This window comes from Centruroides vittatus, unplaced genomic scaffold (genome assembly GCF_030686945.1).
Source record: "Centruroides vittatus isolate TY-2023 unplaced genomic scaffold, ASM3068694v2 contig_391, whole genome shotgun sequence".
In the NCBI taxonomy this organism is placed as follows: domain Eukaryota; kingdom Metazoa; phylum Arthropoda; class Arachnida; order Scorpiones; family Buthidae; genus Centruroides; species Centruroides vittatus.
In genome coordinates this window covers 2,436,742-2,580,920 of record NW_027122207.1, presented here as the reverse complement: position 1 = coordinate 2,580,920, position 144,179 = coordinate 2,436,742, and the positions used below count along the sequence as shown (strand labels likewise).

The following is a 144,179-nucleotide window of genomic DNA, read 5'->3' as shown; positions in this document are numbered from 1 at the left end:
TTTTGTCCTCAAACCAAATTTACCAATAAAAGTAAGTAATGGCATTTAAAAAAAAATAGCTATTATTAAGTTTAGATAAATTTAAACATTGAGAAATGTGTAAATATTGTACTGAAGCTTAAATTACTTGTTTACCTGAAAAACGAAATAGAAATCTCAACTGAAAAATGTTTCTGTGAATTACTCTGTCATGTTACAAAGGTTTAGAGATTTCTGTAATATGCTACAGACACAATAATTTAACCGTAAATTATATCTATGAGTCAACTTTATTCCAGAATAAATCTAGCTATAAGCCTATAATGATAGTTCGACGAATATCGTAGTACTTTTGGGAGTCTTAATATTACTTCGAGACCTGTTAGCCAATTTTATCATGTATGGATGAATTTCTTAATTTTACCTTGAAACAATTAATTGTAAGTACATTGGTATCTCGTATTTCAAACAATTCTAACTTTTAACGCTTCAAAGTTCGAACGCAACTGTATTTCTTTGTATACAGTTTTAAATGTTTGTCTTATGTAATATTGATAATTTTATCTAATTACATCATATAGTATTGATGATCCACTTAGTCTAACTTTGAATCATTAATTTGTCACTAGTAGTTCAAATATCAATTTAAATTATTTAAGAGAGATGCAGTGGCGTAGCGTAGTGGGGGCGGCAAAATTTCACAATAAATAATAATACAATACACCTATCAGGGCCGGATTATCGAATAGGCAAAGTAGGCAAATGTCTAGGACCCGTAATCCGGAGGGGCCCGGCTTCAGTGCAGAAGACTGCTCTGTTTCGAATTCGAAATTCGATAGGACAGAAAAGGCTATATTTAACAATTCTTACTAGGCTCCGCTCGACTAGCCATTACCTAAAAAAAAAAAAAAAAAAAAAGGGTCAACAGCCACCCGTGCGTCAGAAGTAATGTACGCCACGAGATCTCTCGCGCCATCTACAAATATTCCTACGGCCGCGGCTCGTGGTAGTGCTGATGTATGGATGGTTATGATTTATTTTCTAAATCTACACCTATACGTCGCGACATCGCATATTCGATATAGCGTTCAAGTTGCTCGAGTGCGAAGGTATTACAATTCAACAGTGTTTTATAAAAGAGTTAAAAAGTTATGGATGACACCACGATATCCGCACCGGGTGTCACCCATACTAGCTACGCTAATGTCACTTTATATAAGATTTGTTTAGATGCAACTTATTTAAATGGGGCCCCGATTTAAATTTTGTCTAGGGCCCGTTAGAGGCTTAATCCGGCACTGACACCTATACACAATAATGATGATTGTTCTTGCCGAAAAGTTCTTTAGAATTATTGTATATTTTAGTCTTTTAAATTGAGATACCTAAATAAGAGGGCGGCGAATTTTTCTCCGCCCCGGGCGGCTGACACCCACGCTACGCCACTGCCACTGGAGAGATGTTATTAAAACACTGACGTTATTTGCTTATAAAGTAATCGTGTTTTGCTTTCGATATAAATAATAAATATTGTAAGTTTTATTTTATTTATTTGATTGTTTTATAATACTGAAAATTGTGTTCTGCAGATAATTGAAAGTCTTTACTCTATCTTTTCGACTTTTCTGGAACTGAGAAATTTGACAAAAGAAACAACATGTCAAAGTCATTCTATAAAATGGAATGGTACTTCTATTTAATTTAATCACATAATTATACAAAAGATACGTATATTCATTGAATTTTCAGTAAATTTTCAGAATTTTGAGTAAAGCACCTATTTTCAAACATTTTAGAGTTTTGCTTACATATATGCTGTCACCCACGCTTGCAGTATTAACGTATGCAGAAATGTGAGTAACTGTTAAATTACGTATACGACTGAAATAAGAAAGAGGGAACACAATAACTGCATATGCAAATTTTGTGTGCAGTTAAGTGAATATACATTTTCCACATAACGTAACGTTTTTGTTACATCAATAGTGTTTGTGGAACCGTAAACAATACACGCAAAAAGTACTGAAAATAAACTACGTAGAAAACAAAATTTGAGTTATGGCAAATATCAATGTATTGTACACATATCACGTTTATTTCTTAATGAAGAACATCACAAAGCGTGGTAGCGCTCTACAGTAGAGCTCAATCACACGTCTATTAAACTGCCAAGTTTGACTATTAATATCTCAAATATCAAACCGATTTGAATAAAATTTAAAATATTTAGTGTCCTCGATAAAGACTACGGAAATCTTAAATTTTGAATAAATTCGTTGGATCGTTCTGGACTTACGCAATCTCAAGTTTAACATTTTCCACTAAATTTACAAGGAGAGATTTTCGCGGCACTAAGCTACTGGAAAATCTAGAAGCCTGCTTATGCTTAATAGTTCTTTCGAAGCTGACCATCTCTTTTGATGCCTTTTCAAAGGTTTTATTTTAAAATATTGAGTATTTATAAAATTATAGCCCAATTTTTAAATATTAACATTTCATTGGCCGATCACGCCTACCACGTGACGTGACTTATCCAATTACTTTTAATCTATTAATTAATACAAGCCTAATAATTTAAAAATAGAATGTTTGTCTCTCTCTCTATTCTTATTCTTTTTATTATATTTATTTTCTGAGATACTACGGGAAGTATAGAGTTATAATAAAAACTAATATCTTACAAAGTTATTGATGACTGAAAAATATTTGAAATCCCATAAAAAACACTGGTGAAACCAAGTAGAAAAAGTAGAACTCAGCAGAAACATCTAAATAAAGGAAATTTTTGAAAGTTGTGACATAAAAATAGTGGAAGCAGATTTGACAGTAAGACTCAGCATGTAAAGTGCACATTACACAGACTATAACTACTGGAAGTTTTGGGTGAAACAATGTTACCATGATAATAAATCGGAAAAATAAGCATCGTTACAGAAAAAGGCTTCGTGCTTCGCTTTGTGCCTTAAAGTCATTGCACTACATTAATTTAGTTGAACGTTAGAACATGTTTGAACAGTAACAGCAAAGGAAGTTTGGGCGAAGATTTTCTCATGATTTGCAAAGTTAAGTTTATATTGTGCTTATTTTCTTTGTGTTACTACTGAAGAGGAAATGTAAATTAGAATAACTAGAATTAGAGGTAATTGAATTACTTCTTCTATTAATAATAAAGAACTGTTGAAAGAAATTCAAGTGATTGTTTTATTCTTTTAATTACCCTCCTTTTAAAGTTGTGATTTTTATATATTTTTAGATAATTGATCGATTTCCCGTCTGCTATAACTAAAAATTTTTGGTTTGATACATCTAGTAAAAGTGATCTGTACAGTACATCTGTTGCAAGTTGGCAAAATTGTGATACGTTCTGGATAAAAATTAAATATATATATATATTACTTCACCAATCGCATTGTCATATTTCGTGCAAAACTAGTGTAAATTATATACGTACAAGTCCGAGTCCAACTGCGAGTTTGCAATTTTTTTTACACCAGGGACACGTTTGTTAATAGCGGTCGCTTGGCGTCTCTGCCATCACGGCGTACGCTGCTGCATGTAGAAATTTAGGAACAATGGAACTTTAATACTAGAGTGGTAGCCCCTGGAATCAAGTGAAGCCAATATACGCGCGGGCAAGACGAAAATCGCCATCTTGAGCGTGGAAGAAATACCAAAATGTAATAGCATCAATGCTCCTTTTATACTGTACAAGCTACTATCATGGTAAATTTCGTTTTCTAATCGTTTCTCCATTTTGAGATTTTATACGAAATAGACGCCAACACTAGGGCCTGCGCCCTACCATACGGGCAAACGGCATTTGTTCAAAGCGACAAATTTTCATAAATTTATACAAAATTTTTCGGCGTATTATTTTTTAAAATAGTTTTTATTTTTGTTTATATTACACGGCGTGAGTTAAATATTGATTGACAGAGCAAGGTATGGCATTTCAAAGCAAAATATTTTTCATTTTATGTACAGGGACAAGGGGCGTCAAATGCATGTTTTGCCCCGGGCGGCATAAACTCTAGCGCCAGCCCTGCACCACCACACACATACGAGATTTGCAAAAAACTCGGAGGGTAAAATTTGACACGATTCCAATACTTTCTCTTGTTATGTATATATAACAGCAGGGAAAGTAAAAAGTGCATTTGAAAATATTTTCCTCGGTAAGGATAATTTCAAGGATATTTTTCAGTATGATATAGTTCGGCTGAACCACATCAAATCAAAAGATTTTGACATTTTTAATAAAGTGAAACTCAACATCCGCGTAACATAAAATCTTCCGGGTTGTAAAATCAGATAGAGCATCAAAAACTACCCTAGTAGAAACCTGAATACAATGCTGGATAAATATTTTTTGTTATAATCGTGTTCCACATCAAATAAAAACAATTTAATCGAGATTGGCTAAGTAGAAATTGAGAAAAATGAGTTCGAAGGTTTTCCTGGAAGCGAGAGATATAAGAATACTGTACGGGCAAACTGCCAATGTAAGAAATGTAGCTGCACTGCTTTTGATAAATAAACCAAACCGAATGTTTCCTTACCGTTTTATGTTATTTTTTATTCTTTACCTTCTCTTTTCCAACGTCAAGTTAAAAAAAAACTTTCTTTTCTCCCAATATAGCACTTTGTTTTACAGTGAATCCACTTCTAGTTTCAAGTACGTCGCTGTAGAGCACTGCCGCTCTAGTTAGATATTATAACTCCATATTAGGAACGACGGTAAAAGAAAGAAAACGATGAAGGCGCCCGTACTGTCGATAGTATTGTTATAGAGCCATGGTCGGCAAACTCATTAGTAAACAGAGCCAAATATCAATAGTACAACAATTGAGATTTCTTTTAAGAGTCAAATTTCTTAAACTTAAACTATAAGTACAGTACATTGAATAAAACTTGATATCATACTTAATAATGATATTATTTATTGATAAAATTAAATTGTAAGGTATTCATAAAATTAAGTCATGACAATGACTGACAAACACTAATGTGAACAATGGCCTTGCATCTGCTTGGAAAGTTTGGGTAACTCAGGTTTGTACGTTGTTGTTTTTAATTTTAGGCACTATTACTGGTTCTCATCAATAAGATGACTTCTCAATTTACTCTTGATAAGATTCATGCTTGAAAAAGATTGTTCGCATGAATATGTAGAACTGAAAAAGAAAGAACAGCAAACGCTAGTTTTTTCAACTGATCATATGAGTCAGGAATACTATTCCAGGTGTTAAAAATCATCATGTCTTCCTTCTCCAGTCTTTCAAATTGGAGTAAAACAAATGTGAACGAAATGTGAGTTGTGAAATGTGAAATGTGAAATGTGAGTTCACGTTTGTTTTACTCCAATATTTACATATCAGCATAAAGACGTTCAAATTTAGAGCTCCATAATTCTGTTTTTTAAATCCAGCAATTACATTTCAAAGTTGCCAATGTCAATATTAAAAAGAAAAAAATTTAATTCTGTTACAGTAGCGTTAAGAGGTTTTTTAACGAAGGCTAACGTCGCTTTGCTGTTTCTGAACTCTTGAAACCTGTTGAGAAAAGCTTCTTTCATATTTAAAATTGTTGTTTTGAAGTAGCAAATGTTAATATCAAAATTATTTTCTTGGCGATGTTTCAACAGACTTGGAAAGTAAATCAAAGTTTCTCTTCCAAAATATTGAGCAAAAAGGAATAATTTGTTTTCGAATGAAATAAACTTCTAACATCGAAAATAATTATGTTTCCTTTCCCCTGTAGTTTACGATTAAGCTGATTTAGATGAGACGTAATGTCTACCACGAAATAAAATTTTTGAATCTGCTAATCCGTCCGTTATTGACGGCCGGATGGCCGAGCGGTCAAGGTGGCAGCCTACCGCTTTGGGGGACCCGGGATCTAATCCGAACGGGTCGAATAATCCCCAGGAATTTTTCGGGGGGTGGTCTGTTCGGATATGTCGGGCCCCGTCCCTCACCACCCGGTCGCCCCATTGTGGGCCTGGCCGAACCCATAATGGGCCTACTAAAAAAGGCCCTCTTAGTGCCCACAGGGCGGAAAGAGCTAAAAAAAATCGTCCGTTATTTCTGGATAGTGACACCCTTCTCCAGGAGAAATACTTTAATTTCTGTTAATAAGGAAGCGAAACGTTTCAAAACGTTTCCTCTTGATAATTAACGTACCTTGTTATGCAGCAGATCTGCGTACTCACTCTCCATTTCAACTAAAAATTCTTTAAATTGGCGATGATTAAGAGCTTTAGCTATAATGGAGTTGATAATCACCTATTCCATAACTTTGCACATTTCTTCTGGAAATATCTGTGCACAAAGCGCTTCTTGATTAATGATACAATGGTAAGCAATTATCTCACAGCAATGTTGCCGACAGAAAACATTTTGAAATCGACAATTTTTACTACACAAATCTCCATAACCGGAAACCTATAGATACAGTGATTCCATACAAACTGATATGAAATTATTATTGTAATGTAATAATTCCATATCAAAATTTGTTGCTAGTTTTCACATAATGTCTGTTTATAAAGAAAAGTCTAAAATAATTTTAAACTTTATTAAAACCTATTTACTAGAGAGAGAACGGGCGGTTCTCTAGGCGCTAAAACTTAGGGGAGCCCCGCGAGCGGAAAAATTTGTGGCTAAGCTGCTGGCGATTAGTGAAATCTGTTTTTTATTTTTTAATTCTCAATAAGTTGATTGATAGATTCAGAAACGAAAAAGTTATGTAATTACATTATACTGTATTTTTATGCATACGGTTATATAAACACGAAACCCACCGAGTTAAGATTTGACAACGATGATTTACTTTTCAGAATTAACTCCGCAAAAAACAGATCATATAAAATAATAAATAATTGAATTACTTTACATAAATAAACAAACATAAAATCTAACCGTTCCGAAGAATTTTTTTCGTTTAGGCTGTTTCCGTTTTTATTCAAGTTCAATTTTGAATAGATTTTACTACACTCTGTGTAATTTAGGTAAATATTTGAACTTTAACATAATCAGAAGAAAGAAATACGTATAAAAACCAGAATCGGACGATTACTTACAGCACAAATATGGGATTTCAACTGCACAATCAATATTCTCATTATACATTTTCTGTTCGGTTGCACGTTACAATATGCGCTGTCATGAAGTAATATAAAATGAAAACAGATCGGTACTAAAAGTTGGGAGATGGTGCTATGGTCAATATTGACAACAGTAAATAATTGGAAAAAATAATGCAAAATGTTTTTTAATTAGAATGTAATTGGCAAACAAAGAGAGAATTCACAGTAATGATGAGCAACGGGTTGTTCAAACGGTTAAGAAAAACCAACGCAATAGCTATATGGCACGAGAATACCCTACATGTTTGTCGCTTGCCTTCCCGTAGACTTTACATTGTATCTTTGCCACACCTCCACACCTGAACCATTGTACTGTACCTTTCTCAGAGCTTTCTTTAGCAACATCATTTACAGCATAAGAGCTTTAATTTGATACTTGAATCGCATTTTTAGCACCAGGCATCTCCTAAACTAAGTTGGAAAACTGAAATCCCCTTTTAATTAAAGCTAGCCACATCACAAACGATTAAGATGGTTGAGACGGTTCAGACGCTAGCTTACTGCTCTGAGGAACCCGTATCGAATCCGTGCGAACAACCCAGGAATTTTTCATAGGCGATCTGTTCCAAACAAGCCGAATCTACCTACGATGAATGGCCGAGCGGTTTAGTTGACAGCTTATCTCTCTGAGGACCCCGGAAAACTCAACTCAGGATTTTTGGGTGTACGTCCTGATATGTATGCGGGACTCATCTCTCATCACTCGGCTACCCCATTGTGGGTCTGGATGAATTTGTAATGGGCTTACTAAAAAAAGTCCTCTTCGTACTCACACAGCGAAAAGAATTAAGAAAAAGATATGACAAGTACCGTTACTCACCACTCGGCCATTTTATTGTGGGCCTGGACTAGTACGATTTATGAGATTCTTAGTGCTCATTAGACGAAAAGGGTTAAAAATGAAAATAACTGTATGGTAACCAATTATTGAAAATTTGAAAGCTTTCAATTCATCCTCGATATTTCTATAATGACAGTCGGATTGCCGAGCGGTCGAGATGGCAACCTACAGCTCTGGGGATCCGGGATCGAATCCGGACGGGTCAGAAAATCCATGTGAATGTTTTGGGAGTGATCTGACCAGATATGTCGGCTCCCGTCTCTCACCACCCGGCCGAACCATTGTAAGCCTGGCCAAATCCATAAAGGGTTTGTTAAAAAAGGCTCTCTTTTAACAAACCCAGGTTAGTGCCCATAGGGCGGAAAGTTATAAACAATACTGTTGCCTGCTTCTGGTGGAACTACCCTGACGGTGCCTTCGTTTTATTCTAGATTACCCTAAATTGAGAAAACTCTCTGCGCTTGAGCGTAAGCTCGACCATCATCGAGTTCATGCTCGGATAAAAAAAATAAGACGATTCTATGACGCAGATCCCTGTACTATTATCGTGAAATAATAGTCAGAACAATTCTCAATTCATTGTTTTTGAAAATCTTAATAACTGAAATGTCTTAGAATTTTTAGGTTTCATCAGCTGTATTAATTTACATCTGATATGGAGATAATTTGGTAATCTCGATTTGACAAACGAAAAAAATCTCGCCTGGCCTTTAAATAATTATAAAATATATCCATAAGTCTAATCCTCTAATGAATGCAACTATAAACTTAATTTTAATTAATTCGCTTTCAACATTTGTATCTTAGCTGAAGATAGAAAATTAAATAAGCCATTCAATTGATTTCAAACATACGTTAATACATAAATGACCAGTTTTAAAAATTCATTTATTGACGAGACTATATATTGTCTATAAAATTGCGCTGCTGTCAACGGCTGGACACCTTAGAGGTATGAAAGAGTACGTATCAGGAGTTTGGCACAGAGTATTTGGTGTCTACAAACAGGCGCTAGTGCGAGATTTGCGCGTGCGTTGCTCGTTGGGAAGTTCGAAATGCGAGCGTTGCGAAATCGAATTTTGACAAACGTGTGGCACGCGTGTATTCTCTTGCTCTCGTCGTTTCGCAGAATGGCGAAACTGCGAGAGCAACAACGGGACAATTCGGGTACAAATATCTTCCCGCTTATCGTACCAAGAACATGCCCGTGACAACGCGACCCGTCAAAACCACGGCGGCAACAAAGCCTACCGTAATCTACGCCAGGACCCCGAGTACCGGTGTCGGCTTTTCCTTATTGGTTAGTGATCGTTTTTCTCTTTTCCTTAGAAAATGGTACGCAGTCGAGTTGAGTCTCCTTGACATAATTTCCTCCCAAAAATGGCTTTGCCGTTTTACTTGTTTACATATATACTGTATTTGCGTTTTAACATTCGTTTTGAAAGTTCAAATGAAACCACCAATTTGCTTTTGTTTTCCTATCCTAAAATCCTCCAGTTATAGGGAAAACAGAACGGTTTTAGGCTAAAACTTTTTCCGGCGAAATTGTGGCGCGATGGTTAATAGTAGAGTACCTAGATATCAGGTAATAGCATCAGATCACAGGGCAGTTTTACCTTAGATATATATTTTTTAAATTTCTTAAATAAAATATTACGATCTATTAAAATAAGAAATAATCGTCATAAAAATAATTAATTCGTAAAACTTTGAATAATGTAATAGTTTTTTTCATTAAAAAATTATTTAGAATTTTATTTTTATACTTTACAGAGATGGCAACAATGGTGATTTGCTATTTCCTCTGGTTTGTTTCTGCTTCCTATGACATTCTTTTATTTCCAATCTTTCAAGGTTTCTGTTAACTCCTCTCTCCCACAAGGAACAAGGAACAAGGAACAAACAAGGTTTCTGTTTGTAGTGAAGTTAGAAATGGATCTTCGAAAAATGAAAAATGACGAGAAGCTGAAACTATGTCGAGGGTATTATATTGGTATGCAGTTCTTGATTATCACAAATGAATTTACAAAGTATTATTTTTGACATTTCATTTAATCATTAACGTGTAGGAACAATTGATATGATATAAATTATAGACTTATAATCTATTTTTTTAAAAGTAGCCTAATGATTCATGTTGTGGTGGAATATGTAACCATTAAATATGAAGTAACTATTTTATTTTAAGTAATAAAGAAATTTGTTACTTATTTTTGCAAATATTTTATCACATTGCATCATAGTTGCTTTAATAAGCATCCACAATGCATTGTGACATTTTCACATTGGCAAATTGCATTTTGGCTGATTATTTAAAAAAAATCTCAACACAAATTTTCCTTTGTGGACTTATTAAATATGCAAAAACATGTTCATTTTTGAAAGTGCCACAATGCAAAATTCTCATTGTGACTAGATTCAAGAAATCTGAATGCATTGCACTAGATTTTTTTGCTAAATGAGTGTTGGTCTTTGAGCCTAACACACATATACGAATGTATATAAATATCTCATTTTATTATTCAATGATGTAGTTATTAAAAATGAAAAACTTAGAATATTGGAATATAGTTATGTTTAGAAATAGTTGAGATAATCACTTGCATTGTGAAAGCTATTTGTACTATAGTTGAAAATATGAATAGACAAATGATATTTGAATTTTAAAAAGTTTATAGTTCATAATATTTAAGAATTTTACTGATTTAGTTATTTTTTGAATTATTTCAAATTTTTTTCATACATTTGTGAAATATAAAACAGATATAAATAAAACCATGATAAAAAAAAAATACAAATTAAATACAAAATATTATAAAATATATAAAGAGTACTTTTTTAAATATGAAAAATATAATTGCATTGTATTTAGCATTATAATTTATTCAGATAAATTTAAAATTTTTCATTTTTAATTAGTTTATATTATTGTTAGTTAATATTTTATATTTAACTTAAAACATTAATATTTTGTTGTTACCAAAGTTTTCTATAAATGTTATCTTTATAAAGAATATAGTTTTTGTCTTTCATATACATTTTTTTAAAATAACCAATTCTATTTATTTAGGTGGATATTTTATGCTTCCCTTTTTGTGGTTTGTTAATTTTGTATGGTTTTTTGGTGAAGCATTTCGTAAACCTTCATTTGAAGAACAGAAACAAATAAGAACATGTAAGTATTAAAATTTATTAATTCCTATAAAATAATATGTTAACACAATACATTCCATCCTTTGCTGAACATAATTTTATCAAATTTTAACATATTTTATCAAGAAAAAGTTTTTAATAACAAATTTTGTTAATTATTTCATTTAATATATATAAAATGATTAAATATGATATGATATAACTATTTGTATATAATTATATATTTTTAATTAATTTAATAGTACACTTTATTTGAAATTTTTTTGCAATCCATAGGAAATAACATAACTGAGCTAATAGTATAAAATAACTATTATGTAAGTGTATGTATTCATAACTCATAATTGTTTTCTATTGTTTGGTTCATATCATTCTCAAACATCGACACAAAAACCTTTAATATGCAGCATTTTTATTCAATTTTCTAACATTTTTGGCCAGTTTAATGGCCTTTGTCAGGAACAGAAAAATCTAATGATTCAGATTTCTATATCAACATTTATTTTGGAACTTTTTAAATTTTTGAATTTTCTTAGATGTCTAGTGTGCAGGCTCATACATAAATAATTACAATCTATATTGGTACTTGTACCAATATAAACATAAACTATATATATACATAGAATACATGCATAAATGACTAACTAAATTAAATAAAATAAATAAGTAACTAAATATGTAACTACAATACATATGTAAAAAATACAATAAATACATAACACAATTGTATAAACCAGGCATGGGCAAATGCGGCTCCGAGAGCCACATGTGGCTCTTGCTGAAAATGTTAATTTCTGTTTTTTATTATTATTTTTACAATTTTGTGAAAATATGTTTATTAAAAAAATTCAATATTTGTTTTATATTATATTTATATTATATAATAAAATCGCACGCCTTACCATACTATCTGCCACGACAGTACAGAACTGCGGCTCCCATGCATTTTGCAAAACTTACATTTCGGCTCCCACTTGCTTGCCCACCCCTGGTATAAACAGTGGGTTATACATTGCCTCTCTGTAAACTTTTGTAGTGATTTCCCCTCCTCTCTCTACTTCTATTGCTATGTCTAGAAAATGTATACTTTTGTTGTTCTTTTTCTCTAGTTTGAGCCTAGGCCAAACTTGTTTGAATTGACATCTCTGATAAATTGTTTAATGTCTGGTTTTTCTTTCCATATAATCAAGACATTGTCAACATAGTGTGTGTATACTAAAATGTGTACTGCGTATTTCAGTAAAAGTGTTTTCTCTGAAGTCCTTAGGACCATCTTGCATAATGCCCCTGAAATAGGACTTCTCATTGCCACTCCTCTATGTTGTGTGTATGCTATTCCATTGAAGTTAAAGATCGATGAATATGTAGCAAGATGTGTTAGTTCCAGTATTTGTTTTTTCATATTTACTGCATTTCCTATCTTGCTCATTAGGAAGTCTCAGGTGGCAAAAACATGGCTCTAGTCTATTGAAAGGAGAACAAAATAAACTTAAAATTTTAATTAAAAAAACAAAGAATCCAAATTTAAAATCTGCTCAATGTGGTTTCTGTACTTCCTTTTCAGTTGTTTCTTAGTATTAGGATTGATTTTCAAGGTTGATAACAGGAGCAGATTGCCCACATGAGCATCTGTCAATATAGATTGATACTTATTTTTAACAAAGCTCATTGCTGAAAACATCTCCTTACTATTTGGGCAGCTATAGCACAATAGTTTTGTAACTGTGGCCATAAAATATCAATTTATCCTTGTTCTTTCTCTGTCAGTTTTACATCTTTTCCCATATTTGACAGATGATTTTTTGTACACAAATACAGTCTAACTTGGTTATAACGTCATCGGATGTAACGACAACCCTTATGTAACGTCAAATTTTTATTGGTCCCACGACTTTACTGTACTAGATAATGTTAAAAATTCCACTTGTAACGACATAAAACCCTGTTTTAACGTCATATTTGAAGCACTCCCAAATTTACAAATTTTATTTCACAAAGAAAATACTACGAGTTTAGACCTAGGGTCAGAGTCCACTTTCTAGAACGACTGTGGGTGGTACTCTCCCCTCCTGACTTCGGTGGGGTGAGGTTTGCTAAACTTTTAACGACGTGACGATCAGTTATTATGTACTCATTTTTAAATTACTTTATGCTAAATTGTTAAGTATTCTATTATTTAATGTTATATTAAAATAACATTATATTAAATAGTTTATAAAGAAATAATTGAATTATTTTTAATTGGCATACATTAGTTTAACCTTTTGTTGCCTTTTGATTCAATATTATTCTCAAAATCGGAAGTTCCGCCGTTATTGAAACTTATGACAAATAGAAATTTCTTATAAAAGGAAATTTTTGAAATTTTTAATTACATCAATGTAAACTTAGACATAATAATGTAAATAAAGTTGATTTAAACATATAGTTTGCATTTTTATACATATAATAATAAATTTATTATGATAATAATAGACTTTGCAGATAACGACACTCGGTTATAACGTCAAAAAATTGCCGGTCCCATGGATGAACGCTATAAATGAGTTAGACTGTATATGCAAATCTCTTTATACATGTACACATCTTTAATTATTTACATTTATTTGAAAATTTGCAGTTATTTTTTCAGTTGTATTTAAAGTTTTGACAACATAAATTATGTGGTTTTCTACTCTTTGGAAGAACTATTCCAACACTATTCTTTCATTATTGTATAAACTTGATAATTTACTTTTTTAAAGAATATGAACATGATTGAACCAATAATTTTAATTCAGTTAGTTGTTTAGGTGGAATTTTTGCTTTTCTTTAAAGTTTTGTCCAACACTATAATTGTGATGAGGAATTCAACAATGTAATGAGTGTACATTTAAATGTAAAAAAAATAGGTTTTCATGAGGTTTCATTTTTGATATTCAGTGAAGTCAAAGTGACAATGTCCATGCTCCCTGATATGATTGAGTATGCCTAATGGTAACTAGGCATGAAAAATGAACAAAACAAAGCAATTGATGGCAGTTGGTTTGTTCTTGGATCACTTCTCCATGTTGACAAGTGCAAGGATTGCATCTCCACAGCCAACAGCTATGAGGATTGCCTCTCTCGTGGCTGGCAGGCATAAGCAGGGTCATGGGAAGGCAGGGGGAGAGGGGATATGTGTCCAGGGTGCTATGATGATGGGGCACTAAAATTCCAAAATTATTTTGTGGGCGAACTAATAAATTCATAGAAAACTGTCACACACAAGTATGAAAAATTACACAGTATTATGAAATATGTGTTAAATTAATAAACAATGATTTTGTAATTTTTGAATTTATAACAGACTAATGAAAGGCTATCCAAAAGGTGCCAAATGCTCTAGCCACATATATAAGTACAAGGATAGCCTCTTATGTGCCTAACAAGTGCAAGGATAAGTTCTTTCTTTCTGGCTCAGCCTCAGTTCTATTATGATACAACAAAGTTGCATGATGTCGTAATTTAATGTTTGATGCAGTCATTATTAATTATCAGTTATCAGTAACATAGTGGGCTGAAAAAGATGGAGAAAGACAGCTGTATGTTTTTGGTCTCTATATCTAAAGCTAATGATAATTATAACTGAAAAATAATATAGTAGTAAAAATAATTTATAAAATGTTTTTGGACACTAATTCTCATAAAATCAGATGATTGATAACGATATTTATTATTACAATATGAATCAGATCAATTTTATATTATGTAATATATTTAACTTATTTGGTTAAATTTGGTTATAGAAAGTTAAATTTCATTTAAAAACACTTTTTTTCTTTAAAAAAAATTGATATTTTTGATTTGTACTAATTTTCTCATGATTTGTACTAATTTTCTCATGATTTGTACTAATTTTGTACTAATTAAAGGACTTATGAATAATAAACAGAGTAAGGAACATTGTAAGGATATTGTTTAGTAATTTCCTTGTCATGTAATCTAAGATCTGCATCTGAAAACTGATTGTATTTTAATATACAGTAAAACTTCTCTAACTCCAAGCTGAAAGGAGTAGGAAAAAAACTTGAGTTACAGACGATTTAAGTTAGAGAATAATAGAGTAAAAAATGCTGATTCTGAATAATTTGTACTTTTATCTCTCTTGCATTGTAAGGAACTGAGTCCGAACGTTATTTTTATTTTATTATTATTTTTCCGTTTTATTAAATTTTGTTTGGGGCTTATGTTTATTTAGGACGAAGGTTCCCCACCACTCTCTTGTTAGTAACGAAAAAAAGAAGATAAAACAACTCACGGAGAAATAAGCGCCGTAGGAAAAATCTTGCGCACTTGCGCTGCCCAGCGGAAGTAAACAGTCCGCAGAAAAAAAATGGAGAGGGGAGTCCCCACACTCACTAGTAAAGAAATACTTGATAAACTGTCTTAACATCCCAGAAAATTATGATAAATACTTTGTAAACGGTTTATAAGCTTTGTCGGAAACTTAAAGCTGCCAGAAAAGAAAATTAATGTTAGCAACTAAGTATGTAAATAAGGGGAGTAACTCAGCTGAAATGTGATGTCACCTCACAGTATAAAACCCGTACGTTAACCGAAGAAGAGAGAGGTGATTTCCAAATCGAGGCGACTTTGAGAGTGAGGTGAATTCGAAAGCGAAGTATTTTCTGATAGAAGTCCAGATTGATAATTGGACGATCCAAGGTGTTAAAGAGGAATTCGATTGACGATTTGACGATATCGAAAGGATTGAGGAAATAGGTTCTTCGTATAGTGAGGTGACGGATAGACGTTTAATTAGTAAGAGATTTTGTTCATAGTTTTTAAGTATTTGATTTGTCAAATTTTCAAAGGGGAATTAATATTAAGTTAAGCTAAGTAGCTGAGTTTATTGTCGGGTTGACTTGTTGATTTTCGTTAATAAATTTTGTTTGGATTATAGACATTTGTACGTAGTAAATTCTAGATACTAATTAAATATATTTGAACTTTTTGATTTGACTTGATATTTATCGTTATTATTACTAATTTTTCGTTGCACGCTTAAAAGCCCAGGCCTGGCAAACTAATCTCGAATCCGCGTAAAGTACCCGTTAGGTTAACAGAAGTTTTACCGACCGCAGTTAGTGTCGGTTTCCTAAGATACTAAAAATAGTACTTTACAGCATTATATAAAGAATCTTTGATAGCTTGTGTAATACATTGAATATTTTGCTGAAAGGCAACTAGTGGAATTGAACAGTTTTGCCGGTACATCTTGTTTAGATAAAGCGAGGGGACCTCTTGCTTTGGACTGAAACATTGTCTGAAAATGGTGTTGGAGAGTAGATACAATTAACTGTCTGAAAATTTCATGAAAATTTGATAATTAGGATCACTTTGGATAGAATAAATATTAAAATTCAAGTTGAGGAAGTTGAAAGTAAGTTTTTCATTGTCTCCGAAACAAATTTATAAATTTGTTTTGGAGACAATGATAAACTTTGAGTTGGAGAAAATTCAAGTTAAGAGTTTCAAGTTGGAGATGTTAAATCCTTATGCTATTTCACTGAGACCTATGAAATGCTTTGATTTCTTAGAGTTAAAGAAATATTTGAGTTATAGATGTTTAAGTTAATAATATACAGTAAAACTTATCTATTTCATAAATGAATAATATGGAGTGAAAAATATAACTTGTTATATGCAAAATCTATATACAGTTCATTAACAAAATTGTTAGTGCGAGTTCAGGTTAATGAGAGTGTACTGTATTTACATTGACGAATATTTATTCAACTGAATAATTAATAATTTTATTGGGCTGCAGTTTTCAAAACTAGAAGATTAATTTCTCATTGATGTCTGGATGACTGTCTGTCTTCTGTCTGGGTTCTATGTAGATTAGAACAGATTACAGTTAGGAATTTTAAAGATGAAATAATCTTATACAAAAGAGATGTAGATGATGTATTCATTTTATGGAAGAATGACAGAAGAATTTAGCATTTTTTGAATGAGATAAATTCTAATGAGGATGGCTTAAAACTAAAATTAGAGCAACTTAGTAAAACAGAAGTGCATTTTTTAGACATTATATTACATTTGAAAACGGTTTCTTAACCACTAAGGTATACATTAAACCTACACACGACCCATTGTACATTCCTTCTTCATCCAATGATCTGCCTGCTTACAAACTGTTGGCATTTAGGGCTTTTATTAGAAAAGCAACTACTGCTCTAACATATACAACAGGTGGCAAGAGTTAAATAGGATCAAAACCATTGCTGGATCCTTAAGATTTAAAACAGATATCGTTGAAAAGTTAATAAGATTGTATTCGGTACCTAATAAAAAGAAGGCAAAAGAGAATACAAACAAAGAAATTACGAAATTCACATATAGCTGAGGAATGTCCAATATCAGGAAGGAAGTAGCCGAGTACAAGATTAATATATAAACGGGCTCCCACGATTTATAGTCTACTTAGAAACCACAAGGACAGGATAAAGAAGGAGAAGCAGTCTGGAGTATGCAGAATATCATACAAAAATGATCAGCTAGGGCTAAATAAAGATTATATTGGTGTCCCCACCAGGAAGTTGAGTAAAAGGCTTAAGGAACGTGTGTATGATAAAAGTAAAGGGCACTACAATACAGCACTATCCAAAGTAGCACAAACTGTGAAGGTTCAGTGATTGATTGGAATGAAGCTAGGATTATTAGACATGTGCATTCACCATCTTTAGCAATGACTTTGGAAAAATTTGAAATATGTAGATCCTGCAGTACGGGCAAATGTTTGAACTGTAAAGACACCACAAATTTACCAACAGCATGAAAGTATATGATTGATCATAACCCAGTGTAATGTGTTATACAGCATGCACTTGGTCCATATAATTAGGTTTATTGTGTTGATATATTTTATTATGTTAATTTACCTTATTTTATTTTATGTTATTTTAATTACTTGCATCCATTTACACTTCATGTATTTATTTATTTTCTATTTATCTTTTATATTTAAACAAATTGTTCGAACGGATATAGAAATTTGAATTTTGTTTCTCATAACATTCAAACTGGAACTGATACAAAGAAACATTTCAAATATTTCAAAAATACCTGAAGATGACCTGTGGAGCAGGTAGAAAACGTTAGTAGGATAATAAATATTAGTTCTTGGATACATAAGGTGGTTGTGTCAATATATTTATATTTATTATTATTTTAATATTAATATTATCTAATTAATTTTTAATATAAAGTTTATAATGAAATATATTGTATATTGTAATATTATAACTTCTGAATAAAAATTAATATGTTATTCAACTAAAATTTATGAACAAGTTGTACACTTAAATAATATAAATGTTTTTTCCAGATGTTTTACGATCAGGAATAGGAGCATTAGTTTGGGCTGCTGCATTACTTGCTTGGATTGTAGTTTTTCAAGTCAATAGAGCAGATTGGGGTGAAACAGCTGATAAAATATCTTTTATTATTCCAACTGGAATACCTTGATATCTTTAAGACTTTAATTAAATTGTAAAATTCCTTGAAAATATCATAAATGTATGTTTGTAAATTTGTATAAATTTTAATATAATTTGAATTTTAAATAATTTTTGAATTATGAATTGATATAAAAATAAGTGTTTAGAGAAGTACGTTAATGAAATACATTCAGTTATTATCTAAATTGCAAAAGAAATAAAAGAAACTTTTAGTTAAATACAAAGTATTTCATTTCTAAATTATATTTTTTTAGTACTACAATAAAGTTTTATCTGGATATCACCATCTTTACAGATACTCATCAACTAAAGAAAATGATTGTTGTAATTGATCGGGCAGTGTTTTGCTACAATCAGTAATTAGAAATTAAGTAATTTGGTACTAGAGATGGACATTAGGTGTGCCATCTCTTATTAAGTTGTTATAATTATTAATTTCAATAAGAGATGGAGCCTAATGTCCACCTCTAGTACCAAATTACTTAATTTTTATTGTAGCAAAAAAACAGCCTGATTAAATATGGTGATCATTTGGTTTAGTATTAATATATTGGCTGTGGGGTGTTTATATATTTATTATTTTTTCTGTACCTAAAAAAAAAGGGTCAACGGCTCGCATACCATCACAGTTTCTTCGCTATGAGGAGACGCCACGAGAGCTCGCACCAGCTGAAAATCTTACTATAATTTATTCTATAAATCTAAACTCATACGTCGCGACATCACATATTCAATATAGCGTTCAAGTTGCTCGAGTGCGAAGATATTACAATTCAACAGTGTTTTGTAAAAGAGTTAAAAAGGGTGACACGACGATATCCGCACTGGGTGTCACCCATGCTAGCTACGCCACTGACAGTATGTTTTTTTTTTCCCTGTAACAACTTTTGCAGCCCCGTGTATTTATATAAAATATATGTCTAATTTGATATCTAAAGCTTTAGATATAAACTAATAATTGGCACATTAGATTAATAAGTTAGTAAGCGCGAGTTGCGGGTTCGGGTCCCACTTCAGGCCGATTCTTTTCTTCCAACACCTAAAATATTAATTTAAATTATAATTAAATTTAGCAAGAGATGGCGCCTAACGCCTGCCTCTAATGCCAAATTACATAGCATTTTTATTTGGTAAGCTTCAAATACTGTCCAGCTTCGTTTGAGAGAACAAGAATGAGGATAATGGTTCTGGGATCTCTCATCCTGTAGACCAGCGGTCGGCACCGGTGGTCCGTCGACCATTGATGGTCCACGAGAAAATTTGGGTAGTCCGTGCAGAAATTTGGACATTGATCAATTACGAAAGAAATGCAAAATGCTTAGTTGCTTTTTTCGCTCATTGGGGGCTTTTTATTTGACTCTAAAACCAAATAAGATGTGACTGTTATCAATAAATAATATTGTGAGTGCGATTGTCGTCCTTCGTGGAAAAGCGCTAAGAATCCATAAACTTATTTCAAACGAGCAGTAACGAATTAGTTGCATTAATTTATTATAATTAAACAAGTGAGTTTCATATTAATATAGTAAAATTGAACTTTTATGATCGTTATTCTATAGATTTTGTATCGTTTTAAAATGTTCATGATAGTGGTCCGCAAAATTCAAAATTGTGAGTTTAGTGGTCCGTAAGGTATCATAATTTTATAATACTGATTACATTAGTTGAAATATAAAGAGATTTAAAAATATAATATACCCTGTATAAAAAATACTTTGGTTATTAAAATTGAAAGTTAAATTTTTTTAGTTAACTTATGACCATTGTCACAAAGAGAATAACACATTGAAACAATGAGAGCAAATGTAATTGATGTAAATGCTTGCAAGGTTATATAAAACAATATATGTTATTTTAATGTAAACTGTATTGTCTTGTAATATAATTTAAATGATATTTTTAAATAACGGTTTAAAGAACTGAAAATACAATTAAATGCTCTCTATTTTGAATTCTATATATTTTTTCTGTTATAATAATAACCATTTTGTAGCAATTTCAACATTCCAGTAACAAATATTTTAATTCAATAGCTAATTCTTGTCTCATATCTATTAATTGGATTGTTATTGATAGACAAATTTAATATTTGTAGATGCATTAAGTTTATTATATTTAAATAGTTTATATTAATATAATAATTTGTTTCTAATCAAATTTTATTCAATAATATAAAAATATATATAGGGCCTCTGAGGTTGAAAGAGAGAGGAATCATTTACCATTTCGATGCCCTTAGTGTACTGAAGAGGGGGGAAACGGAATTTAAAAAAATATATATTTTTAACTAATAAAATTAGAAAATATATCACTAAACTCCTTATTTGGTTGGGATTCGTTTTATTTGGCAAACGTTTTCATCTTATTAAATAGGCCATCGTCAGGCTACATTTTCCTTGGAAAATCTTTACCGTTAAATATCGTTCCAAAATAGAATACATAAATAGAATAAAAGAAAATAGAATAAAAGAAAGAAACAAGAACGTTTAAATATTTAAATATAAAGCAAAAATAACTAAAACGTTAACATAAATGATGAATAACTGTAAGATACAAAATAAATAACTCAAAAATATATAGTAGAAAATGAGACAATTAGGAGCTTCTAACAAACTTATTTCGTACAATGTATTTCCACGCTGTTGTTAAGCTTCCGCATCTCTTGCATTAATGCATTTATCTTTTAATCTGCTTCTATATATTTCATGTTATTTAGTGTTCTGTGCTAATGTTGGGGAGTGTATAGATTTAATGATGTTTGCCTTTTCCTATGTTATCAAAGAGCTCTCAGTTTGCGCCATCTTGGACATTACCGTGCTATTGGATCTCTTTCTCACATTATATTGATGTTCTTTAAGCTTTTTTGAATTATTTATTTTGTGGCCAAGCGGTTCCATTCCCTGAACACTAGGAGTTTGGTTGTGGGCTCGCCAGGACGGGCTGGTCGGCCGCGTGAAGTTTTACGGATTTTCTTTTCTTCGTAACGCCTGAATAGGGGCCAGTTACTCTTAAAAAGACCTCCCGGAAAGCATCTCCTTAGGCAGATTGCCCAAGTGTCGCGTTGCCATAACTTAACACTAACAAAGCAAACAAATAAACTTCCTCCTAGGAAACAGCTTCTCCTTTACGGTGGAAGGAGTTTTACGTGGCTCGCGCTGCCACGGGTTTGGACAAGATCGGCTGCATTTTTCTGCCCGTAATGCGTTCAACCATCGACCTCGTGCCACCGTGGAGAATGAGTGTGTGTCTCGAGTTCCAGGGGTAAGATTGTCAGATTCGCGGTGTCCAGTTCTCATACCGACGCGGTGTTTGAATTCAGAAGATACAGCGGAAGATACTGGGAACTTCACCTGCGGGTATAGTAAGAAGGGTCTTGCTGCCAACGAGAGCGGCGCTCGATCGTGGGCAGGGGGACTCGGGCCGGGCCGCAGAGCGACAGAGATCCCTACCGTATTTTAACGGTGCCCCTACAAGTGAGGCCCCACAAGGGGCATTCGCTGGTGCTTTTACTCCTTATCGGCAAGGCTACCAACTTGTGGCAGAAAGCCCAAACAACTATACTCCACTTTCCCGTCTGAAAACAAAGTCCTTCCTGGGAATCCTGTTCGTAGCTGTTACAGAAATCGCTTCCTCGGCCGCCAAACGTTTCGAAGGCCCGTTACAAGCCCCCTCACGTCAGCGATGTCAAAAATGGCCACCGTGCTTCGGCCGTACCTGTCTCCCTTCTGTTTTGATGTGAGTCTGCATGCCACTATGCCAAGCTGCAGCTCTGATTGCCATCTGTCCACAAAGATAGGTTCCAGTTTAGGAGACGTTCGAAACCTTGACAGAGGCCGCGGATAGGGACGCGGCACTCGGACGACAAGCTTCACTAAGGCCTGGTAATCAGATCCAAGGTCCATGATTTTCTGACAACTCTGAAACCTAAGGCCCGAGTCTAAAGACTCCATCAATGGCCGAGGCCAATTCGGGATCTTCGGATCCTCTAACCAGCTCACCACTTCAAAGCCGGTTCCCTACCTCTGGGGATATCAGAAAACAGGCCGTTTTTAAAACCGGCTACTTTTGAATTTGATGGACTGTAGCCTCCACGTGTCCTCTTCACTTTGGTTTCCGTGGCATACACATTACACGACGCTCGTTCCAGTGTGATTGTTGGTATATGGTGTGTTAAATACAATTTCGTTCTTTACTGTCAATTATTTATTTTATATTAAGTATATTTAAGGCCTCTGTCCAGAAAATCGGACTACTTCCGGTCTCAAACTTGCAAGATATTTGGTCCGGTATTGTCATGCGGCCGGATGGCCGAGTAGTCAGGGTGGCAGCCTACCGCTCTGGGGCCCAGGGGTCGAATCCGGATGGGTCGATAAATCCCCAGGAATTTTTCGGAGGTTGGACCGTCCGGATCTGTCGGACCCCGTCCCTCACACCCGGCCGTCCCATTATGGACCTGGCCGAACCCACAATGGACTTGCTAAAAGAGGCTTTCTTAGTGGAAAAAGTTAAAAAAACTAATCATCATGCATTTAATATCGCCATGCTGATTTTGATATAAAATTTAAAGCTGTTAGTCTTTTTATGCTAAGGTAGCCAGTGTTTTGTGACTAGTGATGATAAAGGCATAGTGGGTATGGGATGCAATTCTATGTGAATTATATTGTCTATTTTAATCTCTAAAAATTTCAATTTTCTTTTGTTAATTTAAAAAAAATTCATTTCTATAGATGATATAATTAAATAATATTTTATAAATTACGCTACAAAAGATATTTATTATATGCATTTACGTAATTTTTTTGAAATTAAATTTTTAAAACGAAACTCTGTATAGCTAATTTTTTTATTTTGTAGGAAATTGATATACTACAGTATGACGCACAACAAAAGCTAACAATCTAATTTAAAAGCTGCGCTACAAATTTTATATTCAAACATGAAATAACAATAACAGCACGAATTTTGTTAACAGGAAGCTCATATAAATAAGCTTCCTGCCGTTTTTTTTTGTAATAGTATGGAATAATAACAACTAATTGAATCGAAAATTTAGAAAATCGATGAATTTAAAGCAGCTGGATGTTTTTCTATTTCTACAGCCAATAAGAAAAATTTTAGACATTTTTTTCTGATTTATTTAATTGTATAAGTACAGTAATGTGGTTTCTTATGTACGGTATGATCTTCACTTATATAATTTGTTTGTTAAATTTAAATACGAAAACAAAAATAATTTTCTAAATATTATTATGCTGAAACATCAGCGGTGTATTTTTTTAATTCTTTGTTTTAAAACGATTTTTATTTTAGTTTATTTAGAGATATTGAAAACAGTTTTTATCATTTAAAAAGATAAAAATCTATTAATTCATTCACATTCTAAGAATAGTTATTGCGAAAACAACTATACGTGTGAACTGTAATGTAAATCGGATCTAGACATTATTTTATATAATTTTATGAACAAAATGACAGTAGTGGTAAATGACGCTTGTGAATTATATTCAATGACAAAAGATCAATTTTATTCTATTGTTAAAGTTCAATTCAGGGAATAGAAATATTTAATAATATTTAGCAATAATTTTAGAATGAATTTCGTTTTATCAAACTTATATTTGATAAGGTTTTAAAAGTAAAATTTAAATAGCTTATCTGAAAAGCAATTTAAATTTTATTTTATCTTCCGCTAAATTTAATAATAGGTCTAATAAATTAAATGTAATTTATGATATAGGAATTATTAATTTTAAAATACAATTATTTGTAATTATAGTAAACATTCGAAAAATGAAGGAAAATGTGAATTGAGTTGTGTCATTTATTATAGATTGGGTATACACGTACTAGATTTTAATTGTAATTTAACGATTAATCATTTTTATAAAGGAAAATAACACATGTTTAACTATTACGCAAATGTTTTTGAAAATAACAGATCTCGTTTGTCAAATCAATTAAGTAAAACAATAAATATTATTGCTAACTAGCATTTGAATCTAATAGACTGATCACAGAGACGGATCGTAGAGCGTGTCGACTCTAGAGATTTACATGTAAATAATAATAATTTGTACGTTTACGTTTAAATAAACTCATTATGTTTGCAAGTCGTATATTATTACGACTCCATCTACAAACTATCAAGAAGAAATAGATCTATGATTATAGTAAGCATAATTGTAAATTTTTGAGAGGATAATTAAACTGTATTTTATATAATAACAAAGTAACAATTTGGTTTGGGTTTTTTCAGTAACGTATTCAGATCCGACGTAAAGGGACCAAGTTAGAATTTAATATGAATCATAACAGCAATTTCATAAATTTCTCTTTTAATACTTATTTAATGGATTATAACAAAGCATATATAAATTACAAACCAGTAATTAATCCCACAATTAAATTTTTTTTCGTATATTTAGTATTTTTTTTTTTTCTTTTTCATTAACTTTTATCCCAAGTCACTTGAGAGTTTGGGATAAGAAATTACGGAATGTAAACTTTTAAAAGTAAATTTTAAAAGACAAATAGAACCGCACTATAACGGAACAGATATGTCGCCATTATTTATAATCCGGGATAGAAATGATTTTCATTTCAACTACCTTCGAAGGTATAACAACTATAACTCAAGCTGGTTTGAATCTCAAAGAACGAAAGTACAGTAATTAAGAAAATATTTAATGAATATATAACTATTTTCAAAATACATGCAGATTAAGATTAACTTTTAACTCAAAGTGTGCTATAAGTACATTACGATTAAATCTTGAAAGCACGACAAATGATGGCGACACTTCCGGTTTACTGAAGTACAATGTTAGACTACTGTATTTAATTAACATGTACAGTACCTGTACGTCTAAGAATTGGAAAATTTAAAGATATCTAAATACTAAAAAAAATAAAGTATGAAGAATTTAAAGGAAAATTATAAATCAAATAATATATTTAGGGTTAAGGGTTCGATTTTTAAAATCCTTAAGATAAAAATCAAGTGATAAATTGAATGTTTTTTTAATTTGAGATAATGATTTGATTTAAATGAGCTTATGAATTACTTGGTTTATAGAAATGATACTAGGATATTAATTATAAAAATTTTATATTATATTTAAAAGTTACAATGCGAATGAGTACACTTTTATTATAAATTTAAATTCTACATCAAACAAAACTAGTAAATTGTTAGATACAGTATTGTTGATAGATTTGAAAAATCATGATATGAAAAGAGAAGAAATAGAGGGAAACTGAAAGTGTCATTGTTTAGAGATAAACTTTTTACAAAACTTATTGGATAATTTATTTCCAGTCGTATTTCTAATTTTATTAAAAATCCATGGCTTTTTATCCGTTAGAAGTTAGATGATTGTAAGTACTGTACATTTAACTAAAAACTTTCTGAGAAATATTGGAAGAATTGAAATATATAAGAAACAGCTGGCAAGATTTTTAAAACCATTGTAAATGCTAATAACGAGTAAAATTTTCATTAAGTTTCACCCTGTTTTAGATATGAGACACGAGCCACTCTATCTCCTCATCTCCTTGAACTTTAACCACCGAAATTTAATAGCATCGATGTCTCATATATACAGAAATATTTATGATAAATTTAAAAAATTTTGGTTCATTCAGTTTTAAGATACAATGCAAAATAAACCCCGACACATACACGCAAACAGATAAAAATAACAGAGCATTTTCAAAATACAGAGCATTTTCAACAATATGAAGTATCAAAACGTCGAGAAATACAAAGATAAAAAACCGAAGGATCAAAATTTGACCGACCCCTATACTTTCCCTATGTTAGGCCCATATTCTATAACAGCCAGGAAAGTAAAATTACCGTTAAAACGATGATTGCTTTTCAGAGTCATAAATAAGAATTCTCTTTGATGTCGAAGTCTTAAATTTTCTGCATGTTTATTATATTGCTCCTTAAAGCTATGATGATGATGATGATTACGTTTTGTCGAAATTTTGTGTATGAATAATAATTCTTTAAAAAATTATTTCCTTTTTAACAGTCTATAATTTACCCGATAATTATCAGAATGAATAATCTACGTTATCTATTTTAATTTTTTTCCTCTCCTTTAAGTTTCCTTTACTGAGTTGGTAAGTGATAAGAAATCTCATTTATGATAAAATATGATTTACTGCTATATCTTGTTTTTATTTTTAGTTTCAAAACAAACATTCGAAATAATTATATGGCATAAGTTCTATTTGTTTATCTGTTAAAGCAAAAACTGTAGCAAGCAAATTAGTGTTCGAGAATGTTTAGTATATTTATATAGGCCTATACAAAAATAAATTTTATAAATATTCAGAAAAATTTATCTAATTCTTTTTATTATTTTATAGAAAATTTTTACTCGGGAAAATTATTTCTTTTTCAGGTAAATAAATAAATTTATATGCGTATAACTGAAAAAGAATAATTTTTCTTAATAAATATGTGTTATTTATAAAATTTACATTCTTTGTTTAAATTTAATAAATGATCTTTACACTCACTTTAAAATTATATATATTTTAAGACTATAGTATGAACTTCTTCTTAAGTAGAATTTTTCATTATATTTAAAAAATTTCTATTAAAATTAGAAATAACAGATAAAAGATTTCATTGTGTTACAGTATTCTGTTTGGAATAAATATATGAGCGAATAAAGTTTAAAATATGCATACTCTATATATATATATACTTATACACAGAGCCCTCGAGAGCTTGTATGGGATCCAGGAGTAAAGCATGTTTTTTTTACAATTTTATTTTATTTTATTTATTTTGAATAAATGAAATATGTAAAAATGTTTCTTTTTTAATTTTAGTAAAAAGCTGTCTTAAAAGTTTTATTTACTGTTAATAAAAATCCTCAACTTTTCCTCTCGAAGGCCCTGTTTACGCGGTATGTAAAAAGATATAAAAAAATAAATGGCTCGGATCTGACAAATTCATGTTAAACTGAATATAACGATAAAAGATTTCAAAATTAAACGAGTACAATGTGCTGACTTCGCTCTTTTAATTTTCAAAAGCCCCCCTTAATAGTCTATGGATAGAAAGAGATTAGGTAAGAAGACAAAAAAAAAAAAAAAAAAAAAGAAAAGAAAAGAAAAAGAAACCAAAAAGTTCTTTTATTGTATTCGGAAAAAGTTAAATGAGGAAAGTCCAGAAATTTATTTAAAAATTATTAAAATACTGCATAACTTTTTAAACTTGCTGATATTAATTTCATCATCCTTGTAAATTATTAGCAGTTAATAAATTATATACCCATACTCATTTTAATATAATATATTTAATACGGTTCAATACATTCATCGATTGTTTACGATTATTAACTAAAATTTTTACTTTTCCAGTATAATTTACTTTAGATATGACAAATTTTTATTTGTCGTAATTAAAGAAAATTATTACATTATAAATCAAGAATTTTTTGCTCTTTAATACTTTTGTTTATTTTAAACATCATTTTCAAAATAAGGACCTACCAGGTGCCGAGGGAATAAAACCACTGAACACAAATAGTTTGTCTTGAGATCGAGCCTCATAAACAACTAGGTGAAATTTTTTGGGTTTCTTCACATTTACAACATCTAAATAAAGATCAGTTTTCTACAGAAAATCATTCGAAAGGCATCCTCTTTGGCATATCTCCCAATTGTTGCGTTGTCATATTTTATCAAACCAATTTTTTCCTACGATATTTGAAACACTGAGCACTAAAATTCATCTTGTTACCGGAATAATTAAACATTAATTGATGAATTATTATTAGTATAAAAATTAATAATATTAAAATAGATTTGTGATTTAAAAGTACAAACTATGAATCGTTCTCTTCTGATATTCATAAAAACGTTGAATAGATCTCGGGATAAATTCATTTTCGAATTGAATTTTAATATTTAATATAATATGAAAATTTATTTATCTCCAGGAGAGGTTCTTCTTATTCTCCATTTGTATAAAATAAATCACGACGAAGATAGTGTGAAAAGTTCAGTTTTCTCTTCATCAAAGACTAATATTATCTCTTGATCTTGTAAATTTCAATAATGTAGTATATTTGTAGATTGATTTAAAAGATATTTTCAAAATATCACTTACAAGTTAGAAAAATCTCTATGAAGGTATCACGTATCATTTTAAAAATAAAGATTATTCATTTTTAAACGATAGTTATGGGAATACCTGTATATAAAAATTATATAGTGGATAAATTCTTCAGAAAGCTTTTAAATTATTTATTATGGGAAGATTGCTTTATCGGCAAACTGTCTTTATAAATTGAATTATTAAATGCACGATATTCTCAAAAATATAAATAACCAAATTTCCTTTTTTTTTTTTTTTCCATGAAGTCATAGAAAATTTATGATGAAGAAGAAGATATCACAGAAGATAATGTTACATAAACTACTTCAAAAGTTAATAAGTTACAAAAATATATGATAGCAGTTGAAAATTAATACAGTATTTTCAAATTAATTATTAGCTAATTTTTACGCTTGTTTCTATTATTTTTGGTCTAAAAACTAAAAAAAAAAAACCTTTTTATAATTGTAAAGTACAGTCATTTTCTACATTTATCAAGTTTGTTTATGATTGAAATAACCTAATTTTTTTCGAATAATTTAAACACAACAATAACTTGACAAATAACTTATATTGCGAATAAATTGTTAATCTCATTAAATAAGAATTGATAAATAATTTTGTTCGTTTTAAAATCACAATACTTCGACTTATTATGAAGATCCGGTTTCAGTTCCTCATTCAGGACAAACTGCCATTCTTTCAAATGGCATTTTATATTCGGTTTTTATATATAACAGATGATCGATACGGTGATCGATCAAAAAAATGATCTCCCAAGACTTTAAAATTTTTGGACTTGGGACCTAGAAACGTTGAGAGCAAAAAAAATTTGGAGGTTTTTCTGTTTGTATGAATGTTAGCGTGTTTGTGTGTGGCACGATTTTTTCATCCACTTTGAAGTTTAATATTCCTGTGCTTTTTGTCGAAAATTTCTGAAATCATATAGGAAGGTTTACATATTAGGGTGATGCTATAAAATTTTGGTGGTTAAAAATCGAGGGGGTGGGGAAATAGAGGATGATCATGTGTCATATTTCAAGTGGGGACAGACTTAAGAAATATTTTATTTGCTATTACATTTTTTTTTCTTTTATCAAACTCGTTTCTGTCTTAAAAATTAAGATTTTTGTCACTTTATAATAATTAATAGTATAAAAACTTTTAAAAATAAAATCTCATAACAGATGGCGCCGCACACAATTTTTAACTCTTGCCGGGAAAGTTATGTAACTCGTTGGTGGATTTTTTTTCTTATTGTTACGGATTTAATGATAGTATAGAGAACTATGTTTTAAATGATTATTCAATCCAAATTAATTAATTTTTTACTTTTAATGAACAAAACGTTCATCTGTTTACAAGTAATACATTTTTTACTTAAACAAGTTTATAGTTTTTGAAAAAGGGTTCTGCCAATAAAATTTATAAGATCGAAACTAAATGAAAATATCAATTAATTATATTTAATTAATTCTGCTTTTATTAAATCAGTAATATTTTTTTTATATCCTAGATTGTCTTTTGTTCTCTAAATTATAATTATTTTAGGCAAAAAGTTACAGATCCAAGACATTGTCGAGTCAAAACTAATAGGCCTATTACATATTTTGTTCGTAAAAATAGATATTTATTTTGGATTATTCAAAAATAAATTTGGTGTCAATATATCTACTGCATAAAACTGCCATCATAAATAATTGTGCCAGTATTAGAACTGAATATTTGAAATTATAATTACACCTTTGCTCATCAATTTTTTAATTATTTTTAAAGGGGGATAACCTCATCTCTCGACGAATCTCGATGAAAAGGTTTTGATGATTTCAAGATAGAACTTAATTCAGAAATTTTTTAAATTATTCAATCGTTTAAAAATACTTCAAGAGAACGAAACCAATTGTCACAAAACTAATGGTTTCAAACCATTGGTTTCAATGACGATGATTGTCCTATTACGGTAAGATAGGTTTAAACTAGTTGGATGATTCGATTCATTAAAGAAATAAAAACATAATTAACGAATTCAATTAGAAATTAGAATGAAAATGCTTGTTATTGTTCACACAGAATAATTTCCATTCCCGAAAGGATGTGTTTTAGTAATGAGCTATTTCCATTGTGACTTGCAGATAGTTCAACAATATTAAAAAGACGAGATGTTTTCAAGTGCGTTAAATGTTATCAAAATAATTAATGACTGGAGAAAAATATTCTAAAAATATATGTTTTACTGTTAATAAACAGTTTTAAAATATTACGTAAATATTTGATTTTTAAAGATTAAAAGGAACTGTTATTGCAACGGAAGTACTGGAAACTTAAAATGAAAGGCTTGTGAATGAAATCAAGTTAAAAGTTTTAGTAAGAAAAGAAATAAATCTTTATGTAGACAAACAGTAATTAAAAGTGAAGATTTGATAAATACAGTAATTTGAAATATTAATTTCAAATACGGTAATGTTTATTTCATGGAAAAAAAACTATTTTTTTATAAACAAGTTTTAAAATATTTTAAAATATTTAAACCGAATATTAATTTTTATATTTTTCCTGTAAAGTAATGAAGTAGGGATTATTTTCCTACATTTCAGCATTTATTATTTTATATTTTATCACAGAATTTTTTAAAAATTATCTTCCGCAAACCTGGAAAAGTTTTCCAAATTTAAGATATTTTGCTTTACATCATTAACGTTAAATTTTTGTAATATTCAGATAGAAATTGAAATCAGTTCAATCAGCTATTTCATCTGATTTCTATTTATATCTCAATTTTTAGAATGGCTTTATTAAATAATTAAAAAGAAAGATAAATATTAACATCTCTCTCTCTTCTCACAATATATTTAAATCCAAAAAATACGATTATATAGCCCGTATGACGAATAATCACATGGCATTAACTCTCAGGATGTTTAATTATTATAAGGAGTAGGAACAAATTCCTAAAGTTCGAAAATTCGCAAATTTAGAAAAAAAAAACACTGAAACAATTTTGTAATAACATAAAATGTATAAATAAAAATCAAGAACAAAAACAACGCAATGAAATGTGTTGTTTTTGTTCTTGATTAAAAGCTCATTTAAATAAGTTCGAATATAATATAAAATTTTTGGTTAATGTTACCTATGGTTCCAAAATGGCGGCTCGTCTCTGATTCAAGGGAACAGAAGAAAGAAAACAGTGGAAACGCACGTTCTAACCTAACCTAACCTATTCTAATAAATTACCATAATTATTACCAACCAAATTATTAGAATAGGTTAGGTTAGGTTAGAACGTGCGTCCCCACTGTTTTCTTTCTTCTGTTCTTTTGAATCAGAGACGAGCCGCCATTTTGGAACCATAGGTAACATTAACCAAAATTTTAAATATCTTGTTATATTTATAACAAAATATAAATTTTAAATTCTATTACAAGTATTTGAATCGTGTCAAACTTGACCCTCCAAGATTTTTGTAAATCTCCATGTTTTGAGACCCATAAACCCAAAAAAGTAAGAAGGGGGAATTCCGTAGATACACGCATTTTGTGTGTGTTGGCGTACATTTCGTTTAATATCTCAGAATATGAGTAACAATTAAGAAACAAAATTTAACAAGGTAACTTGTGTATAAGAGGCATTGATGCTATTGATGAAAATCGCATAACAGTCCGGAAAGTTACGCGACTCGTTGCTGGATTTTAATTTGTAATAATGGATTTCCTTCTTATGTAAATTGGACATCTATATCACCATAATAAACTGATATTTCATTCAAACTCTATATCGCCTTCGTTAATTTTCTCAAAAATCTATTTATAAATTAAAAAATTAACATTGTCAATTATTTTATAAATTCAACATTGTGTTAGAAACCGACAGTCGGAGTAATGTGCCTGATGGGATCATTTAAACACACAATCTGATTCCATTGCCAATGGTTGCTGACAATGGAAAATAGTTTGCGGTGCATGCTATACATTGATTTATAATTATTGGTTTGTTAATAATTTCAGACGTTTCAATAATAAATTTGCGAAATCAGAATTCAATTATAGTTAATTAGACTGATATTTACATTACGCAATTTAGGATTTAAAAAAAAATATTTAGTTTTTGGTTTATTTAAATATTCGGTCAGTTGTTAAAAAGACTCCATTAGACATCTTACCCAGACAGTCGAGGCAAGCTGTTTAGTGGAGTCATTTTAACAAATATGGCGGTTCCAGAATAATAGTTGCTGACAATGGAAACTTTGGAACCATAGCTACATCACATATTAACAGGTTTCCTTACTTTAAAACGCATTTAAGTATGCCTAGCAGCTTCACTTTTTCTTCGAAAGAATTTCCTTTAAAAATGAGTGGTTTTCCGGTTTTTCTTGCATACCGGCCTATTTTGGCAAATTGTAGAACTATAGAGAACCCTGATAAGCATCTTTCCCCAATTCGCAATATATTTATTTATGATAATGGTTATATTTTATATATTGAAATTAATCATTTTTCATATATAAAAAGACTCGATTATTATTCGAAAGTTGAATAAATATTTATTTATTCTCTGAAGTAGTGTAAAACCTTATTTTTTTTTTTTTTAGCTAGTATAATTTTCCTGAACTTAAATTTGATTTGTCTCATAGTGACCTAGCATTTCAGGAATTTCCGTTTTCAAATTTCATTGTTATTACAGTATTGTACAGGTTGGAGCCAGTAGACCAAATGCACTTCGACCATTGTGCATTCATACAGAAAAATCAGTAGAGAGGATGCAAAGTAAAAAATGATTTATTTCAATAATTTAAAAATCTGCTGACATTAACATACTGAACCATATACTTTTAAGAATGAAGTTAATGAACACAATTTTAATTATTAAATGTTTTCTGACAAAATCAATTTGATTTTACCATCGCATCTATTACAATCCAGGTTAAATTCATCTAAGAGAAATTTGAATTTATAAAGAATCATATTACACTTTTTAAATGTTGATCATACTATATTGTATGTATACATCATTATTTTCCACAAAGGATTAAAGAAACTTATGTATGATATAAACAGAATTCGCTTTAAAGTGGATTTAAATCTTATCGAGATTTTCTGATGTTTCAGCCACTTGTTCCTATTCCTTATCCACGATAGTCGTTAAATATGACCATTATAGATAGTTAAACTTGCTTGATAATAGGTAAATTCGTACAATCTATTACGTATATGTTATTACTGATGAACAACTATTTCACTCAATTTAACTGATTTAGTGGAGTGATGTGTGCTTTTATACCTCACAAGAGGAATAGGAAGTATTGTCACCATATAAATTTTGCTATAACAAATGTTTATTCTAATTCTTACAGCTTATAAAAGATATAAAATCGGAACCGTATAACATAACATAATGAATATCAGTGTCGAGTTTTTATCTCTCCAGTGCAAAGTCTTATTTTTGAACCCTTAATTTTTCGGGGGTTTATAAATAACTTTTGTATACACAAGAAATATACAAGATTATTCACGTGCATTTATAAACGTAAACATTATTATTACAGTATATTTAATAATTTTTTTGTCAATTTCATTTCGGGATTCCCTTCGTTCCAGGCTCTGTGCTGTGCATTTGTTACACCCGTTTAGTTATAGCATTGTGTGCTAATGTTTTTCATCAAGTCCTTATCCTAAAAAGATGTAGATTATATTAAATGAAGAAGACGATTCTGCCATTTTATTTACAGAACTATTGAGAAAATGACCGAATCCATTTCTTTCTAACCTAATTTAAATTTTTCAATCTTGTAATTTATAACTCCTAATTTTATACAGTTTTAAAATGTTAATTGTTGTCCGACAATTATAGGAAAAATAATGATTTAATATGCATTGCATTTTAGCGATAATAAATTTATATTTTCAATTATTTTATATTATTATTGCATACCCTAATAAAACGCAGTCAAAAACGCAAGAAACAGCATTTAAAATAGTATAGTAGAAGTCGAGTTCTTCAAGGTAATCCTTAACTGTGTACCAAATTTCAACTTTCAACTCCAAACCGTTTGAGCCCTGCGCTTATTATTATTATTATTATCAACCCATCTCGATTATAAGATTTATTGCACCGAATAAGAATATAAGCAGAATTTGCTAAAAACATAAAAATTTCCTTTTTATATAGAATATTTATTAGCTTTAATCTGATAAGCGAATCCAAATTAGATAATTTCCATCCAGTATGTTAGTCTTATTTATGTGCTATTATTCAATGCAAGTTGGTCCAGCTCACAAGACAAATTTATCAAATAATTCACCTTTATAACTGCAAATTTATAATAATTAATCCTCTATTCAATTATAAAAATGATTTAACAATATAATTTCATATATATATTTTTTTCTTTTTTATAAAAGAAAATTTAAATGTTAACATACAAATAACGACTTTTAATATAAAAAGGGAAGTTTTCGATGCACGAATACATTGGCGTTAATCGCTAGAACATACGTTAAATTGTTGTTTATAGACAATTCTAGCTTTTTGCGGCTTGTTTCTAAGCAACCTTCCACATCGTTGGCGACAGAGGAAACATTGACTAGCAGACGACTCGTCTGAAGTGGCGCGCAACTTTTCTCTTTTGAAATCTTTCCCAATGTAACTTAGATAATATATAATCTAAATAATGATAATAAAAAAACGTGGCTTTAACAACAGACTAATAACAGATAATAAGCTTAACATCTGCACCCTCTCACGACTATTTCTTTATCGATAACATTTAATTAAAAATAATAGAGATAATCTCCGGACCGTTTGCGCTATATATTCGGTACGGGTATGCAATTAAGTAAGAATTAATTAAATTAGAGGGTGGAGAGAAGCGGGAAATGATATAAAAGTCGTCACCATCTGTTAGGTGTTGCAAGGATCGCGACACGTCCACGTGGAACAACGAATTTCCTTTCCAGATTACGTGCGACGCATGCGTACGATCGCATTTGGCAGGTGCAGACGTTGACTTCCCGTCGCGTTTTAATTGCGGCGGATAGTGTGACTGCCGCGATACAACTTGTTGATAAGGCCGAAGCTATGCCACTAAGAACGACATCTGTGGCAGCAGCGCTACGGCCACGAATATGGCAAACGTGGCTCATCGTCGGGATTCTTTCCAACTGGTTATAACTTCGCGGTCTAATGGAAACTGCGATCAAGGCGACGTCGCTAACGACGAAAAGGAAATCGGACGACGAAAGAGGGCACCTTCCATCGTCGACGATCTTCTTATGGAAATTTTCGACCGTTTGAATTACGGTCGAAGGCAAAGCGTGGACAGCGATAACTTAACAGAATGTTCGTCCGCGGGTGATGCTGCCTGGCCCCAAAAGTGGTGGACCCGTTTAGGAAGTGCTTCCTCCGATGCGGATCCCAACAATGGCACCAGATACACTCGCCCCGTGCTACGTAATAAAGGTACTGAGACAAAATTTCGTTTTTTAAAACTTTTTCTCTCTCCCTAGATAAAAGGAGAATTTTAACTTTCATAAAAGTCACTAGTTGGTTTTTTTATCGACAGATGGCACCACGACTTTGTAAAGTAGTAGTTTTGAAAATTTACATATTTTAAAATACTATTATTTGTACAATTTAAGATTTAAAATTACTGTTTATAGTAATGACGATATATTAAATAAATGCATTAGAAACTTTACTGCGCTAGCAAATTATTAAAACTATAATTTAAAAAGATTTTTCTATACAAATAGATGACAGTGCATTAATGTTTAATTAATGAAGTTGCCCTAATTCAATACAGTATACGATTAGCAATTACTTCACCTGCGAATTAATTTGATGAAGCGGGTTAACTATTAAAAATTTCCATTAACATCAATATAATTTGTAAATACATTTACCGCTGCATATTCCAGAGATTTTGCATATAAAGCCGAGATAATAGCAAATTAATACGTTATAATGAATTTCTAAATAACGTAAAATAATGAAGATTATAATATAAAATTTTTAATTAATTTCAAAAATTATATACAAGAAAATGCTCGTTACAAGTGGAAAAATACACATCTTTCATTTGAACTCGATTCCATATTCTTGGTTGTTTATTTTAATATATTCAATTGGAGATTTATTATTTAAAATAGCAAATTATCACGCTAGACAAAATATTATTTAAATACTTTTAAATTGTATTTAAATAATATTTTGTCTAGCTAACAAGTGGTTGTTTATGTTTACATTAAAATAGTGTTAGTCTATAGCAGGCATGGGCTAATGCAGCCCTTGATAAAAATGTTAATTTCTGCTTTTTATTATTATTTTTACAATTTTATTTTTATAATTTTGTGAAAATATGTTTATTAAAAAATTCAATATTTGTTTTATATTATATTTATATTATATAATAAAATTGCGCGCCTTACCATACTATCCGCCACGACAGTACAGAACTGCGGCTCCATGCATTTTGCAAATTCTACATTTCGGCTCCCACTGAACTCTTGCTTGCCCACCCCTGGTCTATAGTATCTACGGTAAATTAAATGACGTAATGGCGTGAAATTAGAATACATACATTTTTTAATGTATATGTCATATATATTACATTTATATTAGACATGATCGACAGACATCTTTTGGTTCTTATCCTGCATTAAAAATCTTTTATAAACGAGATAAGTGTGATGATTTACAATTTATTTAATTAATTCCCATATCTGGAATTTTAAACCGTATTATTTGGTTGAATTTCTCTCTTTGTGTTTTTCATTAGTTTACAATTACTTGAAACTAAAAAAATTGGTATTAATATATATTTTTAAATTAATTTCATTTTCGAACATGATAAATTTTATTTTCGATTTCGATTTTTTTTTTTTAAGTATTGTCGACTACTTTTGATTAGATTTTGTTACTTTCAAGTTTTATATATTACACACGTTAAAACAGGAAATTTAGGATACATATATAGACATTTTGACGATATGTGTGACATACAGTACGTATGACATTTTATAGATTTTTCGAGAGGTTTCAATTAAATATTTTAATTTTTCGCTTATTTTAATTTAAAGTCAATTTCACTCGGAATACCCACAAGTAGTGTTATGAAACACAGTTAAAATTCAAATGAGCGAAAAATTAAAATATTTAATTGAAACATTTTTCCTCTCGTAAAATCTATAAAATGTCATACTTATATATATGCGTCTTAAATTTACTGTTTTAACGTGTATAATATATATAACACCTGGAAAACGAAAACGCTCTGGAAAATTTTAAAAATTAAAATTTTCCAGAGCGTTTTCACCATTTGCGCCATTTTCGCCGCCAATTTTACGTACTAATGAAGGGGCTGATAGCCTTACAGGTTTGGATTCTGGCTAGCAAAAGTAACATGTTAAGCTGTCACTTAGAAATACGAATCATTTTTGAATAATTTTTAATGAATAATTCCGAATAACTCATTTGATCACAATGTTTAAACACATGTATTTCACATGTTCTGTCATGCCAAAATTTTTATGCATTATTCTACTGAAAAAACATCGAAATGGAAAAAATGTCACTCCGAAAAAATTCCGCAAATTTTTTGTCAGTCGATAAAAAAATCCCCAATATGGAAACACTGAACTGCACGGCATGAAAACTATCTTCGGGTCTCAACGGTCGACTAGGGCCAAGCTGTTCCGTTCCCTGAACACTGGGAGTTCGGCGACGGTACCGTCGAAGTTACGCCTGTACAGTTGTGTACGTGATATATCGATATAAAGACAATGATTATATTCTACAAGTTTTTTCTGTACTATAATTACAAATGTAGTAAAAATAATATCTTTACTTTCATATATTAACTTTTATTATCGTATTATTAAGATAATATACAGCACTTATAAGCTTATCTTTTTTATTACATACTCCTCGAAATTGAAGAATTTTCCTTTGGCCGTCCATATCGCGTGTTTTAGGCATCCATTATTATAATCGGGATACCTCTTGTCGTAGATACGTGAATACTTTCGGATGTTTTCGATAAATCTTTCCAGATCTATTCTAGTGTAGCCACCAGAGAACATACACAAAAGCTCGTTTTCCGCCATTTTTGCACCGTGTCACAATGACCTAGATTTCACTGACTTCTGATTGGTGGATGGTACCGTTTTACGGCCGTATTCGCGTCGAAAGTTGAATACTGCTCAACTCGCTTTTACGCAGGTTTTACGACCTGCTCAGGCGTAAAATATCATGGTCACGTGATTAAAAGCTTTTACGGCGACGGGTTTCACGCCCGTTTTTACGCTAGTGAAGTCTCGGCCTTAGAAAGACCTTCCGGAAGGTATCCCCCCCTAGGAAGATCGCCTAAGTGTTACGTTGCCGTAACAATCTGTTATCAATATCACTTCCTGCTTTCCTGTCCGAATTTGCCGCGCGATGCCGTGACATCGCTTAGTGTGTTGTGCACAGAACTCCCATCGCACATGAGCTCAATATTCTGTTACTTTTCCTGAAGCGTGTTTTGTGATTCAATTTCATGCTGAATGTCGAAATAAGCTGGCTAGGGTTTTTATTGCCATTTTTATAAAAATATCGCCAAGTGGCGATTTTGGCGCTATGCAGCGCGATCTCTGAATATAGACTGTATATATATATTTAAAAATTTTGAAATAATTTACAAAGCTATTTATCCAAATTGAACCGAAATTAAAAGGCTTGCTTTTCGGAATATACGGAAGCAATTGTCACATACGACACAACTTCTATAGGTGATTGATGGGAGTAAAAAAGACACGAGATGTTTGGTACCTACTTCCGAGGAATGATTTTCTACAGCTTTACCTTACCTGAACTTGTTTTCCTTGAGAAAACATGAAAATAACGATCATACTGTTTGTGATGGTTTCGGAATTCCAACGATATAACCAGTTGTGAAGAAGTCCATTGTTTCCAGACTGTTCTTGATATGCCTAAAGCAGATAGAAGTAAGGCCATACAGAAAGCGCGAATCGTTTTGTCCACTCATATCAGATAGTATCAGATGTATCAGACGGATATCCCTATAACAATTGTGTAGGGATATACAAATGCAACAATTTTACACAATATTCTACACGATCATGTAGAAAATTTTGTATAAATTGTTGCTTTTTTATGCATACCTTCCGACAATTATTTTCTAGTGATGCAGAAATCCGATTGGCACCGATATTCCTTGACGAATAGAGATGAGTAACGCGTGGTCACTGGCAGGTCTTGTGAAGTGATGGTGTTAATTTTCTTCTAAATGAAACTACTAACATTCATAACTAAAGTTAGTGCATTTTGGCTGGGAAAAATCACCACGCAAATCAATAAATTCATTCGTGTTCTCCAAATATTACAGTATGGTGAATTGTATGGTATTCTGTAAGGTGACTTTTATCATCGTTTTGTTCTTTTTCGAAAAAATTTGTTAACTGGATCTGTAAATTGCTCTGTTACTACTTGAATATTTCAAGTGATGCTGAACAAATTCGATCATTTTTATACAAGATTCAGTACTTTCTCATAGCAGAAGATTTGTACAGAAGTTTGCGCGACAATATTCCATTAAACAAAGTGTGTTAAACTTCAGTTTTATCAGTTTTTATTGTGATGACATACGGTTGTTTTTTAGCGTTATGTTTCTAACTTGGTAATTTTGAAAGACAGAAAAGCACTGTGAAAATCGTCACTATACACTAGTTGATTACAATTTTTACCAGCTGTTGTTTAAGATATTATGAGTGGACATATTCAACAGTTCTGATGTAGTTCCGTTGTAGTCTCCATTAATTTCTGCATCGTGACATGGTAGCTTCTTTGCGTAAATCAGCAATGTAATAAAATTCATTGATTACACTTCTGTAGGTTTATAAACGTAAGGCCACTGATGGTCGGATGTCCTAGCATCTAAGTTGTCAGTCTACCGCTCTGGGAACCCCGGGATTGAATACGGATAGGTTGAAAGTTTTCGAAGGTTGTATGTCAGGCTCCGTCCCTTACCCAGCCGTACCATTTTGATTATGGCTGAACTTATAATAGACTTGCTAGAAAGACTCACTTAGTGCCGACTGGATGGAAAGAGTTTTAAAAAGTCCAAATACGACCAAATGTGATATGGCAACATTTCAGATCACACGGAAGATATTTCTATAAAAAAATTAATAAATTAGTACCAAAACTCACTTTTGGCTCTTTTGATCTCACCTGTGTGATTTTACAGGTAAGATTCATTAAGAAGTTTGGTTTATTGAGGACATGTTGCAAAGCCTGTATCATTTGTGTGTTCCGTGAGAAGCATCACAGAAGATCAATTGGACCAGCTATGCAAAAAGCTAACAACCTTCAACATACTTAAATTGAATAAATTGCGGTTAAAGCTTTTCATTTTCAAAAAATACAGCTTTGTTTACTCGAAAAAATTTTCGCGTTTTTTAGGGACGACTAAAAACAGCAGATGGTGAACCAGGTTAGACAGTGAGTGCGTATATACTTACTGTATAAACTGAAAGGTAGTGCCATATGTAGGTATATTGTGTTAGTTGAAAGCCATGCTTACTATGTGTGCTGTGTATGCCCAATTGCAGTAAAATTAGGTGAGTAAATCTAATGTTTCTGTTTCTGACTTGCAAAGCTTTTTAAGCTAGAAAATCATACGATCAGTGTATGACATTTCATTCTTTATAATACTTTGGAACAGTGTTACGCAATCTTTTTTGACCTTTGGCTCTCTTTGAGCTTAATATTTTTCTCTTGGTCCCATAATAGTAGCTCGGAAAAAGTTTAAATGTAAACATTAAAAATTTTATCGATTTTTTAAATATTACAAAATGGATTTTTATTTAAAATAATTATAGCATGAACTATATAGATACGCATTTATACATTTATTTTAAAAAATAAAACATGTAATAAATTGTTATTTACTTTATTCACCTCAATCTCTGTCCACATCAATGGTGCCAGACATGTGACGGCTAAAATCAGTAGATGTAATCACAAATTTTTGGTAGATTTCGCATAAATTCGATAAATTTGAATCGATTGAAATGCAAACCCTTAAATATGTCGACATTATGAAAAATAGACTTATACCACTTTCATAATCAACGATTTCAAATGTAGGATTTTGCATCGCAGAGGACATCGTTAACGTTAAATCTCATAACTTTTAACCTTTAACGTGTGTACTGTACATACGATACATACGATACTATATATAATTATTACATTATAAAATCATTTAAGTTTAGCTTCACACTCGATTTTACGCCAATTTCAGAGGCGAACAAATGGTGGTGCTAAATTGAAGTTTTAATGTACAGTACATGCATGTTATACATCTATGTTAGGGTTTCTCTAACGAAATCCCGGGATCCTGTTAATCCCGACTGTCTTTTAACCCGAAAAATTCTCTCATCCCGAGAAATCCCGCAAATTTCTTAAAAATTTACCTTTTTCTTATTTTGTCTGAAAGTTGAGGAAATTTTGTAAATTGAAAGTATAATTAACTCATAATCTGTCAGAATACATTTGTATTTATTAATTTTAAGCCTGCTTATTAGTTTTTTAAATTTTTGCTCGTTATGATATCTCAGATTGTCAATAATCAATAGCGAGGTTGAGGTCGAAGTTTTAAACGCGAAAACGTGTACGTCGGGTTTCTAACTTGGTAATTTTGAAAGACAGAATAACACTGTGAAAATCGTCACTATACACTACTTGCATTCTGCCACTGATTACATTTTTACCAGCTATTGTTTAAGATATTATGAGTGGACATATTCAACAGTTCTGATGTAGTTCCGTTGTAGTCTCCATTAATTTCTGCATCGTGACATGGTAGCTTCTTTGCATAAATCAGCAATGTAATAAAATTCAACAGTGTAATAAAATTCAAACAATCAGACGTTCAGCGCCGCTTTCCTGTAAGCCTAGAAGTTTGACAATGGCGTTTGGAATGTCAAGCATGATTCCACTGACTTTCCAAACGCCATTGTCAAACTTCTAGGCTTACAGGAAAGCGGCGCTGAACGTCCGACGTACACGTTTTCGTGTTTAAAACTTCGGCCTCAACCTCGCTAATATGTAGCCTATTTGTGGCAGGACTGAAAATTCTTTACTTGTCAGAACCTGTAATATCTTGAATGATTGTGCTGATGCTGTTTTAATTTTTAACCATGCCCAGTAGCTTGAATAACTGCATTATGCCAGATTGTGCGAATTGGGCCAGGGATACAAACGAATATGAAGTTTTGCTTCGTAAACCTGATTATTAAAGCCAAATGAATTGTCGAATTATCGGGATATAAGCTTGATGCTGCTATTAAAGCAGTCGAGGTAGACAAATCGAGAATACTAGACAGCAAAAGAAGTACTACAATCTCGAAAACGAACTAGAAATCTTCGAGGCTACAGTTGAAAAAACACATAACATTTGTCTTAAATGCATTAAAGACGATTCCACCCACATCAATTGAATCGGAAAGGGCATTCTCGATAGCAGGACTTTTCATTACTAAAATAAGAACCAGATTGAGTGATTGCAGTATTGACCATCTTTTTTGCTTTTTAAAATTTTATTATAAAAATTTACAGTAATATTTTGTATTATGTTTTATTTAAATCACGAAAAATTACCTTTTAAGTTAGAAGTTTGATCCCAGTTCATTTTTTACTTTAAATTTTCAACTCAATTTAAAGGCTTTTTTTTTGTAAAGTTTCCAACAAACGTTAATAAATTGTTTCTATTTGAGAAAATTTCTACGTAATTCAAAGGTAATTTTTAATACATATTTTACACAGCATTATTAATATTATTATTTGGAGGTCCAGGATGTATTAAATTACTTAAAAAATGAAAAATAATTATATTATTCAATTTAGAGTTTTATTTTATATTTTAAAAATAATTAATTATATGCCGGGAGTAATGTTCAAAATAACCACTCAGTCGGTTTGACGAAAAACACAAATTTTATATTTACAGTAAATGTACAAAATAATCCAAATTAGAGTTACAATTAATTATGCACAAACAATAATCCAACGACAACCGACTATTCCCGTACAAATTCGTCGAAAGAACTCCTTACGAACAAACAGACTTGTAATTAACAAAACCTCCGAGTCAGGAACAAGTTCATACACAAACACGTAACTTCCAACGAGAGAGTTAGTTAGCACCTCGATAACGACGATCTCCCTTGATCCGATCCGATCCGATCACCTCCGATACGATGCCAGCCGATCCGAACTCCCGATACGAGCTCGATCCGAGCTTAAATAGTCGACGGCGTTCGAACCCTGCTCCAATCAAATTTGAATGTTCCCGCAACGGCCGCCAACGGTCACTTCCCGCCGGCCAATCGTCCGATGGTTGACGATTCGAAACTTAACGGTTCTTCCCACGGAAGTTCCTAACGGTCGTTTCCAACGGCCGATCCTAACGACTTTTCCGTTATGACAGTTCGTTATAACAAACAGGTGGGAATCGCGCGTCTTGGCGATTCCATACCTTACACCTCCGCGGCCAAGGATCAAACTGAGCTTAGCCCAAGCCTGTTTGATCCAACAACACTCAGCAATTTTACAAATGTCCGTTCGTGCGGACTGACCCTTACCTCCGGTACAACCGGGCAAACTCGCTATAACCCGCGCACAGAGATGCCTCGCGATAGTGTAGGACCCCTTGGATCCCCGAGACCTATCCGCGCGGGTCCCCCTACGAGGAGGTCGTCCCCGTCGCCTTCGGCGCGTCATCCGGTTTTGTTGGTCACCAGATGTCGCTCGGCCCTTCTCACGGAATTTGGGTTTCTTACCGCGAGCTCGGTTGTGACCGTTGTCCGTCGTTTTCCGGACCGGCGATATGCCTCCCTCCGGACTTAGCACGTGTGTGGGTGGTTCCGATTGGCCACTGGCCGCGCCCGCCGTGGCCCGAGACCTCCGGGTCTCTTCACCGCTGTGTTTTCTTTGAACCCGAGTGACGGTCGCCAAGATCACGTTCGCCTGTTGCCCAATCAATCCGGCCAAGTCGTCCACGGAATGACACTCCTTCGTAGCATCCAGAGGCTCATCCCGTGTCGTATTCGGTAACCCCAGCAGCGGTTCGCTAGTTTCCCCGATCGCTCGTCTTTGGTCATCGGCGTGTTGCGCCAACTGAGTCGCGCGTTCCCGGCCGATATCTCCCAGGTCGATTATTTCCCCGACGCCACAATTTTGACCCTGAGGCGTCCCAGCTACCCCATTCTTTACTGCTCTGACTCCCGGCCTCCCTTCATCAGCGTCCTCGCCCTCCAGTTTCCTGTTCGCGGCGGGTCGTTCGCTTCGGCTATCCGATTCGCTACCGGAATATCTCCTCGCAATAGGAGTCGCGTCCCCTGCTTTATTTTGCTCAGACTGCGCCCTCCGCTCACACTGGGCCGTGCGCTGCCGCTCTTGTGTCTGGTCAAGCGGTCCTATGACCATCCCCCGGTTTTTGTCGTCGGGCGGCTCTCGTTTAACCCCCTCGCTTGCTTCCACGAACATCCCCACTACCGCACTTAATATACTCTGCTCCTCAGCTAATTCCCTTTTTCTTGCCTCGAAATCCGCTTTCTCTCTCGCTTCTACCAGCGCTCGGAAGTCCCTTTCCGTTAAGAGGGCGTCTGTCGCTTTCCCTAACCTATTGGTGATCGCACACGTCACCCGTGCCGATCCTGGCGTTTCTTCGCGTCCTTCCTCCCACAATCCAAGCGGCACTGACGCTAAGCCTGCCTCTACCTGGTGACCGAAGGCTCCCACTAACCGTGTCTTCCCCCTCGTTTCTGTCACCGCTGGTACCCTTGACTTCCTCAAAACTGAAATTTCGGCTCCCGAGTCGACTATAGCCGACAAGCAACTTCCGCCACAGGCCAACTTAACTCTGCGTAGCGAATCGTCGGCTTCCAGTTGGTCGTACGTTGTCACTCTTGCCACTAAACGTTCGTTCGGTCGGGATGACTCGTTTGCAGGTGCTAACCTCGCCCGGTCCGGCTCGCTGGACCGCTTCCGCTTGGGGCAGTCCCTCCTCCAGTGCCCCATTTTACCGCAAACGTGACAACTATTCCTCGTGTGTTGCTCGGGCGCGCCCCGTGTCACGGGCTTCGATTCCCTTGACAGTTCCCCCTGTTGTTCCCGCTGTCGTCCCGTTTTCCCGTCTAACGTTAGTTCGCCGCCCGTCGCTTCCGAAAATTTCTCTATGTGTTTCGCTAACTCCGCGGGTTTGTTCCACCCGCTCCCTTCCTGTAGTATGACGTATTTCCTCGCCTCGGGGGGCAATAACGTCTTTAGATGGTCCGCCACGGTCAATTCTACAAGGTCCTCTACCGTCCGCACCTCCCTACTGTCTACGTAGTAACCGTATAAATCCCTCAGGCGCGACGCAAACTGCGGCCACGTTTCTTCTGGGAAGCGCACTGCCCGCCTAAACCCCTTTAAGTATTCCGCGGGGGAAAGCCTCAGCTCCTCAAGGACAAATTCCTTCAGGGAAGGGTAATGTTTAATTTTCTCCGCTGACAATCTAGCCAGCGACGCTCTACACTTTTCGGACAATGCGCCCATCACTATCTGCCCCTGTGCTTCTGCCGGAACCTCGTAAGTCTCTAAGATTACCTCTACCAAGCGGAACCACGAAGGTACCGCCTCTTCTTCCTCCGGCATCTTTGGTAGAGCCCCCCTTACTCTACGGGCGTAATCGTCAAAACTCGCTTTGCCGAGACCGTCCTCACTATTCCGGGACCCCTGTGCTAACCTTTCCCGTTCTAATTCTATTTCTGCTCTCCTCACCTCGGATTCGATCTCTGCTCTTTTTGTCACTTCCGCCTCTGCTCCAGCTTTGATTTTCTCGATCTCGAGCTGTATCTTAAGCGCTTCGAGGTCGTCTCCCGACCCGCTTGTCCTGCGCGATGAACTCGGCTCGTCATCCTCCCAGTCCCTAGCCTCTAGCTGCCGCGATTTCGCGCGTCTAGGCATCTCTGTGTGCTAGCGAGAAACAAAAAATTTACCTGGGTCTAATTGCTGGTGATGCTCTGTACGTCGTCTGCTTCTCTGTCGTAGCTCAGTTCTTCCGATTCTTTGGAGTATAATCCAGGATAATCCAACGTAATCCAAAGTATCCAAAATATCCTGTCGAGACTGCGCCAGTAATGTTCAAAATAACCACTCAGTCGGTTTGACGAAAAACACAAATTTTATATTTACAGTAAATGTACAAAATAATCCAAATTAGAGTTACAATTAATTATGCACAAACAATAATCCAACGACAACCGACTATTCCCGTACAAATTCGTCGAAAGAACTCCTTACGAACAAACAGACTTGTAATTAACAAAACCTCCGAGTCAGGAACAAGTTCATACACAAACACGTAACTTCCAACGAGAGAGTTAGTTAGCACCTCGATAACGACGATCTCCCTTGATCCGATCCGATCCGATCACCTCCGATACGATGCCAGCCGATCCGAACTCCCGATACGAGCTCGATCCGAGCTTAAATAGTCGACGGCGTTCGAACCCTGCTCCAATCAAATTTGAATGTTCCCGCAACGGCCGCCAACGGTCACTTCCCGCCGGCCAATCGTCCGATGGTTGACGATTCGAAACTTAACGGTTCTTCCCACGGAAGTTCCTAACGGTCGTTTCCAACGGCCGATCCTAACGACTTTTCCGTTATGACAGTTCGTTATAACAAACAGGTGGGAATCGCGCGTCTTGGCGATTTCCATACTTACATTATACCGGGATTTTCCGGAATTCCGGTAAAAAGATCACTTTTTCTCGAAATCTCGGGAGAAGCAAAGAACCGGGAAATGATAAACCTTAATCTACATGCAATAGGCTCATATTCTAATCGTAAATATCCTTTGATAACAAAAGAAAAAGAAAATGACATGCTTTGCGAAGACGTGCAAGATTCAAACACTTAATTTACAAGACAATATACAGTGTACAAACATTCACAAACATAATGTGACATTTTACAAACATTCGTTTACAAGAAACGAATGTTTGTATATTGTCTGATGACAAAAGGTTAAGATAAGCATTTTAGGTTGAAAATTTCCTTTTAAATTTTGAATTGAATCTAATAATTGAAGTTTAAATGTGAAATATTACATATATTATAATACTGTATTATATATAATAAATTTTTGTCATTTAATTTGACTTAAGACCCTTTAAACAAGAATTCTTGAATGCCATTTGTATTACGTGAATATCAATTAACGGGTTATTATTAATTTGATTTAAATTCAACTATGGCGTTTACCGAAAAACGGAAGTAGTATCGTTTCCGCTGGCGCATTGAAATCCAATTTAATTAGCAACGTCGCCAATGATACGTTCGTGACATCTAATGACACCAGACGATCTTGGAGTCTCTGACTTCTGAATCAGTAGTCCTGTCGTTGATTGGTCGAGCCGTCGACCTTCTTTAACATAAAAAGTTTAGGGAAGTCGTCGTGTCTCTCTAATCTCTAACAAGCTACTTTTTCCGAGTACCTTGTTCGGTAACCGAGTTATTGTACGGCATAACCGGTGCGATTATGAGTTCAAAATTCCGTTCGTGAACCGATTTGTTCAAAATGTGGTGCGTTTGAAAACCGAGGTTTGATTATACTCTGAATTATTCCATATTACGTAAAAGCATTTTAAATTCTTATCGCAGTCTGCGATAAGAGTTTAAAATAATCAGTCGTTCCCTTCATCAAAATTTGTTTAGTGACAGTTGTGTAACTTTATCAGTAAAGTTAATTAAGTTATACAAGTTACTTTACATTTAAAAGCAGAGTTTCAGAAAAAGTTTATTTTACATTTTATAATTGTTATAACTTTTTCTGTATAATTCTGTATTTAGCAAATGCAAATAAAACTTCTAGTGTTTTTGAATAACGAAAAATAAAATACAGATTATAGCAATGTAAGACTAATGAATGTGTTGTTTCATCAATATTTGTAGTTTGCTTTTTATTACTTTCCCGGCTGTCATGTAGGCCTATACATAACAAGGGAAAATACTGTATTGAAATCAAATTTGACCTTCAGTTTTTTGCAAATCTCTACGTTTTGAGACCTCTTGAACCCAAAGAGTAAAAAAAAGGCAAAACATTCCGTGGATGTGTGTGTGTGTGTGTAGGTGTGTAGGTGTGTAGGTGTGTTCGCGTCTATTTCGTTTAATATCTCGGGATGGGGTGAAGATTAAGAAACGAAATTTGGCACGGCAGCCTGTGTATAAGAGACATTGATGTTGTTAAGTTTTGGTAGTGAAAGGTAGGGAGATAGAGGGGTCATGTTTCATATCTCGAGAAAGGTAGAACTCAATGATGATTTTATTCGTTATTAACGTTTACACATTTTTACGTTATAAAACTCATTCCTACCCTCAATATTAAGCTTTGTAATTCTATAGTAATTAAAAAACATAAATAGTTTTTTATAGAATTTCATAACAGCCGGGAAAGTTACGCAACTCGTTGCTGAATATTTTAGTGTTTTTTATTTATTTATTTGTTATAACAAATATCATAAATTCAATTGCCAAATTTGCGACACATCAATGTAATAATAACATTTATTTTTACAAGAACTAAATCCATTGTTAAATCACTTTGTATATAAATGAGGCTTTATATGACAGTGTGAAATTGACTATATACACTATCATATAATTAGTAGAAAATCTTATGGAATACAGAGTATGTTCCCTTTTATTACATATTATTATAAAATAAGAAAGGCTTTCTTTATATAGGTGGTTGCTGTTTAAGTAGCAATGACGGTGCGTTGTCAGTTTTATATCATCATTAATAAATGATTTTGTAGTCGACAATATAGTGTTTCTCATAATTTGTATTTAAAGAGAAAATAAAACAAACATCATTTGCAAACTTTGTTGCTACCATCAAAGTTTAATAAAGAATGAAATATTATGTCTCGGCACCCTGTTTATTTGTTTTATCTCAGTTGTTCAAAATTTATACTTTCTTCGTTTCATATTTTAAACAAACATGATTCAAATTTAAATATAAAATTTTAAACAGAACAGAACAGTTGATATAAATTCTTACAAATTTATTTATATTTTTATAGTTTAAATACAATTATTATATGGAAAAGTTATTTAAAACTGAATTCATTCATTTAATTTATAGTTTTTTTCAGTGAGTATTTCAGTTTTTGCTTTGTATTTATAAATTATAATATCAATAGAAAGAATACAATGCATTAATATCTGTTTTAAATCAATTTTGTATAATTTCAATTATATTTAAATTATGCTAAAACATACAGTATAAATATTTAATAAGATTATATTGCATAAATATATTTAATCTAATATATAAGTGAGAATGTTTGTTTATTTCTTTGTTCACTATACACTTTTAAGCCGTTCGACCAATTGCTACGAAACTCGGCAGTTACATTTACATACTTCTGACTTAGATAATGTCGTACATCCGACCCCAAAATATATACTGAATTTATGTAAATTAATTCATTTCTATCGACACTTAATTTGCTGATTTAAATGTAGCGCCGTCTATCGGCAAAAAATTAACAAAACCATAAACTAAATATAATTCTTACAAAAAAAAAGATATAATTAAAGAAAATGTATATTACATTCACATAAGTACTGCGACAAGTAGCATATAGCACTTGCCTCTCGGATTTTTTTTCATTTCTGAACGATAGGCCGCGTTTCTTTATATAGCGAGAGTGTAACGAAAATGACGTCATGAGCAGCTATCACTACATGTAGTTGCATTATAGTTTAGAAACGCTTTCCGCTCGAGCTGATGGATGCCATAAGCTATCCTTTAATTTAGTTACAACCGAAAATAGTGTTTTAGTTAAAGAGATATAAAGAATTGAGCATTTCTCATTCCGAAAATGTGAACAAAGTACAGAAATAGGAGATAGATAATTATATTTAAAATATAGTATTTTCTTATTCTTTAGATAACTTTCAGAGTCAACTTAATCCTTCTTAATCTTTCTATAATATTTTTATGAACAGTTACTTCGGCTTTTTTATTTTCGCAGCATAACAACGTATTATACACCCAGCGTCGATTTTGATTTACACGTGTAGCGGACGTAAAAGCTGCTTTATCTTTGCTGCAGCGATCCCTTGCAGAAAACGTTTAAAGACGGTTTGCTACATTATAGCATTTCGTTCGATAGAGCAGCGTTGCATAAAGAAACGCGGCCATACTTTCTTAGTTGCTCTCCAGCCGAATGGATAAAAAACAACCGAACACCGATAGTTAGTTTGTCCTGGGTTTGGGCATGGCCAACGAGCTGGCCACGTGGAGTTTTCCGGGTTTTCTTCACGTTAGTCACACCTAAATAGGGGCCAGCTTCCCATAAAAGTCTTCTCGGGATACATCCCCCTCGGCAGATCGCTCACATGTTGCGTTGCCGTAACCATATAAATCAAACTAATTCCAACGAGCGATTGTGACATCGTCACAATGCCGGGCTGTAACTTTTCATCACAATGTTTTCTATTCCTTTAGTAGTGTATCGCCCCTGTACATCATACTTTTCCTGTTAGCAATAGCGTCGCGTTCGGAGGAAACTTTTAAATCGAAGGAACGTGATTTCTGGTCAAACCGGAAGTTCATATATAATTAATCTGAACTTTCTGCCCTAAGCTTTTCATACTTGGTCTCGATTTTCATCTATCTAACTCCTTTCTCGAGATTAAAAAACAGACAGACAGAGGGCCGATAGTGAAAATTTATAGGTCTACAGTTTTTCAAACTGCAGCCCAATAATTTTTCTATAAACGCGATGTTTACGAGAACATACTTCCCATGTAGTTTATAAAAGCTATTGCAAAAATTTAGACACTTTATTATCACATAAAGGCAATTATTCTCGCATTTTTACAAGATTTTTTTTATTTATTTAAACAAGTCATATGAAGTCTTTCGGAAGCTGAGGTTAGCAAATTCGATCACATGCGAGACCATCACAACATATCCAACATAGATCACTTTTCAGTTATTAATAGTAGACCCGTATTAATGAGTAGTCGTTGAACATCCTCTCTTCCGGGGAGATGAACGACTACTTTTGATCGAATTACTTCAAACCTCTTTCGAAAGTCTCTTCTTTCTATCGGGCCGGCGGATGGTGGCATTCGAATAGGAAAATCACATAATACAAAGTTACCAGCGAGCACAAAATATATTTTAAGTAGATTCCAAGGGTGTCGAGTTTAAATATTTGGTTCATTTTTCGCCCAATTTGATTGGTTGGAAAATTACCGTTTGATATTTGGCTGCGAATGGTACAGTTTCTTAGGATTAACATTAGAAAATTCTTAAAAAATTTAAAATATATTTTTAATTGGTGTCTACTTGACCAATGGAATTGTGCCATATTGTACCATTCGAGTATCGTGATAAACGTGACAATGGTAGGTTGAAATAACCAAACTCTTTATATGGTTTTTGTTTTATTGTTTGTTATATATTATAACACTTAATATATTATAGTATTTGATTTATATAACTGCGAAGGTTAACTTATGTAAGAGCTTATTACACCAAGAGACTAATCTAACATATTTTTAAAATTCTTTCTTCCTCTACTCAACTCCTCTCCACAATTTAAAGAATTTTTAAACGGTGTTAGATTGGTCACTTAATGTAATAAGCTTTTACATAAGACAACCTTTGTAAATATAAATCAAATACTATAATCTCCAGATTATATCGCAATGTATTACGTTATTTATTACAGCAAAGAGCAGCAGACCGAACTGGTCTTCGGAATTAATAAAAAATTTGCAGATTGATTGGATAAGGCAACGTAATACATGGGCAAACTGCCAAGGAAATAACTCTCGGAAATACTTTCTATGGAAAGCTGATCCCTATTTAAATGTTGGAAACGCGAAGAAAATGCAGAAAACAAGTGGCAAGCTGTTGATGAGGCGCGAACTCGTGACCAACTACTAATAAATTAATGAAAAGGACAATTTCAATTGTGAAGAATAAGGAAATAGGTTATAGAAAGCGCAAACATTTTAAACAGCCTAGTCTGCGAAGAAGAGTTCAATAGAAAAATATAAGGACAAGAAAAAAAAAATTTACAAATTCAATTTATAAAAATTTTATAATTAAGAGCTAGACCTACAAAATCCCAAAGATGAAAAGTAACCAGTTCGGCCTTCAACTAGCAAGCAAAACGTTCGACCAAGATCGAGATCGACTTCGAACTTCTGGCATTTAAAAGACTGAGTGATGTCTCACTCAAAGATTCTATGAAAACTGTAAAGAAAACTATTTTTTGAAGCGGGGCACATATCGATAACGATACAGTCAGCGATGCAAAAAACCCACTTTTGGTTGAAGGAGACAGATTCAGTGCACAAAGTGGAAGGAATGGAGTCATACGAAATTTTCAGGACTTATTTGTCTTGCCAAAACATTTGTAATGTATGCAATGAGTAGAGTTTCGGTTACGTATACTGGCATAGGTCATTTTTTCCGAACAGTTGTGAGCAAAATGGGAGATTATTTCGTTTCTATTTTTTAACATTTTTTAACACAAGAGCTTAGTCAAAAAGTACCATTCAAAATGACATATATTCGTTTGTGTAGCCTATATAAAATAAACCGTTTCTGAATTCGCATTTGTTTGCGTGACATTGTTTTGTTTAGGTTATCCATTTTGGACTTATTTCCGCCAATTCTTTGTAAAAGCCTAAAGGATAATGAAAATTAGGCCTATATGTATAAAAATATATTTAGTTATTATCATATATATATATATTACTAACTTCTAACTTCAATTTATTAATTTGAAATATATTATTACAAATGATTTATAATATCGTAATTATAAATATGATTTATATTCGAATAGTTTTGAATAATTGATATTGTCAAACAAAAGTTATTAATATAGAATGGCTGTAAATGTATTTTCTAAATGTTGTGGAAGGATGAACAGTATAAAACAAGGTTACTTAATTCTAAAAATACAAAATATATTTTTAAAATAAAGTTAATCTTCGTGTTAAATCCGGGATAATGGATAAATTTAATCTTCTAAGCCTCTTTTTTATTTTCTATTTTAACGCTTTGGTTTGTTCCTTTCGGATTTTCTCTCTCGTATTATTTATATTCTCTTTCTAATCTGTTTGCATCTACAGTTGTAAAGCATACAGGAAAACTATGACAAAGATTTCAAAAATTTTGTTCACGTCTGTAAGAATCTTAACATAAATACATTTGAATCTTTCTTAAAATTTCAATGATAAAATTCGAATTTATGTGAAAATGTATTGTATTTGTAAATACGATATACAGATTTTTATGTAAACTATAACTATAGTAAATGTTTTGCTTGTATATTTATACGATTATGTAGATCAAACTAGATCGAAACAAAATGAATTTGTGAATCTTGCTGTGATACAAACTTAATACGACTGGAGCGTATAAATTATTTACTCATAAAATAATCCTTTTTATTTTCATAAAAAATTAATATTTTTGAAGTACTTTTTGGAATATTAATAAGAAATTTAATTTTGTGTATATTTATTGCCACTTGCATCATAAATCTTATTTTTCTAATAATTATTCATTCATTAAGCAATTAAAAAAAACAATATATTTTAATTGTATTTTCTTTAAGGATAAGAAAAGACAATAAAATTCATTTAGTTTTTATTTATGTAATATTCAAAATTAATTACCGGTAATTGTATTATACTTCTAATTATATTAGGCTATGTTATACTGCAGAATTATAAAGCCAAGATTTAGACTTTCGTAATATTTCTAAAAGATATGACATTAGAACTTACTCGATTTGAATGTTTTTGTGTCTGTACGAATATATTATAAGTTTTTATATAAGTTTATACATGCATATGATCCATTTAATATATCTATTTTTATTACAACAGTGAATCAGATATAAAAGATATTGTGAAAATCTCATTTCTTCGATCTATTGTTTACCATTGTTCTCGAAATTCATAATTTTAATGCTAAAAAAAATAAGACAATAATCTTTTATCACGTTGTAGATGCACAGACGGCACGTTGTAACAATAAGCAATCAACTATATTACGAAAAATGTAACTATTCCAAATTATCTTAATTTGTATAAAATGCTAAATAACGTCAAGTTCGAGAATTTAATAAACATGTACTCTGTTGTATACAAACGATTAAATTTAATTACTAAATTGATATTTAACAGATCTATATTATGTAAAATGAATTAAATATCATTTTACACAAAGTTTTGAATTATATTTTGGATACATTTAGGCTATATTTTGTAGATAACACAAAATCGTAAATTCTTTAATATGGCTGAAATGCGGGTAATAAAATTACTGACAGTATAAAATTATTATTTTGAATTTATGATTAATGTTTCAGTTTAAATACTATCATTCATCTGAACAAGTAACCCGGAATTTAAATAGCTCCAAACCCAAAAATTTGTTGCATTCAAATCAAGAAGCGCCGATCAGTGGCCTAGCGGTAAAAACCACTAAACAACTCCTCTCCAACGGGCTAGTCACATGGAGTTTTTCAGGTTTCCTTCACGTGTCTCACACCTAACCAGGGGTTAGTTTTCCATAGAAAGCTCTTCCCTCCTTGGCAGATCGCCCATATGTTGCGTTGCCTTATCCAATCAAATCTACACTCATACAAATCAAAAAGTCATCACATTATAGCTACATGTAATGTATTTCTAATTTTTAATAATATGAGCACATATTTGTAAGGAAAGTAGTTTTATTAATCTATGCTATTTTTATATTTGCTATTAAAAATATTTATTATTTGCTCTTACTATATATACTCATATTTTTGAATATGTAAATACAACACACCTTTTGATTCATACTGAATTTCCTAACAGTAACGTCAGTAGTTATTCTTCCATTTTGATAAAAGAACTAAGATCTTTTACATTATATTTTACTCTAATAATTTATAATTGTTATAAGATAATTCTCGTGTCAATTCTATTTTTATAAAATATATATATATTGATTTTACCCAAGTCAGTGAGATAAAGAGATAGAGTAAGAGTAACCGATTCTAAATATAACGTCAAATTCCAATATTTTTTGCTTTTCCATTCAATTTATCATTCCCAATCTCACTTTTATAAGCTGTTTTCATGAAACGTTTCAAATATGCTTTCGCGAAATTCACGCCTAAACTTTTTATAACTATTTCCGTTTTCAAATTTTATATTTTCGAAAATTTTTATTTATTTGTTTTTAAATCGGTAAGCAAAATCACGAAAAAGTCTTTCAAAATTCCGATTAAATTTTCGTAACAACATATAATAATTTTATATTAAATACAGTTAAAATTTAAGATTATAATATATAATTTTTACTTCGATTTTTGTTGTTTTGCTTGATTTTGTAAGAATCTCAAAAATGTAAAATTAAATTTCTTCTTAAATTAAATAAAATTTTAGATTAATACCGTCTGATGCGACTAAGAAATCCTAAGCTACAAGTTAATGCTTTCACTTCAATTGATAATGAAATATTTTGAGTTTCAAATGCTATAATTTTCTCAAATAAAAAATTTCTCAAGAGAAAATTGGACTTATATGTTAGAAAGTAAATAAGGTTAAGCATTGATGATAATTTGTTTTTCCTTACTCGCAATTTTTATAAACGAGTAAATTGGATTTTCTTACGCAAATATTTCGATGGAAATGCTCAAAAGCTATCAAAATTAGTGACCTAAATTTAAGCTAAAAAACTATCATAACATTTTATTGAAAAGATTATAAGTATTTAAAAAATAATCTATATATATATAGAAATTATTAAATTTCAATAGAAAATGTTTCATTAAAAGAATTACAAGATTTTTATATGAAAAACTACATGCTAAACATGTTATTAAATTTTAATTAAGTTCAAAATTTGAAATTATTAATCATCCGATGCAATTGTATATAAAATGATATTCATGTATATATATATATATATTTTTTTTAATTTTCATTTCTTTATTGTAAAAACGTTATCGAAATCTGTTTAACCAGTTAGACGTTGCGCAAATAAACGAAATGACAAACGATTTAATATACGCTATTATTTATCTTGCCTCGCTGTACTACTAATATTTAATAACGTTAATCACGTTGACACTTTGAAACATGAATATTTGATATACTTTTAGATACGAGTGAATAAAATAATTTTGCATCGATTAGATCGAAATACAGGAAGTAAATTACAAGAAAGTCAGATATTAATTCGCGACAGTAATGATTTCAATAATTTCTTTTCTATCCGCATAATTGTTATTAACTTTTTTTAAACTATTATTTTGAAAGAAATTTAAACAATTTTATCTTTAAGTTAGAATATTTATTTATTTATTGTTTTTAAAATTTTATCTCATCACTTTTAACATCTTTTATCGATCGATCTTTTAATTTTAAAATGTTTTTCTTTTGTTCGTTTTCTTTTAGTGTACTTTTGACTTTTCTTCGGATGTCTTCTTTTATTATCTCTCTGACATTTGTCAACGTCTTGGAATTTAATTTTTATCGGCGTGATTCTTTACAAAATGCAGGCGATATTGTTTCTTTAGAATACTAATTCTAAATTAGTAATTCATTTTTTATTTTATTTGTCTGCATTTCTCAAGATTTTAGTGAAGTTTGATGTTGTATTACACTTCAGATACTTTCAATTATCTTCCATGTATTTATTTCGATTCTGGCATTTTTCTTGTGGACAATGCTGTTTCTTGTTTTACTATATTTCTTACTAACTTTTTGGTCATCGAAGATATTTTTACCGAAATAGTTGCCATTTTAGTTTTTCTAGTTTTTCCTTTTTTTCTCGGTCGATAACTAATGATACACCATTGAGAGCTGTTCGGATTGTCAGTTTTATTTTTATTCTTTATCTTTTCTCAAACAGTGCAGAGATTTTTCTAACATTTTCCTTTCGAATTTTATTTTGAAAATTTTAAATATATGTTTCAAATGTTTTAAATGATCTACGTTAGAAAATCATTTTAAAGTGATCAGTTTTAAGATCGTATCGATTCGAGAATTTCTTCCAGCATTTAGCGTAGTTTTTTCTTAATAAATTCTAAAATAATATAGAGAAATTCGCAATAGGAATCTTTCTAGTAAATTCACGATAATTATACTTAAATGTTTCCTAAGTAAAATTATTATTCTTTAAACCTTAACTTTAAATTTTACGAGAGATAAAATTCATACCGAATATAAATTCCGATATTTCTATCATCTTTCTAATTATTAATTAATTAAAAATACACTTTGTAATCTCGATAACAAAAGATTTGCTATTTATAGAATCAAACAGGAGCGGAGATAGAGTCCATTCCTTGGGGAGACACGACATAAAGGCCGAGAGAGGCAAGAATTCTGATCACTGATCCCAAAAACTATTCGATAAAACTCTTAAGAACTAGGCTATGAGCAATTACAACTAATTATTTATTATTTATATATCTATAAATACTGTATGTATCCTGTCTCAGAATTAAAGAATTTTCTCCAGTGCTGGAGGCAATGCCCTCATGCCTCCATAATTTCGTCCATGATCTAAACTATTACATTTTTTTTACATCAGATGGTTATTATTGCTACAAAAACTTGATTTTGTAGCAATAATAACCATCTGATGTAAAAAAAAAAAAAAATGTTTTAAATAGCAGCATAGCATTTATGTTAATTCATTGCCTTTTAAATAAATTATCTCATTCAATTGCCGTGCCTTATTAATAAATCAAATATTCAAAGCGACATGTTTGACTTAAATAAGCCAAAAAAATTTCGGAAATTTGTTTTAAACGATTATTTTAAATTTAAATAATAACAATTATTATATATATTTTGCACATATGTGGTTTATGCAGAGAAGAAAAATATTTAAAATGCAGTTCGATTAAAACAGATATTGCAGTTTTGTATTTATTACTGTTATATAAACAGAACTACAGTAAATGTCAGATGAGTCACATTACGTATTACGTCTGTATTATTTAAACGCATATTTTCATTTATTTAGTGAAAACAAAACGTTAAAATATTCTAATATCACATATAAATATTATTTTAAGGTATAAATTTTATAAAATAGTTAAGTGTAGCAGAACGTAAAATTACTTGCGATTCAAATTACATACAAGCAGAGCAACAGCTATTAAGGAAAGTAGATAAATCCATACACTTCATAATTACGCTATAAAAATAGGTTGTGTTCGAGTAAACAAAACACCGCAATAATTTTATAAAGCTGAATATATTCATGAATATTTAATATTAAATTTACTTAAAGTCTGTTTTTTTATCAACTACTTTATTCGTTTGACGTATAAATTTTTTAATTCAAGTTTTATTTTGTATTAAAGTTGATTTTAAAACTATGAAATTAAAAATTTAACGTGAAATTCGTGACTTTAAATTAATTCAAGGAATGACTTTATGTCGATGTATGCAATTTTATATTTACGTTTAATATATATTTTTTTTATCTTGTGTGTAAAATTACATTTTGTTTATTATATAATTCAATTAGAGAAATTAGAATGTTAGATTAATTTAATACTCAGATTTACTGTATGTTCAGTCCTTATTTTGTCTAACATTTAGAACTAAAAATGTGGAAACTTCAGTTAGAAAAAGATATAAATAATAAAAGATTTTACTCAACAAAACGAATGAAAGGATAGAATATTTATTATAGATAAAATAAATAAAATTGTTTATTTTATGTGGTATTAAGCAAATTAAAATTTGGGAAAATTCTGCGTAGTATTTATTCTAATTTAATTTACTAAATAACCTAAATTTTCTAAAGTTTATTCAATATTTCAGCACATTACATATTGTAAAATTGGATACTAATTAGATTTGACGCTTAAAAAAATATTTAAGTACAGGCTATATACAGTAAATCCTCACTAACTCGTACTAAAAGGGAGTGAAGACTGTCGAGTTAGTTGAATGTTTTCTCCGACGACGTGGAAAACGAGGTGGATATACAGTGCAGTAATTTATTACGATCAACTCTATACAGAAGTTTTACTGAGATTTAGTAGGTTATGTTGCTGAATTTATTATTACAGGAAATGAGCTCGAGAAACTTCATGACAGTACAGTATACAACAATATAGTAGCTTTAGTAACTTACACTACAGTAGTATCGCAAAGTTCCAAATATAGAAAATAATCTTTAATTATAATTTTTCTACAGTTTATTTAAATTACTCTTTCGAAACTTTGTGCGGGTTATGCGAAGTTCGAGATATCAGGATTTAATTTCATATTTAATATTTTTAACTGTATGCACGTTTACAATAAAAATTCATCGTAATGTCCATAAAAATGCATAGTTTGTTGGATCTTCTTGAATTCAAATAATTGAATGAATAACTGTAAAGGTTACCCAACATAATGGATAGTTTTTTTTAAATTTATTTATCTTAAAAGTTTCATTCTGTACGAAACTTATTCAGAATACAGACAATCGAGAAATAAATCGTATATTGTTAAACTTTCAAATAGAAAATACTTACTTGAAAATTGTATTTCATTGTAAAAAATACCAACAAGTAAAATTTGGTTATCATATTTTGCTTCTTAACTGATTTGCTTGCATCACGATGTCTTAGATGAGAACAGGAGGAATCTTTATAGAAAGAAGTCGATAGTGCATTCTAAGGCTGCCTACTGTTGAAGAAAGTCTGAAACTTTTTATCAAATTCGCTTATAAAATCTTTTACCATAAATAGAAATCAATCATAAAATAGCTTATTATTATAGAATATTGTGTTGTTTTTTTTCGATTAAATACGTTTTTCGTTCACTAAATTTGTCTATTGTACGTTAAAAGAAAAAAGGAAAAGAAAAAGACTATTATGTTTGTGAATAGGTTGAATTGAAAGTTGTGCTTTGGAAGTGAAAGAATAAAGAATACAAAAGAATGCGAATATAAATGCATATTTTGTTGTATTATTACGGTAAAATTGAAAATTATTTATGATTCTTGTTAAATATGTAATATTTATATAAAAATATAAATATTGCAAATATTATAAATGTTTAATTTAAAGAATGATGCGTGAAGATATCTATTTTAAACTAGAAACTGTATCACGTTAAATTTTTATACATATTTTTTGCTTTATTCAAAAAATCGTATAGTGATTTGATAATTTATTCATACTAAAACAAAATATCTATTATAAATATAAATAAGCCATTTTTTAATTCTTTTGTATTAAATAACAACAAAAGTTTTTCGCCGACTACATTTTCTTGTTTACCCGTTTGTTCAACTTTTCTTCTGGAGATTTTATGTAATAAAATAATGCCATAATATCTCCGAAGAAAAGCAACATCCACGCATTAAATTAGTACAATGTTTTCTACTAATTATTTGTATTTATGTAAGAATATTTTTTAAATGAATATCTTAGTTTTTCAGGAAAATTCCTAATGACAAAAGCTATTATTTCCGAAAGTGAATTGTGTTAGATAAATAAGGAGAGGGAAACAGAGCTTAAAGGTTAAAGACTCGAAAAGTTTTAGATATAAATTCTTAGTAACTTAGATGTTTAATAAACCCTAATTCTATCGACTTCGGATGTAGAAAATTTCAATTAATAAAGATTAATTACTCGTTTCTATAATTAATCGAAAATATTTTCTCTTACAGATATCAAAGATCTCAATTCCATCCTGAAAGAACTTAAAGAAGCTGTTGTAGAATGGAATAACATGTTACTACGTCAGTTAAAGTTAAGAGATAGATTGATAACGAAAAGAGATCAGAGTTTTGATGTTATTACAGCCATTTTGCAGGCAGTTTCTCTTAAAAGAAGTGAGTACCGTATCTATTCTTTGTAAATAATGAAAAATAACTACGCTAGAGAATATAATGAAAAGCAGCATTCGAATACATAATTAAAATCTGTATGCACAAAATTACATTTATCAGAATCTCAGTGAGAGAACTTCATAAAAAATTTATCAGTGTAATTTAGTGTTCTAAATTTTGTATTTTAGCAAAATTTATCTTTATTACATTAAAGAATATATTACAAATTCCATATCGAATTTCTTCTTTGTCAGGAAAGAGATAGAGAATAGATAAATTTACGAGCAGAGAAAATATTAAAAATAATTTGATTTCTAACTTATTTTCGTTACACGATTTTGATTTTTTCCATAATAATTTACGAGCAAATTTGTAAAATAATTTTCGTGTAGACACTTTATAACACAAAAAATGTATATAAATAACAGCATTAAAAAAATAAAATTGCTCGATTCTAAAACGAAAAATTAACTTGATCATCATAAATCATTATATTGGCTATAGGCCTATATATATTTTAAAAACGTTTGCATATTAAAGCTTTCTAATTTAATATTTAAGTGTAAATAGTATTTAAGTTTAAATTTTGCTATTTATTTGGGTAATCCAAAATTAACTTCTCTAAAGACGTTTCGCTTGAAGAAAGATTGACTTTCTATGGTATCTATTGATAGTTGATCCTGACCCAAGAGAAATTTCTGTTCCCAGTAGCCTAAGTATCGAATAGAAATCAATCAACATAAACAGTTATTGACGTCACCGATTATTACATTCTATCGAAATCAATAAACTTTTGTCATTTCTATTTTTACTATATATACCGACTATGAATCAGCGTAAGTTAAACCGCATTGGCAAATAATAACAAAGTATACAAACATAAAAATTTGAAGTTATATTTAAAAGTCGATTTTATTTCTGTTCTGTCTCGTCTACAATATTGTTTACAAGAAAAGACTTTATAATCATTAAAAAATTTTTAATAAAAATATCACTTTGATGATATCAAAAATTTATAGCGTAGTTACTTAAGCAGCTGAAAATTAACGTAATGATCATTAAGACGAAACTTTAATTATTTTGTATTAAAAGAAAAATAAATTATTATATAACCAAGCAGAGAGATTGCTTTAAATAATGAAATAAATACATCAAAGAATAAGATAAGAGAATCTTCTCAATTAAATTAGACTGTTGTTAAAGTTGTGAATGCAAGGTGATTGAACCTTATCTTTTGAGAAAGCTTTTTGGAATCTAAATGGAGTCAAAAATAAGTTCCATTAGTCTCGTCAAAATGGTGCCTGTCGAACACGGATTTTTCATGTTCTGTCTATAAAGTATTCCATTCGAACAAAGGAGAGAAATTCTATTTTTCTTGAAAATTTCTTCGACTTCCTGTTTTTATTTGAATAAATGAAAACAGAATATCGAACGATTGAACTTATTTTTATATTCTAGAAACGAAATTTAATACGTATACAATGCTTCATTTTTGTAATTAGACTGTTTTTGTAAACTATTTATAGTTCTAGATAAAAGTATTCGACGAATTTATCGATTGCAATAAATAGTTGAAACAACTCTCGATTTAAGTTACACAATTTTACTTGAGGCATTCGAGTGAATTCCACGTTATTCCCGAGATCATAAAATACATAATAAAGGCATTAGTAATTGGTTGATATATTTGAAAGGCCAATATTCACAAACGAAGGAAAATTATCGAATTTGGCTTTGTTCCAGTTTGTGGCATGCCACAAAAATTCGATAATTGCATTTTTTTTCAAATTATTTCTATATATACATATCGTAGGCCTATATACAGTACATATTTTGATAATTATCGGATATAAACTGTGGTGTTTTTTATATTATATATATATATATATCTAGCTTTTACAACAAACTACTACCACGACAGTGATATTTTTGACCTTATTAAAATTTATTATTAGAGACAGACAGATCTAGTTATTAAATCGAAAAGACCAAGCATCGCGTAGGCATGATTCCAACTTTTAAAAATTTTCTCGCCGATTAATTTCGTGTAATGTCGGGTAAGAAGACGGGAAAAACTAAATAGAAATAACATTAGCGAGGACGAAATGCCATCTGTTAAAATAATTCAATGTAACAGACTTTATAACGTTTGTAATTACTTTTTGTTTAAATCTTCCAGAATAAAATCCATTTTCTTTATAATTATTTTTCAGGATACGAATCGCAGTCAAATGCGTATTCGTATTGAACAATATTTTATTTGCTATAGGTTTTAAGTACTGAATTTCTGTAGGAAAAATCAATATTGAATTTATTTTTGTTATTAATGTTTTTAAAATTCTGTTACATTTTTTATTTAATTCGATAAATGAAATAATAATAATAATGTTTTATTTTAGACGAATATATTAAATTACTTCCCTGTTTTGTTTTTCAGTTATTACTTTTATAAATCTAATATACTGACCATTTCACAAGCATAACTAATCGTAAAAGTTAACATGTTTTTGTTCGAATAGATGCATATTTATAATTGTTTCTTTACATATATGCCTATTGTATACTCAGAGAAGTATATACTCCATAATATACAGTATTTCTTCTAATTATTTTTAAAATTTAATTGATTTAAATAATAAAAAAAGCTTTAATTAAAAATATACACAGTATATACAGTACATACACATATTGTATAAACCAATAAGTGTATAAATATACGTTAATACTTTTTAAAGACGGAAATGCACCTGGAAAAAGTTAGTAGCTAGAAAAAATAAAAACAAAATTCAAGTATAAAGACATCCATTATTTTGCTTTGGAAGATTCTAGAGATACAAATATAGCAGATTTCAATAGCGGAATTTTGTTGAATTATCGCTTCGCTACGAAGCTTTATAATCAAGGAAACATCACTAGGAAAGTATATTCTTTACATCGAAGAATATTTCAATATTTATCTATCGACTAAGTCAAACATTAAACGGATCGACTCAAAATATCCGCTGCATATTTCAAAAACCGAAGAAATTCGACTTAAATTCAAATATTTATATACTTATACTTTCGTTTTAATTAATTAATTTTTAACTTTAACGAGTTAAAAAAAAAATCTAAGTAAAAATTGTAATTTTACAGCAAAATTAAATCTACATAGATTGGAAGTTTTATTTTCTCGAAGTTAAATATTAGATTTTCAGTACACGAAATATAATGATATTAATTTTATGAGATTAAATCTCTTAAGTAAAGTTTTAATTTAGAAAGTTTAGAATGCTTCAGAGCGTTTTCATTAAAAATAGTCAAGTGTAGAGTACCCTTTTCAGATACCGTAGATATTATTTAATTATTTTAGTTAATCGTATCAAAAATGAACACGTATTTAGCATATCGACGTAAAACTTGTAGCATCTTGGGAGTAATATCGTGTACTATTCATCCTTATAACAGAAATTCCAGAGCACAAATATTTTACAATGATACTATTTCGATCGAGTTTTATTGAAAGACCTTACATTATCAAACTATTTTAATGTTTTTTTTCATACTAGAAATATTTTTCTAGAAAATTAATTACTCAGTTTATCGCACAATAATTTATTCATCACATACATTATAGTTTATGAAATTATATAAACTATATATTAGAAAAGAAATTCTACGATAAACATCATTTCCAACTAATTTCATTTGCTTGTAATTTTACGCGAGATCGACACTAATTTGGTATAAGTTTTAAACTTTATTAAAGTCATTATCAACTGATCTAAAAGATAACTAGACTTGTAAATTTAAAAAAATTAAACTATAATATCGAAAACATCGAATTTTTCCACTTCAAAATTGTTATTAGAGATTGTCGGAATTAATTTTAACAGTGAATAATTCAAAGCGAAAACCATAAGAGTAATCCTCTACTTTAGATTATCATTTTTGATGTGTTTTAAGCCTTACAACCCCAATATAAATCCATTAACAAACAATGGAGACGATAAAACGCTTACTAGAACAGGTTTTATGATGTCCGTCGTTAAAGCGTTAATTAAAATATTAAATGACTTTATAATACCCAATTAATATTGAATAAATATAAATAAAACATGGAGAATTTATGCTCACTAATTAAAAATTAAATTATATTTGAGATAAAATAAATCTTTAGAATCGAGAAAAAGTTTTATACTAAATTGGCAATATTAAAAGAAATAATATAATAATTATATATAAATAAAAAAAGAACCAATAATAAAGTGTACGTTCAAATGGGAATTTATTAGACCAGTAGCATTTCGATTTTCCTTAAATAAGATCTATGTATTGGTAAAAATAAAAATAAACGAAGAATTCTATAAAAGAATAAGTAACAAGGTTTGCTACTATTATGTTTTTGTAGCGATAAGATTGAAACTCCAATGACATAGCAAAATATAGTCTATTTATTTATCAACTATTCAAAAAAGATGAATTATGAAAAAAAACCCCCATAATTCATGCTTAGAAACTCGAGTCTATATTTCACAAAGGAGCCAAATATAAACAGGTATTAAAAACTAAAATCTTTTTTAAAAAATACCTTAGAAAGTGTGATCTAACAGGATTTTTATTTGTAATCAGTTAGTTCTACTGAGTTCTAGAATACTTCCTAAGATGGTTACAGGAAAGAAAAATCAATCATTTTTGTGTTGCTGTCTAAAATCTTCCAATTACGTTTTACGTACAAACAAAAACTTCTAGATTATATCATCTCAAGACATTAATAGTAACTTTATTTTTTATTTTTACATTTGCCCGAAGTCAGATAAAAGATAGCTAAATTTATTTTTATACGCGAATAACTTCAATAAAAAGAGAAAAATTCATTTTTGCGTGCTTTATCGCGATAGTGCGGTATCTGAATTAAGGAAACCGGAGCAGTACGTATCGATTAGAAGTCGAAATCTGACTTTTAAACTTGTTAGGTATCGAAATTCGAACGGCATTTAAAGTACTATTCAAATTTATTTACGAATTTATCATTCGTTCCTTTTATATAAAAAGTTTCATAAAATTAAGATTAAAAATTTAATAAGTCACAAGACCTTCAGAATGATTTGTCATTAAGGAAGTGCAGAAACTGTTATCACTTAACATTGGCAAGCTAGAAATGAATTATCGAAAGTCTCTTTCCCGTTTCAACGACATAAAAAATGCATGTAAAGAATATTTTTCTGTGTTTTTTTTTTTGGAATATTTCCAAAAATCTTCGCAAGTAAAAAAATGAAACCAATAACGTAAAACGTTTTGATTCTTAAAACAAAATTGCCACATACATTATATTATTATTATTATTATTATAAAAATATCATTATATGAATCATAATTATATTTCATATAGAATTAAAGTATATGATTAACGAATATTCGCTTGGTAATATAGTATCTAGTAGAATAATAATAGTAACAATAAAATAAAGGAAACTGTTTAATTTATGTAACACAAAAGCCACTTATGTGCTAAGATAATGGATAATTATATCAATTATAGAGCACTCATCTGTTTCCAGGAGACAAAAACAGCTCTTCTAATCGATATTATCGGATATATTGGTAAGGTGAGCTGGGAATTATATAGAATCGGTAGCGCATATTTAATGAACAAATTTCGACAAAATTTTCATAAATATTAATGCCTATCTCAATTCTCGTAACTATGGAAATGCCGAGAATAATCTCTCTCCCCATGGCGATAGTGGTTGCCTCCCCGTACAAAAATCGATGAAAGCAGCAGGCACCCCCGCACTTCTGTCGAACTATCAGTACGGTGTTGTTACTATCCAAGACTGGTTATAGATAGATTTGTGGAGGAGAATAGGTGGATTAATGTTTAAATCGAACGGAATTACCTGGCGAAAAATGCAGTCCGTCGTTCCGATATTCAATGCTAAGAGGGAAAGACGAACTCTATCCATTTTCGCCTAACATGGGGGTTAAATTACAACATACTGTATCCGTTCTTCTTAGAAGATCTGTTAGAAATGCGACACGTATACTCTAATTTTAATAAGTTTATAGTATATTAATTATCGTATATATTTTTGGCTTTTTGTCATAACTAACCATACGGTCATTTTCCTGTTAAATGGATCTGTTTCGAACATCATGAGTGGCTTCTTTAATTCTGCTCTTCAGAACCTTCGTCGTAAAGTTCCGGCTAATAAAGGTGAGTACTGTACATCTGATAAGAAAAATTATCATCAATTCACTTTTCACTTCCATATTGGTTTATGACAATACTTTGATGAACCAATTTGATTCTTGATGTCATTAATAATACAATTTCTTGTATGATATTTATACAACATGATATTATGGATTAATTATCAATTATATATTTTTATTGTTTGGGCTGTCATGTATGATGTACAATTTAAATCAATGTTTTCTTATATATATGTAATACAGTATTATGTATGTATGTATTTAACAAAGGCTGTGCACATGGGATTTTTGGGAGTTTAATCTTTTCCATTTAGTAATTCAAACAAAAATAGTATATAGTATGTTAAATAGTATAGTATGTAAAATAGTATGTTAATAAAATAGTATATTCCGTATAATTTGTATTCATTGTGTATTTGTAATGTTCCTTCTTAGTCAATTGTATTGTGTTACTCTATATACCTATATTGTAAAAACTAATAAACTATGTTATAAAAAAATATATATTTTTTTAAATCCAACCCTTTTAAAAATGCTATGCAACCAGCCTGTATTCAATGAAAGTTAAAAAATTCAGCAATATGCAATATGAAAAAATGTAAAGAATTATCATTTTCTATAATTGATTTTATTTCAACATAAGTAATTTCTGTTATTTTGATTTTCCTCAGGTGTTGATACCAGGATGAAGTTCAGTATTCAACCATTTCCAGGGGACAGTGGATTCTGTCAATGGCATGATGCAATGAAAATGGTTGCTCGGTTACCTGGAGGCATCCCACCAGAATTTAGAAAAAGAGTAAGTTTATATTTTATAATATTGACAAGTTTTTGATGAAAAAAATTTGTTACACAAACAGTCAAAATGTACAAAATTAATATAATTTCTTAGAGTACTTCAAATTTACATTTTAAAAATTTATAAGAACTGATTATATATAAAGTAGATTATTGATGAAATTATCATAGTATCAATATATTAAAAATTGAATTGATAAAACTAATATAATTCAACATCATTTTTTAATAATACCAATTTCAAAACATTATTTATAGCCTTACTATGAATTACTGACATTTGTAATTAATAATAAATATGGATTGCATCAATAGTAATCATTTTATGACAATTTATATTCATCTTTGAATAAAATTACTTTATTTATTGTATTTTTATATTGAAATATATTTTTGTCTGCACTTTTGTACAGTACATTATATGAAAAGAAATACATATATAAATATTGGATATAATAAATATTCATCTTATTTGTGAAGAAATTGTTTCAAAATTAGCTATTCAAAACAAAATGTACTTGAATAATTATTTATCAGTTTAAAAACATAACTTTGATAAAAGTATATTCAATTCAAAAGTCAAAATTGCTCATCTAATTATAATAAATCTATATCCATTATAACATAAATTTCACCTTAAAACTAAAATATTTGTATATTTCAGTTTTAATTAAGTTATCATCTTTACTTTAGGTACATCTCTACCAAATACTTTATTAATTAGGTCACCATCTCTAATTTTGAGAATAATAGATTTCCAGACATCTTTGATGGTTTGTCAGGAACGATTATAATTAATATTGATTAGAGATTTCACAAGGTTTAAGATATTTGCATATCAATAGAGCTAAGAATATCTAATTCATAAATATACTTATTTTATGATAAACTACTTTAAGGTATGATTAAAATTGTATTATATTTATATTTTTTTTATTCAACATATTTTATCTCTACAATAAAAAATTTAAATTTTGTATGTTTTATTCATAAAATATATAAAATCTAAACTGTTTATGCAGAGATAAAAATCATTAGTGCTCTATGTTTGATTTTTTCAATGGTATTTATTTACAATATATTTTGATTTGAGTTCAAAACTTTGTATGTTGTATAATTTTAAAAAGAATGTAAATGAAAACCAAATATAAATAAAATGAATATCTATTCATTACTTTGAAAATAGATATTCATTTTATAAGTAATAAAACATTTTTATAGTTTATAACAACAAACAAGAACTTAATGAATGCTAAACAAGTAAAATCTGAAAAAATTAAACTGTAAAGTTGTGTAAGGCTGAGTCAGTTCAGCATTAAAAATAGCATATTGTGGTAATTTATCTTTTAAAGTGTAAGAAAAATTGCTAATTGTTTATAGCAAAGAATAAACCAAAGGTAAAAAAATATCTTAAATATAACAATGTCATTTCAAGTGTTTTAAAGACAATAATTTTTTAAATTTAAATTAATGTTTCTTGACTATATTGAATTACTATATTAAATATTTAAAAAAATTAATTTTTTCAATTGACAAAAAAATTAAACAGAATAATGAAATTGTATTTTGACAGAAGTTTTAACAATATAACAAAACCTTTATAATATTCTATTAATCTTAATCTTTAAAAATTAAGTGTAGCTTGTGTGACTGACTTGCTTGAAAACAAACAAACAAACAACTGGCTTGAAGAGAGGTTCATAGTATAGCTCAAAATAATAATAATAATAATAATGACACGAATCTCAGAAATAAAATGAGCAACTAAAGCAACTAACGAGCTTTAATCAATACAAGCAAAACTCAAATACAAAAGATAACCCGTTTAACATACAGGCATACTTGTACTGTATAACTAGCTTGTTTTGATATACAATTTTATCTTGTTCTTCAACACGTTTACTTGCGCTCTGATGATGAGTTAGTAATAATAATTATTACTAACTCATCATCAGAGTGCAGTGCAGACAAATCAACAATAATTGTTTACTTGTCTGCTGAATTTGTCATGATTCATGATTCTTCTGTCTCTCTTGTCTTGTTTTCTCCCACACATTTTTGCCCAATAACCTTTGCTTTGTTTCACACACTGAACAAAGCTTCTCCTCTCTTGATTGTTATCCTGAACCCATTAATCCTATTAACTCCACAAATACCAAGGGACTAATCAACTGAAAGGATAAAGGGGAACAAACAAACGTGTGGTGGCTATGCCACAATGTCTTTCTGTTTCTAATGCATTCATAATATAAATTTGTTTTTTCTACAGAGAATATCTAAATGAGATTTTATTCATTTGTATAGTGAATCTATCATGTTGAGCAATGTGGAATAAATGAAACAGTGATGAAATAATTGATTCATGGTTAAATTAAATGGGTTTTTTTTCATAAACTGACATGTTTATGAATAAGTAATAATTAGTGATTATTATAAATTAATAATTATTTTGATGTCTAAATATACAGAATGTCTCCTAAAAAGTAATCCAGGCTACTAGCTCAGAAATAACTGTCAGATTCATGTATCCATGTATCATGTATCATGTAGCAATCATTGTCTACATGAGACAATGATTGCTTTAATACATAATTGAAGGTAGACTACTCATTGGTACATCAGTAAATTTTCTTCACTCCCAAAAATGAGGCAGTAAAATTACCTCAGCTCCAATTGTAGATAGAACTACAGTTCAAATTGTAAAATTATAGAGATCACAATTAGTGCATTCCACATTTTCAATTAAAAAAATAAACAGGATGTGCCAAATACTCTTAAAAATTTGAAGGGTGTAAGTTTGGCTTCCCTGTAGTACTGAGCTGCTTTGTAAGTGTTTTCTTCTCAAGCTTCAAGTAGTTTGTGATGTATTCTTCACTGACAGTTGTATATATTTTGATTTTATTAAAGATCTTACAAGACAGAAAGAAGGCTGTAATTTGAAACTTAACATTTTATTGCACCCAGAGAGGGTAAAACATACAAAAAAGAATAAAACAATTTTTGCAAATCAAAAACATTCATATAAACAATAAATCACTATTGTTTTGATTTTTTTATTGACTTTGTAGTTAGTTTTTTAAAAGTTCATTTTTTGAATAAAAAATTTGAAAAAAATGACCTGATCTCTTATATGATCTAATCTCAGTCTCTCTTGACTTAAATAAAACATATATTAATTTCTTTTGGGCTTAATATATGAGGTCTGTTCAAAAAACAATCAAAAACTTTATTTTTTTAATTTTTATTTTTCAAGTTAGATTATTGGTCCTTGTCCCCTTCAAAGTACTCCCCCCTATTCACACACTTATCCGAGCAGTGTTTCCACTTTGCAAAGCAGTCCTGATAAGCTTGTTTCAGACTGTCCTTTAATGTTTGTGACAAATTTGTTTTAATGTAATCAATTGTGTCAAAACAGCATTTTTAGTCTTTCAGCATTATTTCTTTTTGTTTCCAAAATTAAAATCAATCATAAAGAGCCAGGTCTGGTGAGTAGGGAGGCTAGGGAGGACAGTCATTTGATTTTTGGCACAAAACTGGCAAATTGACAAGGCTGAGTGATCAGGTGTGTTGTCATGTTGAAGAAACATGAGTTGTCTCACCACAACTTTGATCTCTTTTTGTAAATTTTTTCATGCAATTGTTTCAAAACACCTGCTTAGTACTAAGGTTGACTGTTTGACCTTGAGGCAAAAATTCAAAGTGCACAACTCTGATTTTCTGAACATGAGTGTCATCAGTTGAAGTCAAAGGCTTTCCTGGTCGAGGGTCACTTTCAACTAATTGACAACCACTTTTGAATCAGGTAAATCATTTATAACACTGCATATGACCTAGAGCATTGCCTCCATAAGTTTGATTCAAAAATTGAAATGTTTCCATAAAAGTTTTCCTACAAACTTCACATTGCATCGTTGCTCCTGTAAATCGCACATTGCAAAAATTGCCACAAACACTGAAACACCTTTCACCCAAAAAAACAATAATGCAGTAACAAAACAAGATATCAACAATCTGAAAAAAGCAGCTTAGTAGGTTATCATGAACGTAGTGTTGTCAACTTCATGACACTAGGACACTCTGTTTCTGCCCAATTCAAAAAGTTTGGTTATTTTTTGAACAGACCTCATTTCTTGGTTTCTCCACTGGGCCACCCCAAAAAATTCCTGAGGAATTTTTTGGGGTGGCCTCAAATTTACTGAATTTGAGGCCACCCCACTGAATGAGGATTGAAGAACAAATTTACTGAATTTGTTCCTCAATCCTCAGACCCAGGAACAAATCCAGTCAGTCTGTGGTAGAGAACAGATAGACTTTAACTGCCTCAGCCATCTTATAATAAAATTTATAGTAATGAATATCTAGATACTGTAGATTATTTTCTACTTATATGCAAGCTTTAAAAATTATAATGATCAAGTAATTAATTATTCAATGACAAGGTTTAAAAAGTTATAAAGTAATTGAACAGAAGGGAACAGTACATTCATAGTAATAAAAAAGCCAAAATGGACTAAAACAAGAATCACAAATGTTTTTATTTTAACACAAATATTCATGAATCTAATGATCCAATATCTGTTTTTTATAGTTAGAAATAGTTATATACATTAAATATTTACTTTTAAAGAGCTTATATATCTCAATAGTTATTAACATGCTTTAATAGAACACAGACAGCCCGAAGACCTAATTAATTATTCAACCTCTTCAGATCCTGCCACTTTTATTTTTTCTTATTATAGGGTACTAAGTTAAATTGGCAACCAACAGCATATTTCAATTAGTTTAGTTTGCAATATTTTGCAAACCTTACCTATACTTTATATACTTACATTTTGGTTAAACTGTGTTTATGTAATGGCATCTTAATATGGAAAAAGCTGGAATAAAATGGATGGTAGGAAGGTGTTTCAGTAGAGTGAGTCAGGAGTTGATAAGTTAATAAACAGTGACTGCTCTATAATTTGTGTTTTGTATATATGTCAAAAAGGGTTCCTGTTCCTTACAATGTGGCCTCATATACAACATAGCTAAATCTTTTGGATCCAAAAACTGCATCATATTAAGTTGGTATATACAGTGTATATATATATAATATATATATATATATGTGTGTGTGTGTGTGTGTGTGTGTGTGTGTGTGTTTGTGTGTTTGTGTATATGTAATTATTTTAATAAGTAGCAATAAAATTAATAACTAAGTTTCCAGATAGTAAAATCACAGAATAGAAAATAATAAAGTTATTTTAAAAATACTCTGGGATTAATTTTTAATTTTTAAACTTAAAAAATTAAATGAAGAAATTCCTCAGTTGTGGATAAGTTCTTAAAATGTTCTTGTATACATGAATTAATTAATAGATAATTTAAAAATTAATCTTAATTATTTGCATAATTTTTTAAACACACTATTGAATTTGTTAAATATAAAAATTCTTCTTTTATTAAACAATGTTATTTCTGTCAATTTTTTCCCAACTATCAAATGAAATCTGTTTCTGATTTTAATTATAAATAAAACAACTTTTAAGTTGTTATTGTAAAGACTCTTCTTCATTCTTTCCTTAACTTGTTTGATTTACATTGATTTCTTAGAATGTTTGTAAGATTCTTCCAACTCAACATTTTTCTAATAAGTTTAGAATTTTCTTCAGTAATGAATGTTTTGCATTTATAAATAATTGAGCATTGTTTTTCTATCCTTGTAACTCCCCAAAATTCTTGTATTGTAACTAGAATAAAGAAGTTTGGATCTATGGTACTGTACATTAAATGCATCTTGCAATTTATCACTTATACAAAGTTCTGTTGATCAAAACTAGAATTCTTGTTTTATTTATTTTTACATATTTTCACATTATTGCTCACATCATTATTGCTTTTACTTTTTGTTTTCACTCAAGTTCTCTTTCTTTCTGTCTTGTATATATTTCTTTTGTGAGATTTCTAACTAACTTCTATTTCACTAAATTTAGTTTTTTTTTTCTAATTTTCAATAATCTTATTCAGTTTTATTTGGTTAGGATGTTATCTTTTTGTTGTTTGTTATCTGAAGACACAAGTTTTAATCTGAATTCAACACTTCATTGACTTTTTGATTAGATCTGAACCAAGATTGATTATAACTTTCTTTCTTCTTTTATGTCTTTGGTTTCTTACTTGTTTCTTTTTTAAAATCATTTTATTTTTAGATAAGATGATTTCATAAACTTGAATACAATTACTAATGAAAGCATCTATCAACTTCTATTACTCATCTCAATAAACTTAAATGGTCATAAATATATTGTAATTTTAAATATTTTTTCAATAATAGATTACACATCCTTACATTCATTAATAACAATTGAAAGTTGATCTTCCTCTAGCCAAAGATAGTGTAGATTATATTATTGCATTCTTTAAGCATAATTTACATAAAATTAACAACAAACTAACAACATTTAAAATATAAACCATAAGTCCACCCTAAAAAAAATAAGTGAAGAATGACCTAGGAAAAATATATCTAGTTTCAGATCTTCATTTCATCAGATATTTGAATAAGCATTGCTTTGAATGGATCTGTTTTTTTGAAAATAGGGAATGTGTTTGCAATTTCCAACTTATTTTTTCTACTTTGATTTTCTGCTTGGATTTTTAGCTTATATTCTACATATTTATAAATTAATAAGATAATTTCAAATTTTGATGGTTGTTAGTAATAACAATTATTTTTATATAAATGTAAGTCATATGTCAACAACAACAATAGTTATATTTTACAGAAATCAAATTTTTAATTATCAATAACTTAAATGTTTTTAAAATGTCTTAAATATTATTCTTGAACATTTCTTATTAGATTAAGATGACCAGATTTTAACATTGGTGAAGAGAGACAAAATTGATGGGGGGAGAGCGGTTGTCTTGTTAAAAAAAATTGTTCTAGAGCAACAAAATTTTATCATCAAAGAATGCAAAATATTGTACTGTATTATATGTTTTTAAATTTCAACATATGTAAAATTCACAAATATAATAAATATATATACTCTTATAAATCTTTAAAAATTCTTTATTCTTTTGCATATTTCTCATTTGAATGAATTTTTTTTTAGTAGATTGCTGTTGTTGTTTAAAACATCATGAAACACTTAATTGTGATTTATCAGATGTCTACACTTTATTCACGGTATAAAAAATGCATTCAGTTGTGGCATTAGTTCTTGGAAAAGACAATGCATATTCCACAATTTTTATATTCTGTGCCATGTAACATGCAACAAACAAAATGTTCATTCGTTTGGACAGCCTGTGAACACACACTTCAAAACTCTAAACTTTTTTAAAATTCCGCGGGACATGGGACAAATTATAAAAAATAGGGACTGTTCCACCAAAAGCAGGACATCTGGTCACCTTATATTAGATAAATGTTATTGAATAAAACAGTCATAATATTCAATGATAGCGATGTCAATGTTATCAAGCACTGTATTTTTTTTTTTCAATATATTCAATATGTTTAAACATTGCTCATTGGAATTGAATATAAAATTTAAAAATAAAATAACAGTTTTTAAATATTACTGTTTTCTTTTTAGGAATGTAAATTTTATTGTATAATTTAAAGAAGAATTTTTTGCTCTTAATTTTTGATTAATTAGGTACAGTACTTGTTAAAGCCCACATGATGTAATGCATCCCTCTTGATAGCATGCAACCATCATGGCAATAGTATGATAGGCAAAACATCATATTATTCAAGTAATTAAAATTTACATTTACTTCAATTTTATCAAAATGAAAAAATAAGAAAAAAGAAAATTTTTTGGAAATAGCAAAATACTATGCTATTTAAAATTTCAAATTTAACAAAATGATTTTTCTAGAATAGTACGAATGACGCTTAGGATATAAAAGTACATCAGATTTGAAATAGCACATTATTCAAAACTTCAGTATTAAATATTTTACACTTAACAGGATTATTTTTTAAGTAGTACAGAGAATTAATTTATAGGAATATAACTGACTTCCATGTTTTTTTTAGTTGGAAATTGTTTTTTTGGCTGCCATTATAGTACCATAATCATAAAACTTATTTTCCATTATAAATGATGCTCTTCATTTTGATTCAGCAACATACCAATTCAGTTGTTTTCTTGATGTTCTGTATCAAAAAATATGCCTTTTTGTACTTTTATTCTTGTTGAATGGATGCATTTTCCAAATATTTGTCCATATACCAACAACACACTTTCATTTGTTTTGTTAAACTTGCATGTTGGAGTTTTTCATTCTAAATTCAAATTCATTATAATATATTTTTTGATAAAAACATTCAAAATAGAATACACAAAATTCATGCAGAATACAAAAAGACATCAACAAGATGCTGAAAAATTCCAAAAATGATTGAATAATCCATTCTGCACAAGCTATCCCATCAACACAAATGCACATGTCAAAGATTTATTTGTTATTACCATATAATATTAAACACTACTACACTGCCAGCTAAGATAAATGTTCTCTAGAACAGACAAAATTGATTGTACATTTGATGGTAATTATTGCAATCACAAGCTTTTCACAAAGTCATTGTTCAGCTTGTCCCCAGCTAACATTATCATTTGACTTAGTAAATAAGAAGACTTATTTTCCTTCATTTGCAGTTCATTAAGTAGCTTCTTGATAGTTTTACTTTCAGAATTGGAGAATTCTGTGATTAGTCTGTTTTTTTAGCACTTTGTATTTATTCTCTTTCAGTGTTTGAAAGATGATATCACTGATGTGTACTAAGGTATGTGTGTTAATAGGTGCAATGAGGTTCAAATATTTGGTGGTATTTGCAGTTTTCCTGATAAGTGAAATGCTACTACAACCAGAGACAACCATAACCATATGTTCTGTGTCCAGAACTGGAGAAGCCTCAGTGCTATTCTGTTAACTTCAGTGTTTTCAGGTTGAGAATTTTCACTAACACATATTTTAATTTTTATCGAGATAGAAAAATAATTTTATAAACAGTTCCATAGATCACAAATATAGTTATAACCTTTAATTTGTCCCATAATTATTATCATATTTGAGGTTTGTTAGACTGGATATTGCTTTTTAGAGATTAGGAAAACTGGTTAGACTCGTGTAACTGGTTACGTGACAAAGGAACAAAGATTACACAAAAGATAATACTGACTTGAAAAGGGCAGAGTAAAATGAGATCACCATCACCAACGGTTCCCTGAGGGTCAACAGTGCCACCAACCTTTTATTACATAACAGGAAAAATATTTACAAACATCACCGCAACACAATGCATTGTACATGTCGATGTCATATAATATTTAATAACAACTTCAATCATTGATTCCAACGGTTAAGGTCACCAATTGTTTGTAGTCCTTTCAACAATCGCAGTAATTTGAGAGTGACAGTCAACTGCTAAAAACTGGATCTAGTCATGAATGTGCTTTCTCCCTTTCCCTCAGCTTTTTCTACTAATCTGAGAATATTCCTCTGAAAGAGAGGGGAGGACCAATGAGACAGAAATGTATCTGAAGTAGAAATGATAGTTTAACAACATGCAGATATAAAATCTCCATTTAATTTAATTTTTTCTGAGTATTTTAAAAATTTCTTTATTTATTTAAAATCTTATACACTCTACATTCAAGAATTTTCTTTCACAGTTGTTACTCATATTTACTTTAGTAAAAAGTAAATACAATTCAAATGATATATATATGTTTATAAGTAAATATCTTTTATTACTATCATTCCAACTTTCTTTGAAGATGATCTTGTAAAGATTATTTTAGAAATATGTTCAAAAAATATTTAAGATGAAAAATTTTCAAATTTCTATATACAGAAAAATTTTTATTATGTAATTCATTTTATACTGTTTCATTCCATAATAAATAGTTGTTATTAAAAATAAACTACTGTAGTTTTCTTTTAAAATTAATTTAATTCAATAAAATAATTTGATTAGATTATTAATTATCATATGATTTATAACACTTAATTAAAAATATATGGCTTGAAACTTCCAAATCTAACATGCTAAAAATGTTTATATGTCATCCTAATATACTGTAGTTTAATTAGTAGTCAAATAAAATTATAGTATCTAAATAATTTCTTTTTCAAAAGTGTTAAATGTTATTTAAACATTTTACATAAAATATAATGGGGTTATTTATTATTTTATATACTTAAAATCAGTGGCGTGCCGCGACATTTGATGATAGGGAAGCTGTGTTTCTGTAAGAAGCCGACTTTCAGGGGCAATCAATTAATTGCGCGTCAGGGCCCGTTCGTATTCGTTTGTTCGATAAGCCAGTAAAAACCGTATACTTCTTTAAATGTATTTTTAATAGATTATCTGACGTACTTAATAAATAAGAAAGTTCAATATAATTACCTCCGTTATTAGATTCAATAAATTCCCTACGCCCTCTAAATGCCAATTCTCGCTTTGAGAAAAAACATATAACATCTATTAATTTAGATATATCTATTAATCGTAATTATCTCGTTATAATTTTCAATATTTATTTTATATTGTCTACCAATGTTAAATTCTATTCCGCTTTGATTTCCAAATTGCTTCAATTTTACGAAAGAATCGTCATTCGTCATAAATTTTATCGTCAAAATGTCGAAATTTTTTGTTGAGTATTTATATTTAATTTAGGCATTGGTCTTTCTCTTTTAATAATGTTTTCTTTTTCATTATATGGTCTTGAGCCAAAACTTTTTTTAAATAAATTTTTGAATCACTAGCCATGATATAAGAGCTAAAATTAAAATTATCAGAAAAACTTACTTGGTAAAACAAAATGTGTGACGAATATACATACCTAGTACAAAAAATTCTTCAATTGTATGAATATGCTTTTAATGAAACTTATAATTAAATATAACTTTGTGAAGAAATGTACATAAAAATAACAAAATATTCTTTACTTTTTAAATCTTAAAACAATCCACTTAGTGAAATAGCTCCCTACGAGTGGCTAATGAATGGAATCAGAGATGGTCCAGGTAGGTTTGTCCATGCAAAATCCCGAGGGTACCGATTCCGGTCAATGTCAGATGCCTCTTTTGTCGCGTCACTAGTATATATCAAAGGACGCGACGGGGTTGTTGTAGATTTTAAACGTTTCTCACCATAGCTGTAAAAATCTAAATATGTTAAACTTAACAGATTGTCTGTCGTTCGTTTTTTAACTAATTCGTTTTAGGATCGAGTGTTCACGGAAATTTCCAAAATTCACAACTTTTCTGTCACTCTCATTGAACTGGAGAAATTTCTGTCTTTATTACATCTAATATTACGAAGAGATCAGACCCCACTGTACTCGGCAAGAAATTGGTTCGGTTAAGCTTCTGTTTAAGTAAACTTTCGGCTCTTTCATCGGGGTTTTATTTATGTTTCTAATTCCATAATCGCTTAATTATTTAACTTCTTAAATAGAAATAAGTCGAAACCGGTTACTTTGTACTCAAATATCTGTAGTCTTGGGAAAGAAGTGGAAAGAAATTTTTATGACAACCGATACATAAATCGTAAATTTAAGGAAAATAAATTCTAGAGCTTTTTTTGTACCATTGTACGTCTCATTCATTAAATTTGGTTGTAAATGATCCAGCAAAAGTAACAGTTAATTTTTTATCACTGTACTAGAATTGTACACGTTTTTTCTGCATCCCCTTACAGATGGGACATACTAAATCGTAATATCACTGGTTTAACGTTGAAATCCGTAAGTAATATAAGATGGGAGAGCAGAATAAACGCAGAATAAATATATCAAATATTTTAATGGATTTTTTTAAAACTCCTGTCAACTATACAGAACTATCATAAAAACATACCAGTAAATTCCTATCGGTTGGGTTAAGTTATAAATCTAGTTTACGGTGGGCAACCTTTTTATAACGTGGGCCAGAATAAATTTTACGTTTTTTTTCCGCGGGCCGTAGTAGTTAATTGACGCTTTCTTGTGACTCGTAATTTTTTTAGTCTGCAAATATGAAATAAATAAATAAAAAGTTAATTACTACATTTATTTCTCTTATCGTTTTTGAAAATGACAAAGAATTGGAAAAATAACTATTAATTAGTTATTTTTCCAATTTAATAATCTATTAAAGATCTCGCGGACCGGATAGAAACTTTTCGCCAGCCGTAGCTGGCCCGCAGGCCGGGGGTTGCCCGCCGTTGATCTAGTCTACTCGTGATTCACATAATTGGGCGAGGGCGGCCAAATATCCAGCAGGCGGGCGGCTAACAGCCAACAGCCGCTCCGGGATATAAAATTAGAAGCTTTATGTGTGAAGCATCCACCAGCTACACTGGGTGACGTTGATGCTCTGTAAAGCGCATGTGCCAATGCCTATAATCTGGCTGCTTGGAAGTTGACAGGCAGGTGGCTAACAGCCCACAACCGCTCCGGGATATAAAGTAGGATTCTTTATGAGTGAAGCATCCACCAGCTAAACCGGGTGAGGTTGGTGCTCTGTAAACCGCATGTGACAATGCCTATATAATCTGGCTGATTGGAAACTGACCCGGTTTCGACACTTTTTCCGCCACCGAATTATTCGAATATACAATAGCAATCTTATCGTTTTTTTCACATGTAGTATAGAAATTTGTAAAAGATACATAATGCAGTTATAATAAAATATTAATTTTAATTAATGCAAAGTACGTTAAAATATGAAAATTTATATTTTATAAAATACAAGGGAAGGTCATTGGAAGGTGGAATCGGCGCTTCCATCGCTTCCAATGACGGCACGCCACTGCTTAAAATATGACAAACAAATATGAATAATAATAAATAAAATTACATATGGAAGTGTAATATTTTTTTTATTAAATAAATCTATAACTGAAGATATACTAGTTATCTTATATTATTGTATAAAATAACTACATTTATAATTTTCCTACTTTATTCTACACAAATTCATATTTGTTATTTTCAAAAATTCATATTTTTGTATTTCCTTATCACCAGCACTTCCACCCAATCTACCATTATTTCTGCTAGGTCACCTGATGCTGGTGATCCTATTGGCACTTCCACTTCTTGCTTATACAATAGTTTATACCAGTTGAAGTATGAGTTGGACAATTATAAGGTCTAAGAAATCTGCCACTGTTTTTAATTTATCAATGCTTAAGTTCATTTCTCTGCATATCTTTTCTCTAGTTAAAGCTACAGCTGCTTCTATTTTAATAGATGGAAAGAGATTGACATAATCTATGACTGTGATAAAATCTTCCTGTTCTACTTCTATCTGTGAATGTGTTGTGTTAGCCGAGTAGTAAATAACATGACCCTTAGAGTCGCTCAGCTTTGATAAAATTAAAAAAAAAAGGTTTATTAATTTCAGTGAACACAAATAATTTACAAGAAAAACGATTACACACACTTACTAACTACTAATACAAATACATTTGGGACTGCGCGTAACAGTGTCATCGATTGGTTCCCGCGTGCCGACAAGACAAAGAACCTATTCTAACTTATATCTAGCATAACTAAGTACAGGGCCCTAGAGTAAGATAAGGTGGGAGAGAATTATACAGAAATTATAAGACAGAAAATTAGTTCGAAAGGGTGACTGGCGGTAATACATAAAAAAAAACCTCGGATCCGTTCATTAATATTTTTTTTGTTACTGTTCGTCCTGCTTTCCTCTCTCCCCGAAAATCTTCCTTCTTCTCCCTCCCGTCTCCCTTTTTCCTCTGACGTAACCCCTCGACCCATCGGTGTCACACCCTTTTTGTTTTATTACCGTCCAGGCCACATGTGTCGACTAACTGCCGCATGGTTAAGTAAACAGAAAACGAAAGTAAAGTTTTACTACAGGAAGATAGTATAAGGAAAGTAAAGAAGATAAATAAGGTTTAACAAAGCCACAGTTGAAATGAAAGATGCCAAACTTTTTATGGTAAATGGGAGCAATATTTAATGTTTAGTATATTGTGTATTTTATTTTCCATAGTAATGGTTGGTGCATGCTTTTTCTCTAATATAGGTCTGAGTGAGCATCCTGTTTCATAAATTTTTTCTTTTCCAAATAATCCAGATATTATTGCTTTAAGAGGGGGTTTAAAGTTCACGAAGCCAAGAAATTTGCTGTTATTTGCCATTTCTTTCACATTATTGTACAATTTTTCCATAGGATTATTGTTTAACTGGACTTCTCTGGTCTGGTTTTAAGTATTCTTTCATTTTTTGTTAATAGGGTACTGTTAAGAATTGTTAACTTAGTCCAAAAGGGGATGTTTTTTGTAACAACGTGGTTGGGGGACCCTATCCTAATACCTGTGTGTGTCTTTTTTCACATGTGTTCGTTCAATAAACAGGATGCTTATTGTAGAAGCTCTATATATGGCTTTTTATTATAAAAAATCTTAATAGGTACTTATTTTTAAGGAAACTGGTAAATTACTTTTATCTGCATGTGCACATACAATGTTATCCTCTGCCCATTTTTTAGCTTTATAGTTTTTTGCAGTAGATGCACTTCTTGCCTCAAACATTCTGTACTTTGTATACAAGACTGTTTTGGCTTCAGCTTGACTTTCCTCTTATAACAGTTGCAAATTCTCTAGTTGCTATTGTTGCATCCAATTGAGATAGAGGATTTGAGACACACTTATGGCTATATTTGAAGGCTTTGTGCATATTTTTAGATACTGTTTAATCCTTGCTCCGGAATAAAACATGGTTGTTGTGAAGGGTTCCTTTTTTTCAACTTGTGAAAAATTTTAAACAGTTGGTTTCCTGAAAGTAAGCATTTTATAAAGATATTAATATGGAGCCAGAAACACAAAGTAATATTTGATAAATTATCTAATCATAGTAAATTATGTCTCATCAAACTCAGTTATCAAGGATGTAACTTAAATTACCATATTTTCATACATATAATTTGTAGGTTCCTTATGTTTAAAAGATTATTTATTTAAAAACAGTTGCAGGTTATGCAATTGGTAAATTATATGCTAATTTCAAATTGCAATTATAAATTTGCACCTATGGAGCAATGGTTGCTCCCACAAAGTAGGGTATGCAGCGGGATGAGTTATGTGAATGTTTTATTTTTTTATTTTAGTGGTTTTCTGTAGGGTATATACCATGATGCACAAAATACAGCATATTTATATCTCTTTTTAATCATAAAAATGTACAATTATTATTAAAATTCCATATACAGTGGTGCCTCATAGTTCAAATTTAATTCATTCCAGAAGGCTGTTCAAACTCTGAATCATTCAAAGTCCAAAGCAATTTTTCCCATTATAAATAATGGAAAGTGAATTAATCCATTCCCAGACCATAAACAATACCTATTTTAATAACCTTAAAACAGCAAATACACATAATATAAGGTAAAAATGACACAATCAAATGCCCTAATAATAAATTGAAACATGAAAACAATAAATAAAATATGTAAATAATGTATAATAAAATGGAAATTGCATTAACAAACAAATTGGATAACGAACACTTTCGCGAAAGATTTTTATGATCGGACAACGAACACATGTTCAGATAATGAACACTTCACTGAACAAACATAAAAAGAAACAACGGAAATAGCAAATACCAATTGATTTTTCCCTTGTCTTCAGGTAACAATTCGAAACTTTTCGGAGCACAGGAGACGTCGACATTGACACTCAATCCGATATGTACTGATCAGATAGTATTCCTCAAACTTTGAAATACTCCCTTGTAATTCCAGCCTTTTATTTTTCTGACAGAAACAATTCTTTTATAATATTCGCGAGATTGTCGGGTGAGCACTCGTTAAGTTTTGCGTCGGTTTTTATTTTCGAAAGGTGAGAGTATAGTAGCAAAGGTAGAGAGTGGGCAGAAGATGTCTGATGTTGCTGGGCAGTATGGCTTGAACAAATCTACAGTAGGGCACAGTTAAATCTTATCTAAGAAAGATACAGTATAATCAAGAAGACTCAAGCAGCTAAAGGAGTAACAAAACTCACATCTGAGAAATAAAGAACATTGAAGAGTTCATAATGGAACCTTAAACAGATCTGACAACAGAACGCCAAGAACTCTTGAATGAAGAACACCAAAAAACTCAATGAGATATGTTTTCTTCTGAAAAAGAGGATTAATGCCGATATCTGCTATTAATTAAAGATCTTTTGAAGAAGTGAGGGATGTCAGATCAATGGTTTAAAATGGCATACAAACCAGGTTGAGGTTAATAGGCTTGGGGATCTCTACAATTACAATGCTATTACTTCTGAAAATCCTGAAGAAGAGAGAAAAGCAATCAACATTAGACAGATTCTTTAACCCCTACAAACAAAAAAACATGTCTAATAAAAATGCAAGACTGTGTATATATGTATTTTTATTATTACATATAAATAAACATAGTAAGAAAGTATATATATTTTTATTTTTTGGGGTCTTCAGAACAAATTAATGAAATTCCCATAAAAACCTATGGTAAATCGATAATTGGTTAATGAAGAATTCGGATAGCGAACAAAGTCTTGGAACGGATTATGTTCGTTAACTGATCACCCACCGTACATTACAATATTGAAGACTAAATACAAAAAAAGATGTTTTGAAGACTTCTCTGCATTTATTCATAACTGTTGAAACTTTTAAACAACTTGCATATCTGCAGGCAGAAAAGAGCCTCTAAAGAAAGATTAGCTCTAATGCTATTGTGTTCTGATGGTTTGAATGGATGTGAAGAAGACTTTTAAAAAAATCTTTACTTTCTTTATTTGTTTGGTATTACAATATTGAAAACTAACATTTTAATATTTGGGATGAGACTTTTAAACAGTATACAAGAACAGTAAATCACCAAAACTTTAGCATCCTTGATCCCAAAGTTTTGCCAAATTAACCATTTTGCTAGACCAACCATGGTCATGTATAATATTAGGCAAAGAAAGAAAATATTGTTTTTTGTTTTTTTTTTAATAACAAACAGTTGATGAACCAATACCACCAAAACACAATAATCTATTTTTTTCAACAGTTTTACTTGATCTTGGATTCAGATGGACTGGTGTTTACATTTTAACCACTACAGATATATAAGAGAGATTGTTGTTCTCTTAGAAGCCATAGCTAGGGTTAAATTTAAGCAAACTAAATTAACAATATCACACAATTGCAACATTGCTACCAACAAGTGCAATGTAAATAATGTAAATAAATGTGTCCTTCACACAATGCCATCTATGGCCTCCCCAATAAAGTGTTTTGAAGTCCTAGTCCGGTGGCTGTGGGAATTTGAAGGGCTCTCTCATAATTTTGTCCAGATTAAATGAGGTGCTGGACTATCAGATGCCAGAAATTCAATGGTGTACAGTACCTCTACTAGTAATTGTCATACTTTCAATGGCCACTCTGGAGGTGCAGGATATACAGTGATTTGAATTATGCATAGATTTTTTACCATTCTAGCAGTTTGCTATGGAGTATGTACCACCACAGTTATATACATGAAGTTATGGTAACAATGATACAAGAAGAAAATGTAAATAAATTTGTTTGTAAATAAATATTTTTCAACAGAAATCATCTAAACAGGGCCGGATTTACCAATGCAGGGGCCCTGGGCACAAATTCGGTGGGGCCCACCTTTAAGAGTAAGCAAATTTGATGATTTAGAAAATGTACATAAAATACTGTACTTTCAACTAGATTTCAACTAGGAAGTTGTAAATTTCATTTAAAAAAGGTTATTGTAAACATACATATATTTTATTGTGTAAAACTAATTATTTTAATTTAATTGAAAAATACCTATGTAAAATTTTTTTCCGAAATTTTCTGATGTTTCATAGGTTTTTTCCTCGGGTTTGGTTTTCTTTGCATGTGGCCCTCATGATTAGGCCACACTAGGCTGTCGCAGTAGTAGGAAAAAAAAATTATGTTTAAACATAGTTTTGTGGGGGCCCCTATTTTATGGGGGCCCTGGGCACCGGCCCCAAATGTCCTTATGTAAATCCGGCCCTGCATCTAAATATGTTCTGAATAACTAACATTATAAGAAGAATATTTAAATGCAATAATTAAACCAGTACTGGAAAGATAAACTATTAAAAAACAAAAACCGTAATGTTTCCAGCAATAAAAACTATTTAATAATAACGTTTTCGACTGTTTTAAACAGCCATCATCAGTTACAACGAACTTAAACAAAAAAGAATGCAGAAAAAATAGAACACAAGCAATACAAATATTTAAAATTCAAAAATAATTCCAAAGTAAAAAATGCCGTCGTATATTAGAAACTAACAAAACTGCGCATGCGCTAAATATCGTAGTAAGAATAAAAATAAAAACAAATAACAAAAATACTTCCGCAAAAATATTTCTATTACAAGAAAAGAAACGTTATGCATTTCGGTAAAACGACTTCCATGCCGTGGATAAAGCATCTGCATCCCTATGGTTAATGCAACCCGTGTTAACGTGGGCTTTGTATATTTCCAACTTTTCTAGATGTTTCAGCATTTGTTTGTTGGTCGTGGCCCTAATAATAGATGCTTTGTCCCAATGAACGTCGACATCTTGATGCTTAGCGAAAGCTGCTAGCACAGTAGAATCTAAGCTCTTATTGATGGAGTATCTATGCTCCTTAAGCCTCTGCTTTAAATGTCTCATAGTTGCACCAACGTATACCAGATCTGTGTTAAATCGGCGATCTTTTAAAGGTATAGAATATACCCCCGTCTTAAAACTCTGGTTTTCTTTCTTCTTGTCGTTTCTTAATAATCGATATACTGTAGGATTACGTCGATACAACACCTTTATGTTGTTATTTCTGGCTACTTTCTTAATCATCGTGTGCAAGAATGGAAAATAATTGAGAATCACTTTTCTTCCTTGATTCATAGGAGGAAGCTGCCGATTTTTTGCCTTCCGAAATTTGTCGATAAGCCCATCAATCTCCTTACCCCGATATCCGTGTTGTAATGCTGTAGTGCGGATGTAACCTAACTCCTTGTAGGTGTCAATAACACTGGTGCAATGTGTGTGAGCACGTTTGATCCAGGCATGAAAAGCTGCATACTTAAAATTCATAGGATCGAAAGAATTTTTTGGTATAATAATGGGCTGATAGCTGGGTTTTCTATAAACGTCCGTCCATATTTGACCCTCCTTGCATGTGATTGAAAGATCAAGGAAATTTACATTAGAAGCACTTTCTTGGTCCAGCGCTAAAGTCAAACCATACGGGTTTTTGTTGATTTCTTGAAGGAACTGCAGAGCGCTACTATTATTTTTCCAAAGGATGAAAACATCATCAACATATCTTGCATATAAAACGATTTGATGTTGAAAGAAGGGTATGACTTTGTTTTCCAAGCGACGTAAAACAAGCTCACATAAAATAGAGGACATAGGGCTCCCCATAGGTACCCCTCTTTCTTGCAAATATGTTTCATCTTCAAATTCGAAAAACGATGTGTAACATATTAAATTTGCAAGCTCCAAAATGCTGGAATGGTATTTCGTTGCATTCGTTGCATCGTAACAACATAAAGGTGTTGTATCGACGTAATCCTACAGTATATCGATTATTAAGAAACGACAAGAAGAAAGAAAACCAGAGTTTTAAGACGGGGGTATATTCTATACCTTTAAAAGATCGCCGATTTAACACAGATCTGGTATACGTTGGTGCAACTATGAGACATTTAAAGCAGAGGCTTAAGGAGCATAGATACTCCATCAATAAGAGCTTAGATTCTACTGTGCTAGCAGCTTTCGCTAAGCATCAAGATGTCGACGTTCATTGGGACAAAGCATCTATTATTAGGGCCACGACCAACAAACAAATGCTGAAACATCTAGAAAAGTTGGAAATATACAAAGCCCACGTTAACACGGGTTGCATTAACCATAGGGATGCAGATGCTTTATCCACGGCATGGAAGTCGTTTTACCGAAATGCATAACGTTTCTTTTCTTGTAATAGAAATATTTTTGCGGAAGTATTTTTGTTATTTGTTTTTATTTTTATTCTTACTACGATATTTAGCGCATGCGCAGTTTTGTTAGTTTCTAATATACGACGGCATTTTTTACTTTGGAATTATTTTTGAATTTTAAATATTTGTATTGCTTGTGTTCTATTTTTTCTGCATTCTTTTTTGTTTAAGTTCGTTGTAACTGATGATGGCTGTTTAAAACAGTCGAAAACGTTATTATTAAATAGTTTTTATTGCTGGAAACATTACGGTTTTTGTTTTTTTGAATATTTAAATAATATATTGGGTTGTTCAGAAAGTTCGTAGCAATTTTTAAGAGAAATAAAAGAGAAATTGTTTTAAAACTAAAAATATACTTTTATTCCATTATGTGTGCGCCATTGTTTTTAATGATGTGTTGCCATCTATGGGGGAGCTTCATGATACCCTCTTCGTGGAACTTTCTAGTTTTTCCTACGAAAAACTGATCCACGTGGTTTTTGCAAGCTTCCAAACTATCAAAGTTTTTATCATGAAGGTAATTTTGCAGAGAATGGAACAAATGGTAGTCCGACGGGGCAAGGTCGGGTGAGTAAGGGGGGTGGGGTAAAACATCCCAGCCTAGTTCCAATAATTTTTGGCATGTTTGTAAAGACGTGTGAGGTCTGGCATTATCTTGGTGAAACACAATGCCTTTTCTATTGGCCAGTTCTGGATGTTTTTCTTTAATTGCCATGTTCAGCTTATCCAATTGGGAACAATACTTATCAGAATCAATTGTTTGATTCTGTGGAAGCAGCTCGTAGAACAGGATTTCTTTCCAGTCCCACCAGACAGTGAACATGACCTTGTTTGGATGAAGACTGGCCTTTGGAGTTTTTAACGGTGATTCATTTTTCTTACCCCATGATTGTTTTCAGCTGATGTTGTTATAAATGATCCACTTTTCATCACCTGTCACTAAATGCTTCAGAAAAGGGTCATTTTCATTTCATCTTTCAAGAGAATCACAAATTGAGATGCGATCCAGTAAGTTTTTTTCCGTTAAGTCGTGAGGTATCCAAATGTCGTAATGATTCATGTATCCGAGCTTCTTTAGATGTTGAAATACAGTACTGTTTGATGACTTCACTATGTCTGCAATCTCTCGAGTTGTGTAATGAGGGTTTTCATCCAATAATGCTTTGAATTCAATAACATGAGGTCTTCCTGAGTGAGAAGCATCTTCAAGGCTGAAATTACCCATTTTAAATTTTGCAAACCACTTTCGAACAGTTGATTCTGATACAGCACTCCACCATAAACATCATATATCTTTTTTGCTGTTTGTATAGCATTTTTGCCTTTATGAAAAAAGAAAAAAAACAAGTGTTGATAATGCACGTTGTTTGCATCCATTTTTGCAATGAGACAAATTAAATGCTATTTGAATAATCTTAACGGTTTTTTGTAACAGACGCGTCTCAAGGTCATTTATCATAATATTCATTGGTTTGTACAATTCTAATCATTTTTGCGTCAATCGGTCTCTCAACTGTTGGCTATCAAAAATCGCTACAAACTTTCCGAACAACCCAATATTTTAAAATAAAATTAAAAATAGTCATAAGTTTATTAGTTTGTTTATTTTATTTTTAGCTTTGGCTAACATTGTCTGATCGTCATATACAAACGAGAAAGATTGATTGGCGAACAACAAAACGTTTTTGTTTTAATGATAAAAGCAATCCTGATGACAACAAACTTGGTACACAGATAGTTAAGGTAAGTATTGTTTTTCATATAATAAAATATAATAGGAAACAAAAGTTTTTATCTTATACATATTTAAAAATAATTTAAATTCATAATTTAGTGTTTCTGTTTGGTGTACTGTGATTATGACTATTTTTAAGCTAAACTGCTTAAAACCCACAATATGCAAATAACATAAGAAATTTTATTGGTGTTAATGGTATATTTTTTAAACAAATATGACCTTGTTTTTCTGTTTTCATAGTATTATTTGTATTAATTGCTTACTTTCAGGTAGTTAATTGTTTAAATTTTCCCACGAAGGAACATTTTAATCCTGTAAAACAGGACAAAAATGTTAAAATGAAGGAAATTTAATCTTTATGCTCACATACAGAGGCGTACCGAGGGTGGTGTTGGGGGCAGTCCGCCCTGGGTGTCATCCATTTAGGAGTGACACCCGACTGTGAAAAAATAAGTTGCGGAAATAAACCTTGATGATGCACTTTAACGTTAAGTCATGGAAAGTTCAATCGGCTGGAAAAGCAATGCCTAAAAAAAGAAAAAAAAAAGAAAAATCAACAGATACATGCTACTCAATATAAACCTGTGTGTTGCCATCGCTTATTCGATATAGCGTTCAAGTTTGCTCGAGTACAGACATATTACGATTCAATAATCCGATAGTATTTTATAAAAGAGTTAAGAAGGGTGACACCCACGATGCGACTTAGGGTGACACCACGATTTCTGCCCCGGGTGTCACCCATGCTAGCTATGCCACTGCTCACATATCCTGGTCTTAAGGATACGATACATACTGCCTATGTTGTATTCTGTCTTGTCATTTTACTTTCAGTGGGGTAGAATAAATAACACTTTGTCACTCTTTGTTACATGTTCTTTTTCATTTCTAATCATGTCATGAATTGTAGACAAAAATTACTAGGTAACAACAGATGGTTTGTTGCTACATAGTAATTTTTCTATGGTAATGCCAACCAAGACATGTTTCATGCCTGCAGTTATCAAGCAGTTCCTGCACTTGACTTTACTGCTGAACTACATAATCCATTGCCTGACAGTGAATCCAATACCTGTCAAAGAGTCGTTACAACCACTAGCTCAGGCAGAATTGTACATCATCCAAAAATGCTCAAATTATATTCAATTTTAAGCTTATTAATAAGAGTATGAATTTCAAAAATCAAAAACCTGTAAAGATAGTGAGTAAATATTGCTGTATCATATTATTTCATGATAAATATAAATATCTGTATTGGAAAAATATGTAAATCCTATAATTGTAGTAAAAACAAAAGGAATTAAAAATATTATTATTATTTAAAACCTATTCTTAATCATTATTGATTTTTAACCCAAAATAAGTTTCAATGACAAACTATGTTGGCCATATTCCAAATAAAAATTTGTTAAATTAAAATAAAATAAATATACACTATTTTGGCTGCAATTTTCAAAAATTTTAGACCTTTAAATTCCCACTGGCATCCTTAATCTCGAGAATGAAGTTAGATAGATGAAAGATGAGATCAGATATGGAAAGCTTACAGGCAGGAGGCCCTGATTAACTATATATAAACTTCTGGTTTGGACCTGGAGTCTCGTTATTTCAATTCGAAAATTTTCTCCTAAACAGAGTAAGATAATAGTGGAGTCATGCTGATCATTTAACAAGAAAAGTATGATGTACAGGGGTAATACACTACTAAAATTGAGAGCAGTGACAAAAAATTGCAGCTTGGCATCATTATGATGTCACAAAAAATAATCAGGCATTCTAATCTAGGATTGCTGACGGGGTGCAAAAATGTCAAGAGGTCGAGCAATCACGACGGGTAGGGTCACCTCATAACTTAGTCTCGCCCGGAGATGATGATTTAAGAAACCAAACAAAACCCGGGGACGTTTCCATAGAAGTCTCAGGAGGTGAAGAGTCTAAAGTAGGGTGAATACTAGATGGCCGTATATTTCTAAATATTTTTCAAAAATTACACTTTTTATTGCGATTTCCGACCTCCCGACTTAATTAAATGTATATATAATAAAATCTATTAATTAAAAAAATTAAAAAACTATTGGATGTCGTTTTTGACATCAGAAAGTAGCTTTAAATAACTTTATCAAAGTAAAATCTGTGCACTAGAACTTTAGAATGATGAATGAAATTTGATTAAAAAATCTCATTTAAAAAACAATTAAGCATTAATTGTGCATCATTAAAGGTTGATTAAAATCACGATAAAATTTTTTCACGTGGGTAAAAATTTTTGAAAAAATTTGGAGACTTAAAAAACATCCGAAAATCAAAAAAAAATTTTTCAGGGTCCGACAGAACCATTAGTTATGTAACGCTATTTAACCTGCTCGAGACTGACTAGAGCATGGGACGATAGGAGTAACTATAAAATATAACTTACCATTAATCATCAACCAACATGAACAGTGATTATCAAACTGTCACCTATGTAGGCTATATCATGTCACTCTCAATAGACATCTCTTGACAGAACAGTCACAAAAGAGTACAACTACATAGCTTGCAGCAGCAATGCTCCTACACCAGTTATAGATGTTATGTCTTTAAGCGAACAACCACTACACTAGTAATTCGGTACATGGGAGAAGAAATATACGTGACAGTTTGCATATAATTCTGTACATATTCATTTCAACTTGCACAACCCTGAGAAATATTAATTAGCCCCAGAGCCCGAAGATAACTCACTGAATCCTGGAGTCTCTGGGTCAAACCGGGATAGGTGGCAACCCTAGCAATGGGTTGTATGTGGGCGCTTGGCACTGAGACAGACTCTATGATTACAAGAAACCGTTTATTTGACATGAAAGAAGCTTACAAGATTTCCACGATCTTGAAAGTTCTATGTCAACAGTGGCCTCTGGGTCTTCCTCTCCTTTCCAAGATAGTCCCATTTTGAAGGAGTGTCCCTGGGTCGTGAATGGCCAGTTCCCTCAACATCTTGACGACTCTGGGACAATGCAGTCGACTTCCATTGATGCAAGGATATCGATCTGAGGTTGGGACAAAGATGAGGCAAGAGACACACACACAACAATAGATCTGTCACTTGGAACTTTCGGGAGAAGAAGCCTTCTCCCGAAAGTTCCAAGCGTCCTTGAATTTTCAGGTTTTATCTGATTTCCTCCGATTCCACTTTCTGATTGGTCTCTCCTTGTCACCTGGTGACAATTCGAAACCTTTCGGGGGTGTAGGAGTGGTCAAAATCGAAGTTTAATTCGATTCCCAACTGGAGATAGTTGATCTTCATTTTTTCATTGTTCTAGTGTTTAAAAGTTTGCGTTGTTTTCACTAAGAAAAACTATTTCTAGCTTCTATTTTTTCTCAAAGAAAGACAATTTTGTCCTTAAAAATAAATGATTTTAACGCAAATTTCAGTGAGGTTTGGACCTGTTCAGAGTCTCACACTAAGAATGAAACATACAGTAAACACTGTTAATCATATTTATTTTCAATTTCACAGATACAGTGGACCTTCGTTATAGCGCTGCTCACTATACCATGCACTCGGTTATAGTGTGGGCGATGTTCGTGACGCGATAAGCTCAAACACGTTTATACGGGTCCTTGCGGCGTTAGTGAGTATCGCATTTTATTGTTACTGCCTATTGAGTAATTGTGTATGTATTGAGTTCCTGCATGTATTTTGAATAGTGTTTAATTATTGTATGCATGATGAGTAAAAGAAAAGCTTACAGTGTGAAAGAAAAGCTTGACATTATTGCTAAAGTAAAGAGGTGAACTGCATTACACCGCGCCGCTCAGTATAACGCAATTCACCTTATAACGCGGGTGTTGTTTCCCGCCCGACATGCGCGTTATATTGGGGGTCCACTGTATATTGTTATAAATCTGATTTTATATATTTTTAAGGAATGTGACTCATAAGTTTAATAATTTGAACTTTATTTTCTTACTGGCTAAATAATGAAGTATATTTTGATAGTTTTAATTTATTCATAAAAGTTTTTCTAATTTTTAATTTTTAATTTGAATGATATATTAGAAACTCTTGTCATAATCTTATTTTAAAAATTATGATAGGAAATTGTATGCAAGCAAAAGATCTACATTCATTATTTTATGATATAGTAAAAGTTGATATAAAGGACCTCATGTTATTATAGACAACTGATGTCAGTTCAGCCAAAAAGTATAGGAAAATTATAAGAAAACTCATTCATTGTAGTAAACTCTTGCTACTATGGACTATTTTTCAAGTCCTACAGATTTATAGAAATCCAATTGATATTTTGGGATTGGATGTACAAAATTATCTAAATTAGAAGTATGTGAACATAACTGCCGAGTTTCTTAGCAATTGGTCAAATGGCCTAGAAGTGTTTAGTGAACAAACAAACAAACATCCTCATTTATTTCATTTTTCGTTTCATTTTCTCTATGACCAACAATTCTTGTACTTGTTATGTAAAGCAAATCCATGGATCATAAAAGAAAATGAAAAGCTTCAGATTTAACACAAAAAATAGATATAACTTAAAGATTGAAAATCTCAATCTGATGTTGGTAAAGAAATTTCTCTGAGTAAGCTGATAATTTCAGACATATGGAAAACAAGAGAAAAACAACAGGCTTTTCTTAAATACAACAGTTCTACAAAAAAAAGTAAAATGTAGTCTTATACTATCCTTATTATATAATCTAGGCTGCATAATAATTAAAAATTTTACCTAAGAAAAGTACAGGAATAGCAGCTTTTTTACTCTTCATAACTAACTGCTAATTTCAAATTTCTAAATACTCCCAAATTTTAACGATAAATATAAAATTATTACTAAACTTTTTAGAAAAGATCTGTTGCTTAGATTAACTTGTTAATGAACCATGTTTGTCTTAAATGTAATTTACAAACTTGTTTCAGTTATTTAAAATATTTTTATCATTGACATTACTGTGAAGTCCATCATCCCCCCAAAAAACTTTTATTATTATTGTATCTATCTATCTATATATTATTATATATTTGTGAATTGTCATTTATACTGCATTATCTGTATAATTTTACTTTACTTTTATCCTTTTGCTAATAATGTATTTACTTTAATTAATCAGTTAGAAATTTTTTTTTTTATTCTAAACTCTGTTTATTTTATATCCTTTTTTTTGCTCTGTCTGGTTGTATAAGAAACAAAAAAAAAAAAAAAAAACTGTTAGCTAGCTATATACAAGATGTCCTTTAGACCCACATCTCGAAGAGAAGATGCATATGTAAACGTGACACCGAAATTGTTTATATATCAATTGTTATACTTGCGATGTAAGATCTAAGGAGATCCCATTCCCACTCCCTTCCTTCCTTCCTTACTTTTCACCTATACCCCTCTTTCATCCTTCTCCCCCATCCTTCGCCAGGCTAAGTCTACCAGACAGCCCCCTACTCTGTAACTCTGTAACTCTATATCAATTGTTTATCTATCAAGTAAAGGTATAAAGGAAAGGAATTTTTCCAATTTTAGGGACCCCCTTTCCAAAATTTTTGTAATATTGACTTAAAATATTTAAAGAAACAAATTAGAATGAAAAATTTGTCAATTAATCATTATAGATCTCACAACATGCGAAGGAAAAGATGAGGGGATGCTCGTCATTTCTCCCTTTTTCAATGGTGTTATATGACAGATGGTATGCTATCCATGTCACATGGACACACATCATTCTTCATTGACAAGAGAGGAGGAGACCACTAGATGACCAATCATGCATTTTACAAATTACCTCACCTTCCTCCTGAACTAAAGCATGATTGGTCAAAAACAAATAAAAATAGAAGTGATGAAATTAACCTGCAGAGTAAGATAGAATGAGGAGAGTGAGACAGAATTGAGAGAGTAAAAAAGAATTGGAAGAGTGAGAGAGGATTGAGACTGACTGGACTGGTTGGACAGGAGATTGAGCAGAAAAAAGACAACCGACCTACTGAAGACCTAGTGAAGGACCAAGTAAAGGAATAAAATGAAAAGAAAGAGGAGAAGACAACTCTTTTCCTGGTATGTTGTGAGTCGCGTAGTTCAGATATTCCCTGTTTTATAGATAAGAATAGGCAGTGGTGATATTCGAAATAGTTAACAAAGGGTTCGCTAGCAGAAAATTTTTCTCTGACAATCACTGGCAAATGAAATGGAAGTTTTGGCTAGAAATAAATACAACACCTTTTCTTGCGATATATCTAATAATCTCAATCTTCCTTACACACCGGTGATTCAATCAAAAAATACACTTACGTAAAACCAGATAACCGGAGTGATTAGTATTCGGGTCGCAAACGTTTTCGTAGCCTCTTCTTCAGGCTTAGTAGTAATAAAGAAAAAGGAATATATTCGAATTTATTACTACTAAGCCTGAAGAAGAGCCTAGAAGAGGCTACGAAAACGTTTGCGACCCGAATACTAATCACTCTGGTTATCTGGTTTTACGTAAGTGTATTTTTTGATATCTAATAATCAGTGGCGTATTTGGAACGTAACGAGCACTGGGCGAAGACCAGGTAACAATAGTATATTAGTGCTGTTGACCTTTTATTTTTTTTTTAGGCAGAGAAATTTTTCACCCCAAATCGCACTACTCATAGCAGACAAATGTCATAATCTCTCGTAATACAATATCCTTTTTATTTCGCTGTCCATAGCCCGACACGTCTTCCACAGCCATCTTGTATTATCTCGCACGCATGGGATTGTGGGATCTCTCTTATGACTGGATCTAGTTTCAAGAACTCTCTTGAATCGATCGTGATGAAACCTCATTTCAGTCGAGATTGAAACGGTCGAGAGAGATCGCACACCAAGACATAGTCCCCGACCTTGCTCACAATCTAGATTGAAATGCTCAGTGCGAACGGGGTATAAGGCTCTAGTTTAGTAGTATTACAGAGTATAATACGTATATTTTAATATATTTTTTAAAAGAAACAAAACCACTGATAAATGTTACATGTGTTTAACAAAGTTTGGAAAACTGAAAATTTTAACAACGGGTTTGGCCAAACCTGTGCGAACCCACTGAATATCACCACTGAGAATAGGTCAATTTCCTAAATCAGATTTTATAACATTGTTCAGTAAGTTGTTTTTTTTTAATAATAAACTTCTTTTTCATTTGTATTTGACTTTGCATTCATCCTCCTGAGAGGCTCATTCCTGGACTTCAGAGTGACTCTTACCCTCATGCCTTAACTATTTGTTTTTGTCTAAATTGGAGGTGTGTCCAACAAAACACACCTGGTGGCAGGACCCTACCCTGAACTTGCAAATTTTTGACAGCCCCTGACCCCCACATTACAAAAACAATCATAATTAGATTTGTTCAAACAGTAAGTGAAAAATATTAATTGTGTTTTTATTTAAAACACTTTTAAAATAAAAGTTCACAAATTTGCATATTGATTTTCAGTCTTTATTAAAAGGTTTCTTTAACATTATAGAAAAATTCATTAATTTATTTTGAAACATAGTAGTAAATAAACTATTTTTATTAATTATATTTGTAGGATTTGCATAGAACAGGCTGCAGCATGTTTAGTGGTGATGATGCTGAACATAATCAAGCATTATTAAAAAGAGTTCTTTTAGCATATGCACGTTGGAATAAAAATGTTGGATATTGTCAGGGATTCAATATGCTAGCAGCCATTATTTTGGAAGTTATGGAATGGCAAGAAGAAGATGCCCTTAAAGTAACTTTTGCAATCATTAATTAAACAAAAGAAAACATTTTCAAATTACATACAAAAATTTTAACTATTTATTATCTTTCTTTAGGTTATGTTATTTTTAATAGAAGGTGTATTACCTGAAAGTTATTTTGCAAATCATCTTCGTGGATTATCAGTTGACATGGCAGTCTTCAGAGATTTATTAGCTCTCCGTTTGTGTAGTCTTTCAAATCATCTTGATAGGCTTCAGTCAGAAGCTAGAGATAGCACAACTGGTAAGTAGTAATATTTTCTATTGATTTCTATTGTTCTATTATAAAAATATAATTTTTTATATAGCATATTGCAAAAAATTATATATTAAATATATTAATAATGAAATAAATATAATATATTATATTATATTTAACTATTTGGCTCACTTATATATATATATACACACACACAGTAGAGTCCTATACAACATGCAAATAAAGCAAGCAACAACCCTCAATTTTTGTTGATCAGAGGTATAAGTTTTTTTTTCAACTTATAAGGTCAAGGGTTTAAACTTTCATAAATCATGTGATAATTAGTGATGTAACGAATAGTATATTCGGCCAGGAGCGTGACCGAATGGCCGAATATTCGGCCAAACTATTCGGCTTGATTGACGCATGTACGAAAATTAGTGCGCAAATTGCATTATGGCAAGGATCGTGCACCCTGCTCACTATTGGCCCGCTGTCACTACGATTTTTTCTTCCAGTAGGTCTAAATTATTTAAATTAATTAATTAAATTATAATTATTAAAGTTAATATGAGATGGAGCCTAAGCCTAATTAGTCTTGTTAATCGGGCTTTTCTTTGGTCATCGTCGACGAGTGTCGTTAGAATAGGGCTCGCTGGCCGTTAAATGCGCGACAGGCTTAGCGGAGAGAGCAGCGCGAGTCCCGACGACGCTCCCCGGAAGTGGCGGTCAAGAGGTGGCACCCTCGTGTTTAGGGGGTTTTTAGGAGTCTCTAGTAAGTTGTAACAAAAAGCGTTCGAAACAGAAATTTTAGTTGTACTTGCGAAAATTTTCACTTTTAAATTTTACCCCATTTTTGAGGGTCTCGAAAAGTTCACATATAGTCATTTTGGGGAGCCTGTATCTCGGGAAGTGTCGCCCGTACACCCATGGACTTTTTTTGTTCCTATCAGTATGCTCTACAGCTCTGTTAAAGTCCCAACCTCCTCATTCGGACCTAGAATCTTGCCAGCCCGACATGATTCGGCAGTTGTTGGTATTTAGATGTAAGTTATAACTTACAAGTTACTTTATTTGCAATCGATCTTTTTAACTCTTTAATTAAACACTAAAATTTGTTTTTACTACATATTTGTAGACTGAATAGTGTACCCTAAGGATATACTTTAGTGGGGACATATGGTCTAGTTTCTCTCCAGTTGTGGAACAGTTCAAATAGATTATTGGGGGGTTTATTTGTGAAGTTTTGTGATATTTTGTTGCTATTGTTTTTGTCAATATTTTTAAAATTAACATGATTTCAAATATTATCTTTTGCATATAATGAGAAATGCTCATTCTTTGCTTTATATATAAAATAACTTATATATTAGTTACTCATCTTCTAGAAATATCGTATTTAATGAAAGAATTATTTATCTGAGTTTCAATAAAACGTTTCGTAAATCATTTTAAAATATCGTAAAAAATATTAAAATATACAAGAATACGAATATAACATAATTAACTAAACAATAACATTAATGCCCGATACATTCGGCATTAACCTACACGCCATCAATGCCATAAGATATCGGGCTAGATAAAGGCTATATTATTATTTAATTACGAAAGAATTTAATACTAGAGTTAGACGCTATTTCTTATTAACTTTAATAATTATAGTTTAATGTTCAGCATTAATAAAAGTTACCAAAATGATTAAATTACTGTGTTTTTGTTATTTCTTACTCCTGTTTTTAGGTATTCGGTATTCGGCCGAATAGTGATTAAATATTCGGTATTCCGCCGAATAGCGAAAAATAGGCCGAATACCGGGTAGTAACCGAATATTCGTTACATCACTAGTGAAAATGCAGGTTTCAATAATGCGATTTCTTATAATGCGTAACGAATTCCCTCATGTTGTACAGGACTCTACTGTATATATAAAATATACTTGAATAAATGCTCAGAGTTCAAAATTTTACTACTCAGACACCTTATACTTCTGAGAAATTATTAATTTAATAATGCGAACGTTTTCTACCTGTTCCACAGGTCATCTTCAAGCAATTTTTACTTTTGGAATGTTATCTCGTGCAGGATCGAATGTATATGCGCACGATATTTCAAAATTTTAAAAAAACCGTTGGAACATTCCATGTAAAATATAAAATATAAACAATAATAAAAACATTAATAAAATTAATTAAATAAATGTATTGATCTGGGATGTATGTTGACATAATATATATCTATATTCTATACGGGATGAGGATACGTTGTAAGCTCGATTAAATGGGGTGTTTGTCAATCATGTATTTCCACGCAGTTGGCAAATTCGTTGCGTCTTTATAATTCAAACATCTACCTGTTGTCCCTGATCTGTATATTTCAAATTTTTCCATGGTTAATGCTAACGATGGTGAGCGTACTTGTTTGATAACTTTGGCTTCATTCCAATTAATTAGTGATCCCCCCGCTTGTGCCATTCTTCATAAGGTGGTAGTGCAATGTTCTTTACTAATGTCATACATGTGTTCTTTTAGTCTTTTGTTTAAGGCTCTGTTAGTGACTCCTATGTATTCTTTATTCAGGCCCAGTTGATCATTTTCGTATGGTATTTTATAGACGCCAGAGCATTCATCCGCTTTTGTGCTATCTTTATCGTTCCTGAGGGCACTGTAGATGGTGGGTGCCCGCTTATAAACCAGCTTTGCATTCTTACACTTGGCTATTTCCTTCATTATGGTGGACAATCCTTCTCTGTACGTGAATTTAGTTATTTCTCCGTTTGAATTCCCTTTCGGTTTCTTTTTATTAGGTGTTACGTAAGATTTTATTAGGTTTTCGACTATTGACTTTTTAAATCCTAGAGTTGCCGCAACGGTTCTGATTCTATTCAACTCTAGTATTCTGTCATAAACGTTGGAGCAATAGGCAAACGCTCTTCTAATAATGGCCCTAAATGCCGATAGCTTGTAAGTGGGCAGATCGTTTGATGTGGAGGGAATGTATAGTGGGTCATGCGTGGGTTTGATATATACTTTCGTAGATACGGAACCTTCTTTAAATGTAAGTGTGATATCCAAAAAATGTACCTCCGTTGTGCTGAGCTGTTCCAGTTTTAGTATTAGGCCATGGTTATTCGAATTCATCGCATTCAAAAAATGTTGTATTTTTTTGTCTTTCTTCCATACAATTAGTATGTCGTCCACGTATCGTTTGTATAAAACGATATCATCCTTAAATGCTCTAATAATAGTTTGCTCCAACTTACGTATCACCAATTCACAAAGTAGCCCAGACATTGGGCTGCCCATGGGCACACCTTTCCTTTGCTTATAAAGCAAAGGAAAAGGTGTGCCACGAGGCAGCCATGATATCATTTAGGATATCGTTTTATACAAACGATACGTGGACGACATACTAACTGTATGGAAGAAAGACAAAAAAATACAACATTTTTTGAATGCGATGAATTCGAATAACCATGGCCTAATACTAAAACTGGAACAGCTCAGCACAACGGAGGTACATTTTTTGGATATCACACTTACATTTAAAGAAGGTTCCGTATCTACGAAAGTATATATCAAACCCACGCATGACCCACTATACATTCCCTCCACATCAAACGATCTGCCCACTTACAAGCTATCGGCATTTAGGGCCATTATTAGAAGAACGTTTGCCTATTGCTCCAACGTTTATGACAGAATACTAGAGTTGAATAGAATCAGAACCGTTGCGGCAACTCTAGGATTTAAAAAGTCAATAGTCGAAAACCTAATAAAATCTTACGTAACACCTAATAAAAAGAAACCGAAAGGGAATTCAAACGGAGAAATAACTAAATTCACGTACAGAGAAGGATTGTCCACCATAATGAAGGAAATAGCCAAGTGTAAGAATGCAAAGCTGGTTTATAAGCGGGCACCCACCATCTACAGTGCCCTCAGGAACGATAAAGATAGCACAAAAGCGGATGAATGCTCTGGCGTCTATAAAATACCATACGAAAATGATCAACTGGGCCTGAATAAAGAATACATAGGAGTCACTAACAGAGCCTTAAACAAAAGACTAAAAGAACACATGTATGACATTAGTAAAGAACATTGCACTACCACCTTATGAAGAATGGCACAAGCGGGGGGATCACTAATTAATTGGAATGAAGCCAAAGTTATCAAACAAGTACGCTCACCATCGTTAGCATTAACCATGGAAAAATTTGAAATATACAGATCAGGGACAACAGGTAGATGTTTGAATTATAAAGACGCAACGAATTTGCCAACTGCGTGGAAATACATGATTGACAAACACCCCATTTAATCGAGTTTACAACGTATCCTCATCCCGTATAGAATATAGATATATATTATGTCAACATACATCCCAGATCAATACATTTATTTAATTAATTTTATTAATGTTTTTATTATTGTTTATATTTTATATTTTACATGGAATGTTCCAACGGTTTTTTTAAAATTTTGAAATATCGTGCGCATATACATTCGATCCTGCACGAGATAACATTCCAAAAGTAAAAATTGCTTGAAGATGACCTGTGGAACAGGTAGAAAACGTTCGCATTATTAAATTAATAATTTCTCAGAAGTATAAGGTGTCTGAGTAGTAAAATATATAAAATAATATAATTAGGTGTGTCAAAGGACATGGATTCAAGTCAAATGAGGGGCTTATCTGAATAAAATAATTTTATAACAATGATAATTACAATTTTATACATTATCAATACTCAAAATAACTGAAAAATACTAATAATAATATAATCACAAAAGTGAAATTATATCAACTTATGCCCGAGGTTATGCTTATGTTTCCTCATTAAATCTAAGTATGTATTTTTAAGTAATGGATACATGGATTGATATAATAAGGCAACTTACTATATGGGCAACTGGCAAGAGAAAATGCCATCCAAGAGTATTTTATACAGGAAACTGGCCCTATTTAGGTGTTCAACAAATGAAGAAAACCCAGAAAAATCCATGCAGCTAGCAAGCTGCAATTAGTCAAGTGCAAACCTGCAACCAAATACCAGTGTTCAGTGGTTTATTAAAATATGTCAAAGAGCTTAGAGCTAGAAAGAAATGGCAAATTGATCTTTTTTTGAAACAAATAGAACAAAAAAAGTTAAAAGACATTTTGTCACTTTGAAAAGAAAGTTTGTCAAAATGACAAACTTTCTAAAGATGAAACAATTACAGACCATGAAAGTTGTTATAAAATAAATATTTATTATGCATTATTAGATATAATAATTTTAAGTGAAATTCATAATCATTTCAAAGGATAAAATGAAATTGTTCTTATAATATTGGGTTGAACTGAAAGTTTGTCCAGGTATTTACATAATTGCTTGTCTGTGTCACCACTGTCATGCTTATCAAGTTTTAACTTGTTTAGGTGGACATTACATTTTTACATTTTTCTACATTAGTTTAATTACAACTTTTTTTAAAAATTCTGTTATCTTTTAAGAAAAAAGCATTAAAATGGAAGATAAGACGGTGCATTTTTGACATCTCATGCTCTATTATTTCTGAAAAGGAAAAAATGCAACAAAAACTCAAAAGAAGATATGTGCTGTATATGGGGAGGATGCAGTAACTGATTGAACATGCCAGAAATGGTTTTTAAAATTTAGGGTAGGAGATTTTTCTCTCAAAGATGCACCTCAATCAGGGTGGCCTTCGACTGTAGAAGATGAGTCCATAACAACTTTGATTCAAAATGATTGGCATAAAACAACACGAGAGATAGCTGCATCTTAAATATATTCCAAACATTTGTTATCAGACATTTAGCTGGCCTTGATTACACTCCCCATTGTGATGTTTGGGTTCCTCATCAGTTAAGTGGACAAAACCTTATTGAGCATGTTTCTGTTTGTGATTCATTTTTAAAATTCAATGAAGGTAATCCATTTTTAGTGTGATTAATAACAGGCGATGAAAAATGGATCATTCACAACAATATTCAATGCAAGAGATCTTGGAGTAAGCAAGATGATCTTCCAGTGCTGCAATCTAAAACTGGTTTGCATCCCAGAAAAATAATGATTTCAGTTTAGTGGGATTGGAAAGGGGTTCTTTATTACAAGCTTTTTCCCAACAACCAAATGATTAATTCCAATAAATATTGTCTCCAACTGGATGAACTAAAAGCTGCAGTGCATCAAAAATGTCCAGAATCTGCAAATCAACAGGGAGTAGTATTCCATCATGATAATGCAAGGCCGCACATATCGTTAAACATGTGCCAAAAACTTCTAGACTTTAACTGGGATGTTTTGAGTCACTATGCATATTCTCCAGATATTGCTCCCTCAGACTATCATCATTTTTGTTCATTGCAAAATAATTTAAAGGGCATAGAATTTCAATCTTTAGAAGGTATCAAAAATCACATCAATAATTTCTTCAATCAGAAACCCACCCAATTCTACACAAATGGAATTATGGAACTACCTGTCAGGTGGCGTAAGGTTATCGAACAAAAGGGTGAATACATTGTGGATTGAAGGTTTTCATTTATTCAAAATAGTATATTTTATTTCTTTCTTAAAAACTGAATGAACTTTCGGTTCAACCCAATACATTGAAACTGTCATTAACTAACATTTTCAACTGTTTAATAGCCATTGTCAGGTTATAGAATATTACACAGAACAAAATTTAAATAAAATAGAACTCCTTAAATTTATACTGGTGATTGCATGTGTAGAAGAATGGTAAAGAAAAATAAAATTAAATTAAAATAAAGTACGAAGCAATAAAATGAATTAAATAAAGTACATATATTTTTAGTTATTTTTGAGTTTTCTTTATAAATTCTCATGCAACCACCAGTACAAATCAACAGGGAGGAAAGAACATTTAAGGAATTCCATTTTATTAAATTTTTTTTTGAATTTTGCTCTATGTAATATTTTACAATGTGACAATAGTGGTTAAAGACAGTTGAAAACATTTGTTTTTATAATAAATTCGTTCCTTTTAACTGGATTATAGGTGTTAATTTAGGCTTTTAATAATATTTTCTTCTACATTTCTGAAAACATTGTTCTCTTTACCTGAAAATAAATTAATTGAACAAGCATAAGCTTTTCTCCAAAATTGTAGTACTGATTTTACAGAGTAGCTTATTTTAGTTATGTACAAGATTTTCATAATTAAAGAGTAAGTGTTCAGAGGTCTGAATAGAAAGAACTAGTGAGTAACTCGACATCAAATTTGGTATGCATACTATCCTGAGTTTGCAGTTTTGATTTTCAAAGAAAAGTCTTAGTTTAAACTTCAGCCACTATGTACACCATAGTGGCTGAAGTTTAAACTAAGACTTTTCTTTGAAAATCAAAACTGCAAACATTAAATTTTCAGCCATTATGTTCACCATGGTGGCCGAAAATTAGAGTTCTGTAAAACACAAAACTTTTCCTAATATTTCCAATAATCAGAGGACTTCATAAATTTTTTAAGCACCAAATTCCTTAAGTGCTGAGTTGGCATTGGTGTTTCAGTTAGATGAGTTTAACAAATAATACACAATCAAAGTGAGCAGCGTGGTTCACCTATCAAAGAAACAGCAAGTGAACCATCAGGAATTTTGGGTGTTAAAGGGGTTGAAAAACAGTTTGCAACTCCTTTAACAGATGAAATTTTCATTGGAAAATGTACATAATATGCAAATTCAAATGATAGAAGTGCCAAATTTATTATAACTGTATTTGTTGATGCCAAAATCAGAAAATTACTCTTGTAAAATATCAATAAATTAAAAATGAAATTTAATTTTAATAATTATTTAATAATTACTTTACTTTAATCAAGGTGATGTTATGGTATCCATGGCAAAAAATTTTGACTTGGATAGTTATGTTACTTATATATATATATATATATATATATATATATATAACCGGTGTGAAGCTAACAAGCTGTAAGAAGACAAAAATAAGAGAAACAAAATACGATGAATTTTATTTTCTTCGCTCGTTAATAAACAGGATACAGAAAATACCAACAAACAGCCTTCCCTCCGACAATACACGAGGGCAAATGCTGAATCTTGTACAACAAATTTTCCCGACAATATCACTGAAAATATAAAACTTAATTCTAGTGTACAACACGAATTCCTGACAATATCACTTAAATTATAAAATTAAAACTAGTATACAAAACAAAGAAATAGCAAGAAAGACAGAATATCAAGAAGGGACAGGAAAGAGTGTACCCTCGACTAGATGACAAATCTACCGGCCAGGATGTCATGGTGAAACGGGGATTGACGAATACTTTCACTTTTTCTCACTTTCTAAAACGCAGTTCGGATTGTTCTTGTCTTTATTGTTCGGCCCTATGCGTACTCGGGAGGCTCCACAAACACTCCTTCCAACTCGAGGTCCCGCTCCAGACTAACCCACGTGTTCCTCTGTCTCCCCTCAGGGCTGCACTCCCTCTTTTGTTTTCAGGGGTGAGTCATCGAAATAACAAAAAAAGTGTAAGACAAATAGATACATTCCAGGAAGAATGGACAAATAGGTTAGAAAGAAAGGAATAAAGGAACAGAGAATATAAAATATAAAAAACGATAAAATTATATATAAAAATATACATTTGAAGCATGGCATTTAGCCACACTGGAAATTGTTTAATATAACAACAAATATAAATTTCATAAAACTTTATACTTGTAATCTTGCTACATTACCAAATTAAATATATAAAAACTATCAAATAAAATGATGGATAATGCAAAATTTTATTTCATTGATTAGTGAAAAGATTGATCAAACTAGAAATTTTTTTAATGATATTCTATCATTTAATTGCAAGAATGAATTGAATTTCTGAGAAATTCACTTATACATTTTTTCTTTGTATACAAATAAATCTTTTTTTATTAATTATATTATTATAATATCTGCATAAATATAATATATAAAAATCTTATCATCAAAATTACTGTCAAAATCTGTCTTCATCCTCAAACAGTATATGAAAATTTATTTTTAAATTTTATTTTTACTCCAAGATTAATCCACCTTTTGATGTAAATATTTATCTTTGCACTTTTAATAACAGATTTATGTTAAATCATTTATTTTTAGTTTACTAAAATCATAAATTTCTTTTTCGCAGGTACCAGCTATGAGCCTCCTTTAACAAATGTTTTTACAATGCAGTGGTTCTTGACACTATTTTCAAATTGTTTGCCAAAATCAACAGTTTTAAGAGTATGGGATTTGATATTCTTAGAAGGAAATGAAGTATTACTTAGAACTGCATTGGCAATATGGGATGGATTAGCAGAGTATGTAATCATAAATTAAATTTTTTTAAAAATTAAAATAGTTAATAAAATCTTAAAATAACTGTATATTGGTCTTGAGAATCTTGATATATTGGGTTGTTCAGAAAGTAATTTCGTTTTTTTTATTACTAGAGGAATTAGATGTATTTTTACCAGCCAATTTTATTTTAAACCACATTTTCATTATATACTTTGACAGCTGACATTTTAAGGCTTATTTGTAAAAAGTTTTGTTTGATTCTGTACAATTGTTTTTTTTTCGGTGACCCATCAAATTTGGAAAATCGAAAGCATCATTTTCGGCATATTTTGCTTTTTTATAACTAAAAAATCAAAATGCTGTTCAAACAAGAAAAAAATTGTGGTACATGCTTGGAGATGATGTGTTGAAAGAAAGACAGTGCCAAAACTGGTTTACAAAATTGCGTTCTGGCAATTTTAATATCGAAGATACACCACATTTCTGGATGGCCATTTGAAGCCTATGAAAACAAAATAAAGGTACTGATTGAAGCAATCTGCCGTATAACAACACATAAAATCACTAAGAGATTAAATCTGTTAAATTGAACCGTTTATTATTACTGAAAACGAATTGGTTTCATTTCAAAGCTTGATATATGGGTTCTGCATGTTATTAATGAGAGATGCTCTCTATGGTGGGATTTTAAAGAAATTTTTTTTGAGCTTTTACCACACAATTTAACAATTGATTCGAAAGTGTACTGCCATGGAGTAAACAAATTGAGTAATATTATCAAACAGAAAAGGCCAGAATTGATCAACAAACAAAGTAGTGTTTTACCATGATAATGCCAAATTTCACACAAGTTTGGTAACTTGTCAGAAACTGTTATAACTTGGATGGGATGTGTTATCACACCAACCATATTTGCCAGATTGGGCACACTCAGATTATTACTTGTTCCGGTCTATACAAATTTTTTTTAACTGTACGACATTTACTTGAAATGACAATGTCAAAAATCACTTGGATCAGTTTTTTGTAAACAACGATCAAAATTTTTATGAATGTGAAATCATGCTACTACCAGAAACAATGACAACAGGTATTTGACCAAAATGGTCAATATATAATTCAATAAAATATTTATTTATTATAAGAATATTGCGTTTGTTTTTCTATGGAAAAAACGAAATTACTTTCCAAACAACCCAATAGTACTAATAGATAGAATGAATTGCTATTAAAATATTAAATTATGATAATTAACAAAACTTTATTAATTAAGTGCTGTTCAGTAACTGGTCAAAATCAGCATTCTTTGCAAACACCAAAAATCCCATTTACACAAAATTGCTGTTATTGATAAATCTTCTTGCCTTCTTGCATAGCAGGCATTAGCTCTTCCCCAAAGTCATCCTGGATGGAAGTCTCATGATTTCTTGTGTGTCTTAAAATCCAAAAAATCAAAGGAGCTGAGCAGTTACTAACAACGGATACTTTTAATGAGACTAGGAGTATTTTTTCATTAGCTTCTTCAAAAGTGCTTGAAATTGAAGGGTTTTTTTGATCTTTCACATCTAGTTTTTGTGTTGGTTTTCGGTTTCAGTTGCTGCTTTTATCGAGTTTACCCAATTTTGAGTGGTTGTTTTATATCCATTCAATATGCTTCAATATACCCTTGTGGTAAACTTCTTTCTGGAGACTGACTAATACTTCTGTTTTATTTTTTCAAATTTTAACATTTAAGCATTTAAACTTTTTCATTTTAATATATAGTATTGAATATATATACAATCAAACCTGTCTATAACAGAACCCCAAGGGACCAAACAACTTGTGGAGTGTTGAGTTTTGAGTATGAAAAATAGGCAACACTAAGAACAAAAACATTTAATAACAACACTAAAATTAGGTATACAGCCAGGTAATGAGGCATTGGTGATATGTACAGTACATAATATACAACTGACGGGGTTCAGTCCAAGTTCTCACTTTCATAGAAATAACGTCTTAGAAATTTGGTTACATGATCCACCAAGTTTGTTATATATACTATATTATCAAAATTAGTCCAGTTATAACAAACTTCAAAAATGTATAATTTTGAAGTTAAGTTGTTAATTGAATTATGCTCGTACATGTGAAGTGGTTGCATAACATGTAGATGGCAACTCAGAGTGTAAATGCATGCGCTGTAATAGAAATATACAAACAACAGACTCGTTTTTAATGTACCACGGCCTTCGCTGAACTAAGACTTCTATTTAAATGTGTAATTAATAATTAAAATTCTGCAACTTGAACACAAACTATATGGTGTATTTTCTCGGACACATGGCAAATTTCATCACTAATTTTTCTTCAATTGATCTTTACGTTAATTTTTTGTAAGGTTCTTTTTAATCTTCTAATCTTAATGTATTTATATTGTATTGCTGCTCTTAAAATTTTAAAATTGATATAATTTCTAGTTCTTGTTGGTATTGCATCAGCAATTGATTTAGGCAGGGATAATGTCTTAAGAAGTTTTCTATCATTGAGATGTGTTTTAAGATATTTTAAGTCTATAAAAGTTCTATCAATCTCACCTTGTACTTTGGTCTTGTATCTGTTGTCTATATGCTGACTGTTTTGCATCTTCTTCTGATGAATTATGCTGTTTCTGTTTTCTTAATTCTTATTGTAAAATATAATTTTTACTACATTTCTATTCAATCAGAGTGCAACTGAAAATCATCTTGTGTGCCATAGGTTGCCAACTCCTGATCTAAATGATTTTCAAATCAAACAAAATGAGGAGACGGTATTCACTATTTAAGTTTGGAGCAGTATATCAGAATGGTTAAACAAAACAAAGCTAAAAGAAATCCATGACTTTTTCAGTTGAAGATTGTTTGAAAAAATAGAAAACATTTTTTTGGTGCCAAAAGAGTAAAAAAAGCAAGGAGCAAATGGCACAAAGTAGCCAAACCTGGCATCACCATATGCACCCGATATGCAAACTAGCATGTGCATGTGTTTGCATGGGACTGTATCCATTTAAAGGGAACTTTAAACTTTAACTCTTATTTTCTGAGTACAGTAGAATGGTCCACTAAAACTAGATGTTTGTATTGCTCTACAATTGGAGGTCGAACCAGTCTTTGCTTACTAGGAGAAGAAAATCTATTCTACTCAAAATAGAACATTTATTTCAATACCACTTTGCTTTTGACACTTTTTGATGTGAATAATGAAATCATTATTAAAAATAGGGTTATTTCTTGGGAGTTGTGAAATTAATTTACAGTTCGATTTAATGAATTCTGGTAAATTTTTTTTTGCTTTATCACATGAAAATTAACATTGTGACAATGGTGTTTTGCCAGGGCAACAGCAAAACTTTCTTTATTTGTATTTATTTTAAGGTGAGTTGACTGTAGTAATATTGCTTATGCAGTAATGAATAGATCACTTATACTAGTACATATTTGTATAGTAATAAATATTTGTTTTTTGTTACCACTATCAGATGTAATAATTATTATTATTATTATTATTATTATAATTACACAAACATTTACTTTTACATAATTTACTTCTTAAATTTAAATGCTATCTTAAATTGAAGTTTTATTTTATTTTTTTAGTCGTATTATGACTGTAGAAAGTGCTGATGAATTTTATAGTATTATGGGTGTGTTGACTCGTGAAATGTTAGAATTTGGACTAATGGATGCTAATGATCTTGTAAAGGTTAGTTGAATGTTTTTTATTTTATAAATGTAACATATATTTTGTGCATTTAATTTTTTAAATGCATAATTAACTGTATTTTTAACCAAGTATTAATTTATTAATTAATTAAAGATAATTAATTGAAAATATATATATATATATATATATATATATATAGTGAAGCTTTTTGTCCTAAAATTTGTTTTTTTTTATATCCAATAACAACATGGTTATATTTAAAGGACAGTCACATTACAAGGTTGCTAATTGACACAAATATCTTATTTTATTCTTCTAATTTCTCCAAAATGTACATTCCAGACTCTAAGTCCTTCTTCAGTTGGAGTAGAAAATGAACATGGCACACAACAAATATTGATAAAGTTATAAAAAATTTCAATGATTGAAACTTTATAAAAAGCACAACACATCAATCTAATCGAAATAACACATCAACATCATTGTTTTGGAAATAGTGATGTTGATGTGCCTCCAAGAGTGCACAACATTGACATTCTATTCTTAGAAATTAAAAAAATTTTCTCTAAAAGTGTCATTCTATGCTTGTCACAAGTGTTCTACATTTGACAGACTTTAGAACCTAAAGATGGAGACATAAGAGCTCCAAACATGGTTGTTCTACAGTGTAGATATTTCACATTACTGCTGGAGTTTGGATAGATTAGTATTTTAACTTCTGTAATGAAATTAATAAATTGAATTTTGTTCTTTGCTCAGCATTAGATATTTGTATTTGATATTAAATTGACAAATATCAAACTAAATTTTAAAATATGTCAATATGCAATTAAAAAATCACTTAATAGTTTTAATTTAGCCTCCCGTATTTAAATAATTGTCCCTTATTAACACATGCCTTATTTACCAATTAACGCAAATGATTTGTAGATAAAAAACTGTTTAACATTAACATTTATTTCTATGATTTCATTCCCATGTTTTTGTTAATATTGCAATAAAAAATATGATAAATATATTGCATATACACTTCAAATTGTATTGTTCTGTGCTGCTATGATTTGATTATTAGTAAGCACTAGAAGACACAGAAATGTACTGTACAGTATATATGTAAGAAAATGTATAAAAATACTCATGTAAATTGCTGTTTTATTAAAACAACAATAATACAATTTGCTTTGTACGTGATCTATAAGCCTTAAAGATTGAAGGTATTGAATATGAATTAAAATTTTTAAATACTTTTTGCACTTGCACTATTATTAACTGCTTGTCACACAATTCAGAAACAATCTAAATTAGTTTTCATACTTGTTTACAATACAATAATACAAACAGATGACAAGTCATTACATGAACATATTTTAACTAATTAATAATTATATATTTTGGACATAAGGTTTTTAAGGTTTCATAAAAAATTTTTTTTTGTTAAAATCTTTCTATAAAATCATGCCTAAATATTACATAAGATAGAGAAGGGGAGGGGGAATCAAAGAAAATATTACGATTTCTTACACAGGGGTGGGTGGGAGTCTAGAATGGCCGAAATCGCCCATACGTAATTTATGGACAACCCCAAATCACTGTTTCCCAACCTTTTTGGATTAGCGACACACTTTGAATTAAATAAGATTCCTCAGGACACCAAAATTTTTATGGTTGATTTTTTAAAAGTGTTTAAAAACTATAATTTAAAATAAATTATAGTTGATTTTAAAATATTTTGATAATACAGAAGTCAAACTTACCAAGACAAAACCTCACAATTTTAAAACTAGTTAAGTAATGCTCTATTAGCGTGTAGTCGGAACGAAGCTGCTCGCATCTTTATTTTCTAGATCAGTGGTTCTTAACCTTCTTATACTCGCGGCCCACCAAATATTTCATTATTTTTTGTGACCCCTATTTTTTTAATAATAATTTATATTTGTTAAATTATTTATAATAAATTGATTTTTTAATTATTACTTTATTTTTTTATATAATAAATATAAATCATAACTTTATTATTTCATTATCTATTTAAATAACATTCAAACTTCACAATTAAACATGAAAACTCATTAATTTTTAACAAAAAATAAGAAACATGTCGATAAATCGATCCAAAGTCGATGCTAAAACTAAACTAAAACACCCACAACTTGTGGTAAAGATTTTGCATATCTTTTGCAAAAATATTAAAATTTTCAAAGCCTACTACTAAGCCTACTACTTTTCCTAATTATTTTTAAAATTCCAAGCATTAATAGTTTCTTAAACTGCTTTGGAATAAAAGAAGTAAATACTGCAGTGTAAGTAGCATATTTGCATTTATTTCTTATGTACTAACAAAGTTGTAGGTAGGAAGAAATAAGAAATAAATAAAAAAACTAAATAGGAAAACTTTATCTTTCTTATTTCATTTTTAAATACGATATTTGGTTATACATCAATTTTCTTTTTATTATATTCTGAAGGAAATTTTGCATAATTTGGTGGCCCCCTGGCAAACTTCTTATGGACCCCAGGGGACCACGGCCCCCCTGTTAAGAATGACTGTTCTAGATTATGTGGGAAAAAGAATCATTCGTTCTCAACAATGTATTTGATTTCTATTGGATCATTTAAAAGTACATACAGTCAAACCTGTTTTTATGCAGTCTTTTTTTGTGCGGTATAGTTGGCGACTAGTCTCGTGCGATTTGTCATGTCTCACGTTGACTTATTATAGCTAAATAAACTTATTATAGCATAAATGAACTTATTATAGTAATATTATTGCATGAATATGCAAAAAATGAAATAATTTATTTTTTAAGTCAACAAAACACCACCTGGACAAAAATATGTAAAACAGACGATAGACGAGACGATGCAGTCAAGTGCTGACATCTGAAGTTTTGTGTGATTTTTTTTATGCGGTCCCTATCTACCACATAAAAACAGGTTTGACTGTATATAAGGTCAGAATAAGCCATTAATTAATTGTTATGCCAACATCTCACAAAATTCTGTCTATCACTATGGTCCTTGGACTTACAATAAATATCGCTTGAGTCAATCTGTAACTCTTTAAAAATACTGAGTCAGTTATTTTTTTTACTCGACTCAATGTAACATAGGTAAGACTGATAGCTGTCTCTTTTTTCCCTATATCTATTTTGATTTTTGGAAGAGTTAATCCCTGTAATTTATGTATAGTCATCGAGTATGCTAAGGTAAGGGGAAACTGTCTACAAGATCACAATATACTGCCATTGTTCGAAAAGCGTATTATGGGGATTATTGGAAACAGATTATCATAGATGAAAGATCCCTGGTAGCTATCGAATTCCACTAAAATAAACAGAGGAAGAGCTGGAGGGCAAGCATTAGGAGCATATATAATGTAGCTTATATTTCCTAGTGAACCATTGACGAGACCTCCTTGCACCCTTGACTCTCAGCATGATTCTGGCATTAACTGAGAGATTCAAATACTTGGAGAGACCAAGAGCTGAGTCATCTTTGGACGAAGGCAGGGTAATATCTGGAGTGTTTTCAGATGCTATATAAGCAAGAGGGCATCCAGTTGACTGCAAGTAGTCTTTGTTACTTTGTTTAAATCGCTTGTTTGTTGGATATAGCTCTACTGCCGTTTGGAACTGATCAAGTTTATTTCTGGATAAATAGGCTCCATTTCTTGTTGTCAGAATGTTCAAATCTGTATCAGAGAAATCACCCAAAGCTAGATGTTGTAAGACATCTGTAAAGGAACTATCTGCGCTATTTTGTCTATGAGAATTACTAAGTTCAATGAACTTCTCAAAAGAATCAAATGCAAATGTAATGTCTCAACAAGGTCACTACCTTGTTGGGACATTACATTGTAAAAAACACTCGAGTAGAGAGGAATATCTTTAACAGGAGGAAGCTGACGAAAATCACCAAACAAATAAAGAATCCACCGAACGGCTCATCTTTCTCGGGGTTTCTCTCCCTCAATCTTCTCTCGATCGTGTAAAGCAGGGATGAGCAACCCGCGGCCCTCGGGCCGCATGCGGCCCGCAGTAATATTTTTTGCGGCCCGCGTGGCATAAAACGTGAATAAATATATCAATTTCCCAGCTTAATGAGATATTCGACAAAAATTCAAACGTTATTTTCTACAACTTATATTTGTGAAAAGTTTTTTCCCAATGAATTTAGTAAAAATTAAAACAAGAAACCGGCTAACAGATACATCGAAACTAATTTAAAACTAGCAGTGACTGATATTTAACCGAATATTTCCGATATATTACGTTTAGATCAGTGCCAGAAGCTATATTAAGTATACCTATGCTAATTTATAATTATATATGAATAAAGAATTGTGATTTACCGACAGTTCCCCCCTCTTTTCTCTTGTGTGCGGCCCGCGTCAGTTCAAAAGTTTTGAAATGCGGCCCTTACGTAGATAAAGGTTGCCCATCCCTGGTGTAAAGCATTCTTGCACTAATCAGTGACATTTCATCGATGATGATGAATTTGAGCGACTTCATTTCAATCTGGAATCTCTGTGCAGCTTCTCCATTTAGAGATCAAAATTTCGTACTAACGATAGGAAAACAAAGGAGAGAATGGATCGTAAAGCCATCAATATTAATCGCTGCTGTTCTGTGTTTCAAAAATAAAACTTTTTTAAACTTATTATTCTATAAAGATTCTTTATATTTGTTGTGTATCGAGTTAGCGATAACATTTACCTTTCAAAATTACTGTTTTAATGCTTGTCACATTTTCCGACCACTAAATGACGTTTATACACGTGCGTGCAGGAAGCGACTAACACTTGACTTCATGCATTCCTTGTCAACATTATAACTCTAGAACGAGTTGACCGATGGTGATGAAATTTTTTAGGACGACTCATCATCACTCAAGGATGAACTGATTAAAATTTCAACTCTCAAAAATGAACCATACTGACGAAAAACGCAATCTTTGTTTTGACCGCTATCTTTAGTTCTACAAAAATGGATCATTTTTAAGAGTTGAAATTTTAATCAGTTCATCCTTAAGTGGTGATGAGTCATCCTAGAAAATTCAACAAGATCGGTCAACTCATTCTAGAGTTATAATGTTGACAAGGAATGCATGAAGTCAAGTATTAGTCATCACTTCGTTCCGACAATTATACTATAAAAATAAAAAGATTGTTTGAATCAATGCATAAAGAACTAGCACCAGTCTTTGGAGCATCTATAAACTTTAAGCTGAAAAGTATCAAAGTTAGTATGCTAGTATATGTATAGATGCATGCAAATTTTGTGAGGAGGTAGGCCGCTGCCTCAAATTTTGCAATTGGCATTTTAGTGAATGCCACCTTCTCCCTTTGGCCAGCTAGTTGTAAAAAGATGAAAGATAAATGAAATTTTAAAAAAGAGCCTACTCAAAATTCTAAAAAATATTTATTATTTCTGCAACACATCTGAGGCATTCTTGCAACAAAAGTGTGTTGTTGCACACAGTTGGGAAACATTGCTACAAATCATTGAGTTGTTTGATCAGAGTATATCTTCACCTTCATATGGTTCAGATAGCTATAAATAAGTGTAACAAATGTAATCTTGGGAGCATCAATCTGTGAGGGAGGAAAGAACAAATTCATTATAAATAGGTAAATATAGAACTATATACATAGGCAGAAGATAACTATGGCTAAGAAACAGGACGTTACAACCGAGTGGTAGGTGTAAAACACCTTTACACACATGCTCAGGTTGATCCATTGTTCTAGGGGCTCAATAAGACAAGGACAATAATTAATACAATAACTTTAATGTATGGATGATGTATAGTTCATAACATACACAAGAATCATAAAATAGTCAATCTTACATCAATATTAAAGTTATATAATTTCCAGTGGTCTTTGGCAATCCCTTCTCACTTGCTGTTCACAATCCTAGTCTCCTAAATTCCACATCTTCTTTCAGGTCCATAGTCCACATCACTCTCCTTTTTCTCTTGCCACACATACTTTTCTCCTTCCAGTTCCCACTTTTTTTCAAAGTTCTCTGCACACATTTCCCTTCACCCTCATATTCCTGGGAGTTTTTTCTTTTAACATTACTTGTCCTTCTATTTAGACCAGATGGGGTGTCACCAATACTAAGACAGTCACAGATTCACATCCTTGAGAGAGGCATACTCTCCAGATTGACATTGGAAAAATACCTTTGTGTTGGCACCCTGTTAAAAAGTCGAGTTGAGCATTGTTCTTATATTAATAGATCTTGATAACTAGTTTATGATAAAACTACAAAAAGGTGCAATGGATTAGACATCAAAAAGAAAACCATCAAGCAACTAATATAGATTTGATATTTGATCATTTGTTGGGATATCCTCATTCCTCCACAGTACATGCTTTAAGTTATTATGATGTGTTAATTTTAGTAACTACTTTCAATATTTCTGTAAATTTTAAAAAATAGATGTATTCATTTCCAAAAGCCTATCAAATTATTACAATAGAATTGATACATCTTTTGATATCTTTGCAGACAATCTCAACAATGGCTCCATTTCCTTTTCCTCAATTAAGTACTCTTAGAGATAAATACACTTATAATATACGTCCTTTTACTTCATCTTTGTCTTCACGCCGCACATTTAAACTTTTCTATAGTGATGATGAAGATGATGATGATGAACATATTGTAATGGCTACATGGTGTGTTTCAAATACACTTCCTTTAGCAAGAAACAAAGGTAAGGTTAAATAATTGATCTTACATTCCATAATATGAACATGTTTATATTTGTTTATATTTATAACTGTGATTGGAGAGTCGGAACTTCTTCAATGTTGTGTCAAGATGACACCACTGTGTCCCATTCAACACAGAAGCTGTGACAGTGATTTGGTTTTATTAGAAAGTAGGTCACACATGCATAAGTGATTGGATTCGAAATAGAGGACTATGAAACAGCACAATGGAAGTAATGCACTCAGAGACAAGTTATACAAACACATATACACGTTTATTTGTTCTTAAAATTTTACACTTAAGGATTAGTAAAATAAGATTACTGAGCCTTTAGGAGATTCTAGGCACGTAGACGCAATAACTCACTTGTGCTTGAGAGTTCACAATAGAGTGCACGGGGTAAATACCTTGTAGAGAAGTAGAGATCTGGTGTTTGCTGGTTGGGTTAATAAGATAAAAGTTCTTGAAGATAGTTCCTTTTCTGTGGATCCACTGTAGAAGATATGGTTGCAGACAAAAGTAATGGAGTATCTGTAGCAGAGAAGAGATATCCATTTCCAATGCAAAGTCGATGTATCTGGCAATAGAATAAATCAATGTCTCCAACCGGAGTAACTGAGGCACACACAAAGATTGACCTGCTTGAGGAATAGGCAACGACTGACTCATTGGGCTGTCAATTCGTATATTAAAATCGGTTGCATATGGCCAGAAGGTTAAAAGATCATGGGAAAGCATTGCTTTCACCATTGATAACATGTAAAATGAGATGTTCTCAGGTAGTAGTTGACAACTATCAAAATATGTATGACAAAATAGTGTTAATTTTGTGAAGCCCAGGTTACCACATAACTAACGGGTATGCCAAGCACAGCCCAAGCAAAAAGTAAGAACAAAAAATATTTAAATGAAAACCACATTAAGATTTTGGTTGTTTTAACCTATCATTGCAGTGTTTATCTTGAAGTGTTAAATAAATTATAATAAGAAAACGAAAATGTAACAAAACAAAATAAAACAACAAAAATCTACTTTGAAGAAGGTGGAAAAACAAATTGATCTTATTTAATTTCATATAACAAAAATAAAAACAAATGAACAATCAGATTTCAAAGTAAATAGATCAAAGATTCACACTCAATATCTGGAAAACCAAGTATATGTTTTGTTCAGAATGAAATACTTGAAGATATAGAACGGTGTCATTTCATTAATAGGTAGATGGAAATTGATGTTTTTCAACAGATAGTAGTTATTGGCTTCAACCTGCATGAAAAAATTATTCAAGACATCAAACATTTTCAATGTTTCTAAATGTTAACTTTAATGTACCATTCACAACCAAATATGAAATGGTAATTGGCCAACCAATCAAATTTTGCAAAAACTAGAACAAATACTTAACTTTGGATGTAAAAATAATTTATTTTGCAAATACTTTCAGCAGTATAAAACTGTCCTCTTTAGGCAGAAACATTCATAGAGAACAAAACATTTGAATTCAAATATTTTGTTCTCTATGAACAATAGACAATATACATTAAATATTTGGAAATAAAGTTTTAAGTAGCTATACACACCAAATATTAATAGAAAAAGATAAACTTTGCACCCTTGAAAACTCCTATAAACATATTTTATGCTTCTGATAACTTTCTATTAAGTAGATTTCCTATTCAAATTCCACTATCTCACTGGTCATACAGAAAGGACCTGTTGCAAATGGGAGTTAAAGTTAATTCAATTAAAAGTAGTTACTGATCTCCTCCTGGATGAGAGGATGGTTCCTGAAAAGTTTCATTGATTTTTCTCAAACCATGTCAAAATGTATAAAAAAACAATCTAACAAACTTTCTTCTTTATATATTAGATGTAACAGTATAAATTTTGATAAAAGATGTTTTTGCATTATTCATTTAAATTACTAGTAAAATTTAATTACTAAGTCATAGTTATTATAAATGATAATCATAAATCATTTTGATTAATAATACATGGGTTATTTTTTTAACCTCCACCGACCCAGAATAGAAAACAAGAATGAAAAACAAAACCACTTTATTTGTAGAAGGTAGTCACAGTCTTCACTTATTTTTCCACATAATTGCCTTCTTGATTTAGGCAGACATCATACTGTGACACCAGCTTTTGTATATTCATGTCAAAGAACATTGCCGCCAGGTCATTCAGCCAACCTTCAACACTGTCAGTCAGCAGAATACAGTGTGGACCTTGAAATTTGAGGAAACTCTTCACTGAGCTCAGAAATCATGAATCAATGCCTTTCTTGCACTAATCAATCCACTTTGTCCACCAAATTGTCAGTCATCACACACTTCCTCCCTTGATCGTTCATCATGAACATTGTCTTGTTCTTATTTGAGTTTCCTGTACCATTCACGCATGCATCTGTAGCTCATGAGGTTCTCACCATACACATTACACATCCTATGATGAATTTCACCTCCATTCAGCCCTTTGGCCTGTAGAAATCTAATTACTGCTCATATTTCACAGTTGGCGGGAGGCTGGATTGGCAGCATCATGCTTGTGTGTTTACTGCAGAGTAGCAAATGTCTAAAATAGCTTGGCACAACGCTAAAAGGTGAGGGAATATACTTCTCACTAGGTGTGCACCCTGTCCCTGTCACATGCTTCCAATTTTTTTTTCATGCGTTAGTGAAGGTTGAAAAAAAATAACCCTTGTACAATAAAGTAAAACATGCAAATAATTATTTAATATAACAAAATACATAAAAACATTTCTTATATTGCACTTCTTACTAATATACTGTAGTATAATATTTTGCTAGTTACGAATAACAGATTTCAGTAAAATTGTTGTTGGGGGAATAATTTCTGAAATCTGTGCTTTAATGTTGGGATATGCCAGATGATTCTAAATTATTGCTGGGGTTCTCATGTCCTAAAATTTTCCAATTAGAAACAACAACAACAACAACAACAAAAAAAACTGTTTACAATGTATGAAAATGAAATTCAAAATGTTTTACGTGGCATGTTTAGAAATTTTGAGGCTCTTTTTCTTTGCAAAAGAAAAAATAGTGATGGTGGTGATTTATCTGGATTTGTTACAGTAATTTGAGAACTCCTGTGAGGTTTTATCACATATCTGATATATGTAGCACATAGTCAATACTCTCTTAGAATAGTTGCTCAGGATGGTGAGAGAAAGTAAATGGCATATGGAATGTGGAATAGGCACTGATGCAAGAACTCCATTTACAATTAAAACCCATTTATTGTGGGGCAAACACTACATCCCCATCTTAACTGTTGTGACAACAAACAATGAACCCCAGATGGTATCAGTCATCACTTCCTAGAACAGGTCCAAATACACCCAGTGAGTAACCAATTGTTAGTTGTTAGTCATGATGACCAGACATATGTGTAACTTTTATATTGAAGACAATAAACTTAGTTGTTGTGTTATAACCTTTGTCTCACTCATTCTATAACACATGATGACAAAAGTAAGACAACAGTAAAAGAACCATTACAGTTGAAATACAAAAAGACATCTTACAAAAATTTAGGAGCTTCTAAAGTCTTCTTTGTGAATTAATAGTCTTCTTAGTAGATCAATGGCTCTAGTATAATTCCCTCTTCTGTCTGTGATTGCCTGTGAAAAAACTCCACATTGTCATGTATAATCATATCATATAAAATATTTGTGTTCCTTCAATAACTATGACTAAAAAAATTTTGTCTCAAACAAATGAACTCCTGCATTGATTTAAATGATATAATAACCATTGTTCTACATTTAATGAGAAGTAAACTTAAGCTAATACAAATATACATATTGTAATTATATTAGTTATCTTTTAAAGAATTTTTTTATTATATAATACAGGATGTCCCATAAACTGGTATAACATTTAGAAAATTCATAATTTATACTCTCACCTACAATGGTATATTTTGTTAGTAGAAAGATGAGAAATGAAAATTTTTTATTCCTTAGCTACAACAATTCATTGCAATGATTACCACCAGAGTGCATGTTTTTCTCAAAGTAGCACCGAGAAAACAATAGATAGCACTGGCTTAATCGTCAATTTTTTTGCATAGAATGCGCATACATTTGATTTAAGAATCCCAAGTTTTGCACTTCCATATCTAGTCAAGTTGCAAGGACTCTAAACAAAGGTGGCTCTAACTCACTGTACTGTTTCATCACTAGTCCTTGACACCTTGATCGGTGTTTGCTGTATATGTAACCAATCCAGATGGAACTGCTCATGGCATTTGGTAATATTCTTTTACACTGGTGCAATTTTGTTAAAATAAACGCAAAAGCACTACTCTACAATGACTACAAATGAAATTTTGATGAATTCAATGACAGGACAAACTATTTTATTATCAGCTCCATTTTGAAAAATACCTGTGCATTGGTAATATATGCTGAAACTACTTGTTATGGACAAGAAATTTTTAAAATTATCATTCTTCTTCTTTCTACTAACATATTTCACACCAATGTACTGTACTATACTGTACATGACATGGTTTATGAATTATGAATTTTTTAAATGTTGTACAGACTTCTGGAACATCTTGTATACAACCTATTAATTTTTAGAATTTTTTCAATAATGATGTTTTCATTTGGCAATATATCATATTAATATCTGTAAGGTTAACATAATTTCAATACTGATTACAATTTAATTTTTTGAGCACAATTTTTAAAATTTTTTAATAAAAGATTTAAGAAGATTGAATATTTAGATATAAATATTAAAATAGTTTAAAATTAACATATCATATAAATAGCATAAAAATAAGTTTATTATGTATCTGTTCTACCAGATACAGCAAGCAGAGGACCATCTCCTTCTTCTTCTGCAGCATTGTTTACTGCCATTAGTCCAGGTGCAGTAGGACCTAATGTAGGAAATACATTACCTTCGCCATCTTGTAGCAATGTTAATGCTGAACGAATGACATTAGACTTGTCAGCTTTAAAGAAACAATATGCTAAATTGAAAGAAAGACAAAAACAAGCACACATTATTTTAACAGGTAAGTCATAATTTGCTTTTACTTTCCCAGCTGTATATGTTATATATATGTTACTGCAAAAGTCCAAAGTCTGGTAAATCTTTGAAATTATAAAACATTGAGAAAGAGTCAAATCAGAACTTTGTTGGACCACCTTTGGCCTGAATTACATGAAGAAGTCGACTTTGCATACTGTTAATTAATTTATCAATGCTATCCTGCCCAATTTCTGACCAAACCTTTATAATTGTACAAAGAAGAATTATTTAAGATTTTCTATGGCTAAGAGGAATACAGTGGTCTAATCTGACAGATGTTCTATTAAATTCAAGTCTGGTGACTGCAGTAACCATTCAAAAACTTTGATATCATTTTTATTGAAATGTTTTCTGAGAAGCAATGCTGTATGTTTGGGATCATTGTCTTGTTGAAAGAGAAATTCATTTTCAATCCCCATTTTCCTTGCTGATGCCATTAAATTGTCTTCAAGTATCTGTAATCTACTGCTTTCACAATTGTGAATTTGAACAATATTGTCCATTCTAAACCCTGAAAAACACCCCCAAACCATTATGTAAGGTGAGAGTTTTATTGTTCCTACAGTTTTATTTTTATCAAATGCTTGATTTTTCTTTCACCAAACAAGTTTTCGTCGTTTAGCATCCAGCAACTCTTGTTTTTACTCATCACTCCAAATAACATGCTTCCAAAACTCTAGGGACTTCTCCACAAATTTTTTGGCAAAAGCTAGTCTTTTCTTCTGATTCACTGTTGAAATCATTAGTTTTCTATGAGCCACTCTTCCATGGAGACCCTTTTTATTTAATCTTCTCTTAATAGTTGAAACGCTGGCTTCAAGAGTAAGCTGTTTTATTTCTTTAGCTGTTATAAAAGAGTTTTTGGTGGCCTCGCAGTAAATCATTTCATCTTCTCTTGATGTTGTGACCTTAGAGCGGTGTCCTCGGGTAAACTTCTCACTGTATTGTTATTTAAATATTTGACCATTATTTTTCTGATACCTTCTCATGATATTTGATGCTTTTTTGCAATAATAGCAAGAGAATCGCCATTTTTTACTCATGTACAATCTGCACACTTTCTTCAAGATTCAATTCTCTCTTCTTCGGCATACTTTCCTATTGATACTAAAAAACTATTTAATTGACAATTCTGGAATTAAATTTTGTGTTATACTCAATTTGAAAATTATTTCTTACTGTACTTACAATGTTTTCTTTGTTGTCAACTTTCAATTGATATAACAATACTTCACTTGTCACTCTTCAATTGTTTATTGGTGAAACAAACTAATCAGTTATCTATTGTTTTATGCAAATTAGCAAGGCTATTGCAATATGCAAAGTACTTAACAGACCAAAAATGCTTTTTTTTTTTTTCTTAAAATGTTAAAAAAACAATTTTTTCAGTTGTCAACTTTGAAATGATCTTGACTGTATACCAGTATTGACTGGTAAAAGTTCAAAATTCCTGACAAAATGTCTATATTTTGGGCTTTAACCAAGAGATATGGTAAAAGTCTGGGTTTACCGATTGGCTCAGGTGAAAAAAGCATTCATACGTATCTGTTGTTTTGTAATTAGGGATTGCAATCCAGCAGTGTTTTCAATCCAGCTGGATTTTTGCTGGACCAACATCATTCCAGCTGGATCCAGCACAGATGTATTTTTGGTATAAGTGTTATCTATCTATCTATCCAACAATTTATGGTTTTTTTTAAAGAAATAAAACATTTTTTAAAATACTTAAGAAACTTTTATTATTTAGACTGGTCACTATAAATCAGTAAAACTTTTTACACATTTAGGTAGTAAACTTGACTTTGGTTCGGTTTAACACTTGAGATAGAGATAATTAACTTTAAATGTTTATTTAAATTATAATGTAATCTTTAAGTTAAATAATAGCAAAGGTAATACTATTATAATATATTAATATAAATTAATTAGTAATCTAAGGACAGATAATCAGTGACTAAGTGGCTATCAGTCTTACCAGTTTTCTTACATAGGCTCTACATATCAGTCTGTAGTTATTTATAAGTAATTTAATTATTAGTGTTAGTAAAGTAGTGAGTAAGTAATTAGTAGTTAGTTATTATTATCACAATCATGAATCACATACATTCATATCATATATCTAAGATACTGATACTCATTAATTTAATTAACTATTTAACTAACTAGGTAGTCTCAGTTTCTCACTAATTTTCACAATAAAATTGCCTAGCCTAGCCCACTAACCACTTATAGAATAAAAGTTAAAAACTCTAACTTAATAGAATTAGAGTAGAAGTTATAAAATATTAGTCTTGTCTTGAATAAAGTATTTTAAAGGATTAAATAAAATTAAATCGATCACTTCTGTTATTTTTTTGTCTTTTCTGGAAGTAGGATCTCAAGAAACAAATGGTATTGATGGTGGTGTCTCCCAACCTACTTCTTAATGAACTGTATATATATCCCGCTGCAGAGAAGGCCCTTTCTGCCTCTACGTTAGTTGGTTTCAGGGTCATCAAATAACCATAAATCATTCCGTCACATGATTCATTGACATCACAACTGACCGTAAATTAGAATTATGCACCATGAAACTTTTGAAAATTAGAACGAGGCTACATTATATACATAGAACAGTTATTTTGTTTTACATTTCCTGAAGAAGGCCGATAAAGGAGTGGCCAAAAACGTTTGAATACAAAATTTGGGTGTTTTGTTGCTGGAAATGTTGCATTTAGGTGAGATTCTATTCACTACAGACATTTGAAAGGTATGATGTTCTCAACATCAGGGGGTGAACAGTGGCGTGCCGTCATTGGAAGCGGTGGAAGCGCCGCTTCCACCTTCCAATAACCTTCCCTTGTATTTTCTAAAATACAAATTTTCACGTACTTTGAATAAATTAAAACTAATATTTTATTATAACCGCATTATGTATCTTATTACAAATTTCTATACTATATGTGAAAAAAACAATAAGATTGCTATTGTATATTCGAATAATCAGTGGCGGAATGGAAGCACTTACGAGACAGCTTTCACGGGGAGAATAACTGAATGGTGTAAAGCAGCCAGAGGGCATTGGCACATACACTTCACAGAGCACCAACCTCAGCTGGTTTAGCCAGTGGATGCTACACACCATAACGCTTTCAATGATTCTATCCCTTAGTTAGCCACTGGTAGGGAGCTGTCTGATTACATGAATTGTTTAAGATTTAAAAAGTAAAGAGTATTCAATGTTATTTTTATGTACGTTTCTTCACAAAGTTATATTTAATTATAATTTTCTTTTAATTATACTGTAATTATATTGTCAGAAAATCTTTAGAATTTTTATCACTTTTAAATGTTAATAATTTTAATATTATAAAAAACAATTTTTCCAAGCATGTTTTAATTTTTTACATTAAGTAAATTTTTTGATTTATCTAAATTACGTAGTGAATCGCAGTATTTATATTCGTGTCCGGACTATATTGACAAGTAACTCTTAGACGTAAAAAGTATTATAATTAATGTCGATCCGAACAAAGACGTACTAAAAGAATTATATGATTTAATATCATTAATTTTTACGAGACCATCTACCAGTGGGTCTGCTGAGCACAGTTTTTCGACCACGAAGCAAATTCATACATTGGCCAAGAACACTCAGTCAGAGGAAGATTGTCGTCGCTAGTGTCGCTTTCGATAAAAAAAGTGCTTTTAAATATGTTGATGGAGTCGACGACCAGCGACTTTTATGATAAAGTAATTAACGCCTTTCCAAAAAAAAAAAAAAAAAAAAAATTGCCAAATATAGTTAGTTTATAAAAAATAAAAAAACAAGTTTTTCTATTATTGTTTTTATCATGTCAATTTGTATTATTTGTATTTTAGAACTAAAATACATAAATTGTTTATTTTTGTCATTTCCAGTATTTGTTTAAAATTTTTATGGAAATGTGATGTACCGGACAGGTCTGACCAGTCACAAAAGACGCAAAAAAGGTTAATTTAGAGAAAAATTTATTAGTTTAAAAAAACAGGTAAATGTCATTTGTAGTCGGACACTCACTGTTTATATCAAACTGCCAGGCAGAAACCATAAATCGCGGAAGGAAGTCGTCCTATGATCGGTGGAAAATCGAATTCATCTTTGATTTTGACTTTTCTTGTGCTCCAGGTAAGAGTCTCATTACGTTTAGTAACCAGGGACCAACCACTCGGAAAGTGTGATTGAGGGAGAACAACTAATCAAATGGATGAAAGAAAGAACGGAGATTGATATAATCCCCGACAATTGAGGACACCTCACACTCAGTTAATGTTCCGAATAACCAAAATGCCGTATGTCAACGCGCAAAAAAAAAAAAAAAAAAAAAAAAAAAAAACAAACAAACAATTTCTCGTCTATTGTGCCAACCTGTAACCCGTGCCACCGACACCAACAGAGGAAGTCTCCCCGTGCCCTATAGACTTGTCAACGCCACTGTCCCGGGGCCACCTTCGATCGACCATCAAAGAACCACATTGAAGTCCAGGATGTCTGAACGGCTGATTGTTTTAAAGCAAACTATTTTGTACATAGTATATGTTTATTTTATGTTTCTTCTTTGTCAGATACGTCTCTTCTGCCACCACACGTGTACGAATGGACCCTAGACCATCACTGACACGCAATTAACTGATTGCCCCTGGAAGTCGGCTTCTTACAGAAACACAGCTTCCCTATCACCAAATGTCACGGCATGCCACTGGGGGTGAAGATAAACTAATAGCACCAAAGAATGCTACATCAAATTTGACATGAATCCAATGCTGGAAAAGAAGAAAGTCTTTACTATGTTTGTTTTGAAGAACTGCTTAACATGATATATGAAGTCCACATTGCTTTTGGTCATGATGGAAGAACTCAGATGGCTACGGAAGAGAATTGCAAATATAAGAACATGACTATTGTATCTATCGTTCCTTATTTAATATCATGTAAACCTTGTCAAAAGAAACAAAAAACACATTGAAAAAAGGTATTGTAGTAAAACCCATCCTACACAACAAAATGAATTCATGATTCCAGATTGTCATAATTGTTATGTAAGCTAATCCAGACAATGTATCAAATTGTATTGTGTAGTATTTATTATAACCAGAGCTCGACACACAAGAATATTTGTGACAAATTAGTACGGCTGATATTTAGCTTCTGGGTTAACAAATCTAGTGGCCAGCAGCAACTGGATTCCTTTTTCCCCAGAGGCTAAAAAGTACAGTCGTACTAATTCAACACAAATATTCTTGTGTGTTGAGCTCTGGTTATAAATACTATACAATACAATCCAGACAATTTGATACATTGTCTGGATTAGCTTACATATCAGTTATGTCAATCTGGAATCATGAGTTCATTTTGTTGTGTAGGATGAGTAATAAAAATTAAAATATATTGTAATAAATAAATCAAACTTTAAAAAATGTTATTTTTTAGGTTTAAACATTTTTTAAATAGGCTGCATGACATGAGAAAGTATTTATGTCATTATTAAAAATTACGTCTTTCTGAAGCTAAATACTTTCATGTCTTAATGTATATTTTTAAGCATAATACAAAACAACAGATACATATGAATACTTTTTTACCTGAGCCAATCAGTAAATCCAGACATTTACCAGTATCTTTTAGCAAAAGCCTGAAATTTACTGGTAATTTGAAAGACTTGCAAGACTTTGGGCTTTTACAGTAACATGTATTGTCCATAGGAAGAGAAAGTATTGGAATCATGTCAAATTTGACCTTCCAAGCGTTTTGCAAATCTTCATGTTTTGAGACTGCCTGAACCCAAAAAAAAAGTAAAAAAAGAAGTGGAAAAAATTCCGTGCATGTGTTTGCGTGCACACAATCTTGTTTTTCCATTTTTCATCTATTTCGCTTAGTATCTCAGGGTGGGGTAATGATGAAACAAAACTTGGCATGATAACTTGTATGTGAGGGCCATTGTTGCTATTAAATTTTGGTGGTTAAAGGTTGAGAGGGTGAGGAGATGTCATGTGTCATATCTTGAGTAGGATCGGACTTAATGATTTTATATGTTATTAGCATTTATAATTTTTTATGAAACTTAAGTCATTTACCATTTTATAATAATTAAAAATAAGAAAGTTTATAACAAAATCTCATAATACGAAGGCTGTTTCTTTTTCAACCTCCAGTGGTTCATAAAACAAAGCACCAATGGTGCTATGGACCATTGGAGGCATTTTTCATATCTGTGGATGAACTTTCCATCCCCTCTTCATAGAATGTTGCCGCCTGAGATGGGCCCTAATGTTGTTTTGAAGATCGTCATTAGTCTCAAACCTCTGCCCTCCTAGCCACATTTTCAGTTCAGGAAAGAGGTGGAAGTCTTCACACATTAAAAAGTTCCAAGCTGGGTAGAAGTATTCACCACTTTTAAACACCTAGCATATAGCCCTGATTTAGCACTAAGTGATTTCCATCTTTTTCCTGAACTGAAAGTGTGACTAGGAGGGCAGAGGTTTGAGACTAATGACAATCTTCAAAACAATGTTAGGGCCCATCTCAAGTCATTGGCAGCAACATTCTATGAAGAGGGGATTACAAAGCTCATCTGCAGATAGACAAAAATGCCTCAATCTTCACAGTAATTACATTGAAAAGTAACCATGTTTGTACCTAACTTTTGGTAACAAATTCATTTTGTTATATACATTTGTCTTTGTTTTAAAGACCATCAGAGGTTGAAAAAGAAACAGCCCTCATACATGGTGCCACACAATTTTATTTATTATAGTTAAAAATATTTTTAACAGCCAGGAAAGTTACACAATTTGTTGCTGGATTTTTTTATATTTGAATAATAAATAATCTTTTTAATCCAAAGCAATATTTAATGAATTAAATATTCTTAATGATAATATATTATTCTGAGTGAAATAAAATAACAAAATTTTAAGATATAAAAGTTAACCTATATTTTACATTTCATACTTTTTAAAATTGAAGCTTTCCTATTTTGAATGTATCCAAAAATGGGAGCCAACAAATTGTTTTGAGTAAACATTTTTATTCCAAGCATAGAACAAAAATGTTTCTTTGAAAGAATTTGTTGGTTCTCTGAATTAAGCACTTTTGGATATATCCTTGATATGGTGTCAGGGTCACTTGAGGTTATTGTCTCCTATTTTGATAATTATTACAGGATATTGTAAATTATGAAGTAACTATATAGTATATATGTATATTAAAACATAAAATAGTATATTTGTAAATCAGTTGAAATAATTCTATTAAATAAATATTAAATTATCATACAATATAATACAGTACAAAAATGGGTGCTAAAAATAAATTTAATATAAATACTTTAATAATAATCATAGTCAATTCTTTTTTTCTAAAACACTGAAATACTTTTAAAGAATAAAAACTATATGCTGTTTTCATTCAGTTAGTTAATTCTGAATTGTATCTTTATCTACTTTAAATTAATAAATCAAATTATAACTTAATTCAAAGTCAGATATGGATTTTGGATATATTTAAAGTATCAATGTAATGTTAACAGTCAAAATTATTCAGATTTTTAAAAATATAAACTAGTAATTAGTTCAATTATTTCAAATAATGCAAAAACCCGTGAACAAGAAATTTTTCTGTACAGGAATACCAGTTAGTAACAACTGTGATTAGTAAGCTAAGAATGATGACATTAGAAGGAAATTTTTGTTTACAATTAATAAAATTGTTTAATAGAACCTAAAATGCCATTTGGTGCAAATTAGTCAAGATTAGGCACAAATCAACATACCATTAGATTGAAAACTGCATAAATAATTAAAAAACTTAATAGGTAATCAAAGTTGAAAATTTCAAAATATACCAAAAACCTTTTTGCTTATTTCTAATTTTGCCCTTGAGGTACAACAATTTTATTTTTATTCAGATCCCAATTTATCTGTCTGCCTTTATCGTCACTTGGAGTCTATCCCAGCCTTTTAGAATGTCCTCCACTTTTTGCTATTAGTTCACTAACTGAACTTTTTCTTTCTCTTTTTTGGCTGAACACAGGTTGAATCCTCTTGTATTCTGGTCACTAAAACTATCTTCTAAGCCAGGGATGGGCAACCCACAGCCCACAGTAATATTTTTTGTGACCTGCATAAAATATGAATAAATATATCAAGTTCCCAGCAAAAATTCAAATGTTATTTTCTACAACTTATGTATGTGAATAGTTTTTCCACAATGAATTTAATAAAAATTAAAACAAAAAACTGGCTAACAGATACATTGAAACTAATTTAAAGCTAGCAGTGACTACTATTTAATCAAATATTTCCAATATATTACATTTACATCAGTTCCTGAAGCTAAATTAAGTATACCTATGCTAATTTATAATTATATATGAATAAATAATTGTGATTCACCAACATTTTTTTTTTCTCTTTTCTCTTGTATGCGGCCTGCATCAGTTCAAAAGTTTTGTAATGCAGCCCTTACATAGAAAAAGGTTGCTCAGCCCTGTTCTAAACTATTAGTATTCAGAGGAAACAATTAAAAGGAAGGTTGAAAAAGGTGAAAAGTCAAAATTAGTTAAATTGTATTAATGGTTGTAGACCACATGAAATCACAAACTTGCATATCTTATAAACTTGGAAAAAATTGATATAATTTTTGGACAAATTTATCAAAAATTATATTGATTTAAATTAACAAAACTATTAGATTTGCTTTCTTTACTAAGGGGTCATTCAAGTATTACATAATGCTGATTAAGGAAAAGTGTGTGTAGGTTTTAGCATTATGAGAGTTTGGCCTTGCATTACATAATATCATAAAAAAATCTTTTAAAAAATGTAAAAACAATTTGGCTCATATTAAAAATGTAAGCTATAACATAATTTTAATTCTTCTCCATAGGATTCTGTTCAACTGGTAAATATTTGTATTATGCTATAGTCATAGTATATTACATGTTGCTATATGTAAATAATTGTCCAACTTGCAGATAATTTGAGATAGCTTTAACAGTGGCATAGCGAGGGGGGGTGCATCATGCACCAGGCGCCACTCACAGAGGGGCACCCAAATGGTCTCCAAGACAAACTATATGTGTTTCTGGAGGGGGGAGAGGGGCACCAATAAAGTGTTGGGCACCAGTTTTGTTCGCTACGCCACTGAGCTTTAAAGGTTTTTTCTAATTTTCATGAAAAATTAATAGTAACTTTAGATACAGTAATTTCTTCATAATTTCTACATGAGTAATTTTTCCAGAAAAACAGCATGTAAACGAAAATTACGTTGATGGAGCCACAAAAAGCTGTTTAAAATAGGAAGCTGTTCCATATTCTCAAATACAGTATTTTATTCTTACTGGATACAAAAGTTTCAACTAAAGTTTTTTTTAAATATACATCTATATAAAAGGTTACTGATAACAGAAAACATACTTTTTGATGTAACTATCATATATTTCCATAAAATTGATGATTTAAATTTAAACATTTTATGTGAATTCACATAAATGGAGGGTGTGAGCTACGCGAATACCGATTATAAAGAATCTTGGATTTTGAAAAAAACAGAACCTTTAATTCGCGTGATAATATACAGGAACTTATAGGATGCCAGCAATACAAAAAAATATCTCTTCCCGACACATAAATATATACACCTTATAACTAAACTTATAATTTAGTTATAATTAGTTATAACTAAATTAGGATAATGGGACAATGAGGACGAATAAAGTAAAAGAATAGACTGAAAGAGAAAATGGTACCCAAATTTTACAACGTTATAACGGTGCGTTATATACAATGGTTGGTGGACCTCTTCTTAATTACGAATGATGTAACTTCGTCACTAAAACGTAAAGTCCTTGATCGATGGGGACAAAAAATATTCTTGATCTTCTCTTCTTTCGATCCGAATTTTTCTACGTTCCTTCGTACTTCTTTGTTCTCTCCACATGGTCCCAAAAACGTAGTGGAGAGCTACCTCTCGCGTCTTTCCTTCTCGAGTCTTGGCCAAAGAATGACCTCCTTCGTCCCCGTTATAGCCTGAGGGCCGCATACCGTTCATTGTCTTAAGGGGCCACCTGCTGTTGAGCCGTTACGCACCGGTCAGGAGAAAATACCAAGAAGGGAAGATAATAGTACTAGGAAGGAGGAAGGAAAATATATTCTAATATACAATAAAATACGTTAGACTAATTAAAACTATACATTACAATAATGGTGTTTAGCCACAAGGGATTACTGTATTATAATTATATATGAAAAAACATAACGTAATTTAGTAATTTATACATGTTTCAAATATTTGTCAATTTCAAACGTCTTTTGTTGCAAAAAAAAGTTCTCTTTAAACAGTTACCAGTTCAGCAGAAAAAAAATTGCTGGTTTCTCTAATTTTCATAACTTCACAGTGTATTTTATCAGCAACTTGTGGATTTTAAGGTGTTGATTTATTTTTGATTCTTTATGTCCTCTGAGTACTAAAAGGCCTTTATAATCATCTTGAGTTTGACTAGACCTAAAATAGGGGGTGACCCAGACGGGGGATGGGGATGGGGTTTGACACAGCTGAGACAAACTGACCATGAAAAATTCCTGGGTTTTTTTTTTTGACCAGATTCAATCCCATGTCCCCAGAGAAATAGGATGCAACTTTAACTGTCTTGACCAGGGTTGGACAACCTTTTTCTACATAAGGGCTGCATTTTAAAACTTTTGAACAATTAAGGGCCGCATACAAGAGAAAAGAGAAAAAAGAAAGAAAATGCTGGTAAATCACAATTATTTATTCATATATAATTATAAATTAGCATATGCATACTTAATTTAGCTTCTGGAACTGATGTAAATGTAATATATCGGAAATATTTGATTAAATATTAGACACTGCTAGCTTTAAATTAGTTTCAATGTATCTGTTAGCCAGTTTTTTGTTTTAATTTTTACTAAATTCATTGCAGAAAAACAATTCACATACATAGTTGTAGAATTTAAATTTTTGCTGCATACTTCCTTAAGCTGGGAAATTGATATATTTATTCATATTTTATGCGACGCGGGCCGCAAAAAATATTAATGCGGGCCACGGGTTGCCCATCCCTGGTCTTGACCATCTAGCCATCTAGTGTAATAAATATCAGTGCTTACTCTTTTATATACTGTATATAAAATACAGTAGAGCATCGTTTATCCAAATCAATTGGGGACTGGGGTTGTTCAGATAACTGATTTTTTCGAATAACCGATTATGTACGAAAAAATATTAACCTATCGAATGTTGAATTTTTCTTTGTTGTGTGTCACTTTGTGTTGAATTTTCGTCGATTTTAAGCCTAACGAAAATGTTTATAATAATAATCGAGGCTATTTATCGTTAAAAATTATTTCTTTATTTTGTACAAACAAAATAAATATATTGAAAAATATAAAAACAAAAAAATTATACTTTAGAAGTTAATCTAGTATCAAAAACGTTCGATTCAGCACAACAAAGTCCGACTGGAAAGCTTTTGGTTAATCAGCTTTCGGATAAATGATGCTCTACTGTATATATATATATATTTTTTTGGGGGGCTTGCTTTCAATGCATTATGAAATATTTATGGGGAAGTTGAGCTAGCATTACAGAGGGAGAAGGCAGTATGAAAACTTCATAAAAAGGCATTATAATATTTGAATACTCTATTGATAAGTTATTATATGACATTAATCAATTACCTGATAAGTGTCCTATTTCAAATAATACAATTAAGATGCAATAAATTAATATATTACAATTTATAAATAATGATGCTTTTATATTAATATATGAAATTTGTTTATATTTAGGAGGTTTTCAACAGCACATTAGTAATAAAGCTCATCGACCAGTTGCTGTAAATCATTTACTTCTTGGGAAAAAGCCTTTAGTAAGGAAAAATAAAAGATCTCCAGTAACAACATTTGCAATGAAGCCTATGAAAGAGAAAGAATCTCCAACGTATTCATCTAAACATTATAGTAAGCATATTAAACAACAAACAACCCTTCCAAAAGAATCAGGTGAAACTATTTCTTGGACACAAGTCAAAAAACAAAAAAAGAAATCTAGCAGAGAAAAAAGCAAAGATAGTTCTAACAAAAATGCTGATTCAAATCAAACTAAAAATGAATCTGATATAAAAATAAATTTTATTGATTCAGATAATAGTAAAATATCTGATAATAGCAGTACAAGTAGTAGCTCCACTGAACTTTGTGATGAAGACATAACGGAACCTAGTGATTACATGTCGTCACCAGAACCTCATCGAAAATTTTCTCAGTCTACTAACAACTCAAATGACAAAGGTAATATCACCAGTTCAAAGGAAGAAGTTAAAAGCAGTGTCCCCATCGTTGATAAAACAATCGATACAAATCGAACTGTTTCAGAAACTTCCACATCAACTAGAGAGAGTTATGATTGGAGTAAGAGGCCAAATAATTTAACAGAAGATAATGAATCATTTAAAAGTGAAACTACTTTAGAAGTTGATAAATCAATCAGAGAATCTTCATCTAGGCAATCTGAAAGCAGCTCACTTACATCATCATCATCACCCTCTTCTGTAAGCAGCAATATTGAATTATCAGAAAAATCACTAAATGACAAATGTGATGATATTAAAATTTCTGATACAGATGATACAAGTAGTGAAGTAAAGCAAAATAATTCTGAAAATTCTTCTGACATACTAAAGACAAAAAGTTTTAGTAGTGATTCTGATAGTGAAAATATACTTTTATCTGATGATGATAATGGTGATGGTAGTGGTGGTGATGGTAGTGGTAGTGATGGTGATCCTACTAAAGGAAATGATGATGGTAGTGGTAGTGATGGTGATCCTACTAAAGGAAATGATGATGGTAGTGGTAGTGATGGTGATCCTACTAAAAGAAATGATGATGGTGATGATTCTACTAAGACAGATGACGACGACGACGACAATGATGATGATGAAAAACTAAAGTTAGAAGAACCTGAAGAATCAAAATTTGAAAGCAGAACCCTTAAAACTCCAACACTCTCATCTTTTAAAGAAAGAAGAGAACAAATTTATGCTCAAACTTACAGTCCTTTTCCCACTTTAAGAAGAAGTTCAATAAGTGGTTCAGTTCGTGAAGTTGGTATAAAACTTGGCATATATGGTACAGATAAACAGAAAATGACAAAAGAAGGAAATCAGTCACTTGAAACAAATACATTGCCTTCAACATTTCCAAGATGATGAATATAATTGAACTTAATTAGTCCAGATAGTTCCTAGTGCCAAGAACCAAAAAATGCAGATGTAATTACTGTTCCCGTATTTGTCAATCTGAACAGAGTTTGCATTGTTGGCAACTGTGATAAGATCATGCAATTACAGAGACATTATTACTACCTACATGTGCCAAAAATAGTAAATTATATTATGGCATGTAAGGGTACTTTAATAAATAAATAAATTTAATAATTAATTCTTAATAGAATATAGAAAACATTAAAATGATTTTAAATATCTTAAACAAAACTATTCAAATGACAATATTATTCATTTATTTTTTCTGTAATAATATATAAATATTTCAAAATGAACAGTGCAATGAAATACAATCTATGCAAACTGCCATTTATAGCCTTATGTGGTAGTTATATAGAAATGTTACCGAAAAATCTGACAGAATTTTAAGGATTCATTTAAAAATATTAAACATCTGTTATAAAAAAAAAAGGAAGGAAAAAATAAATTACAGTTATCATAGTTTTAGTTTCATACAATACAACGATAGAGGTACAGTATAATATACAGTATGTCCTTAAATGATCCTGCCAATATATTTGCAAATTTGAATTATATTAACCTTATGGAAAAAATGTGCCTGCAAGTAATTATGTAACATTGTATTGTATTTTGCCTTTGTAAATCATATACATAAATTAACAAAATTTCCTTCTCCTGTATAATCTATAAACATTTCATAAACACCTGAATGTATATTAGAAATTGATTATAATTTAACAAAAGATTTCCATTAAAATATTAACTATACCTTTTAAAACAATTCAAATTTTAAATTACATTATAAAAGGCATTATATAGTGTGAAGATTTGTTTATTTTCTGCTCTGGTAACTATCTAAACAGGGTTATTCCTAAAAGCTTATGCCAAAGATTTAAATGTTTGGATAATAAGCAAATGTAATTTAATCACCAATAAACAATGAATATATTATCCAAATATTAAATCAATATCAGTATAAAAATAATAACCATCTCATGCCAGAATATCTGTAAAGTGCCCAACTGTGTTATTAATGTATAATTCTAATAATTTGTTTTTGGTAAAATGAATAATTTGATTTTATCTTCTGACCTGAGACATAATGTGAAATGAAAATGTAACATGTACATAAATAAAATTATCCAAAATAATTATTTTATTTATTTATTTATAATTAATTTTAAGAAATAATAGAATTCCACAGGTAGACTAACAAGGAAAGGCAACAAAATGGGCAAACTTTTATTTTAAACATGAATCATTTACATCAGGTAAACATGTAAAATTAAACCTATATGTAATAGTCAAAAATCCTCAATCCTAAGCATTTTCAAGAAAAAAAGGGAACAAATTTTAAGCTATTGCATTTATACACTGTAGCATAAACATATGAGTGGGTGGCATAGTCTGTGGCATTCTAACCTATAAGTGTATATCCCATGACTGTTCTGGATTCAAATCTTTTTTCTCTAAAAGAATTTTTTAGAAAAAATAACCAAAACTCTAGCATAAAACAAAAAATTATTTAATAAGAAAATAAACATTTTCCATAACTTTAGCTATCACTATCAGGTTAAAATATGCAGAGTTTAAAAAAAAAAAAAAAAAAAAACACAAGTGAATGAATGTCTTAATTTGAACTAAGAGAAGTCATCTGATTGGTTGTTGATATTACATATACTATTTATTGCTGGACTTCAAATAGGAATCTCTAAGCTTGAGGGAGGATGTTGCTAGCCTTTTAATTTATAGCCATATTTTTCTTACAAGATCTATATATCTCTAGCTTCTCAAGGTGTATGTGAATAATTGCATTCTGGTTCCTTGTAGTAGTAGTTAGGCCCTGTCTATATAAGTTTGGATCTGGTGTTTCATGGCCAGACTGGCTAAAGCAGTTGTGTAATGTTCCTTTCAAATAAAATAAAAGAAAAATTCTTAAAATTGAGATTCAAATCCAGAATAGTCATGGGATATACACACACAGGCCTGAAGGGTGTTCCAAAGCTCAATTTCAAGTCAATGTTGATTAGTTTAGTATGATGTCAAGATCAATTCAATATTATCATATTCAAAGGAATGATTTATTGTGAGAAAATTGTAATCAGAATGAAGATTGAGAACAAGTTAAAAACACGTTAAGTCTACAAAGTTCATGACTTCTGTTACCGTATTATTAAAAAAAATTCATTTTTGTAAATAATTTGACAATAATTGCTCTTTATCACAAACTTTACACATGTAAAAATGGATAAATGTAATAGAATTTATTAAATTATTTTCATAATTACTGATTAAATTTTAAATGATTTACTTTTTTTCAATTTTACAAGTATGTAAGTTATATAATTATTATTCTTTTTAATCAGTTCATGCTATCACTGTTAATGAAATAAAATTCTTCCATGGTATCCTTAATGTAGCTCAATAAAATAGCTTTTGGTTGTGATGTGTTGTAAGTCTGTTGAGCTCATCATTGGTTGATATAATGATGTAAAGTACTTAATTTTAGTATCTTAGGAAACTGACTATAATTACGGTCGGTGAAACTTCCGTTAACCTAACGGGTACTTTACGCGGATTCGAGATTAGTTTGCCAGGCCTGGGCTTTTAAGCGTGCACCGAAAAATTAGTTATAACAACGATAAATATCAAGTCAGATCAAAAGTTCAAATATATTTAATTAGCAACTAGAATGTACTACGTACAAATGTCAATAATCCAAACAAAATTTATTAACGAAAATCAACAAGTCAACCTGACAATAAACTCAGCTACTTAGCTTAACTTAATAGTAATTTCCCCTTTGAAATTCGACAATCAAATACTTAGAAACTATGAACAAAATCTCTTACTAATTAAACGTCTATCCGTCACCTCACTATACGAAGAAACTATTTCCTCAATACTTTCGATATCGTCAAATCGTCAATCGAACTCCTCTTTAACACCTTGGATCGTCCAATTATCAATCTGGACTTCTATCAGAAAATACTTCACTTTCGAATTTACCTCGCTCTCACAGTCGCCTCGATTTGGAATTCACCTCGGTTTGGAAATCACCTCTCCTTCTTCGGTTAACGTACGGGTTTTATACTGTGAGGTGACGTCACACTTGAGCTGGGTTACTCCCCTTATTTACATACTTAGTTGCTAACATTAACTTTCTTTTCTGGCAGCTTTAAGTTTCCGACAAAGCTTATAAACCGTTTACAAAATATTTATCATAATTTTCTGGGATGTTTAAGATGGTTTATCAAGTATTTCTCTACTAGTGATTGTGGGGACTCCCCCCTCCATTTTTTTTTCTGCGGAGTGTTACTTCCGCCGGGCAGCGCAAGTGCGCAAGATTTTTCCTACGGCGCTTATTTCTCCGTGAGTTGTTTTATCTTCATTTTTCATTACTAACAAGAGAGTGGTGGGGAACCTTCGTCCTAAATAAACATAAACCCCAAACAAAAGATAATAAAACAGAAATAATAATAAAATAAAAATAACGTTTGGACTCAGTTCCTTACAATGAGATTGGAATGTTATGCTGAAATCATTTTGCCAACACTGATTTTTAATGTTGAGTTTTAGAACACACTCAAACATAACCACTATGCCATCCACTCTTTTGAATATGTTTGCATTAGAGCATAAAAGTACAATAGCTTAAAATTGGTTTTTCTCCCTCAAAACTGCTTAGGATTAAGTATTCTTGACTTGTGTATAGATTTAATTTCAAATAAACTTTTACTTTAAACATGAAACATTAAAAAGTGTCAGTCATTTGATTTCCTTTTCTTTTAAGTTTAATTTTATTCAGATATTTTTCAGATATATTTAGTATTTGAAAATAGTAGAGGTTGAGGCCGAAGTTTTAAATGCAAAAACGTATGTCAGATGTTCTGCGCTGCTTTCCTGTAAGCCTAGAAGTTTGACAATAGTGTTTGAAATGTCAAGCATGATTCCATTGACTTTCCAAACACCATTGTCAAATTTCTAGGCTTACAGGAAAGCGGCACTGAACATCCGATGTACACATTTTTGCGTTTAAAACTTCAGCCTCAACCTCGCTACTAAAAAATCAGAAGTGAAACTGATATAAAATTTTGATAATGAAAGCAAATATCGATATCTAGGTTTCAAGCATAAAGCATATTTATCATAAATATATTTATCATATATTTTATCATAAAGCATATTTGTTTTCTAGAGTTGAGAATTAGTTATTTATGATATAATTTTAAATATATGCCTGATTTGCATAGGAATAAAAACTGCAAAATTTCATGAAATCACTTCAAACTATTTCAGAATAAAAGATTTAATCCTAACAAAGACACTCATTGACAAAAACATTACCCACCCTGATAGAATTGAAGGGTTGCATCCATAATGTCATAGATTGGTAGCCCTGGGGTAAGCTACATAATGATATATTCAAACATTTCAAAACAGTATTAGTATCAGCTACAGAGGCTTCCAAAATTTGCAGTCCATTTTGTAATGAGTCTAGTCCAATACGTTGTGAATCTGAAAATGCTTTCAGTCCTATGCAAGCACCTTACACTATACAGAATGTGTTTTGATCTATGCCATTGGTTTGGCATAACAACTGAGCATGTTTGGGACTACATAAACAGATGCACATATGAAAATCATTGGAATGTAGTTTCTCCTTAACATCAATACCAACTACATTTCTAGTCCAGATGGGTCTGAAAAGAACAAAAAATCATACTATGTTGTATGTTTTGGCATCATATCAGCCACTTCAAAGAGTTATGCCACGTATTCTATGTCCAAGAACATAGTTTTGTGCCATTGGATAAGGTCTGATACATCAACTGCCTAACCTTAAGTTATAACGATCATCGGTTACTATGGTTTTCTGGACGAAGATGCTGAATGCATCTTCGTCCAGAAAACATCCACACAAGGCACTCAGCATACCCAGCAGGGCATAGATATACATATAAACATCTACATGTTTTCTGGATGAGTGTGCTGAATGTGTCTCCAGTCAGCACTACAGTAACCAACGATGGTTATAGCTTATGGTTAGGCAGTTGTTGGTGCATCATTGCAATGCATCACATTTCAGTATGAATGTTTATATTGGATAAGCTCTTTGGCAGAATAGAAAAAGTAATTAAATGCCACAAAAAATTTTTGATATCAGATAGATATTGTAATATTATTTCCACACATGATCATGTATGGGCAAGATGGGCAAGATTTAAAAGTTTATATGATTTCAAGTTTCTTGCTCAAAATTCACTTAAAGCAACTTACCATTTAAATTCAGAGTAGATCATGCAGTGTAAAATCACCAGCTGAGAAAATATCAGTACATTGGTGAATTGTATCATTTGGAAGACATATCTGTTTTGAAAAAGGACAAATACTCCAGAAATTTACATGCAAAGGTACTGAATTCAAAAAATTATGTTTCCCAAGGAAGAGTTCAAGATGTATGCAAACTGCTTCAGTTTTTTGTGGTCTCTCAATGTGCTAGAGAATTTTACAATGCTATATTAGAATCAACTAGGGAAGGTAAAAAGCACTCAGATGTTCAAGTTTATAATGGAAAACTTTAAGAGTAGTCTTTGTAATCTTTGCCATTATTGCCATTAATTTGGCAGTGCATTGTATACAGTCATGTAATAGGACATCATAAATACATTACATCTGCAACAAATGAGTTATACAAATCTTGGTTATCATCACCTGTTGCTGAAAAATGCCTCAATGTTTTTTGATCATGTTTGCAGGGAATTTTCACATTACTAGGTGTCTGATAACCAATATAGATTACCTATATGTTTTTGTTTTTGAGATATTTGAACAATAACAGGTTCAGTTACTCCCAAAACATCTTAAGTCCATAGACAAAGCATTTTGGGGATAATTACAAATTTTGGTGCCAAATTTATCAAAACCAAAAAGACAAATTTTTGTCTGTACTGGTCATCTATTAATATCCATACAAGTTAATATTCCATAAATAAAATGTTATACACATCCATAAACATTGTTAATATTCATTGTATATCTCATTTTTTGGGTGTACTATAGATTACCACCTATGGAATTTCAAGACTTTGATTATATATTTGAACTCAGGGGACCGAGACAAGTTCAACGATACCCTATTTTTGGACCGGAGACGAAAAATAAAAAAAAATTATCATGCTTTTTAAGTTACCATACTTTTTTAATGCTCTCACGAAGACGGCACCATAGTTGCTAGTACTGCCATCTTACGGTAAAGTCAGCAAACCATGACGTCGGACTATGGTCATCTCCAGTAGGGTTAAACACGCGATACGAGAGCGGAGAGAGAGACACGACTTCTGATCATCGTGCGTTTGCCATTTCGGTTAATGTTACTTATGGCAGCGAATATGGCAGCCATTCCCACTGTTCGTGCTCCCGACTGACCTCCCGGAGGGGAGCTGCCGGCAGGCCGCCATGTGCTAAACGTCACTAGTTATTGATTCACAGTAGTTCTTGAACAAAGTGAAAAAAAGGAAAAAACGTCCACTAAAGGCAATTTTAATGACAAGCGACGCGACTCCCGATCGCGATAGTGAGGCCAACTTAGCGGAGAGAGCGACGCAACTCCCTATCATTGCGCGATCGCTGGAAAAAAGTATGATAACTGTATTATTTTTCGTCTCCGGTCCAAAAGTAGGGTATCATTGAACTCGTCTCAGTCTGCTGAGTTCAGATATATACTCAAAAACCCGAAATTCCATAGGTGGTAATCTATAGTATCCCCCATTTTTTTTAAACCACCTGTGATTGGTCTAAAAAACTATGTCAGTGGTTAAATGTGATCAATACTCATTAATAACTATGATAAAACTACTTTTTTAGAAGTCTTACTTAAACAAAGCAAAGATCATCTACACTTTTTAATCACTGATGAGCCCATGTGTATTTGTCACTAGATTTAATTTTTTAACTATTTACTATCGTGAATCAAGTAAGCAAAATCATTAATAAAAACATTAATTTTAATTAAAAATTTATCAAAACCAGCACCAATCAAAACAAGTTGTTTTGTTACAGTTTTGTGCTACATGCTCTTCTGCAACACACCCTTATTAGATGCCATGAGAATTGTCATTGCTTAATACTCTTTATAAATAACTTTTTCATTAATATTTTCTAATAATGACTCTGTCACTTTGTATCCAAAATATAAATAAAAGTACATTAAAGTACATAGATTATAAGTTAAAACAAGCTTAGACAAGTTGTAAAAATATTCACTATACCTCGTATTTCTCAAATATTCATAAAACTTTGATTAGTCTGTCAAAGTGTTGATATGCTAAAAGTTAGAAATTAAAAATTTTGTTGAAATAAACTTTCATTAATTGCATAAAATGTTTTGTTCCAAAAATTAAAAAATAATCACCTTTAAACCTAGACTTTTACCAATTCCTTAATATTATTTCTTTTATCTACTAGAAAAATACCTAGGATCTAGGATTATGATCAGGGAATTAAAATAAACATCATACAATATTGGACCAAATAGCTGGCAAGCTTGGGACTGGAAGTGGTTCAGATTTCTGGACAGGTTAAATATATACTTAAAATATGAAATAAATCATTGAAATTAAAACAGAAATTGTAAAAATGTATTTAACACAGTGTATACCATACACTAGAGCTAACATCATGCAACACATGCCACAGAAAACAGAACCAAACAGCTGTGTGTCAAACTAGAGTTGTACTAT

At 31.3% G+C, this 144,179-nt stretch overlaps 2 protein-coding genes across 5 annotated transcripts; both read left to right on the top strand.

The window, feature by feature from the left end:
• The first annotated feature begins 9,762 nt into the window (after positions 1 to 9,762).
• On the top strand, positions 9,763 to 18,715 carry pen-2 (presenilin enhancer). 2 transcript variants are annotated; one of them, XM_067271113.1, is made up of 4 exons: positions 9,765 to 9,821; positions 9,875 to 9,960; positions 11,038 to 11,142; positions 18,475 to 18,715. In XM_067271113.1, the coding sequence occupies exons 2-4, from the start codon at positions 9,900 to 9,902 to the stop codon at positions 18,612 to 18,614; spliced, it is 306 nt and encodes a 101-aa protein (XP_067127214.1). In that variant the 5' UTR covers positions 9,765 to 9,821; positions 9,875 to 9,899; the 3' UTR covers positions 18,615 to 18,715. The 2 variants fall into 2 exon arrangements, with proteins under 2 accessions (XP_067127213.1, XP_067127214.1); XM_067271112.1 differs by having other exon boundaries at positions 9,763 to 9,960.
• Positions 18,716 to 35,711: 16,996 nt separating this feature from the next.
• Positions 35,712 to 137,588, top strand: LOC136975895 (TBC1 domain family member 30). Of its 3 annotated transcripts, none has more exons than XM_067271053.1 (11): positions 35,712 to 36,185; positions 61,501 to 61,665; positions 68,529 to 68,656; positions 90,293 to 90,418; positions 97,957 to 98,142; positions 98,228 to 98,396; positions 107,516 to 107,687; positions 111,285 to 111,390; positions 117,870 to 118,077; positions 122,919 to 123,131; positions 134,981 to 137,588. In XM_067271053.1, exons 1-11 carry the CDS (start codon positions 35,852 to 35,854, stop codon positions 136,399 to 136,401), a joined length of 3,228 nt encoding a protein of 1,075 aa, XP_067127154.1. In that variant the 5' UTR covers positions 35,712 to 35,851; the 3' UTR covers positions 136,402 to 137,588. The 3 variants fall into 3 exon arrangements, with proteins under 3 accessions (XP_067127154.1, XP_067127155.1, XP_067127157.1); XM_067271054.1 differs by lacking the exon at positions 35,712 to 36,185 and adding an exon at positions 61,258 to 61,350; XM_067271056.1 differs by lacking the exons at positions 35,712 to 36,185; positions 61,501 to 61,665 and adding an exon at positions 67,093 to 67,858.
• The last annotated feature ends 6,591 nt before the right edge of the window (positions 137,589 to 144,179 follow it).

Bases quoted from the DNA above. Each gene is read 5' to 3' on its own strand.
- pen-2 (XM_067271112.1), top strand. From the start codon at position 9,792: ATGACATTCTTTTATTTCCAATCTTTCAAGGTTTCTGTTAACTCCTCT. The intron at 9,961-11,037 runs GTATGCAGTTCT...CTATTTATTTAG, and splicing joins ATGTCGAGGGTATTATATTG to GTGGATATTTTATGCTTCCC. The intron at 11,143-18,474 runs GTAAGTATTAAA...TGTTTTTTCCAG, and splicing joins ACAGAAACAAATAAGAACAT to ATGTTTTACGATCAGGAATA.
- LOC136975895 (XM_067271053.1), top strand. From the start codon at position 35,852: ATGGCAAACGTGGCTCATCGTCGGGATTCTTTCCAACTGGTTATAACT. The intron at 61,666-68,528 runs GTGAGTACCGTA...GATTTTCCTCAG, and splicing joins GGCAGTTTCTCTTAAAAGAA to GTGTTGATACCAGGATGAAG. The intron at 111,391-117,869 runs GTTAGTTGAATG...ATATCTTTGCAG, and splicing joins ATGCTAATGATCTTGTAAAG to ACAATCTCAACAATGGCTCC.